Raw genomic sequence first — 144,179 nt, forward strand, 5'->3', positions numbered from 1 at the left:
GCATCTGAAGATAGGTACCCCACTTAAAAGTGTTCAGCAGGGATTCTGTTTTTTTGTCATTTTTGGCAAATTGCATCGTTAAGTTGCATATGTTGTACTGTTGGTAGCCATGATTGCCTAGGATTAGTCAACGTGCTTATAAACTCCATGACTTGACAAACTTAATTTTCCTTAGAGTCAAATATGAAAAAAATCTCCAGATATTACAAATGTAGTGAACTGTTTTTCAAATCATTCAATTAATTACATATTATAAAACAGAAATGGATCATATGTACATGTGAATCATTATATAAATTCCAGGCAATTGGTTATTTCTGATAAATATTTTACTATGTGTACAGTCAAATTCTAGGGGAAGAAACCCTGTAAGACCTGGTTTTACTAAATTTTACCAAAATACTAGATTTGTCCTGACCCACTAGACTTTAAGATGGGGTTCTGCAGGAATTTGGAATAAAAATAATTTCTCAGAAGCACTCATCTCACCAAAGTTCGATTATATTTTATTGTAGAATCCCTTATTGCTCCTAGAATTTTCTTTAATATAAGACTTATATTTAGAGGCATTTTGGCCCACGGTACCAAAGTATCCATTTTTTATTTTGTTTTAAAGTTAGTATGAAGGAAGTATATAAATAGATTAGTGTGAGATATGACTTTAAACTTCTCTGGTACATTTCAAATGTAGAATTATCCTATTTATTGATCATTTTCATCATGGTCATCATCATTATCATCATCAGCATCATCATAATTGATTTAACTAAGATCTTGATGTCTGGAACAGTATTAATAGTTTGTTGGTTTTTTTTTATTTTCTGTTATACTTAACTCTCACATGGCATGATAAAGGAAGTAGTCTTATTTTTTTCATGCTACTACTGAGAAAATTGAGATTCATAGACATGACATAATTAGCTTCAGGTTATACAGCTAGTGAAACTACTGTTCCAAGACACAGAAATCTTCCTGAAAAGCAAAAATACTTGGTATCTCTTACTTTAGTATTGTTTACCAAAGTTCCATATACCATAAACAACAAAACCATGTATTTACTGAGCAACAGGTTGTTAGAAAGAAAGCATACTTTTCAAAAATGGAACTATTTAGCCATGTAACTTATGAATAAAGAAGGCAGGAAGACAAGTACCCTAGTGGTGCTCACAATTCACAATTTATCTTTTAAAAAGTATCATAAAACATATTACATTTTGCCAGACATAAAACTTTATAAGTTGTATCACATTCTGGAAAATTCATCATTAGTAGAGAAGTTTCACAGTCCAGATGGGCCCATCTTGCTTCTAACTGACTTGAAGTCCCCAGAGGGGTCCTTATAATCTGAAGTGGTTATTCTAGTTCTAACCTTCACTCACATATTCCATCTAATAGGAATATGGTTAGACTAGAGAAGAGTACGTATCCTCTATAAGGGCATTTCTTAAAAATGGTGCGTGAAACTTCTGTTCATATCTCCCATAGCTTCTGTATTTGACAACAACTAGTTGCAAGAGAAGCTAGGAAATTGTGGTCCTTCATTTGGGGCATCCATGTGTTGAGCTAAAATTCTTGTGTGTTATCACTAACGAAGGGGAGACATGGATATTAAAGTCAATAAACAGGTTTTTTCAAAGATATGCTAATAGTGTGTTTTTGGTTAAAAAAATAACTTCATGTTTTGTTTAATGTATTCATATTTCAGCTTTCCACAGGGTAGCCAATGAAATGATTTATAGAAAAGTAAGTTCTGTTGAGCATGTTTTCATGTGTCTGTTACCCATCTGGATGTCTTCTTCTTTTTTTTTTTTTCAACGTTTATTTATTTTTGGGACAGAGAGAGACAGAGCATGAACAGGGGAGGGGCAGAGAGAGAGGGAGACACAGAATCGGAAACAGGCTCCAGGCTCTGAGCCATCAGCCCAGAGCCTGACGCGGGGCTCGAACTCATGGACCGCGAGATCGTGACCTGGCTGAAGTTGGACGCTTAACTGACTGCGCCACCCAGGCGCCCCTGTCTTCTTTGGAAAAGTGTCTTTTCATGTCTTCTTCCCATTTCTTAACTGGGTTATTTGTTTTTGGGGTGTTGAATTTGATAAGTTCCTTATAGATTTGGGGTACTAACCCTTTATCAGAGATGTCATTTGCAAATATCTTCTCCCATTCTATAGGCTGCTATTTAGTTTTGTTGATTATTTCCTTCACTATGCAGAAGCTTTTTACCTTGATCAAGTCCCATTAGTTCAAGTTTGCCTTTGTTCCTTGCCTTTGGTAACGTGCCTAGTAGGAAGTTGCTCCAGCCAAGGTCAAAGAGCTTGCTCCCTGTGTTATCCTTTTGATGGTTTCCTGAATTACATTTAGGAATCAAATTGTTTTCAGTACAATTGCAAATGGGATCAGCTCCTTGATTTCTTTTTCTGATGCTTCATCATTGGTATATAGAAATGCAACAGATATCTGCATGTTGATTTTATATTCTGCAACTTTGCTAAATGCATTTGTTAATTGTAGCAATTTTTTGGTAGAGTCTTTCAAGTTTTCTACATGTTGTATCATGTCATCTGCAAATAGTGGAAGTTTGACTTCTTCCTTACTGACTTGGATGCCTTCTATTTATTTTTTTTTTCTGATTGCAAAGGCTAAGACTTTTTTTATGTTTTTTAATGTTTATTTATTTTTGAGAGACAGAGACAGAGTGTGAGCAGGGTGAGCAGAGAAAGACACACACACACACAGAATCCGAAGCAGGTTCCAGTCTATGAGCTGTCATCACAGAGCCCGACACAGGGCTCAAACTCACGAACTGTGAGATCATGACCTGACCCGAAGCTGGAGGCTCAACTGACTGAGCCATCCAGGCGCCCCTAAGATTTCTAATACTAAATTAAATAGTGATGGTGAGAGTGGACATTGTTGTCTCGGTCGTGACCATAGGGAAAAGGCTCTCAGTTTTTCCCCAGTGAGGATGATATTAGCTATAGGTCTTTTTTTATGGCCTTTATGATGTTGAGGCATGTTCCTTCTATCTCTACTTTGTTGAGGGTTTTTATCAAGAATCAATGCTCCATTTTGTCAAATGCTTTTTCTACATCTATTGACTGGATCATATGGTTCTTATCATTTCTTTTATTAATATGGTGTATCACATCGATTGATTTGTGAATATTGAACCAGCCCTGTAGCCCAGGAATAAATCCCACTTGATCATGGTGAATAATTCTTTAAATGTACTGTTAAATTCAATTTCCTAATTCTTGTTGAAAATTTTTGTATCATATTCATCATATTATTTTATTATATTATATATATATATATATATATATATATATTATATATATATATATATATATATATTTTATAATATTATATAATATTATATTAGCCTGTAATTTTCCTTTTTAGTGAGGTGATTATCTGGTTTGGGAATCAAGGTAATGCTGGCTCTGGAGAATGAGTTTGGAAGTTGTTCTTCCATTTTTATTCTTTTGGAACAGTTTGAGAAGATTAGGTATTAACTCTTCTTTATTTTTTAATATGAAATTTATTGTCAAGTTGGTTTCCATAAGTCACCCAGTGTTCATCCCAACAGGTGCCCTCCTCAATACCCATCACCCACCCTCCCCTCCCTCCCACCCCCCATCAACCCTCAGTTTGTTCTCAGTTTTTAAAAATCTCTTATGGTTTGGCTCCCTCCCTCTCTAACTTTTTTTTCCTTCCCCCTCCCCCATGATCTTCTGTTTAGTTTCTCAGGATCCACATAAGAGTGAAACCATATGGTATCTGTCTTTCTCTGTATGACTTATTTCACTTAGCATACTCTCGAGTTCCATCCACGTTGCTACAAAGGGCCATATTTCATTCTTTCTCATTGCCAAGTAGTATTCCATTGTGTATATAAACCACAATTTCTTTATCCATTCATCAGTTGACGGACATTTAGGCTCTTTCCATAATTTGGCTATTGTTGAAAGTGCTGTTATAAACATTGGGGTACAAGTGCCCCTATGCACCAGCACTCTTGTATCCCTCAGGTAAATTCCTAGCAGAGTATTAATTCTTCTTTAAATGTCTGGTAGGATTCCCCTGGGAAGCCATCTGGCCCAGGACTATTTTTTGTTGGGTGATTTTTAATTATTGATTCAGTTTCTTTGATGGTTATGGGTCTGTTCAAATTTTCTATTTATTCCTGTTTCAGTTTTGGTTGTTTGTGAGATTCTAGGAATTTGTCCATTTATTCCAAATTGCCCAGTACGTTGGCATATATTTTTTTATAGTATTCTCTTATAATTGTTTGTATTTCTGTGGTGCCACTTGTTATTTCTCTTTTTTCATTCACGATTTTATTTCAGTCCTTTCTCTTTTCTTTATGATAAACCTGCTTACAGGTTTATCAATTTTAATTCTTTCAAAGAACCAGCTCTTAGTTTTCTTGATCTATTCTACTGGGTTTGTTGTTGTTGTTGTTGTTTGTTTCTAAATAATTTATCTGCTCTAGTCTTTATTATTTCCTTTCTTATGGTGAATGTAGGCTTTATTTCCTGTTCCTTTTCTAGTTTCTTTAGGTGTAAGGTTAGGTTGTATTTTGGGAACCTTTCTTGCTTCTTAAGATAGGCTTGAATTGCAATATACTTCCCTCTTAGGACTGCGTTTCTTGAATCCCAAAGGTTTTGGACTGTCATGTTTTCACTTTGCTTCTGTGTATTTTTTAAATTTCTTCTTTAATTTCCTGATTAATCTATTCATTCTTTATTAGGATGTTCTTTACCATCACTCATCATCATGTAAATACAAATCAAAACCACAAAGGGATACCACTTCATACCTTTCAGAATGGCTAAAATTAACAACACAAGAAACAACAAGTGTTGGCGAGGATGTGGAGAAAGGGGAACATTCTTGAACTGCTTGTGGGAATGAAACTGGTGCAGCCACTCTGGAGAATAGTACGGAAGTTTCTTAAGAAACTGAAAATAGAAATACCCTACAATCCAGCAATTTCACTATTAGGTATTCACCCAAAGAATATAAAAATACAGATTTGAAGAGATATATGTACCCCAATGTTTACAGCAGTGTTATCAACTATAGTCAAACTATGGAGAGCCCAAATGTCCATGGGCTGATGACTAGATGAAAAAGATTATCATATGATAATATGATGTGGATACAACTAGAATGTATGATGCTAAGCAAAATAAGTTAGTCAGAGAAGGACAAATACCATATGATTTCACTGATATGTGGAATTTAGGAAAGAAAACAGATGAACATATGGAAATGGGGGGGGGAAGGGAAGAGGGGAAAACAAATCACAAGAGGCTCTTAATGATAGAGAGAAAACTATGGGTTGATGGCGGGAGGTGGGTGTGAGATGAGCTGGATGGGTGATGGGTACTAAGGAGGGTACTTTTGGTGAACATTTGGTGTTGTATGTAAGTGATGAATCAATGAATTTCACTCCAGAAACCAATATTGCACCATATGTTAACTAAATAAAATTTAAATATAAAAGCAAGGACAAAAAAAGAACTGCCAATTTTGATATTTGAATGCTGAAAGGTGAAGAATTACAAGAATAATTACTATTTTTGTGGCCTGAAAGAGTGAGGGGAAGTAACGTAATATAATAAAATCCACAAGACTAGAAAAGAAAAATATTTATTGCAGATCATAAGTACACTGATAAAACGATCCCACATATAAAGGAAACCATTAAACATGGGGGAATATTTGTTAGGAAAGTAAAAACAAGTACTTTTAATAAGTACAATAAAACATTTTGAATATAGGTATACATTTGAATAAAATGCAACACAGAGAAACCACTCAGAAAGTATTATATTAATATACCTGTTGAACAATATTAAACACTCAGTATATTAGTTTAGCATAATAATGAGGCATTTTTCTCTGGTAAGAAGGATGTATTATGAATAGGTGCTGTATAAATATTTGTTTCCAACAAAGCAGATTGCAAGAATGAGTTCTTTGCTACACTAGTGTTTCTAACAATTGGGAAAGCAAAATAATAAATTAGAATGCGCAATTCATTATAGTACTTAAGTATAATACTTATAAGACTTAAGTCATTACTGCAAATATTAATTATGATTCGTATAGTTATTGAATAACAAATTTTTTCTATGTACTGCCTATTTAACTCACTTAGAATTATGAAGTTATACCCCCTCACTAAGGAAATTAAGATATTCAAATTACTTCCTAAATGATGGAGAAATGAAGTTTGTAACTTGTATTTTTTGTTAAATGGAACTATCTACCAATTTAATAGAAGAAAGCTGGTAGTTTATGATGACTTATATAGATAAACAGATTTGAATAAGTTTGAAAAAAAGCTAGTTCTGAAAATCAGTTTCCATACCATTACATACAACTCTGTAAAATTTATGGTATAAATATTAAATTTAACAAAAATATAAATTTGTTGCGTGATTATTTAATACTTTGCTGTCTTTATTGGCTGTCTACGCAGTGTTCCATGATTATTTGCTTATGTTTAATATAACATTTTACATAAGCTATATCACCAATGTGCCACCTTGTTCTCGTCAGAGGAAGAGAATGTTCCAAATACTCCATGGCACTGATATCACTTAGATATGAAAGAGAAGGGCATTTGTAGTTAAAGACTTCTTTTGTTTTATAAGAAAGAAAAGCAAAACTGTGTCAATATTTCTTAACAGTTAGTGAAAAGACTTACTACATTGACAAGGGGAAAGAAAGCTTGTTTTGGAGAATTGTGTTTTGTTTTCTTCTTATGTGACTTACAAAGAAAACAGGCATAGTCTCTCTGGAGGGTAGACTGAACTAAGTTGAACCATCAATTTGCAACTTCATTGCAATAGACTTCATCTTCCCCTGATAAAGTCTGCCATTTGGAACCAAGGCAAACCTTGTTAACTTAAGGCTAAAGTTCTGTTCCAGGTCATGATGCCAAAAGAACCAAGAGACAAATATGTATTTTCATCCAAGAGAAATATAGTACCCAGACGAGAGGAGTGAATGTAGCTGACTGAAAAATATTAAGAGTGGAGGATGGGCAAAAGGAAAGAAAAACTGAACACCTGGACAAAGTTGAGAGATCTTAAGAGGTAGTTGGCTTCCATAGAGCACCTTCCATCTTTAACTAGATGGTTATCATCTAGTGATGTCTGCTTTACATGATACAAGGCAATCTCTAAATGAGAGTTACATTTCTTCCTCTCACATGGTACTACATTCTTGAGATCTACATAATCATCTGGGAAGGAACCTCAAGTATCCTTATCATAGTTATATTGGTATGGTCTGATAGAGGCTAGTCAGACAGGGTCTTCTGGGAACAGACTGTCTTTATGGGTGCTAGATTAATGGGGCTGAAGATATCATGTTCCTCTTCCTTTTCTCCAGGAATCATTGTTATAAGCCTGCCACCAACACTATCAGTGACAAGAGGAGGGGATAAGGTAAACTCCCTTAGTGCAACTCCCTTAGGGAGTTTAGTGAGAAGGGTAAAAAAAATAGCCCTGTGAAAGCAGGTTTTATACAACGAAGTTTATAGTTTTTAAGTCAGCTTTGCTTACTAATAATGATTGATTCCTTAAGGCATGACCCTCTATAATGGGATAGTCTGGGCATAGTCACTCTATTCTGTGATAAACAGTGATAATCCTTGGAGGAAGTCTTGCTTGCTAATTAGTGTAGCAACACTGTGCTGTTGCTAAATTATAAACGATAATTGTTCCTTCCCAAGTATTTACTTTTTTAAAAAGATTTTACTCTTTTAAGTAATGTCGACAGGTTACTCTTTTAAGATATCTCGAAACTGGCATTTGCACTGCTGTTTTACATGATACATTCTTTGTACTGATGGTGAGCTTCATTTTGCATAAAGTGTCTTCAACAAAGATACTTTAAGTCTAAATATGGTGACATTTTATTATTCCTTAATCATATTCTGGAGGTGCATTAGGGGCTCTATGGTGTCTGATTTTCCCATTTATACTTCTAACGTGTATGTGTTTGTGTGTGCGCGGGCGCGCGCGCGTGTGTGTGTGTGTAATATGTGTGTATGGTAAATATAGGTATGTTAAAATGACAATTAACCTTTGCTTTGGCATAGCATTTTAATCTCCTACCAGATATATTATGTGAACCATGCTCCATTAGGTATGTCAAAACTATTTCACTTCCCATTACAAACTGTGAACCAAAGTAATTTAAAATATGTTGTTATCAAATCCACACTTTAGAGTTCCCTTCAAGTTCTTCTCATCCTCAACTCTGCTAATTTAAGAAAGTGCTGGAAATGTGCACACCAATATATTAGAGCTACTAATCCACAAATTTACTCATCTTTTCTTAATCTTTAGTCTTCAGTAACTGTTAGGTTTTTTTAATAATCCTTTAGGAAACTATTTTTTTCATTGTTTTTTTATGACAAAAGATAATTTCATATTTTCTCTTATCTCCTTTTTCCTATCTCCATCAGGATGACTGGCTCTTCCTACTGCTTTGAATAATCTGTAGAGTTTTGTTCTTAACCCTTCTGGTTTATGTTTAATACTCTCTTTTTACATAGATTATCATAATTATTATTTTACATTAATTCATCCATAGACACGAACTGCCTTCTAAATTTCAGAACATTTAAAACATTATCACTGGAGGGGCGCCTGGGTGGCTCAGTCGGTTAAGCGTCCGACTTCGGCTCAGGTCATAATCCACAGTCCGTGAGTTCGAGCCCCGCGTCGGGCTCTGTGCTGACAGCTCAGAGCCTGGAGCCTGTTTCAGATTCTGTGTCTCCCTCTTTCTGTGACCCTCCCCCATTCATGCTCTGTCTCTCTCTGTCTCAAAAATAATAAACGTTAAAAAAAATTTAAAAAAACATTATCACTGGAAAACTCTTGTTCATTTTTAAACCTATGAAGTGGTACTATCCTATTGTATTTGCTGTGGAGACAGAAACATTCCGTTTGTGTCATTCAGTATGGTTCCTATTAGCCACATTTGGATATTGGGAACTTAAAATGTGGGAAAAACAGAACTTTTAATTGTATTTAATTTTGATTTTAGTGGTCACATGTTGCTAGTAGCTACTTTATTGGATTGTGCAGCTCTAAAGCTATATATAGAATTTTCTGTCATCTTTTTCTTGATTTACTATTGCCACAAATTCCCACATGCTAATTAAATGAAGAAATGAAAACATTCATACATGAATGAATACATATATTAATACATGATCCATAGGCCTCAGACATTGGGATTTCTATTCTACTTTTCCTTTGATCTTTATGTGCAGAATGTGGTTGAGTCTCATGTTTATGATCTCCTTTTCCTTTAGTTTATTTCAGCATCTTTTTAAATCTCATTTCCTTGAACCAATTTTAGCTCCTGTATCATGTTCAGGTATTCTTTGTAGGTTAGGACTTGATCTGAGATATTGTCCATTTGCAAGGGCCTCCCCTCAATCACCATGATCTTTAGAATTTTGAGCAGAATAATCATGGAGTTCAGAATAAGGGAAAGCATTCTAGTTTCAGGGATTTGCTTTAAATCTTTGAAAGTTCAAATCTGCTCGTGCAGTTCTTAGATCCAATGTCTCCTCTTCAGAAAAGTCTTCCTGACTATCGAAACCAAAGTTGATCTTGATCATGAAGAAATCTCCCTACTTCATTTTCTTTATAATTTTCTGAAATTATGTTTATCTCTTTGTTACTTAGAGTGGTAGCTACCAAATAAATAAAATAATTTCAACAATGTAATTCATTTTTATTTTTTTTAATTTGTTAACGTTTATTTATTTGTGAGAGAGAGAGAGCAAGAGCGGGGGGGCGGGGGGGGGGCGGGCAGAGAGAGAAGGAGATACAGAATCTGAAGTAGGCTCCAGGCTCTGAGCTGTCAGCACAGCGCCCAACGCAGGGTTCAAACTCAGGAACCATGAGATCATGACCCGAGCCGAAGTCGGATGTTCAACAAACTGAGTCACCCAGGCACCCTAACAGTGTAATTTATTCTTGCAGATAGATGTTTATTCCATAAAAGCAGAAGCTTCTGTCTTGCTTGGCACAGTATCTCCAATGTCTGTCAAGAATGATGCCAGTACCAGAGTACATATCCGTAATTAGTTATTGAATGAAGAAATAAACAAGTGATTAATTTAGGAGTTGGTGGAGACCATACTTGTCTTGGATTTCAATTTGAAATCTCTGGGCATTTCTTTTTGTATGATGTGTGCCTTCTTCCTCATTTCCTGGTAAGTTTGAAAAATCTTGAGAAGGAAAACACTTCACCCTATCTATCTCTATTTGCAAAGTTAGGTACAGATTAAAGAAACATGGGTACTTGGCATGAAAGCTCTATAACTTAATTGAGTGTGTTTTAGCTCTAAATTCTCCGTATCTCTCTTCCCAGATGCATTATTATAATATATAATGCCTGGATGTGGCTATGCTCATTCCCTGTAGCTATTAAGGACAGAAGACTTTCTTGGACTTGATTTTCTATATCTCTATATTTTGAATACATCAGTAATAATCTGTAAACTATAATTTGTTGCAGCACACAGATTAAACCTGTGTTTTAACAGAGGTCTTTCATTCTCTCTTTCCAATAATATACTATTTCCACTCTAATAATAGCACAATATTTATCAATGACTAGATATTACTACGGACCAAGAATGCTACTCTTAGTGTTTTGCTACTCTGCATTCAGTTTATGAATCAGCTTTACAGTTTTACTTCTGAAGAATCTGAGGCTCACAGGATTAGGTAATTTATCCAAAATCACAAGCTTACTAAATGGCAGATCCAATGTTTTGGCATATGTCTCTTGGTCAGTAAACTTGAGGTATTTTCTAATTTCTGAAATAAGTTGTCCCATCTTCAAGTGGGTAGGATTCCTAAAAGTTGATTTTTTTTTTTTAGGTTGAGATTCTCAGTATTACAAATAACCTATCATGTAAATGACAATGAGATTTAGAATGGAGATTATTTTGGTGTCCAATGATTTCTAATCACTTCCAGCTGAAGAGCAGAGAAGAAAAACCTGAATACCATCAGTGATTGATATGATGAGCTTTCTTCTGGAAGGCACTATTAATATTCAATTCCCAATTCAGTCCTTTATTTTTCTATAATAATAATGATTGTTCTGGGCAACTATCTTGAAAGTATATGATGAGCATGTTATGAAACACTCCTTATTCCTTAATGAGAACTGAACAAGGAACTAGATAGTGACAAGATAAAGTGTATATCTTTATACACTTTATAAAGTGTATAGATATACATACTAGATAGGAACTAGATAGTGACAAGATAAAGTGTATAGCTATACATGACCTGTTCCTGTATGTGTGTGCATGTGTCTGTGTATTAATGTTTTAAACAAATTTAAACAAAGCAAAATGCTTTAAAGAAAAACATTCAATCATTGGTTAAAAAAATCAAGATATGGAATACAGAATTTAGGAATTCCTTCCTGACATTTTCCCATTTTAAAATTAAATTTAATAAATCAAACACAGGGTTGTTTAATATTTTAGTATATTTATATTTAATTAATTATAATATATAATTATTTATTATATATAAATATTTAAAATGTATATATAAATATATAATAATATATAATAATATATAATATATAATTAAATATAAATTAATTAAATTAAATTAAATATATTTAAATTACTTTATATTCATGTCTAACCTTTCTATTTTCATAAAGATCTCGGGAAAAAAATTAAAAGGAATGAGAAGTAATCTACATGAAAAGATTACTTAGTAAATTGTAAAATGTGACTACGTGCATGCATGTGCACATATGCAAGTGTGCGGGTGTGTTTGCTAGAGTACATTTTATGAGGGCATTTACAGACATAATCATGAGCAAATGTAGGTTTTTTTATAGCCAACGCAAATGAAGCATGCCTTCAATTAGAAACTTCTGAAAATACACTGTGATAACCTACTGAGAATGCAATTGCTTTTCTTCACAGCATCATATCCACCTCTCTTTAGAAGCCCATAGTATGGAGTATGTGTTGTAAGTGCAATATGTTCTTCTTGAATCATTTTAGTTCATTAAATGCATTTCGTACTTCAAATACCGTTCCAAGATTATACATTTGATATCTTGAAAATATGCACATGGGGTTCTTAGAGTTCAGTGGGTAGAATTAGTGAACCTCAAAAGTCTTAGAGCTCGTGTGTTATATAAATGAGTATGTTAAACTTCAGATTATTAAGGCTTTTCTGAAACACCTGAAACACTTAAATCCCTAATTCCCTAGTGTGTGATTATTCTGTTTTCAACAGTTAAAATTTAATTTTCTACATCCTTAAGCAAAAACTCAGAAAAAAACATTCCTTACCTTATGTTAAAAGGAAAAGAAACATATTCCCAGGAGCACGTCGGGCATGATTGTACCTGCATTTTAGGAATTGTAAGGTAACAAAATCAATACCAAACCTGTACACCTACAACTCTTTTTTTAGTGCTATTGTAAGTGGTATTTTTTAAAAAATTCAATACCCAATTTTCCATTGCTGGTACATAGATATGAAATTGATTTTTACATATTGATTTTTATACTACAACCTAACCAATCTCAATTATTAATTCTTAGGCTTTGCTGTTGGCTAAGGAGCTTAAAGCAGTCCATTCCCATTTCCTCTTTCCATTTCTTTGTCATACACTTAATATTTACATATGCTTGAAGCACATAATATATTGCTATTATCTCTGTTTTAGATAGTTATCACTTGGTGTTACTAAAGATCAGAAAAAGTGAATTTGACATTTACCTTCATTTCATTTCTAACACTCTATTTTTTTGTGTAGAAAGAAATAGATTCATGTATTTATCTAGTATCATATTCCTTCTGCCTAAAGGCTTTTGTTAACATTTATTGAACTACAAGTACATTACCAATGAGTTCTCCCAATGTTTGGTTACCTGAAAGAGCCTTTATTCGTTCCTTCATTTTTGAAACTTACTTGCACTGGGTTTAGAATACTGTTTTCAAAGTTTTGTTTTGTTGATTCTTTAAGGACATAAGAGATGCCATTCCATTGTGTTCTAGCTTGTATAGTTTCTGATAAGAAGTCTGTTTTAATTCTTCCCTTTGTTCCCCTTAAAAATGAGTTTTGCTTGTTTTGGCTGCAATGAACTCTTCCTCTTTGTCTTTCCTTTAAAGCAGTTTTAATATGATATGACTATGTATGTGTGTATGTGTGTGTATTTGATATTTATCCTTTGCTATTTTTTGAGTTTCTTAAATCCATAGGATTTGCCATTAATTTTGGGGAAAATATGGCCATCATTGCATCAAATATTTCTCTACCCTGTTCTCTGTCTCAGTTATGCAGGGGCGGGGGGATAGTTTAAATAGGTGATGAGGATTAAGGAGTGCACTTGTGATGAGCACTGGATATTGTATGGAAGTGCTGAATAACTGCATTGTATATCTAAAACTAATACTACACTGTATGTTAACTAACTGGAATTAAATAAAAACTTTTAAAAAACCTTTTATATTATCTCATAGTTATTGAATGTTTTGCTTTTTTGGTTTTATTCTTTCGTCTTTTTTTTTTCCTAATGTTGTAATTAAGCCTTCCTCTCAGACAGTTACAGCATCTCTATCTTGGGGATAAGGACTTCCCAGTCATTTTGCCCTGTCCTTGGCTGGAATCCATGCCTAGGACATATTCTTTCCCTTCTCCTAAAAAAATCAAGGGATTTTGCTATTCTTTTTCCCTGGCAACAGTGTGTTTTCATAAGTGTGCTAAGGGTGCCAGGATTTGTTGCCTTTTCCATAGTGATTTAAGGTTTTTTTCCTTTAAGAAAATTTTTTAATGTTTATTTTTGAGAGAGACAGAGTGCAAGTAGGGGAAGGGCAGAGAGAGAGGGAGACTCAGAATCCAATGCAGGCTCCGGGCTAGCTATTAGCTGAGAGCCCGATGTGGGGCTTGAACTCATGAGCCATGAGATCATGACCTGAGCCAAAGTCCAAGGCTTAACCAACTGAGCCACCTAGACACCCCAGTGATTTGAGGTTTTTATTCCATAAAACAGACAGAAGAAAGGATCCAGACAGGACTCCTTGCCTTTTGGGCAGTGGCTGCTATCGCCTTTCCAGGACTGGGCAACCAGGGGTGTTTCTCAGGACTCTCCCTCGCTTCCAGTTTTTATGAGAGCACACATTAGGTCCATGGGAAAAAACAAACAAACAAACAAAAAACCTGTGAGTAGGTGCTAATACCCTTTGTGTCAGTGTCTCCCAATGATTTCATGTTTTCTTATTTGGTCTTTGGCAGTCTGTTATTTTTCAGCTGAATTCTTTGAACACTTTGCAGTGATAACCAAATGCATGTTTACCTTTATTTAGAGACATCCATTTTCCTTAGATTTTATGTGAACTTACTGCCCTGTGACCTCAACCCTCTGATGGATTTTAGAAAATTTGTGCATAGTTTGGAGGATGTGTTTTGTTGCTCCTGTTGTAAGGGTAGGAGTGATATTCTTTTTTGTCTTTCCAAATCATAATCAGAAGCCAAAATTCCCATATATTAGGATCTGCTACCTAATCATTATAGATATCATTTTGTGATAATATGACAGATAAATTTTCACATCAAGTTGGATTCTTTAAATATTGTATTTTTCAAATACTAAATTTCACTTCCTTTTCTGTCTTCTTCTACCTTTCTTTCCTTCTTTCTTTCTTTCTTTCTTTCTTTCTTTCTTTCATTCACTCATTCTTTCTTTCTTTCTTTCAAAACTGTTACTTGATGCTTTATTTTCATTCTTAAAGTAAAATAATTATTTTAGTCCTTAGTCATTTGTCACCTAATCTTCAACTCTGAGTAAGTTATACCTGACCTATTCAAAAAACCTCAAATTTATGCAATAGTGTCATCATGTAACACTTTCCTTCCTTTTTAGAGCTCAATATTTTGTTAGAATTTATATTCCACATTTTATAAACCTCAGCTTTGTAAAGCCAAAATATACTTTCATTTTGGTAATGTTGATCACTGTTTTATTCACATGAAGATTTCAAATTTAGACTGGCATTCTCTGTTATAATAAAGTTTAGGCTTTCCTATATAATTTCTTAAAATTTCTATATTGATATTGTGGTTATTGACAAGACGATTTACATATATTATCTTATCAATGAGCTGAGGACAATGACTCTCTTGTAGCGTATAAATGGCCTGTCCTAACCTAATCTAATTCTCAGTACAATATAATGCTAGAGATTCATTATTCTTTAAAATTTCAGCACCTCTTAAAATATTTAAATATTTTTTCTGTTTTTTACATTATTGGCAGATCTAATGTCATGGGTGGAAAAAATATTCCATACCTGTGAATAGATAGGAAATATAATTTGATTTGTTCTCTATTTATGGGTTCGTGATCATAAATTATATTAGGTCAGTTCAAATACTTATATTTTATGTAATATTTTTTTTTATTATTGTTGAGTTTCTGGAGTTAATTGATCTCTTTACCAGGGACACCAGAACTTCAAGAAAAAATTTTAAGAATTTTGTGTGTGTGTGTGTTTCTGTGTGTGTGTGTGTGTGTGTGTGTGTGTGTGAATATATAATTCTAGTGTATTAGACAATGGTTTTCTGTAGGCTTACATAAATCTCTTTCTTTTAAGTCTTTGTATTTTTAACTTCACATTTACAAAGTTGGAAGAATTCTACAAAGAACTCTCAGGTATGTTCCTAGATTTACCCATTGTTCATATTTTTTTCCAATTTGCTTTATCACTTAGTCACTTCTTGTTCATGTTCTTTTTCTCCCCATACATACGTAGTTTATTTTCTTGTTACCTCTAAATAATTTAAGAGTACTTTGACATCATGCCTCCTTTCATTAATAATTCATTTTTTAACTAATCCTTGATTCATATTCAAGTGCTGTTGATTGTCTCAATAATATTCTCAGTAGTTTTTAAAATGTCTGGTCCAGGATTCAATTCAGAATTATACATTGTAATTAATCATCATGAAGCCAGTTTTCTTAATTCTGAAATATTTCCTTAGCCTTAATGTTGCAATATATTTTATTACATATTACTGAATTGGTAATGTTTCTTACAGGTTTTAAACATTTTGTATAAGCCCTTAATAAATATCTAGACATCCAACAGTGTACCTATAATGCTAAATGTATTTAAAGCAAAATCCCAGGGAAAAATCCACTCCTACTTAATTTGTTGGTTGAACAAATCCTATTGAACTTCTTCAGTGGGTCAGGCCCTGTGCCAAGTGAAAATACAGTGATGAAAAGAACTTTTCCTTTGCCCATATGGAGCAATGTATCAAGTGAAAAGAGATATACAAAATATTTGCCCAGAAGACCTAGATTGCTGAGTCATTTAAGTCTCTCTCTCTCTCTCTCTCTCTCTCTCTCTCCATCCCTCTCTTTTAAGTTTATTTATTTATTTTGAGAGAGAGAGAGCAGGGGAGGGACAGAGAGAGGGCGAGAGAGAGAATCCCAAGCAGGCTCCACACTATCAGTACAGAGCCTAATGTGGGGCTTGATCTCACAGTTTGTGAGATCATGACCTGAGCCAAAATAAAGAGTCAGACACTTAACTGGCTGAGCCACCCAGGCACCCCAAGCATCCAACTCTTGATTTCAGCTCAGGTCATGGTCTCAGGGTCCTGAGTTTGAATCTTGCCTGTGTCGAGCTCTGAGCTGAGCTTGGAGCCTGCTAAATTTCTCTCTCTCTCCTTCTGCCCCTCTCCCTTGCTCACGTGCTGTCTTGCTCTGTCCCTCTCTAAAATAATTTTTTAATTAAAAAAATATACATTGCCCAAACACATGATGGCCCCCATTGTTGTATGTTATGAATGACTGGGAAGGGTGTAGTAAAAAAATTTAAACAAGTATCTAATTTAGATTGGGTTGGAATCAGAGAAATATTTCCCATGGATGTGACCTTTGACTTTCAACCTAAGGAATAATTAGAAGTAAGCTAGATGAAAAGCATTTCAGAAATTGGAACACATGTACAAAAGTCCTGAAAGGGCAAGTGAAATCAAGTCAGAGCAGGAGGAGTACAGTAGGGGAGGGATGAAAGTGGTTCAAGGTGAAGAAAGAAGATGTAGCTGTCACCAGAGTATGTAAGTCCTCCCAAGTTTATTAAGAATTTGGAAGTTTAAGGGCACCTGGGTGGCTTAGTCGGTTAAATGTCTGACTTCAGCTCAGGTCATGATCTCGTGGTTTGTGAGTTCGAGCCCTGTACCATGCTTTCTGCTCTCAGCACAGAGTCCTCATCAGACCTTCTCTCTCTCTCTCTCTCTCTCTGAAAAATAATAAAACATTAAAAAAGAAGAATTTTGAAGTTTATCATAAGTGCAATTTTAACCATGGAAAGTGTTTATACAGTAGAGTCACATGACTAAATCTGTATTTAATTTCATAAAGTTCTTTTTACCCTGCCCAGTTTTTAAGTATAATTGTATTTCCTCTACATACATTAAGGTGTCATAATTTTTGCTTCAGCCATCAAATATGGCAAAAGAAACAACATGAGATGAAGGATAGTCATTTTGTTGTTCTTTCATTGTGTAATCCATTTTGTTGTTACTTACTTCTCTGAAGTTCTAAGTCTTTTTCTGTTACTGTTTTCTCTCTAGTCAGAGAATTCCTTTAGCCATTCTTCAAGAATAGGTCTGCTAGCAACAAATTCTGTTTTCCATCATCTAAACTTGCCTATATTTCTCTTTCATTCTTGATACATTTCACATTCTTGATATATTTTATTGGATATAAAATTTGTTGTTGACTCTTCTTTTTTTTCAGAACTTGAAAATATTGTACCACTCCCTTCTGACTCAGTTTCTAGCAAGGCACTGCTGACAAATAATGGAGAAGCTGAGAGTGTTAACTATCTCTACCCCCCAGACTATGTTCTGTCTCATGGATGTCAGGTGGATGTGGAGGCTCAGTCCCTGCTCCCCTCACACTGGTGATGAAACTGGGCACTGTGTGTGGAATGGGATGGTTACTAGCCTTGTTTGACCTGTCTTATTGTGTCTCAGTACTGCCCAGCAGTGGTGAAGGCTCAGTTCCTAGACTCCATTGGTACTACCTGGGGGTGAAATCAGAGTGCCATCTGCCTCTGTTGTCTGAGGGGTGAAGAACCTCCCTGCTGTGACCAATTGACACCATCCTGTCTCCTGCTTCCATGGTTGAGGGAGGTGGTGTTTGAAGGTCAGCTTTTCACTAGACCCTGCAGAAGCCATTGGTGTGAAGAGAGGGGTGCAGTTTTTCCATTGGTGTTTGGCTGGAGCAGGGAGTACATGCCAAGAAAGTTTTCTGTTGTTAAGTCATCCTTTTTTTCTGGTCCTTTGATTAGGGGACACAAGGAACTTTTACTTGGAGCTTCTTGTCTGTGCCCGTGGGCGGTTCAGGACAGCAAGCCTCTCCAGCACCCTGTTGAGATGTACAGGAAAGAAGGAAACCCAGGGAACTCACTGCCCTGTTAGCTGGGACAAGGACACATTTGAAGAGAACTTTAGGTGGGGAGTGAGGAGTTTGGTTTCCACAATAATAAGCATAAGTTTTCTGTAGAACAGTGGTAATATCACAGTGTGGAGGTGATGACAGGTAAAGTGCAATCAGAAAAAATGCAAAGGCAGTGTGGAGAGAAACATATTAGTCTGTTCCTTTCTGGAATTGTATGGCATAAACACTCCTATGTTTTTTTTTTTTTCCAAAGTCATTTCCTCTCATTATATATAAATGTTAGTATAAATATGAGTCCATTAGAACACACTTGACATCTTGGAAGGAATGGAAAAAAATAAATATAAAATGAGCTACTAGGCAGCACATTTAAGTGGTTTGTTTTTAACAAAGTGTCCCAAAAAGGAGACAAGGTGTCTGACATCTAGTCTTTTAGTGTCTTTCTCTCCAAAACATATCTGAACATCCAAACGTTGAAGAGAGGAAATTGGGTACCTCAAAATGACTCTTTTAAGAGCTTTTCTCTAGCTCCCAAAGAGATTTGTTTGTTTCTAAGAGATTTATTTTGTTATTATCACATCTGAAATGCACTAGGAAGAAAGAAACAGACTTTTGTTAGCTTGGAACAATAGTAAATCAGCTATCCTAAGTGCATTTCTGTCCTAAAGATTTATTTTGTTTTGTTATAATTGAGATGACTCAAGGAGACAACAGTATGGAAACACTTTTGATTCTGCATCAGGACAAAGGTCAGTAACTTAAGACTCAAATATCCTCCAAATGAAAACACTTTCTAAATATCTGTTGATGGGAAATACTGCTCTAGTGGGGATTAGATCTGTCAGTGTACAATACAAGGCAGAATAGAGCACGATGCTAAGAGTCTGCTTTCCCCAAAAATCTTAGAAGAAGCAAGTGTTTTAGGAAATATATTTAGTACTCTATTCTTTGGATACATTGGACCAGCTAATTATACAGTGGAAATTTCTGTTTTACTGCATTTACATGCATTTTGAGGTAGTTCAATTTTTACAGAAAAATGACTGTCAACTTTTATAATGTATTAGATGCCATTATTTTCAGGCATCTGTCTCCCTTACACTGTTAAAGTATCTGACTTTTAGGTTAATTTGCCAGTTTTACATAGAGAATTTGTGATAGTAGGTAGGAAAGCACACTCAGAAAGATTCTAATCTTAGCACTATGACCTATGATCTTTGTGTGTTTGGGAAAAGTCTGTGGCTTCTCTTAGTGCCATCTTCATCCATTTAACAAAGATAATAATGCTTATATGGCAGGCTAAGTTTAGTATAAAGTGTATCTGAGTTACAACATTGTGTGTGCTCTATGAACAGTAGATATTGTTATACCCTTAGTGTCAAGAATGCTTATTACCACAAGTATTTTGGGAATGAGAGATTTGTTATAGAAATTAGAGAAGAGAAACTTGGAAGATGGCAGGCAGGTTAAAGTCTAGAAGGGATAATTTAGACGATCAGAGAAAAATCACCCACTTTCCACTTCCAGCCATGGCATGGGTGAACAACTTAGAGTTTACAGGAAAATCCAAGAAGCTGATCTCACTGGTAAGGGAACTACTAAGTGGGAGCTTGTGGAGAGATCACTGAAAATGAATATTTTATCTGTATTTCATCTGCTGCCTTTGTAAGCCCCAACTGAGCGTTTGGTGGTGGTCCAGGGGCTTATGTGGGCAACAGGGCCAGCAATGGTGGGAACATGCTGGACATGGAAAAGAGGACAAAGAGACAGGCTTCCTGTCCTAAAGTTGGGAGAATGAAGTGGAACTATGTTTCTATTTTCAGTGGAAAAGGAAAGTACTAAAGAAACATAAACTCTCCAAAAAGTGGGGTCGAGGGTTAAATAAGCATATAGGAAATGGGTAAATTAAGAATCCTTTGAATTTTAAGTAGATTTTTTAAAAATCTGTAAATTAGAATTAATTGCCTTATTATTTTAGTATTTATTATATAATTAATTCAGTGTAACCACAATATTGTTAACCCAAAATAGCTTTAACTTAGCCTTAAAACTTCAGAGTAATACCTGAATTTTAACAACTGAAAATATCTGCAGGTAGAAAAATAGGTTCTCGACTTTTCTAAGATTTCAATTTCATTAAATATATTAATAAGTGATAAACACAAGAAAGCTAACCATATATGTATATTAACATTATTATGTTATCATCCTTTCATAAATGTGGATTTTTTCCACTATGTGGTATCAGAGAACAAAAGAATATGCTAAATGTCAAAAAATTATGCTGTTTTTTCCTAATCTTACACTTTGTTAGGATAACACAGCAAAACTTATATGTGTTCTCCACTTTCCTAAAGTAAATTCTTAAATTTCTAGTGCTATTTCTTCTTAAGGTTAATATTTTTCCCTTAAAAATATACAGCCTACTGCCTACAAGAGCGATGATTTTATAACTCTGTGTGTGTGTGTGTGTGTGCGTGTGTGTGTGTGCACGTGCGTGCATAAGACAAATGCTGAATCTTATTCCATTTTAAAACCAAGGGAATAGAGTCTTTAGGGATAAAGAGTTTAATCACATGAGGGAATTAAACTCTTTAGAGCTCTAGGGGCCTATTGATTTAAATTGTCTTTTCATCTCTTTCAAAGACAGACACCAGCATGTCCTTAACAAAGATTATTTGACAAAGAAAATATATGTCCAGAATGGGGGTGAAATCTAAACTACCAGAGATCAATCACACATTGTGTCATTTCATCCTAAGCCACACAGGGGACTTATCACATCCTTCTTTTGAAAAAGAAGATTAAAACAAAAAACAAAAAACAAACAAAAAACTGTCACTTACTAGAATTCTGGATGTGTTCTCTAAACCACAGAATCCTCAATACATTCCTAAACTTGCTATATGCCCCCAAATCAAGGGTTCCTCTTGCAAAAATTATGTAAGTATGTATCTATGTATCTATATAACACCTATCTACTATTTATAGACAGACATATAATAAAATAATACTTTATTTTTGAATTGTTTATTAGATATGATTAATAATTTTTATATAAAAATTATTTCACTTACTGCATGATAAAAATTACAATTCTTACTTGCTAAACCTATGAGTATCACAAAAACTTAGTATTTTGCAAAATTTTATTCTTCTTGCTATTTATCCTCCAGAATTACTTTATTAAATGTTCAATAAATATTTTTCAAATGCCTATTACATTCCAGACACTCTGTTAAGCAAAGGGGTACAGATGTTGACCAGAAGGAGACAGGCTTCCTGTCCTAATGGACTTTATCTTCTCATAGGAAAGGCAAGCATCAGTCAAATAATGAAACATGCATATGTAATTACAATGTGTGATCCTCTATGAAGGAACTGACAGTTCTGCAGGAAATTAAGAAATAATACTTAAAAACTTCTTGAGTTGACTGAAAATCAATAGTTTGGTTTTGGTTTTGCACATGAATCTGAGAAAATTTTGAGATATCTAATAATAGAGAACAAATGTAACAATACTCATATCTGGAGCCCAAAGAACAGTTCAAAGATGGAATTTTAAGTTTGATAGTTATCTGCCTATGGAATGAACTTAAAATTGTGAATTCAGATATTGCCAAAAGTGTCAATACAATGTAAGGAAACCATAAGGGGACAGAGAGGACTAGACACTGTATTACATTTTTCATCTGATAGAAGAGGATAAAACTGTAGAGGAGTTCAAGGATTAGTGGCCACAGAGATAGAAAACAAAATGGGGAATATGGTACCTGTAATCTCACAATCATGACATTGTCATAGAATACAGTTGAATTTGAAGTAAATTCAGATCTTTTGCCTAAGTAGCACATCAAATAAGTCAAAATCAGATGCAATAATGAATGAGGGGAATTATGGTTGTAAATTAGCAAGAAGAGGTAATGAACTAGGTAGAATGGTCTTACAGAGTTCATTTTGTCAATACAAAAACATGAGTAGGCACAAAAAACACATTTGTGGAATCACAAATTTTGGATCCGGGGAAACATTTTGAATAATCATGCTATTATGTGTGTTCATAGACCTTTAGGGACATCTTCTTAGCCTCTATAAAAGTATATGAGTTCACATTTCAGATGTAAGATCTGAGGAAAGTACATACATGCTATTTAAAGTGTAATGCGATCACCTCCATTTTGAAACTCATTGCCTTTAGCCACCTAGCAGACAGCTGAAGCAGGAAATAGAAATCTAATCTCCTGAGATTTCTTTATATACTTTTTGCCTCTGAAAATGCATGTTCTATTACATTCACAATTACTTCAGTCTATCATGTATATAAAAGGAAACAATCTGTTTTTAAAGCTGTGACTTTTTTATTTTTTGTTTTTGATGGTGGATATGCTGCTAGTGAAAGGAAAAAGCAAACATCATGCCCCTGTCAGAAGACATCCTTTAAAAGGCTATTTTAAATTAATAAATAGGGGTTCCTGGGTGGTTCGGTCAGTTAAGTGTCCAACTTCAGCTTAGGTCATGATCTCAAAGCTCATGAGTCAGGTCCCACATCGGGCTCTGTGCTGACACCTCACAGCTTGGAGCCTGGAGCCTGCTTCAGATTCTATGTCTCCTTCTCTCTCTGCCACTCCCCTAATTGTACACTCTGTCTCAAAAACAAATTAAAAATAAAAAAATAATAAATATATATTAATTGTCTTAATACAGAATTTCTAAAAGAGTTAGTTATAAAACAATCCCTCTTTAATAGTGCAATAGACATGCAATGACTCAGGTAGGACTTTTTTATGGGTTTGGTGTTTGGATTACAAATATAAATATGTCCTAATCTTCATGATCTAACATCTATGATAGCTCACTTAAATCACAAAAGTATAATTTCAATGTTCCTTTTGAAAAATCTCAAGAATATAGGAAAATGAAACAATGATTACGTTGTGTATGTTGTATGAAGATCTCAAATACATATATGTAATATTAAATTTGGAACTATTCAGAAAATATGCAGAGCCTAGATTAAAGTACAGGAGGAATGATGGTGTTTGTCCATCAATATATTGTGTGTGAAAAACATTTTTGAAAAAGAGCTTGGAAAATCAAAAGGAATTGAATCTATTTCAAATTAGAAGAGGCTAATCAATGATAATAAAATAAGATGATAAATTTTAAGCACATGGAATTAAAAAAAATTGGTCTCAATTTTTGAAAAGCTTAATCTCATGCTGTGAGTGTAGCAGAATTAATTTGTAAAGGTGAATTGATTTTAATTAACTATGTTTATTACTCTTGATTATTTGACAAAGTAGTCACACATGTTTGCAATAATTTAAGTTTTACTGCACTTTTAGTGGCCAAGAAGTAAGTGCAGCATCCCCCAAGTGCATTCAGAAATCCAGTTCATGGCGTACAAGATAGCACAATTAATGTGGGACAAAAGAAATACTTGCCTGAAACATAAGCCCCTAGATTCCTATCACTAAGGAAATTTGCCTGCTGGAGGAAAACATTTTGACTTCACTAAGCAAGTTTACTTTCTTTATAGTTATAGCATTTGTAATTGTGCTAGGGGAGCCAAACCAATCTGATTCCTAAAGAAAACTAACAGGACTTTAAATGGCAATGCCTCTGAAGCTACAGTTTATGCTGTTTACAGTTTAATGCAATAGTGTTAGAATAAAGATATTTCTCTTTGCCAAAAGCTGCCTCACAGCAAACAGTCCAAAAGACCAGGCACAGTTGATTGGGCAATAGAGGATACACCTTCTCTCTTGAATCAGAAACCAAGGATGTATGCTTAGGCACATTCTTGCTACATGACTGACCCCAAAGACAGTGCTCTGTGGATTTCTCACTAAAACTATGTTCAAATCACGAGTATCAATGTCATCAATAAAACATGCTGACAAACTAGTACAAAATTCTCTGATATTTGCCTTGGATCCATGGCTACCACCTCTCTCTCTCTCTTTCTCTCTCTCTCTCTATATATATAGGTGTCCACACAATGTCAGTACACATATGACTTTAACAAACAAGTTTCGCTAGTTTCAGAGTCCCATAAACCAGTATTTAATAAGGTATTTAACTTGGATATCTTGATTATTATAAAATGTTTCGTGTATATTTTACACATGGATAGAGTGGTAGTATTTTATGCCATCATCGTCACAAGATGGTGAAGTCTTCAGATTTATTTCATTAAGTTCATATAATTACTTATTTTCTTGTCTAATAATTATCATTAATCCAAATAAAAACTAGATATGAGTAATGCTTTTATAATGATCCTAGCAGAGCAATATGCAGCATTCACAAGTCTGACATTTTTCTGTTTGTTCTTTCAGTTGCTGTTAGTTTTATTTATTTTTTTTTAATTTTTTTTCAACGTTTACTTATTTTTGGGACAGAGAGAGACAGAGCATGAATGGGGGAGGGGCAGAGAGAGAGGGAGACACAGAATCGGAAACAGGCTCCAGGCTCTGAGCCATCAGCCCAGAGCCTGACGCGGGGCTCGAACTCACGGACCGCGAGATCGTGACCTGGCTGAAGTCGGACGCTTAACCGACTGCGCCACCCAGGCGCCCCCAGTTGCTGTTAGTTTTAAGTCATCTGATTTGGCTCTTTTATGGTTTTTTCCACTTATAATTAGAGAATTAAACTTTTTACATTTACATTTTTAACTCTTTGAAAGAAGACGTTAAATTATAGTTTATACTACATTTGCTAGACTTTAGCCCCCATTCCTCACTGTGCATAATTATATTTCTGTGCAAGAAAACTAAAGTAACATGGGTTTGTTTTACTGAAATTGTTTCAAATATTGCCCTGTATGCTAAAGTTGGTAATATCAATTCTGTGCTTTAATTCTCAATGTTGTTTTAGTTTAGTATATAAAATGACATTTTCTTCCTTATATTATCTCTTTAGTATTTTAGTTTCATAATGTGTATTGAATACCTCCTATTTGGAAAGAATGCCTTTCTTAGAGGGAATTACATAAACAAATGTGTTAGGGTACAAAACGACATGGTCAATATCAGTGCAGGAAGCTAGACAGAGTTGAATATTTTAAGTATAAACTGTGATTTGGGAAATAATGCTTGTGTTTAATTACAGATAGAGACATTAAAGTGTTTTAACCAGCGAGTGTGGAGTACAGATTTTCTGGAAGGTATAAAATGAATATAAGGTTTACTGACTCAAGTTGAATATGTGATGGCAAACAGTATTGTGTACCTGAAGTTGAACATCAGGATTTTGAGTGAGAAAGTGTGGTTTGTAAGGAAAAAAATAATTCTTTGGAGTTCACTAATCAGACTCTTTCTTTCTTTCTTTCTTTCTTTCTTTCTTTCTTTCTTTCTTTTCTTTCTCTCTTTCTCTCTTTCTTTCTTCCCCTTCATTCCTTTGTTCCTTCGTTCCTTCCTTCCCTTCTTTCTTTCTATGTTCTTGTGCTATTTTGGAAAATAGAGCTTCTCTGTTCCTAGTAGATTAGATTATGGCTCACAGTTCTTCTCTTTTTATCTACTCTCTCTGTCATATAACTTTGGATTTCTTCCTTTTTTTTTTTTTTTAGATATCTTTAAATGTTTATTTATTTTTGAGTGAGAGACAGACAGAGTATGAGAAGGGAGGAGCAGAGAGAGAGGGAAACAGAGTCTGAAGCAGTCTCCAGGCTCTGAGCTGTCAGCACAGAGCCCGACATGGGGCTCGAACCCATGAACCATAAGATCATGACCTGAGCCCATCAGATGCTTAACTGACTGAGCCACCCAGGCGCCCCTGCATTTCTTTCTTTTAAAGGCAGAGTGCATTCCTTTGTGTCTTGTCTTCAGTCATGGTTATAGACTTGCTTTTGCCTATGAAATGTAGGTGAAAGAGACTTATGTGCCTATTTCTAGCCTAATCTCATGCACCTATGCCATTGACATAAGTAGTACACGTCCTTGCTAGACCAGGCCAGGGAATATTAGCTACTCATGCAGCCAACCCAATCCTAACCTGCCCCTCTACAGACTGCTAACCAACTGAATCTGCAGAACCTCTCCAACCTACCCACAGACATGGTAGGAATACATGTTAATGGAGTATTCAAATGATAGTTTGTTTCTTTTTTTTATGCAGTAATAATTTATATATATATATATAATATTTATTGATATATATGAGCTCTCTTATCAATACTAGAGTAGATGGATGGATGAAGGATAAAAAAGTTAGAGGTAGAGGGGCACTTCGGTGACTCAGTAGGTTAAGCATCTGACTTCGGCTCAGGTCATGGTCTCATGGTTCGTAGATTTGAGCCCCACATCTGACTCTGTGCTGACAGCTCAGAGCGTGGAGCCTTCTTCAGATTCTATGTCTCCTCTCTCTCTCTCTGACCTTCCCCCACTCACACCCTGTCTCTCTTTTTCTATCAGAAATAAATAAACATTAATTTTTTAATTAAAAAAAGAAGTTAGAGGTAGATAGATATGCAAATGCCATGTTGTTTTATAAATTATCATTTGGCAAGTCAGAATTACTACATGAGAAAATATATAAAATATATATTCTTGTGTCCAACTTTCCTTTACATAAAAGAATAAAAGTGATTTTATCAAAACTATTGTAATCAAAATAAAATCCGAAAACTTTACCAGACCACTCTACATGACCTGACCTAAGCCTTTCTCTCAAGTCTTACCTTAATCTTTACTCACTCACATTCATTATTTGTCCAGCCACACTGATCTCATTAAAATCCATAAAATGTTATATTTCATCTCCCTTGTCACTACTCATTTAACACTTCTGTCACCCTTCCTGAACAACTTTGTTTTCCTGGATGTTACTGTGTTCAACATTTCACGTGGTTCATTCTAATTATCATTCAGGTCTCAGCTCAAGTGCCATTCATCATAGAATTCTCCTTGGCCATAACAACTAAAGAATCCTTCTCTTCTCAGTCACTATCTCCTACTACTTGGTTTTATAGTCTTCCTAGCACCTATCATTCTCTGATAATTTTCTTATTTATTTGATTACTTTATTGTTAAATAAAGCAATGGTGTGCTAAGTCTGGAAAGCAGAGCTTTTAGCTAATGTTTTGAGACTCACAGCTGTATCCTTAACACTTAGAAATTTGCCAAAAATAGACCAAATGCTTAAAGCTTGGGTTCTAGCAAGGATTAGAGAAACTAGAAAATTTTAGTTGATGATGTATATATTATAATCCCATTTTAGCTATCTTAATTAATAAGATACAAAGGGGGGGAGAAAAACTTTCTCAATGTCATCCAAAGAGTAAAATGGTTGTGATGGATTTTTAACACAACTGCTTGCCTCCAAGGATCATTATATTTTCAGGAACACTGAATAGGCTCCCTACGCTAAGCAAGGTCAGATGCCTATGCTTTTTGTATATTTGTAGTAAATGAGGGTTCTAAAAAAGAGCTTACCCCCCTCTTTGGATAAATACTCAGAAGTGGAATTGCTTACTCATACGGTAGTTCTATTTTTTGATTTTTTAAGGATCCTCTCCTATAATGGCTGTACTAATTTATATTCCCTCCAACAGTGCACAAAGATTCTCTTTTCTCCACATCTTCACTGACACTTGTTTTTTCTTGTCTTTTTGATAATAGTCATTCTGACAGATGGGAGGTGGTATCACATTGTGGTGTTGATTTGCATTTACCTACAGGGTATTAAGCTAAGTGAAATAGGCCAGAAAGAGGAAAACAAATATATAATAATACTAATAATTATCATAATAATATTATGATTTCATTTATATGAGTAAAACAACCAGCAAACAAATCAAAACTGAAATAGATAAAGAGAACAAACTGGTGGTTGCCAGAGGAAAGGAGGGTAGAGGGATGGGTAAAATAGGAGAAGGCAATTAAAAAGTACACACTTCTAGGGGCACTGGGTAGATCAGTTAGTTAAATGTCTCACTCTTGATTTCGGCTCAGGTGATGATCTTGCAGTTCGTGGGTTCAAGTCCCACATTCATGCTGACAGGGCAGGGCCTGCTTGGGATTCTCTCTCCCTCTTCTCTGCCCCTCCCCCACTCATGCACACACACTCTCTCTCTCTCTCTCAAAATAGATAAATAAACATTAAAAAAATGAAGTACACACTTCTGGTTATAAAATAAATAACTCATGGGGGTGTTATATACAGCATAGGCGATAGAGTCAAAAAGATCGTAATAATTTTGTGTAGTGAAAGATGGCAACTAGACTCATAGAAGTCATCATTTTGTAATAATATAAAAATTCAAATAACTATGTTGTACACCTGAAATTAATAAAATATAGCATGTCAGTTATAAATCAATAAAAATCAATAGATCTATAAATTAAACTACTTCCTTCAGCAAAATAAATAAATAAATAAATAAATAAATAAACAAAATAAGAAGAGCCCTTTTTACAATTAAGAGTTTATTCCCTTTATGTTTTATTTTTTAGAGACAGAATTCAGGGAAAATTGGCAGAGAGAGAAAGAGAGAGGCTCTCAAGCAGGCTCCACTCTCAGTGCAGAGCCCTATGTGGGACTTGATCCCACAACCCTGCTAGCATGACCCAAGCCAAAATCAAGAGTAGGTAGGATGCTTGACTGAGCCACTCAAGTGCCACTTAAGGATTTATTTCTAAGGTGACTTATCTACAGGGATAAAATCTACAAGCACATCAGTAGATATAAAAATTCAATTACATTTCATGTAACGAAAAAGCTATTCATTTGCAGTTAAAAAAATAAAGATGAGATAAAGAAATATTTCAGGAGTTGCTAAAGATCTAGTCATGTCATTTTCAAGAATCTGGTGACATATCATTCACTTAGATGAAGTTAAGAAACTCAGTGAAAGGATGAGAGAAAGATTTCAATTTTTCTCATAAATTTTTTCTTTCATTTGGAATCTGTCAACAGGTGTCTTATCAAGTTGTCTGAAGTACAACAATTAGAATCAGTCTGCATTTTTTTGTTTTGTTTTTGTTTTAAGATTAAAAGATCAAAGTAACCAGATTTAGATATATGGTTTATTAGACTAGCCAATTTTTCATCTTTTATTTTAAATGAAGGAATTTTAAATTAGAGAAAGTTTAATAACACTGAAGGAAAATATCAAATGCATGTTGGATATTTTGTCTCTTATGTAAGCTAACAGATCTTGATCTGCTAATGAATTTATTATTCTCCTTTATCTTTGAATATTTATTCCATTCATATTTTAGGAAATCATTTTTTTTAATTTTTTTAACGTTTATTTATTTTTGAGACAGAGAGAGACAGAGCATGAACGGGGGAGGGGCAGAGAGAGAGGGAGACAGAATCAGAAGCAGGCTCCAGGCTCTGAGCCATCAGCACAGAGCCCGACGCGGGGCTCGAACTCACGGACCGCAAGATCGTGACCCGGGCTGAAGTCAGACGCTTAACTGACTGAGCCACCCAGGCGCCCCTGGAAATCATTTTTTTACTTGATTCTATCTTTACTAAACTATTCCTAGACCCCAGTAAAGTCACTAAGCTTCCAAATATTTCCATTTATGCATTTTTCTACTTTTTAATACCAAGTCTATTTATCTCAGTTTGGTCTACCATCACTATATCATCAATCTTAGGTTGATATTACTATAAAACATTCTTTTTTAATTAAATGGATACCTTGGCTTTCCCCAAAAGAGTTTTATTGTTTTAGTTTCTATATTTTAAGACAAACTGATCCAGTCCTATTGTGTCCAACAACATCCCTGTGTTCCTATGTATTTCAAATCAAAACTCATTTTGAGAAAGACAAATTTCTGTCTCCATCGTTTCTCTGAAACTAAACAAAAGTAAGAAGTTCAGAAAAAGAAACTATATTCAATAAAATCAGAGAACACCTATAAATAAACTATAAATGAAATCTATGTGTAAATGAACATGTGCTAAAAGCAGACAAAATTGACCAGAAAGGAACCAAAATCTGGAAGTTATAGATGATAGGCAGTGTTAGCAAACTGAACTTTCTAAATCAAGGAGCACAACCTGAGAGAAAATATCAACAATCCCATGTTTAGAACATGGATTAGCTGGGAAGCCTCTCAGAACTTTACTAACATTGCAGAATAGTAAAATAGAAAGGGCTAAATAGGTGATGGATATTAAGGAGTACACTTGTGATAAGCACTAGGTTTTGTATGTAAGTGATGAATCAGTATATTGTACACCTGAAACTAACATTACACTATATGTTAACTAAAAAGAATTTAAATAAAAATTTGGCCGGCTCCTGGGTGGCTCAGTCTGTTGAGCAATCTGCTCTTGATTTAGACTCAGGTTACAATGTGAAGATTCCTGGGATTGAGCTCTGAGTCAGGCTCTGCTCTGACAGCATGGAGCTTGCTTAGAATTCTCTCTCTTCTTCTCTCTTCCCCTCCTCCCACTGGCATGCTGTCTCTCTCTCAAAATAAATAAACAAACATTTTAAATAAATCGATAGATTCAAGGAAGATGGCGGCATAGGAGGACGCTGGACTCACCGGGTCCTGCTGATCAATTAGATTCCACCCTTATCTACCTAAATAATCCAGAAAAACACCAGAAGACTAGCAGAATGGACTCTCTAGAGCCAAGCATAGACAAGAGGCCCACGGAAGAGAGTCGGAGGGTGGAGAGGCGGTGCATGCTAAAGGGACTGGAGAGGGGGAGCTGGGGCAGTGGAGGGGCAGCCCACCTGGCAAGGCAGAGCTCCCAACTCTGGCTTGCAAAGCAGAGGGGCCAGACACCGTGAGTTCTGACAGCCAGCAGGACTTAACATCGGTAATGTTAAAAGTCAACAGCTCTGCTCGGAGAGTAGGAGGGTGAGAGGATACTGGGAGGGAGAGATGTTGAGCCCCGGAAGACAGAGCTCAGCTCAGTGGGAAACAAAGGCTCTGGCAAGCGTCATCTCCCTCTCCCATCCTCCAGCAGAAATCCCAAAGGGAACCAGTTCCCGTCACTAAACTTGCTTGCAACGCGCAAACACCCAGTGCCGTGCTTCTGTGGATCCATCCCTCTGATGGGTCTGCCTCCCTCCCAGTGCTGCAGGGCCCTTCCCACAGGGGACCACAGATGGCAAAGCGAGCTAAGCCTGGCCCTCCCACCCCTGTGCACCTTGCGGATCTACCCTACCTAATACGCCGGCCCATCAAAGCAACACAAGCCTGGCAGTGTGCAAGTAGCCCAGACAGGGTCCAGACCACTCCACAGTCAGTCTTGCTCCTGGGAGAGGGGAAGATAAGGTACACACCAGTCTGACTATGGTCCCAGCAATGGGCTGGAGACAGACATCAGTTCTGACTGCAACCCGCCTACCAACACAAGTTACTCCAGACAGCACAAGGGAAGTGCCCTGAAGTTGGGTGCCACCCCAGGGACTATCCAAAATGACAAAATGGAAGAATTCTCCTCAAAAGAAACTCCAGGAAGTAGCAACAGCTAACGAACTGATCAAAAACAATTTAAGCGATATAACGGAACAAGAATTTAGAATCATAGTCATAAAATTAATCTCTAGGTTTGAAAAAAATATAGAGGACAGCAGAGAATCTATTGCTACAGAGATCAAGGGACTAAAAAATAGTCATGAGGAGCTAAAATGCTATAAATGAGCTGCAAAATAAAATGCAGGTGACCACAGCTCGGATTGAAGAGTCAGAGGAGAGAATAGGTGAACTAGAAGATAAAATTATGGAAAAAGAGGAAGCTGAGAAAAAGAAAGATAAAAAAATCCAGGAGTAGGAGGGGAGAATTAGAGAACTAAGTGATGCAATGAAATGTAACAATATCCGTATAATAGGAATTCTAGAAGAGGAAGAGAGAGAGAAAGAGACTGAAGAGGTACTTGAACAAATCATAGCTGAGAACTTCCCTGATCTGGGAAAGGAAAAAGGCATTGACATCCAAGAGGCACAGAGAACTCCCTTCAGATGTAACTTGAATCCATCTTCTGCATGACATTTCATAGTGAAACTGGCAAAATACAAGGATAAAGAGAAAATTCTGAAAGCAGCTAGGGATAAACACGCTCTAACATATAAAGGGAGACCGATAAGACTAGTGACGCATCTATCTACTGGAAGGCCAGAAGGAATGGCAGGAAATCTTCAATATGATGAACAGAAAAAAAATACACAGCTGAGAATCCTTTATGCAGCAAGTCTGTTATTCAGAATAGAAGGAGAGATAAAGGTCTTCCCAAACAAACAAAAACTGAAGGAATTCATCACCACTAAATTCATCACCAGCCCTTCAAGAGATCGTAAAGTGGATTCTGTGAGTGAAATGTTGCAAGGACCACAATGTACCAGAGATATCACTACAAGCATGAAACCTACAGACATCACAATGACTCTAAACCCATATCTTACTATAATAACACTGAAAGTGGACTAAATGCTCCAACCAAAAGACATAGGGTATCAGAATGGATAAAAAAAACAAGACCTGTCTATTTGCTGTCTACAAGAGACTCATTTTAGACCTGAGGGCACTTTCAGATTGAAAGTGAGGGGATGGAAAACTACCTATCATGCTACTGGAAGTCAAAAGAAAGCGGGAGTAGCCATACTTATATCAGACAAACTACACTTTAAAGGCTGTAACAAGAGATGAAGAAGGGTCTATTCATCAGGAAGAGCTAACAATTATAAATGTCTATGTGCCGAATATGAGAGCCCCCAAATATATAAAACAATTAATCACAAACATAAGCAACCTTATTGATAAGAATGTGGTAATTGCAGGGGCCTTTAATATCCACTTACAACAATGGATAGATCATCTAGACACATGGTCAATAAAGAAACAAGGGCCCTGAATGATACATTGGATCAGATGGACTTGACAGATATATTTAGAACTCTGCATCCCAAAGCAACAGAATATACTTTCTTCTCGAGTGCACATGGAACATTCTCCAAGATAGATCACATACTGGGTCACAAAACAACCCTTCATAAGTATACAAGATTTGAGATCATACCATGCATACTTTCTGATCACAATGCTATGAAGCTTGAAATCAACCACAAGAAAAAGTCTGGATAACTTCCAAAAGCCTGGAGGTTAAAGAACACACTACTAAGCAATGAATGGGTCAACCAGGCAATTAGAGAAGAAATTAAAAGAATATATGGAAACAAATGAAAATTGAAATACACCAATCCAAATGCTTTGGGATGCAGTGGAGGCAGTCCTGAGTGGAAAATACATTGCAATGCAGGCCTATCTCAAGAAACAAGAAAAATCCCAAATACACAATCTAACAGCACACCTAAAGGATATAGAAGCAGAACAGCAAAGGCAGCCTAAACCCAGCAGAAGAAGAGAAATAATAAAGATCAGAGCAGAAATAAACAACATAGAATCTACAAAAACCTGCAGAGCAGTTCAATGAAACCAAGAGTTTGTTTTTTGAAAAAATAAAAAAAAATAATAAACCTCTAGCCAGGCTTCTCAAAGAGAAAAGGGAGATGACCCAAATAGATAAAATCATGAATGAAAATGGAATTATTACAACAAATCTCTCAGAAATACAAGCAATTATCAGGGAATACTATGAAAAAATTATATGCCAACAAACTGGAAAACCTGGAAAATAGACAAATTACTAAGTACCAACAAACTTCGAAAACTCAAAGAGGAAGAAATAGAAAACTTGAATAAACCCATAAACAGCGAAGAAATTGAATCAGTTATCAAAAATCTCCCAACAAATAAGAGTCCACGACGAAATGGCTTCCCAGGGGAATTACCAGCCATTTAAAGCAGAGATAATACCTATCCTTCTCAAGCTGTTCCAGAAAATAGAAAGGGAAGGAAAACTTCCAGACTCATTCTATGAAGCCAGCATTACTTTGATTCCTAAACCAGACAGAGACCCAGCAAAAATAAAGAACTATAGGCCAATATCCCTGATGCATCTGGCTGCAAAAATTCTCAACAAGATACCAGCAAATCGAATTCAACAGCATATAAAAAGAATTATTCACCATGATCAGGTGGGATTCATTCCTGGGCTGCAGGGCTGGTTCAGCATTCACAAATCAATGTGATACATCACATTAATAAAAGAAAATATAAGAACCATATGATCCCATCAATCGATACAGAAAAGGCCTTTGACAAAATTCAGCATACTTTCTTAATAAAAACCCTTGAGAAAGTCTGGATAGAAGGAACATACATAAAGATTATAAAAGCCATTTATGAAAAGCCCACAGCTAATATCATCCTCAATGGGGAAAAACTGAGAGCTTTCTCCCTGAGATCAGGGATGTCCACTCTCACCGCTGTTGTTTTAGAGAGTGTTGGAAGTTCTAACATCAGCAATCGGACAACAAAAGGAAATCAAAGTCATTGAAATTGACAAAGATGAAGTCAAGCTTTCATTTTTTGCAGATGACATGATATTGTACATGGAAAACCCAATAAACCAATAAACCAAAAGTCTGCTAGAACTGATACATGAATTCAGCAAGGTCTCAGGATACAAAATCAATGTACAGAAATCAGTTGCATTCTTATACACTAATAATGAAGCAACAGAAAGAAAAATAAAGGAACTGATCCCATTCACAATTGCACCAAGAAGCATAAAATACCTAGGAATAAACCTGACCAAAGATGTAAAAGATCTGTATGCTAAAAACTATAGAAAGCTTATGAAGGAAATTGAAGAAGATATAAAGAAATGGAAAAGCATTCCATGCTCATACATTGGAAGAATAAATATTTTTAAAATGTCAATACTACCCAAAGCTATCTACACTTTCAGTGCAATTACAATCAAAATTGCACCAGCATTCTTCTCGAAGCTAGAACAAGCAATCCTAAAATTCATATGGAACCACAAAAGTCCCCGAATGGCCAAAGAAATTTTGAAGAAGAAGACCAAAGCGGAGGCATCACAATCCCAGACTTTAGCCTCTACTACAAAGCTGTCATCATCAAGACAGCATGGTATTGGCACAAAAACAGACACATAGACCAATGGAATAGAATAGAAACCCCAGAAACAGACCCACAAAAGTATGGCCAACTCATCTTTGACAAAGCAGGAAAGAATATCCAATGGAAAAAAGACAGTCTCTTTAACAAATGGTGCTGGGAGAACTGGACAGCAACATGCAGAAGGATGAAACTAGACCACTTTTTTACACCATTCACAAAAATAAACTCAAAGTGGAAAAAGACCTGAATGCGAGACAGGAAACCATCTAAACCCTAGAAGAGAAAGCAGGAAAAAACCTCTCTGACCTCAACTGTAGCAATTTCTTACTTGACACATCCCCAAAGGCAAGGGAAACAAAAGCAAAAATGAACTATTGGGACCTCATGAAGATAAAAAGCTTCTGCACAGCAAAGGAAACAATCAAAAAACTAAAAGGCAACCAACGGACTGGGAAAAGATATCTGCAAATGACATATCAGACAAAGGGCTAGTAGCTAAAATCTATAAAGAACTCACCAAACTCCACACCTGAAAAACAAATAATCCGGTGAAGAAATGGGCAGAAAACATGAATAGACACTTCTCTAAAGAAGACATCCGGATGGCCAATAGGCACATGAAAAGATGATCAACGTCGTTCCTCATCAGGGAAATACAAATCAAAACCACACTCAGATACCATCTCATGCCAGTCAGAGTGGCCAAAATGAATAAATCAGGAGACTATAAATGCTGGCCAGGATGTGGAGAAACAGGAACTCTCTTGCTCTATTGGTGGGAATGCATACTGGTGCAGCCGCTCTGTAAAACTATGTGGAGTTTCCTCAAAAAAATTAAAAATAGATCTACCCTATGACCCAGCAATAGCACTGCTAGGAATTTACCCAAGGCATACAGGAGTGCCTATGCATAGGGGTACTTGTACACCAATGTTTACAGCAGCACTTTCAACAATAGCCAAATTATGGAAAGAGCCTAAATGTCCATCAACTGATGAATGGATAAAGAAATTGTGGTTTATATACACAATGGAATACTATATGGCAATGAGAAACAATGAAATATGGCCTTTTGTAACAACATGGATGGAACTGGAGAGTGTTATGCTAAGTGAAATAAGCCATACAGAGAAAGACAGATACCATATGTGTTCACTCTTATGTGGATCCTGAGAAAATTAACAAAGACCATGGGGGAGAAAAGGAAAAAAAATAGTTAGAGAGGGAGGGAGACAAAACATAAGAGACTCTTAAAAACTGAGAACAAACTGAGGGTTGCTGGGGGGTGGGAGGGAGGGGAGGGAGGATGGGTGATGGTTATTGAGGAGGGCACCTGTTGGGATGAGCACTGGGTGTTATATGGAAACCAATTTGACAATAAATTTCATATTAAAAAATAAATAAATAGATAAATAACTAAATAAAAACTTGAAAAAAAACTAAAAACAAAAGAAAGGTCTAAACAAAGAAGATTGCAGAAACACTGTCTTGCCGGGAGCAATTTGCAAGGTGAGAGTTACACAGCCTCAAATATGTACCTAGTTAAGCAATATTAAGTGACCCATTTCACCACAAATGTTCTTTTAAAAAAAGTCTGTATCATACCTGTTTATCTATGGGGTGAATCATTGAAATTTTGAGAACCCAGAGAACTCCTGTCGTTCCCCATTTTCTCCTACCTGGAGTGTATTCAAGAAAAGAAAAATCTCTACACTAAAATAAAAGTTTTAACAAAAAAGGGCCTCAAAAACTAAAATATTGAAATAAAAAATGCAAAGGAATGAAAAAAAACTACCTAAAATGGGAAATTTTTTCAACACATTACATGAAAATTATGAAAAAAGGAAGACATTCCCATGGATTCAAGTAAATAAAACTACTGTTTTGGAATTAAGAGTAAAAGAAGTTAAAATGTTAATTAAAAGCATGGCCCCTCCCTTCTTTCAACCACCATTCAAAGTGAGAATGAATTGGAACCGTATTTACCAAGTCCTTGGGAATCTGGATACGATTCAGTGAATTGGTATCCTGCTAAACCATAAAGGAAATTGAAAAAAAAAAAAACCACTATTTTTAAATATATTCAAGAATGCTAATAAAATATCACTAATAAGCAGATTGTAGAGACTGGGGTTTCAGTCAGGTGACAGAATATCAGTGAAGTTGCAGGAAAAAAAATGACAGTAAGCTCTGAAGCCATATGATATAATGATAGACTAAAATAATCGTGGAATAATAGTTACAAAATTACAGCATATTGGAAAGATGTAGAAATAATAATATAGTAACATAAGTCAGATATGCAGATGGAGAAAAAATGAGCATTTATATTAGGATATTTATTTTAGGGTGATTGATAAAATATTAGAGTTTTGAAGGTAACTACTATAATAACTTGAAACATTCTCCCAAATATCAGAAGAATGCACACAAGCCTGTACAGAGAGAGACCTGTGTGTACATGTATGCAAACACGCAGATAGACATACAGAGACCAAGAAGAAAGAATACATAGTAAAATTACAAATTTTATTACTGGGAAAGCAGAGCAATGTGAAAACTATAGCACTCTGAGTAAAAAAAATAAAAGTAAGGAGGTACAAACATGTTTAATAGTGGAAAGATGCACAAAAACTTGACATTAATATAATAGTCTCTGGAGAAGGTTACTGGGATCTGGGGCTCAGGAGCTAGAAAGAGACATGCAATTCACTGAATACTTTTGAACTGTTTTACATTTTAGTGTAGTTTTTACAGATTAAAAATAATCTATTGAAAAATATTTTTTAAAGTTACTCTAACGAAATAGCTTGTATTCTGATGTTAAGATTTTCTTCCATAGTGTTAGCACAGAGCTTGACAAATGACAGATGTAAAATGAATCCTGATTGTAAAATTCTCAGGGTAATTTTTTGTTTTATTGTTCTTTTTTTGTGGCCATAATGTCTCTTAAATGAAATAATTGAAAATATAGGTGGTGCGGTATTTTGAAACCTTTAAGTGCTTTGTTTAATTCAAACTACTGTTTCAACTAAAACAGGTAAAACTATTCATGATTCATTAACATCCTAGAATATGCAGTCTAGAATCGACTTTTGCAGTCTCCTCAGCTGTCTATACTGCTGTAATTTAAGTGCATGTTAGTTTAAATATGTAAATCTATTTTTCCAAATATTTATCATTCATTATGGACAATAGTTATCACTCATTAAAAGAGCAATAATAGTTCAAGAAGTACTGTGCTGTTAAATGCTTTACGGAAGACAATATCGGACCTTGAAGGCTTCATCAACCTAGTATTCCACTGAGAAAAACCAAAGAAATTGTCTTTCATTCTGTATGCACAAGAGAAGTAGTTACTGGTTTGCAGATTCAAATTTATTGTATTGGATCTTTAAAGATATGGACTATGATCACAGTACACTCTTTAAATAAATGTAATTTGTAATGGAATGTGAAGAATACATTGATGTTTTCATACACACAAATATGATTTGGGTTCAGCATTACAGATCATTTTTTAGAGTAAATGAAACTAACCCCCTTACCTCTGTTTCTTGATAAGAGCAAACAAGATTGCTTGGAATTTATACTTAAAAAATTAATTTAGTACTTCAGATGTCTTACCTATTAGAATAATTTTCTAATATTTTCATACGAATCTTGTATGGTCAGAAAATAGATATCAAATGACATTCTTAAGTTGGAGGTTAATGAGGCTCTAGTAATTCCTATTATAGGTATTGATTTCCAAATAAACTGAGAAAGATCATCATTTATTTATCATGTGAAAACATCACAGTATCTGCCTCCTGATCAAATTGGAAAGTAAGCTAAATTTAAAATATCACTAATATTTTGTAATACACAAAATTAATTTTAATTTTCACTGTGGAGAGATAAATTTCTCAAGTGCCTCTGTAATTTGAGCATGTACTAACAGTGGTCTGGTATCCATTCACTACATTAAAATACCTTAACCCAGTGCTATTCAATGTGTACCTGTGTAATGTGGATGCCCTCTTTAGAGCTTAAACCAGTTCTCATAAGATTATGTTATGAAATACTGTCACTCCACACTCATCATTTATGAGTACATGTTAAGAGTTTTCCCTCTGTTATGGCTGCCTTGACTTAAAATGCCCTTGCCCAAAGCAAAAAATAAGCCTGTCAGATCAGTTTATAAAATTATTAGTTGAAAGCTTCTTTTAGGACACATAGAAGTTATCTGTATTGAATTAATTACCCAAACACAAGCTCACTTTATCTACATTCACAACAGACTGCTTCTGGGTGTAAGTAGTGCCCTCCCGACTGGCTTGCATTGATTCACACTAGTTTACTGAAAATAACTGAATCATTTTGTCCTCTTTTTCTCCTTCTTACTAAAGAGATTTTTCCTGCTTGACAGTATAAATGCCATTTGTTTCAGAGTCATTATTAACAATTAAGAAAGGGAGCCAGATAAAACATACTTAGCTTTTAAAAATGAAAATATGATAGTCAAGCATGCTATCATTCAGGAACATGCAAATTAACACAAAAACAGTATGCCATGTACCCATCTGATTTTTCACAAGCAAGGGTGTGGTGAAATAAGTACTCCCATATTTTAGTTTTGAGAATGAACATTAACATCACGTTTAGGAGAACAACCAATATACATCTGTCAAAATTTTAGTGTTCCTAATCATTGAGCCAATATTTTCAATTCTAAGATTCTATTCTACAAAAACGATCACATGTTAACAGAAGGAAAACTGTTTATACATGGTTCATTGAAATGTTGCTTACAATAGCAAAACAAAATGGAAATAATTTTTATAGTGTTTTTATAAAAATAATCATTTTTTGAATTGCATTATTTATAATGTAAACATGAATATAACAAAATCCACTCTAAGGAAATGTAAGTAGCCACTAAAAAGAATGAAGTACACAGATAATAAAGATCTTAAGAAAACTCAATGGACAAAATAATTTTAAAAATATGTGTAGTAGTACTTCTGGGGATGGGGTGAATTGGTGTTTTCATTTTGTTTTATTTATTTATCTTTTGGTAAAAGGAATTTAATGTTTTACTCCATATTTATCCATATAATTTTAGAATTTTCACAATAAATAAATATGAATCTAAAATTTTGATAAAATTATATTTATCTATTTATCTTCTGGCTTTAAAATCACTTAACTTTCAGAATCTCTGAAGAATTGAAAGATTGAAAAAGGAAAAATTATATCTATATATCTATCTATGTCTGTATATAAAACTATAAGCCTTCATATCTCTTCAATAAATATTTAGCAATTTGGTTGAAAATTGCATTTGAGTTCCAGATTCTATCTACTCTGTAAACATTCATAGAAATCCAAATTCTTTCTTAATGATCAATGTAATAATGAAATATTCTAAACAAATCGGTATGAAGAATTTTACCTCTGCTCGTATTTAGTAGTGCTAAAACTAAATTAACTGAAGTAAAATTAAACTATTCTCCAAAAAATAGTAAGAACTGTAGCTGCATATCCAATATACTGAGTGTAACTGATAATTTTTTTTTGAGAATTATTTTTAATGTATAGTGTTAGAAGGGAGTTACAAGATGAAGGCCTTACGGCTCAAGTACAGGTTAATTTGTAATCATTTTCTCTTTTCATTTAAAGCTTTGTCATTGGACTAATACATTTGGTACCTCAGTCAGTTTTCATTGCATTATGATTTCACAATTGCCAGGATAATAAATTAATTATGTATAGTCTTCCTTTCTTTCTTCAAAAAGATGCATCACTAAAGAATTTTTTACCACAACAGCTTATGCCACTGCATGTTGCATTTGGTCTGACAATATGTTAACACAAAAAGAAAGAGACTCAGTACATTTTGAGAAAATAATTAGAATGAAGAAAATAGTATAAATGTTGTTAGTTCTCACTTACCTTCTACTTTGCCAGTCATTCTTGGCAAAGTAAAACACATCCAAATAACTACAGATTTACACACAAACATCTCTGATACATTATTATTGAAAATATTCTGTAATACTTCTGTAAGAGCCATGCTTGGTATAAGAAAATATGCTTTTGTTTTCTTATAAATCAGTATTTTATCAATATGATGTGCTTATATCAGTTTATTTTTATATTTTTACTAGAGTTTAGGTCACACATACATCATAATTCTACAAATTGCATATACCATCTAAAGCAATAAAGATGTCAAACACTTAAGTTTTTAAATTTAATTTTGCTGTGTCCAAAATTATAAGAAGAAAAATCATTTAGAAATATAATTTTGGAAAAGAGATGGGCTAATCATGAGATTTCAGTATAAATCATTGCCATTGTTAATTTAACATTTTTTTTAATTCATTTATTTTGAAGAGAGCAAGCAAGTATTCATGAGAAGGTGGGGAGAAGCAGAGACAGAGGGAAGAGAGAATCCCAAGCAAGCTCCTGTGCTGTCAGCATGGAGGCTGGATCCCAGGAACTGTGAAATGTTGACCTGAGCCAAAATTAACAGCCAGACACCCAACCAATTGAGCTGTCAGGCTTCCCTATCTAGTGTTCTATAATGAAAGTTGTCTTCAGTGACAAGAGATTCTCCAATTTGATTGGTGATAATAGCATATATTTTAAAAACAAATCACACTATTGTTTCATTCAAAGACTATTGAATAATTTACATGATTTATAAACTAATAGAGGGGCACCTAGGTGGGTCAGTCAGTTAAGTGTCTGACTTTGGCTTGGATCATGATCTTGTGGTCCGTGAGTTTGGGCCCCGCCCCGCATTGGGCCCTGTGCTGACAGTTCACAGAGCCTGGAACCTGCTTTAGATTCTGTGTCTCCCTCTCTCTGCCCCCCTGCCCCTGCTCACACTCTGTCTCTCTCTCTCAAAAATAAACATTAAAAAAAAGTTTAAAAAATATGAAATTTTTGTTATTTTACATTTTTCGTTAAACATAATAGCATAATGATAAAATTTTACTGAAATTTGTACATGTAGATGAAATTCTTTCAAACATAAACTATGTTTGCCTTCTATACTGTATGAAATTTTATGATGATTTAATATTACTTTCAAACTGATGTTTGGTAAACGTAAATCTTGAAAAATAGTTGTAAAGTTTTAGCAGATTACGTAAAAATTGGTCATTCAAGGATTAATATTGTAACTTCACTGATTACTATGCTTTAAAAATGTTTACAAGGAATACAAAGTCTTTAGAATTTTGGGGAAGATTTCAGTTGCAATCTGAGATATTGAGATATTTTCACTTATATTTGTGGCATTTGTTTACGTGTAGCCCCTCAAATTATTTTTGAAGAGTCCATATTTGTAAAGTGACTGTTATCTTCATCAGCCTTATCTTCTGGACAAATTCCGTGAACTACACAAAATACTTTCTAATAAAAATACTTACATTTAAGAATATTACAAATCCAGTAGTAATTGTTATCTTTCCTACATGGCTTTTCTATGGAGTTATAGGTAAAACAATCAAATTATAATCAGCCTTGGTTCCATTTATTGTATTTGCTATGATATCAAACATTTGGTTTTGTATTAAACCTCTGAAAAATATATATTGTTATTATTTGGTGTAGATGTTTTTACTCTGAATAGATGTCCTACTGTAGTGGCATAAAATTTTCAATGCTTTCTGTCACATAAAGAAAATTCTCACTGCACACTCATTTGCTTTCTTATAGGAACTTCTAAAAGTTGAATATCACTATGCCACAAAAAACATCGTGTATGCTTTGAGTTCAACAATGGCACACCGTGTTTTTCCTTATTTCCTCAATGCTTCATATTCAGTAGTGATATATTTTCAGAATAGATATCAATGCTTAGCTGTTATTAACATTGTTGATTACGTACATACATTTTACTTTCTTAGTGTTTAATATAAATGCATGATAAATGTTGCCTATGTTCTCATTGTTTAATTGAAAAGTATGCTCCTTGGGGCGCCTGGGTGGCTCAGTCGGTTGAGCGTCCCACTTAGGCCCAGGTCATGATCTCACGTCCGTGAGTTCAAGCCCCACGTCAGGCTCTGTGCTGACAGCTCGGAGCTTGGAGCCTGTTTCAGATTCTGTGTCTCCCTCTCTCTCTGACCCTCCCGCATTCATGCTCTGTCTCTCTCTGTCTCAAAAATAAATAAATGTTAACAACAAAAAATTAAAAAAAAAAAAAAAGAAAAGTATGCTCCTTGAAAATAATGTATAAGAACATAAGGATTGTGTCATATATCAATTGTTTACCCATCCACACACTGTTATCTGTAGCCAAATGGCCTTTCTCTTTTTCTTTCCCTTCTCCCGAATATTATCCTAACTCATGTTGTTCACCTTTCGCTATTCTACATTTCTACAAAATGTTCCTATTTCTCTTTGATGTGTTACAATTTCCATGACTGCAAGAGGAGACTATGCTCCAAGTGAAGAAGTACATGCATGTAACACAGAGTAAGTTGTATACATCTGGGTGTGTCAAAATAATTAAATAGCACACAAATATATAAAAACAAGTAAAATAACAACTGTAAACAGAATTGACAGTGAACAACACATACGTACTCTAATAAAGTCAAACTAAATCTATTTCACAATGCAGCGTTTCCTTAGCCAGGTCCAAAAGTTCCCTCAACAGGCAGAAAAGTTCTGTAGTGAAATAGGTGTGGATCAACAGATAGCAGTAAAAGTCTTAACAAAATTTCCAAACTCATAACAACCACAGAACACATTATCGTGGTGTAGCTCAAGACCTTAGTAGGTCCCCTGTAAGTGAGGAGCACTATAAGTTTCCTAAGATGCATGGTGAATTTGAATTAATGATCATGTATCTTTCATATATTTTCTTGAATTCTCTTTTGTTCAAAGTTACTTATGGATTCATGTGTGATAAAACTTACAACTTTATCTATAAGGTTTTTTTTCCTTTATCTGTAACAAGCTCTTATAGTTAAATATGAAAACAGACAAAAGAGAAGACAGTGAAATACACAAAATTATAAAAGCAAATGACCAATAGACACAACTTCGCTATCAAAAAAATAAGTATTAATAAAGATTCATGTCATCAAAGTGAGAAAGGCTTATGAAAAAAGTGGCAGTAACAGAAAATGGCATTGATAAAGATGTGCTATATCACAAGATAATTGATGTTAGTATAAAATGGTTCCACATTTCTAAAGGGGACTCTGTCTGTATATACAAGTTTTCAATTGTTCATGCACTTTAATATGCCAATAATATCTTTAATAATTTATCTTAAAAATAGTCTGAGATGAATGCAAATAATTTTATACTAACTCATCTATTTTGCAACTAACTGAGATATACTAAATGTGATGTCATAGTAACATTATTTAATTTTTATACATATAGCCACATAATAAAGCAGTTACTGAAATTTATGGTTGTGAATAATCCATACCATAATATTGTCTGAAAGGAAAGTGTATATCCAATAGATAGAATGTACATAAATAAAGAAGATTAAGAGTATAATTACTGTGATGAGAACTGAGTAATATATAGAGTTGTGGAATCATTCTATTATACACCTAAAACTAATATAACACAGAATGTGAATTATAGTTTAATAAAAATATACAAACAATATCATCTAATTTTGTCATTTTGTGGATAACTGACAGATCAATATTTAAACCAAAAAGAGATTCTGTGACGCCTGGTTGGTCACTTGGTTGAGCATCTGACTCTTGACCAGCTCAGGTAATAATCTCACGGTTTCTGGGATCGAGCCCTGCATAGGGTTTTGTGCTGACAGTGCGGACCCTGCTTGGGATTCTCTGTATCCCTCTCTCTCTGCCCTTCCTTCATGTGTGTGCTTCCACTCTCTCTCTCTCAAAAATGAGGAAACATTAAAAAAGATTTTAAAAAAGAGCTCCTAAAGGCTTCCCTAAAATATTAGTAGTAGATAATCAAATTTAATACAGTTATATATTTTATAGATTTATCAATGCAGATTATATTGTTATAGTATCATTACCACTTTTATAATTTGCACTTTTCCAAAATGGACTATAATTCAGTACATTGTTTTAGAACACCTTTCTTTATCGTCTTGCCATTTGTTGTTCATTAAACATATAGTTTAATACAACATATTTCAATTTTTTTCAAAGCTCAATTTAAAATGTGATATTTTAACATTTTTCTAACGCTTTATTTTAGTTAACTCTATGTATAATAATAATAGTAAGTAGTATCTTGAACAATTTCAAGTTCACCAAGCATTTTACCTAATAGAAATTTCTTAACAATATCAACCCAATTCACACAAGAAAAAGTTGAGGTTCTAAAAGATTGAGTAATCTATCCAAGATGAATTGTCTAGTAGGAACAGGATCAAAGTTATTTTGTTTCCAATTGATGTGCTTCCTCTACAGTATCACCCTACCTCACAAATTATTGGTAAGACAAGGAGGGGCTTATCATTAATATTTATGTGTGAGATTTCTTATAATTGGGGAGCTTATGAGATGAACTGACACAAAATGTCAATTTTTCTTATAACGAATTTTATATCATTATGTAAGATTTATTTGTCTATTTAAATATACAAAACATGTAATTGACAACGATGGACCGAATAAGTGCTGTAGATATTACAGAGACACTAATGCCACATTGAAACCCATCATCTTTTTAGAGATGCAGGTTGTTTGGTGAGGGACAGAGAGCTGACGGGATCGAATATGCATTCCAGTGCTCTTACAGTCCATTTGCTTTGGCACAACAGTTTGGATATTAATTTTGATGATAAACTTGACCTATTTTCATGTTTCAAACCTTGCTAAGAAATGATTCTACGTATTTTATTTTATAAAATGATTAGATATTTTACATACTGAATTCACTTGAATTTTAAAGTGTTATTTCTGTACATTTGTCCAAAGAGCCTGAAAAATTACCATGTATACGATGAATAAATAGACAAAAATAGGGTGATATTTTTTCCCGCGACACCTAGTTTAGCTTTAGTGGAGCTCAGCTAAGAGCGAATTACATGCTGAAACAGAATTCGTGTATACAAATTATGTACAGTGCCACAATTAACTTAGAATAGGATGCTCATTATCCTGCTGTTTTGTTCCATTTTTGTTCACATGTCAAAAAATCAAATATAAATGCAATTATTTTCCAGGAGGAAATAAATGTCAGCAATTCAGTATTCAAAACAGCAACAATCACAATCCTGGATGACCAAAGCAATAACTTTGTGCAGATAAAAGGCAAGCAATTAACCCAGAAGCCAGATGATCAAATAATTCAAAGAAATCAATGGAAGAGAGTTGCAATATGATTTTATAAAGTAAATAAAAAATATATAAAGAACACTTCTCCTCAGATGGCTATATGATTTGTTAACCTCTGTTTAGCCTACTCAATTTGGTGGCAAACTGAATAGTAGCAAAAAATCTCGACCAAGTTAAAAATGTATTTAAATTCCACTCTTCTAGGTCTATGCTTCAAGTGTCTGTACTTCTCCAGTGGTCATAATAGGTCTTTTTCTGCTCATAGAAAAAGATCAGTTCCTTCTTAGGATATATCCCATTATTGTGTCTTTCAGTATTCAATTGAAGAGAGGGGTTGAACTCTACAATAAAACACTGTAATGGAGGTCAAAACTTTCCTAAATAGCTGAATCCATTTTTTGGATTACAAAATTACAAAATACACACACACACACACACACAGAAGTTCATTATAGAGCTCCTTAACCAGTTAAACAAAACAGCCACCAGAAGCAAAACATTAAATTATTTTATGCACATTTAGCAGTAGTTTTGTAAAAGTTATATCAAATATATGAAAGTTTAGAATGCAAGGAGACTTCAGAATTTCTAGAATTCAACCCTATTATTTCACAACTTAAAAAATAAAAGGAACACACACACACGCACACACACACACACAGAAACACAAACATACACACAACATGTGAGTGTCCATGCCTTCTGAAGTTGTATTCTGAAGTTGGCCAACTAAGATAACACAAATGTGGGGATAGACACTATAGCTCCAATACTCTTCAAGATACCATTCTTTCATCTATCTATAATGAGTATATGCTAAATTTTATGTCTCAGGAACCTAATATTTTCTGAAAATACACACACAAATCTCAAAACAGGAAAAAAAAGAGCAGAATGTAACTTCTCATTTTGGAAGTCATAACAAATAAATCTATACCCTCTACAAAATTACACTTATTGCGATATTTTAACTTAATAAATGTGACTTGAACTTAGAATAAATATTATTAATTTCCTCCACCTTCTCCCCACCCATTTCCACCTCATAATAAGAACTACAGAAAGTCACTATTGTAGATGACCACCAACCTGATGTCATTTAAGGATTCTATTAACTGGTGCAAAGGGATGATATTGAGTAAATGGACTAAATGTTTCTCAAAAATCCGAGCTAGGGTCAGAGTAGGGAAAGGGGGCACAGGAGTCCGGACCAAATCAGAGTCCATGGACTCCACCTTGGAGATAATCAACTTAGAACAAATACTACAAGTTTCTCTTTATCATGATTCTTCCCCACCTGAAAGTTTGAGTTGAGTCATATCTGCAGTCACTTGTCCTTTACATACTGAGGTACAAGAGTTTTACAGAGACTTCAATAGTGCCTACCAGTGTTTGAACAGATAAGGGGCTGACTGAATCACTTGTCAGTCTTCCTTTAGAATTATGTCTGCTATACCTTGTGTCTCCTTGAGATAGGTCATAAAAATATACTAGATTATATGAAAGATAAAGGCCTAGAAATTAAACCCACAAATAACCTTATTAAGGGACAGTGCACTATATGTTCATAATTAGATTAGCCAAAATCTGATGACTATAGTAGTCATAAAAAGAGACTTGTTGGCATTATATTAGTCCGAGCAGTGGCATCTTTACCTTTCATAATTATGTTTTTGGACATTTGTGAGACAACAGTTTATATTTTGAGTAATTTTCTCATATACGCTGATTTTATCCATAGGTGAATATGTTTCCATAAATATTGTTTAAGTGTTACACATTTATTAACCTGTATAAAATAATAGTTTTGTAGCATGAATGGTTGAATGGGTTCACTTATGAACCTTTACATATTGTAATCTGGTTTCACTGTTATGCAAAGACTTGAAATTTCATGTTTTTAGATATGTTCAAAGATCCATGTTTCCTTAAATTAAAATATTAAATAACTTAATGGTTAATTGATATGATCTCCATACTGTGCATCTTATTTGTGTTATGGGAATGACGTCCAGGTATTGTAAGACTAAGTAAGTCCATACCAATTACTTCCATTCTGGCTTATCAATTGTTTTTAAACCTGTGCTTTCACATCCTTATTTCCAAATCAAAAGTAATAACATTTCTGAAGTGATAGGGGATATAATGAATATATACACAAAATACAATATAAGTAAAGTGTGATATGGACACAAAATACTTTTATTCAAAAGTTTAAATTTTCTTTAAAAATGTATAACTTGAGATATTTGTTGAAACTGCATCTCAATTTCTATTTTCCACCCTTTAACTAACTGAAACGAGTAAAATCCAGATACACATCACAACATGAAATATTTTTCATAGTGTTAACACAAATTGAGATCAGTAATAATGCTACAAAGATCTAGCTATGACCATATTACATGTCATGATTGATACATTCCAATATGGAAAAGACTATAAGTTGTATAGTCAAGATAAACAGTGAATAAGGCAATATTACTCTACTGGGCTGCCACAGAAAAGAATGTGACACTATTTCAAATAGAATATTCAAATAAAATATATTCAATCTAGAACATTTCAGAATAAATCTCTCTCAAAAAGTTGAGGTTATTTCTTTATAATGTTGCCATGAAGACTTGAACACTATCAGTTACATTTGGTAGCTTTACCCTTCTTATATCTTATGATGAACTACTGTATCTGTTATACAACAGATTTATGTTTTTATCTGGGAATTCACAGACACCATACCATGAGATTCCATGAATAAATATTTGTCAACCTGAACCTTTACAGATTGTTATTAAAAAGAGGTGATGTTTTGCCATGCATAATAGATATATCCAAGAAGTCGGGTTAAGGAACTATTTTGACATGGTAATAGAAAATAGACATATCACCATGGTTTCTCAAGTAGTTTGCATTAAAATTGGAACATTAAACTAGATTGCACTCTCCTCTACTTTCATTTTCATTCCAATGAAAAAATAATTTAGCAAAGAGACATTATAGTAAATGTAACAGTTAAGTGATTGGCCAAATTTTGGGGTTTTGATGCTGAACACTTATTTTCTCATTATGAAATAAAGTAAATGTATGATGTATTTTTGTTAATTTTTCTATGGGTTTATATACTTCTACAGCTTTCACTTATAAATAATTTCATAAAGAAAGCACATAATATATGTATCTTTGGTAATATTGTCAATATAAAATAGGGTAAAATCTAGGACATGGGGACATTTCATTGTTGCACTAGCAAAATCCCATTGACCCCATCCAAATTCAGGAGATGACAGCAAAGTAAGCACTGAAATATAAAGATCACCCTTGAGGGTATTTAGAAGAAAATCTATCATCTATAAACCTAAAATGATAACAGCCATTAGCTACAGGGGACATGGATGCGCTCCTTGTCAATTTTCCAAAAGAGAAAATGCATTTACTGAAAAGATAAACTGTAACTGTCAGATAAAGAAGACACTCTTATCATTGGCAAAATTAATCACAGAAAGGTAGTAAAAGATTATTGTTTTAGGATGGTTGTAGGAATACTGGAATTTTTGGTCTAAAATAAATTTAGGTGTTATTTACTGTGCTTCACCAGCAAGTAAACATGTCTAAAAAAGTGAAACAAAAATATCTCCAAACCAAAAGCAATTTTAAATATTCAAAAAAAAAAACCATATATGTAAACAGGTTTAAAAAAACAGATGAATAAATGGAAGCTGCTCTTCTGCAAGCAAATGCTACCCCAGTTTTACAGATCTGGCTGACATTTAGTCTGACCACACTTTCTGTCTAACTTCTCTGATTTTTAAGAACGACCTCAGTTGTAAGTTGGTCTTTTATTTCCAGTCTTTCCATTTATCTGAATTCATGGTTCATTTCAGCAGATCCTTAAAAGAATTTATTCTGCCTGCTACCCCTCTGTCATTGCACGTCAGTTCAGCACCCGCAGCTCCTGGTCATCTTGCTGTCATCCACCCTACACACATCTAGTGAAGCGGAGTTGTGTTGTGACAGGAATCACTTATCACAAGTCACTTTCCGGGACTGCATTTTGGGTGATCATGTTGTGTCACTTAAAACTAATACGGATATAATTTATGATTGAAGCTTATGGAACAGTTTTGAGAACCAAGTATGCCTTTGGAGTGTCAATTATTGTTTTGTGTCTTCCTTACTGAAACATAACAGATAGATTACAAAACTGACGTCTCCCAACTGCCTAATCTGCAGAAGGAAAGTAAGCGTTTAGAGTTACCAAAAGTCATTTCTGTAAACTATTTTCATTACTTAGATGATCTATAACCTACATCCTGTCCCAGCTGTTAATTAAGAAGACTCCAGATTTCCCATTTGTTGTGCAGTTTACCACTAGGTGGTTCCACAATATTTTTTACCATTCTCCTAAAAGGTATGGTGCATTTTAATTAGTAGTAGTATTATGGATATTTGAGGTAAATTATAATATATTTTCATACTTCTAGAGGAGAACAAGGAAGAGGATGTGTAATTCCTTTAGGACAGTAAGTTTTATATTTAGACATGCCATCAAGGTTATTAAGTACTGAGTTGAGACTTAAGTATCTGAGAATAAGTTCATTGTGTAATGGTATTTATTAATTGCCAGAATATGCTTTGGGACTAAATACTGGATGCGGGTCAATCTGTCACTCTCTTGGAAAACACAAAGATATATTAATAGTCACAACAGTTTTTCCCTCTGTTGCTCTTAATTAAGACTTTGTAAAATAAAATCATTCATCATAAACCTCTGGTATGTAAGGAGATATAGTATTATGTTGTAAACTTTAGTCTTTGGAACTAGTTATAGATGAAAACAAGCATACATGAGATCCAAAGTCAATATATTAACAGATTTGGAGAACCATAAGGAAAACATCAGTTATGTAGGCAAGTAGGTGTCTCACAACTGCCCACTCCATAAACTATACTTTGGAAATATATGTTTCACAGAGCATTATATATACACTCTCTCCTTTACTCTATAAACTGAAAAAGAATCACTTTACTGTATCTTATTCTACTATGGACATGTTGCCATACAATATAGATGTATAATGTTGTTTTTCCTCATGGGAATTATTAAATATGGAAATTTGAAAATTTGATTATGGAAATATCAAATATGGAAAATTCTAGAAACTGAAAATCAGTCTAATTTGACTTGAGAGAAAAGAGAAAGTGATATAATGGGAGATGGAGTTAAGGACAGGGAGGTCAAACCAAGTGGAAGCTTGAAGGTCACAGCAGAGTATCATTGTTAGTTAGCTAAAGCTAAATGGTTAGCTTTTCATTTATACAATCTTGTTGTGAGGGGTTAACATTATCAGATTTAGATAACAAAATATATTCTGATGGCAATGTAGAGAATAAACTAGACAAATATAAGACTACATGTGAGGAGATCAATTAAGACAGCAGTGTGAAAGTCCAGAGAAGATTATGATCACTTGGAATTCAGTAGTGGACTATAAATAAATGGAAAATATATAAATTTGAGACAGGATGCAAATGTCATAGGATTTGGTGAAGGACTGCATAAGGTTGTGACAAAGAGTGAATGCCATTATGGACATCTCTGGTGTTTCTGGCTTGATAAATAATGAGAGGATTGTGCACTCACGTAAGGGAACACTGGAAAAAAATAATTTTAGGGGTGGGTAGAATATGGCAATAAAGATTTGTTTAAAACAACCAAAGAATGAAATGCTCTTGAGATATTAAGAGGGATATGGGAAGGATGAATTTCATCCTGGATATTAACTATGAGTAAATTCTTGGAAAGCAGTCCTCAGAGGTTTAAGCAATTGTTATCTCCTAAAAAGTGTATGACATGAGGAGAGAAGAGGATCTAAGACAAAACCACACATTTAAAACCTGGGTTGGGAATAATAAAGCACCAAAGGAGATGTAGAACTTATGGGCAGAAATGTAGGCATTATATTAAAAGAGAGTTGTTTCACAAAAGATAAAAGCAGAACAAAAAAGTAAATAAACTTTAATAGTGATAGCGCCACTGAAAGTACTGCTGAAAAATTAAGGGAAAAATTTATGCAATATGGAAGGTACTGGGGAATGACCATGAGCGACTTCTGCGGAGTAAGTTGAGATAAACCCAAAAGGAGGTAGAAGAGGAAGTGACAGAAAATTGACAAAATGATAAATTTGGCTGTAAATGATAGAAAATAAAAGGAATAACTTGAGGCATGTAAGAGGACATGCGAGGGATTGTTTTCTTACAGTTTAAATTTTTTTAAGTTTATTTATTTTGAGAGAGAGAGAGAGAGAAGAGAGGGGTAGGGAGGAGAAGAGATAAAATGGAAGAGAGAGAGAGAGAGAGAGAGAGAGAGAGAGAGAGAGAGAGAGAACCCCAAGCAGGCTCCGCACTGTCAGCACAGAGTCCAATGTGGGGTTTGAACTCATGAACTGTGAGATCAGGACCCGAAATAAAACCAAGAATAAGATGCTTAACTGGCTGAGCCACCCATGTGCCCCTAGCTTAAACATTCTTCACAGCTAAGGTAAATGATTTAAGAAGAAGACCTTGGATACACAAAGAAAGAGAGAGAGAGGGGTGGGGGGTGGGGGGAGAGCGTGCATTTCAGCTAGTTTCCTTATAGGATAGTGATAAATACATAATACACACATCAACATGGATTAAGAACAAATAAAGCAATGTCTATTCTTCACCTGTGATATAACCAGGAGAAGAATACAGTGGTTTTCAAATTATGTATACACATAAAAATACATTCTCAGTTCCACTCTGGCCAGATCTAGAGACTAGTAGAAAGTTAGGTAGAAGCTGCACAAAAAAGAGAGGAGGTGATCGGTGGTCCACAAGGTGAGAACCACCTCCAGATAAATGGAAGAGAGAGAGAGAGAGAGACAGAGAGAGACAGAGAGGGAGAGAGAGAGAAAGGCTTTACTAGATAGCTATAGAGGGTAAAGCTAAAGATAGGTGAAGGATACAGATGTGATCATTGTATTGTTCTTTAAACATTATCATAGTTTGAAAATTAGCAAAATGATGAAAATTAATTTTGCAACAATACTTTATATCTGTTGTGTTTAAAATTATATGATATAGTGTTTTCCTATTAAATCAATGCTTATTTCTCTCCTCATAAGCATATAATGACCAAAATAACCTGTGAAGTATATTCCCATAGTTCTACATTGCTAATTCTATTTTATTACAAATGATATTAATATGATTTTAATTTCAAAAGGCTTGTGACGATATATATACTGTATATATTCAAGTCCTCTAAGTAACAAATATGTATATATTCATTTAAGTTTTGTATATGCCACACACATGTACAGAATATAGTGAATTGAAAGAACATTACAAGGTCACCCATGTGGCTCAGTGGGCTAAGCCTCAGCTCTTAATTTTGGCTGAGGTCATGACTCACAGTTTGTAGGTTCAAGCCCTGAGTTGGGCTCTATGCTGACAGCGTGGAGCCTGCTTGGGATTCACTGTCTTCCTCTCTCTTTGCCCTTCCCTGCTCTCTCTCTCTCTCTCTCTCTCTCTCTCAAAAATAAATAAACATTAATTTTTTAAAATAATAAATGCCATTACATAAATTTTCACCATTACCCACCCCAAGTCTCTAAGAGTAACCACAGGGAAAGGTGCATACCCTTACACAATATACTTAGAACCACTGGGCAAGGAAACGAGGTTCAAATCCTAGAGCAAAGCAGTGGGCAGCATGAGAGAGCTCCCCAACACCAGCTCATTTCTATTGATACTAGTTAGAAGACACAATCTTGAATGTCCTGTCTTAATATCACATACTGGAAAAGAAACAAAATAACAGGGGATGCTTAACTTTTACTTCTTGTGAGTGAGGAGGAGTTCTAAAAAAATGACTATTGAGGAGAAACAGGAAAATATAACTATTGGTGAAAACCCTATATTTCCACAATCAATTGCTCAAATGGTAGTAAAAGAATACTTATGTCTCCAGTAGAATAGAGCACATCCTTAACTACAAACAGGAAAACTCCTAAATATCAACAATTAATGGAAAAAAAATTACACATTTTCACAGAAGATGAAAAACAAATGGTTTAACAACACGTAAAAACACACTTGGCTTTGTTACAAGGAAATGCATATTAAATGCTAATGAGATTATTTTATACTCAGGAAATTTTAAAAAAGTCTTATAATACCAAACATTAGTGAGGATATAGAAGAAGAAAAATATTTATATATCACTGATAGGTCCGTAAATTGGCACCAATTATTTCGTACCAATTGGATAACATTTTGTCATTACTCACTAAAGCTGAATAAGTAAATGTCCTCAACAGTCATTTCAGTTCTGGGAGTATGAGAAAAATAATCATTAAGTCCATCAAGGAAAAATATATCTGACAAAACAAACAAACAAAAGCCTGAGAAAAAACTTATTACAGGGACAGGGTGCCTGGGTGGCTCAGTCGGTTAGGCATCCAACTTCAGCTCAGGTAATGATCTTATGGTTCATGAGTTTGACCCCCACGTCGGGCTCTGTGCTGACAGTTCAGAGCCTGGAGCCTGCTTCAGATTCTGTGTCTCCCTCTCTCTCTGCCCCTCCCCCACTCACGCTCAGTCTCTGTCTCTCAAAACATAAATAAATAAGTAAAATGTTTAAAAAAACAACTTATCAACAAAGAAAAATGATTGCTAGATTGTGATTCATAATGCAATATCACACTAATGAACTATATGTATTAACATGCATGAACTATGCATTTGAATGAACCATCAGAGTATAACATTGGTTGTTTAAAGAAGCCAAAGAATGTACAGAGTATAATTCCATTTCCATAAAGTTTAAATATATGTAAAACTATAAAGGAAAGTATAAAAAGAATAACATTTTGGATGTTTGTTACCTCTGGATAGGAGACAGAGAGAGGATTCAAAAGAAATACTCAGGGGTCTTCATAGGTATTAAAAATTCTAGTTTTTATGGTGTAAATTTATTATTATTATTTATTATTACACTTGCATTATGTATTTCAGAGGCACTATGTATTTAATAAAGTAAAGCATAAAATAAAGGGAAATGGAATGAAAATATATCCATTCATTCAAAAAATATGTATTAAACATTTATAATATGTGAAGAACACTGCTAGATAATTACATGTAGTTACTCTGATTTATTACTTTATCAGATTTATTATAATGACAATTACAGTATCAAATTTTAGTGGAACACTTAATAACAAAAATAAATAATTATAATTCCACTATTGCTACCATTATGCCAATTTCTCTCTATTGCCCTCTCTTATTTTCTGTCCTTCTCTCCCTTTCCCTTCCTTCTTTCTTCCCTCCTTCCCTGTTTCTCTGTCTCTACCTCTGTCTCTGTCTGTCTGTCTCTATATACACTTTGTGTGTGTGTGTTATTTTTAAGAACCATAAAATGTAGGTATTATTCCTCCTTCCTTTCAAAGATGGAAAAACTGAGTCTTAGCACATTGCTGATAAATAATAAAGCAAGAAGTTGTATCCAGTTCTGAGGTCAACTTATAAATTGCACTGATATTCTCACACAGTACACCTTTAATCACTAAAATGGAATTGGTTTTAGTTTTGTTATGTTCCTTTGTGACATAATTATTGTTTGTAAAATAAGTCAGTGATTGTCACCTATGACCCCATTCCCATGTATTTGGGTAAAAAGAAAATATGGTCTCTCTGTGATGTGTTTCAGAGTGTTCATTCTACCTAGCACTCGAAAAAAAACGGTTCTTTTTTTTAAGTTTATTTATTTATTTTGAAAGAGAGTGAGAGAGAGAGAGTGAGACAGAAAGCGAGGAGAAAGCACAAGCAGGGGAGGAGCAGAGAAAGAGAGAGAGAGAGAGAGAAAAAAATCCCAAGCAGGCTTCACACTATCAGTGCAGAACCCAATGCAGGGCTCGGTCTCACAAACTGTAAGATCATGACCTGAGCTGAAACTAAGATTTAGAAACAACCGACTGAGCCACCCCGGTGCCCTGGAAACAAACCATTTTAAAATAATTGACATCTTCGTGGGCTCATCTCTCACGATGACTTTTTTTAGGAAAAGTTTATTTTGGTTGTGAAACAACCATGTTTATAATTCCCTGGGAATAAGTTCAAATAATCCTCTAGTTGTTTCCAATTCACTGTGTACCACAGATGGAAATACTGAGCAACATCTGAGCTAAAGTCAGTGCATTCAGTGTTCAACCAATTATCTCATGATGTGGTGAGGTTTTAAACAACTCTTCAAAAACCAAAAAAAAAAAAAAAAAAATGCCCAAGCAGGCTCCTTACAGTCCACTGTTCTTATAAAACTATTTTGTTAAAAGTTTCAATCATGTTTTATCCATTATGAAAGGATGTATTTCTACTTAACAAAAGCTATTGTTGTATCAGTTCATCAAGAACTTAATGCTTCAAACCAATCCGAAATAGGATGTTTTGGGTTTTGTTTTTCTCTTTGTTTTTCCTTACTCTGTATATTTTTGAATGATGGAAGAATTTTGAAGCAAGAAGAGATTATTTCAGGGGATCTTGATCTCACTACAACAATAATAGTGAATGCAGTCATAGGCTTAAATACCAAGGGGGGTCAATGACATGCTTCAAGCTTTAGCGTTAGGTAAATTAATACTGTGTGCATGTCTCTGTGGGAGACTTTGAATGAATTCTCCAAGATGGCTATGACACAAATGCCTCCAATTGTGAAAAATAATGGTAGACTTTCAAGGAATAGCAGGACTGTTTTTCTTCCTTGGGAGAAATACCAGTTGAAATATGGAAGAAATAATATTAACCAAATTCTCAAAATTGGAGAGTTAAGAAGGGTGAAAAATTAGATTCTGCCAAAAATCAATAAACAGGTATGTATGTATATAATACTTTATTTTTTAATATTATAGTAGACGCATAAATACATGCACCTACTTATATACATATACACATGCATATAATGAGAGGCCACCACTCACTATACCTAGCAATAACAAAGGAAAGGGAGTCAAAGCTACTACACATAGCAGTTGTAGGTTGCCCAGTGCATTACTACAGTGAGTACTTTTCACCTGAGAATCCTTGTGAATTCTATGCTAAGTCTTGGGTGGAATAATACTTGCAGAGTCATGTCCTAGAGCCCCAAAGGAACTTAAGAAGAACAACTTGGATGATGAAACAACCATGCTATAGAATTTTTACCTTATAAAAATCTCAAGAGGCTGATACTATTTATTTATTTTTTAAGCTTTTAATGTTTATTTTTAAGAGAGAGAGAGACAGACTGCAAGCAAGGGAGGGAGACACAGAATCTGAAGCAGGCTCCAGGGCTTGAACTCACAAACCGTGAGATCATGACCTGAGCCGAGTCAGACACTTAGCCGACTGAGCCTCCAGGTAGCCTGATAGATATTACTTAAAAGATCTTTATACTGATGTCAGCAATACTACTTTACAAATCTTTATTATCCCAATTAGAATTGTCTTTTCTAACAATTCAAGGTTCAATTTTTGGATCGTAAATCACATGCGGCATTTAGGTAAAACTTAGTCTCCAAGAATATGTCCAAAATTGTTTATATAATTAACATAATAATTCTAGTCTACTAGCTAGAGAAATAGTTTACATTTAAGATGTCATAATATGTATGACCTTTTAATAGGACATAAATATATGGAGCTAGAGCAAAATGTAAAAATGTGCAATACAAATTAGGATATTTCAAGTTCCTGGCAACTAGCAGAAATGCTGAATTATTAAAATAGCCCATAAATGTCCCATAGAAGCTGTTAAATTTTCTCTTTAAAATTTTTAAGTGAAATATAAAATTTCATTATATTACATTACAAGTAGTTACATAATTTTAGTGCCAAATGTTTTTCAAGTACCTTCACTCCCTACTTCTAAAATTGAGGAAATCCTCTAGAATTTTTTTTAAAAAATTTGTTTATTTATTTATTTATTTATTTATGTATATATTTATTTATTTACTTTTATTAATTTTTAGAGAGAAAGTGCAAGTGGGGATGGGGGCAGAGGGAGAGAGAGAGAATCTTAAGCAGGTTACACACCCAACTTCTAGCACAACATGGGGGCTCAATCTCACAGCCATAATGATCTGAGACCCTGAGCTGAAATCAAGAGTCAGCTGCTTAACCAACTGAGCCACCCAGGGGCCCCAACACCTAGAACTTTTAAAGTTTTCCAGGTTCCTTCAATGACTCCCTCTGGGTCTTGCTCCCTACATCTTCCCTCCCACCCATTCAAGATGGTGGCATTCTGTTTCAATTTGTCTTAACCTAAACCTGCATACCTCCATTTTCTCAGGAATATTATTTCTTAGTGGAAAATAAAGGAAAGACTTTCAGAAGGTCAAAAGAAAACAAGACAAAATAGCGCACACACACACACATCGCCCCTGCCACCGAAGGATGAACCAATAACACATAAAGTGTAATGACAATACAAGCACATGAGGTGGTAGGAGGAAGAAGAAGGCCTTTGTGAATGGAGTAGCATACATGAAAAATTACAGAATACGAAATTTGAGGTTGGTAATTTGTTGAAGCAATTTAAATTATATAGCCTTGGTTTTCTGATACCGTAGGCTATTCTCGCTTTTTTTTTTTTTTTCTCCTGTTCCCACACACAAGCCTGGATCTTTCATTTGCCAACTTCTTGGCAGTAATTCTCTCTATATTTTTCAGGCCCTATTACATATGTAAAAACTTCTGAAAAAATAAAGAACTTGTGTTCATGTGTGTTATATCTATTGATATTTACTGATCTAGCAATTAAAACTGAGACTTTTCAAACTATTTTTTATCAATTCATTTGAAGTAATAATAAACTCACTATGTGTTAACAAAGCAACATGTCAAAATAAAAATGGCAATATTTTCCAGAAAAATATGAGAAAAATAACATTGTTTTATGTTTTCAAATTTTCATTAATGTACATCTAAACACCAGACATCTGGAAACTCTGTTTAACATTCCATTTACTGAGATTTCATCCATCCTGTAGTTTCTGGAAAACTCAACTCTACATTCATGAGAGAAGACAAATAACAGAGTGAAAAAGTGAAAATGAAAAGGCAAATAAAATTTTAGGATTCTTTTTGAAAAGAATTTTAACCTTGGAAATCTGAAAAATCTCAGAGAATGACAAAGGTCTCCAAACCATATATATATTTTTTAATATATGAAATTTATTGTCAAATTGGTTTCCATACAACACCCAGTGCTCATCCCAAAAGGTGCCCTCCTCAATACCCATCACCCACCCTCCCTCCAAACCATATTTTAAGAATTGCTACCCCAGAAAACAAATTTAATGAAATATCCAACATTGCTGTTCACATTCATTTCTTCCTTTAGAGACCTGTTCTTCAGGACATATATGATTACAAGAGGGTTATTTCCTATCCCACTTTATCTAAATTGTAATAATCTAAGCCTTAACAGAAAATGAAACTCAGAATTAATCATCAAATGGAAGTAAATAATAAATAGCCCATGTTACTGGTTCATATACATACTAAATTTTACTGAAAAGATATTCTCTCTCAGCTAAAGACTTAAGACTATGGATACTAGGATAGTTTTTGTTGTTTTTTGTTTGTTTAAGCTACCAACCAATAATACACACATTGGCAGGTAGATGACAGTGAGTGAAAGAAGCAATGATCCTTCAAACCAGGAACAATTAATTATTAATTATTGATTACAATAATCTATTAATTAGTAATATAGAGTCATCTGAGAAGATGCTGCCAGCAGGTAGATAATTTTCATTTTCTTTCTATATTAATCAAGATATTGGAACTTGTCACATAACAACGGATATCAATCACTTCTCCTGGGATTCATTAAAGATCTACTGAGAGTGGTACATGAGAGCTGGATTCACTGAGGATTTAAACAGTACAGATGGAGAGAATCATCACCATTATTCAATTGGTCCTTCAATAGGTATTTACTAAGTGCCCACTTTGATTCAGCCACTCTGCTAAAGAATGGTATAAAAACACTAAGGAGTGTCTCATTTCATCAGGTGATCCAATTTAGTTCACAAGTGCTTTGGTGGGCTTTAAATAGTAAAGTTAAAGCTAGACACTCAGAAATAATTCACTAAATAAGTGAAGGACTTAAAAAATATAATACTTATAGATGTTTCTTTATCACCTTAGTTTCCTGATGTAGAACAAAAATAACCAAATTTCCTATAATGATTACAATATCCATAGATTGAAATTGTTAGATAAACAAGCGATTCATTAGCATTTAACAGAACTTCTAATGGAAAGTCAAAAAAATTTCAAAAATTTAAATTTCTAATGCCATCAAAAATATGAAGAGCTGCATCCTCCAAAAGACAAAAATATCAGTCATGATTTTTAAAGGACTAGATAAAATGGCATTTTAAGAAAAACTTACTTTTTATGAATAATTCCTATAAAATGAATACATTTTATTAATGTTCACAGTAATACAATGCATTAAAAAGAATAAGATCTCAAACACATAAATTTAAGAAAAAACTATAAAAATCTCTTTGTTTTACTAGGTATATTGAATAAAACATAAAATGTAGCACATAATTATTCAACAAAAATACTCAAAAGATATGAATATGCAACAAAAGTCAATGAAGGTTTGCTTTTAAAGTAAATAAAGAGTAAAAGAAACATTTGATTACAGTATCAATAATTTATGCTACCAATTAACCTACAATTTTAGGTTGAACTTCCTCTACATGATTGACACAACTGGATTACAATTAATGGCCATTTATCTCATGTTTTAATATATAGTTGACCCTTGAACAACACGGGTTTGAATTGGGCAAGTTCATTTACACACGGATTTCTTTTCAATAAACACAGTAAAGTACTCTAAATGTATTTCTTCCCTTATGATTTTCTTAATAACTTTTTATTTCTTTAGCTTAATTTATTATGAGAGTACACTCTATAATACATAAAACTTCCAAAATATATGTCAATTGACTGCTTATTTTATCAGTAAGTCTTCCAATCAATAGTAGGCTATTAGAAGTCAAGATCTGGGGGGAGTCAAAAGTTGTATGTGAATTTTTGATTGTGCAGGAATTAGCATCCAAACCCCTGTGTTTGAGGGTCACCTGTGTGTGTGTCTGTGTATGTGTATAATTTAGTCATGCCTTTACATGCAAAACATAGGGAATATATTATATTATAGAGCAACTTAGATTGTAATAAAAAATAAATTTAGAATTCATAAAATGCAACCGAGTAAATGAATTTTTAGACATCACTTTTGAAAGATTTTGAAATATGAATGTTTGTTAAGAGTAGCAAGAGTAGGCTTAATCCATTCCACCCAGTTCTTTTTTTTTCCCTCTAACTTAATCATCTTCTTTCATAATAAATTTCTTCTGTCTTGGATTCTCATGCTTTCTGCTTTTCTGCCTAGCTATACTTTATGCATCCTTTGAAAACAAGATCATAATGTTTCCTAGAAAATCCTTCTTCACTCTTCTTGTTGACATATGCCACTCCCTGTACCTGAAGCAGTATTATATACTCATAGCATTTATCACATTTTAATGTGAGTGTTGAATATCATCTCTATTGTTCATGCTATATAGGCATTTTAAAGAAAGAAGTAATATTTATTTATTTATTTATGCATTTATGTATTTATTTATTTATTCTTACATTTACTTTTTAGTGTTTACCTCAGTGCCTAGCAACCTAGCATAAAGTTAGCAAATCGACATTCTTAACTAAGTAATGGATGGATAAATAAACATTCCCCAATTATTAAGCTTTAATTACTTGAAAAATGAATGTATCATTAAGTACTCATTCCACAACTGGCATGTGAGTTCTTTAAAGACAAGGGCACTGTTCTTTGTGCATGTATTGTTATGGCTCAATTAGGGTTGTAAGCAATAGAAATTAAATCATACCAATTTTCAAATTAAAGAAGTATAAAATTCACAAGTTTGCAAGAAAATCTGGGCAACAAACTCTGATTAAAGTAAGGAGCATTTTAATTCTGTGGATCTTAGCAATAAGAATGTGTGGGCTATGGGGCTCCTGGGTGGCTCAGTTGGTTGAGCATCTGACTTCAGCTCAGGTCAAGATCTCGCGGTCCGTGATTTCGAGCCCCGCGTCGGGCTCTGGGCTGATGGCTCGGAGCTTGGAGCCTGCTTCCGATTCTGTGTCTCCCTCTCTCTCTGACCCTCCCCCATTCATGCTCTGTCTCTCTCTGTCTCAAAAATAAATAAACTTAAAAAACAAAAGAATATGTGGGCTATATTCTGGGCCACACACTAAATAATTTGGCTGTTGCTTTACTTTGTGTCACCTGATGAAAGTTGAATTTCTCTTATAAAGAATAATCCTATGGAGGGCAGGGTGAGTAGAGAGACAGGCTAGTGAGCACAGGGAACAAGAAGCTCTACAAAATGTAATTATCAGAAAGGAAGAAGATAGAGGTTTGCAAAGAAATGTGATTGCTCTCAGAATATAACTTTTGGCTTCTAGGTTCATAAACCCTAGGTTCACAAACCCTCTGTTTTCACTGACTGAATTCTAAAAATGCCAAACTTGAACATAATACAACTTCTTAGACATAACGAAGAAAACTAACACTTTCCCAAGAAGGACACAAAAGAAGTCTTCCAGTACAAGAAACTCCAGTAAGGGAATCCTTTCCAGGAAGGGAAATCCATGTTCTCCTTACTGATATTATGGCCCTGCATCCATATTCTAATACTTTGAAATGAATAGTAACTTAACAATTAATACATACCAGTATTGATGATAAACCATAGACGTAAAGATGTAATTTTCATCATGTTGAGAAAGTAGCATGCAGCTGAGATTTATGACTTTTCTCCTCCATCACTGTTCCACATTTATTTTGTTTTGGTCTACTACTCAGATCACTGGTGTATTATACTCTTGTGAGTTTTCCCTTTCCATAATTTGTAGATATGTGAGATTTCAGAAGCCCTCCTCTATAGAAATGCAGTTACCCTCAATTAAACTTAACTACTTATCTTTGTTAATATCCATCTGAGGTCCTCTGGATTTTCATCAGTACATTTTCTGGTCCCCAGTGTGTAGTTGCAACTTTGATTGCCCTTGACATTTAGTTATTACAGAAAACAATATAACCCCGTTTGCTCATGTCTAGAAAGTCTACATGGTATTCTTAGATTCCACCTTAATGGAATAATTAAAGATTCATGGAGTACACTCATTCTTTGACTAAATATTTGAATCATGGTTTGGCAAACTTTTTCTATAAATATCCAGATAGCAAATATGTTATGCTTTGCAGGCCATGTAGTCTCTGTCATAACTACTTAACACTTTGTAGTGGGGCAAAAACAGCCAATACATAAATGAATGAGTGTGGCTGTGTTCCAATCATATTTTATTTACAAAACAGGCAGATGGCTGGATTTTGCCCTGGAGATATAGCTTGCTGATCCATGATTTAAATGATCAGAGATAAAGCAACACAGAAGAAACAAACTATCGGGAGGTCATTAGGTATAGTCATTATTGGTACAAATGGCATCTATACCCTTAGTTTCCCAAGCTTTTACATTCTAGCTGGCAGGGAAAAAAACAACTACACATTAATCATTGGTTCAGCTTCTAAACTATAGCCTACAAGGCTACATCCTAAACTCACAAAAGATCATATCCAAATGGGCAATTTTTATTCTATAAGGCCAGCTACTTTGGACTAGAGTTATTGAATATATCTATATCTTGTTCGCTGGTTTATTATTTCAAGTATTTTCCTTTAACTGGATATCTAACTCAAAAGTGATGTTTATATAAACTATGAGAATATTACCTAAGACTTCTAATAAGATTGAAGTCATTTTTTGGGAAATGCAGGTTAAGGATGCAAATCTAAACAGAAAATAAGCTTCTGTACCAGTATGAACACATTATTGCTTCCTCTATTTCTAATGTTTATTAGTAATTCCATCTTATTGGCTCATAGTTTTTTCGTTTTAGAACTTCGCTTCCCCAACTGAAGTGGTTTTGTCAGGTTTACCAATCAGCTGACCCCACATTTACTGTTACAATAATGGATCCTCTCAGGCTTGCCCATCAAGGAATCGCATTTTCCTGGATAGAACTTTACGCAGGGGGAGAGAGAGATGACAAAAGCAAGAAAATCCAGCCATAAGAGACCAATGCCCCAGTAGAAAGACCTTCTCAGTCATCTTCAACTTTAGGTACAATGTAAACTGTCACTGACCATTTTCAGTTTTATCTAAAGAGAAGACTGAGAATGAAATCAATACAAAAAAACATGAGATAAAAATATATAAATATCTGATAACATTGCATGAGCACCCAGAAACAGGTATACTTAAAATTAGGTTTATTCATAGAATTTTCAATATCATTACTCGATAAATTCTATTTTGTATATATGTAACTGTGAATTGCAACTGAAAGAGTTCTGCCTAAAGCAGAGTCCATTATAAATATTACTCCAACTGATGACTGCCTAGTCTTTTCCTGGTGAGGTAACATATTGGAAGCTTAGGCAAAGATGTTTTCAGGCAAATCGAACATTCAGTAGAGGTGGCAGCAGTTTAGGCTCATAGAGGGATTCCACACTGTGGAACTCATGCATGATCTCTATCTTTGACACTTTGACAGTTTTGTTTATGAGCCCAAAAATAATCATTGGACACTCTTGGAAGATGGGTGCTTGACATATGCAGAATTGGTTATTGCGGCATTCTGGTTATTAAGAAGACTTTCTGCTATAGAAGTCTTCTGTGACATGCACATAAGAAACAATACCCTCTGGATTTGAAGTAATTGGAGAGGTTGTCCCACAAAAGCTTCCTTGAATGTTTTTTGTTTGTTTGTTTGTTTGTTTGTTTTTCAAGTATCTTCCAGTTTTGCTTCTTAACAATCTTTGTAAACTTAGCTAGAGCAGTGGAACTGATCAAGAATCATAGAGGTGCATTATAACGTCAGTCGATTTTTCTTCCTGGGTGAATTTGAAAATTGGATTCACTACCTACAAGGTTGACTTCTGGGAGGTTTTCTTTCTCTACGGTCTTTCAGCCCCAGTACTGAGTGTGTACAAATGTCATTATGATCCACTGTTTTCTGCTATCTACATATTATTTACAGATTTTTATATCATATTTTGGACTTGTAATTGTGTGTGTGTGTGTGCTGTGTGGTGCATCAACTGGTTATAGGGAATAGCCATTAAATAATATATATATTGGTGGAAACAATAATAATTGTATGACCCACCAAAGGCTATTTCTCATTCTTACTGGTAAAGTGATAAAAGTAGAGTAACTTTTCCTTCACTTTGTAAGCAATATTTTGTCCCTAGAAGTTTGGACTCCCAGATCCCTCACCGGTGTGACAAACTGTGTCTTTTGGCAAAATATCTCTTCTGCCATCATTTACACATGAATTTTCACATGACATTTAGGGTCCTACTTCATGCTGTCCAGATTTCTTGTCCCAACACAGCCAAAATCCTTATAAAAATTTAAAGTAAAAATATTGAAGTTGGACTACCTTTGAGAGAAAAATGGTAAAGTCATACTACTGTTCTTAGCAAAAGCTACTTGATTTCAGGTAACTAATTAGCATGGAGAAAAGTTACTTTATGTCAATAGCTACACATCAGTGCCAAATCTGTATTAATTTGTTCTAGCAAGCATATCACACATAGAATAGCAGCTTCAATTAAATTCACCATCCAATTAGATATATAATAGTACTATGTCATTTTATAAGACCCTTCAGCATTTTTTTGGTATAATATCAACTAAGAACTTGATTTCAAAAACTTGTTTATGGCTCTGCTATCTGCTGTATCCCCAGGGATTCAACCTTGCTTTTGATGCACTATTTGGCAAGGAAGTATGGGGGGTGAAACAGCTTTCAGCTGGATCTTCTACAATGATAGTTCTTGCTTTACAGGTTAGAAAGGCATTGTGGGAATTGCTCCAGTTGCTGAGGATAGCAATTCTAATCTTAGACCCAGAAACTAGGGAAATAAATGCATGATGAGTTCTGGGACCCAGTGGACCTACTGTGAAGTCAATTCAGATAAAAATACATTAATCACCTATGTGCCTGGGCTTCACTCTGAATACTGTACTGTGATGCTTCTGGGTCCTCAGAGATTAAACTTCACATAAACAGAGATCTAGTAGTCTCTAAAAAGTTGGAGGTTTCTCTTTGTACAATAAATGAGCATGGATATCATTAATGGAGGCCAAGAGAATGCATGCTATAAACTTGGGAGATTATAACAGAGACACTGCCTTCCTTTCATTGAAGATAACAACCTCCCATGAGTTGATTAGTTCTGGAAATTGGATGAGGTCGGGACCACTGAATATGAAACTGTACATGTTAGCATTAGGATGGAGAATCATGCCAGATTTTGTTCATTGGACCTGATATATAGTTGTTTAAGCTTTCATTATATACATTGATCAATGCTTTGGGGGGGGTGCCTATCAATATTATTTCTCAGAAACTTATGATTCGTTAACTTCAGACAGAATCTCTTTGGGTGAGACACCTGATACTCAACTCTATAGTCCCATGGATAAGCAGATGAGTATCACCTATTAGGAATGTGGGATCTCAAAAACACATTAGAAATGCAGACTTATTCACTCTGAATCTGCATTTTAACATTATACAGAGGTGATTCATTTGCTTGCTAAGCAGTGGAACACATTGGATTAGACTCTTACATTTGAGCTCATTTGTATGACACCTTGACGCTTATTTTGATCAATAGTCCTAGTTTATGATGGCATTTGATGACTCAGTTTACTGACTTGAGCTTCCCTTATCCTTGTTGATATTGATACCATTTCATCTGAAGCTCTTCCAACTAGCACTCCAAATCCAGCAAAATCAAAGAGAGGTGAATGTTGTTATAAGATCCAAGTATTTCATAGAGAACAAACCGATGGTTACCAGCGGGGGTTTGGTGGGGGGGGGGGATGGGTGAAAGAGGTGAAGAGGATTACAGAGTGCACTTATCATGATGAGCACTGAGTAATGTATAGAATTGCAGAATCATTGTATCATACACCTGAAACTAATGTAACACTGTATGTTACCTATACTGCAATTAAAATTTTAAAAAACTTATAAAAATATCCTAGTACCTCATGGTATGAATGAAAGTAAATCAATCACTAGGACTCTACGTAAGGGTTCCAAGGGAGTGAGTGAATGGAAAGTCTTACTGAAATGCCATTCTTTCACCCCTGTATTGCATCAGTGGCTTTCTGGTCTCTTATTAAAGGCCAGAATTTGGCACAGATTTATATACATTCAGTTTAAGTAAACTTATGTTTAATTCTTTTTGGCCAAGCATCTTAAAATCAATTCCTACAATTATTTCCCAAATTTCCATTGATTTAAGTTGTTAATCTTTGGAATTCTATTTGAGTATAATCCCTCTCTTCTTACATTAGTTTCACATTACACCACCTGGTTAGGTTGAGTTTGCATTCTGATTAATAATGTACAACAGTAATGTGTAGGGCAAAGAAACAGTTTTTTTAAGCTTCTATTGTAAAAAGGGAAACACTTTCTTATAAAACTGAGACACACAGGAAAATGTTTCAGACATTGGAAGTCTCAGTCTAGTATTTTTTTAGCCTTCTCAATTCTTTCAGATGTGCTTGTTCCAATTGTTGGATAACCATTCTTTTCTTATCAATGTATTTACTGTCACATAAGGCAAAGCAATACATTCAACTACTTTTTTTGAGTTTATTTATTTATTTTGAGAGAGAGAGAAAGCGTGAGTCAGGGAGGGGTAGAGAGACAGGGAGAGAGAGGGAGAGGGAAAGAGAGAGAGAATCGCAAGCAGGCTCCTCCCTATCAGTGCAGAATCTGACTTGGGGCTAGAACCCACAAACTGTGAGATCATGACCTGAGCCAAAGTGAGATGCTTAACCAATTGAGCCACCTGGGTGCCCCTCAACTATTGTTTTAAAGGAGTATCACAAATTAAATTTCTGAGTTTAGTTTTCAGCACTCAAAGAGAAATTTTATCTTGTCGAGATCAAGAAATATCTTGCATATCATTTGTATTTTGATACATTTTGAAATGAGAGTTTTATTCCCATATTTTAAATTGTCAGTGCTATCAGAGGTAGTCTTTCTAATCTCCAGTTCTTGCTTTCTTCATTTCCTATAAATTTGTTTATTACAGCAGCTACTTACTTCCAGACAGTATTATTCTTTCTGGGCACATGAATGTCCGTAGTTGATAACTGTACCCTCTGTTTCTTTATTTCATTCATTGTGCTGATAATATTCAGGTTTGCTCAAGTCTTTCATTCAGTAAATGTTTTGGGTGTGCAAACCATGTGCTAGGTACTACTGATGCACACAGAATTTATCAGTAGACAAATCCCTTTTGTTGGAGGAACATAGAAAAGAGTCACAAAGAACAGAAACTACATTCACAAAATACTTTCGGAGTAGCACAGAGTATTGAAGGGTAAAGTACACAACAAATTCCCAGGAGGGGCAAGAACCCAGAGATCTGGAAGGAACCCAGAGAGCTGGAAGAAATCTCAGCAAGGAGAAGAGAGAAATTGTATGCTGAGCAGGCTGCTGTTTGATAATTCAGTAATATCTACTTTTCTTGTGGTTGTTGTGTGCTTCTGCTCAGGAAAAGTACTCCTTACTTAATATATAAAAATGATGGGTTAGTCAGAAATATTGTATAGGCTAACATTATGAATTTATGGCTAGTTTATTGATTTTTTTTTAATTCATTCTAGTCCATCCACATAGCTCAATGACAGAAAATGTTTATAGCAAGGTACCTTAAGAAGAAAAACAGTGCAATCATTTCTTTAAATATTTGATTTCAACCACCCAGCTCTCTGATTTTTCCATCATATGACTCAGAGAATGAGGGGTTCACTATCTTTGGCTCTATTGACCATAAATTTAGAAATATGCACTATGCATATATGACTGTTTTTGGTCACTTTTATGCTGAGAAGTTGTAAGTTATCTTGAAATAAAATAACTAAATTCAGGGGCAACTGGGTGGCTAAGGAGGTTGAGTGTCCAACTCGATTTCAACTCAGGTCTCGATCCCAGGGTTGTGGGTTCAAGACCTGTGTTGGGCTCCATGTTCACAGCACAGAACCTGCTTAAAATTTTCTCTTTCACTTTCTCTCTTGCCCTCTGCCCCTCTTCTTCTCTCTCCCTCTCCCTCTTAAATAAAAAATATAAATAAACAAATAATATATATATACATTTATATAATAAATAAATAAATAAATGAATAAATGAATAAATAAATATATATATAAAATATAACTTTAAAAAAAGATAAAAAGACCATAAAATCCAATAGGAGAAAATTCTTAGGCATGGATTAACAATCATATCAATGTTTTCAATCTATATCTCCATTAAAGAATAAATTTAAGTTTTTAATTTCCAGTCATAAATTCAGAAAGATTTTTTCTTTCTATTATAAATTATTTCAAAGAAAATGAAAGCCAAATATGACAGATGCAAAATATACTCTTCACAAAAATGAATTTGGGTATATTTTCTTTATTTCTTTCAGTATCTTTAAGTAATTATATAACACGAATATTAATGAACCCCTGCCACCCGCCGGTTCTACTTTTCCCTTACTTTCCTAAGAGGTAATCATTATCTGAAATTATTATATATCCGTCCTATGAATACTTATGTTATTATACATGGTTTAATTGATACAAAAATATATTATCATTTAATACATCTTTACACATTAAATAATTTGCATCACATGTAGCGTCATGTTCTGTAATTACTTTCCTGAAATTATATTTGTAGAATTTATCCATTTATATACAGACACACCTATAATATTCACTTTGTTGCACAGTATCCCATCTTATAGATAATTTATGGACTTCTTATGTTACTAAATAATAGGTGTTGAAAAAATCATGTTTTACTTCTACAATTAGTGCTTCACAGAACAAGCTTACTTACAACTTTACCATATGTACAATGGTTCCTCTAGCACAGAACCAACGAGGAGATTGTCCTGGCAAGGTTTAGGCATCAGACTTCCTGAGTAGTCTTGTCATGTTTTTCCTCCAAAATGTAGTGAGGTTTTTAATTATATTTTTGCCATGATATAATTATATCATTATATATGAATTAAAAATATAAATTATGCCTACAATTTATAATTATTTTACTGATAAACATTCATTAGGGTTATTTATCTTATTCAAGTTTTTCATCTTCTAGATTTATTCTGAGAGTTAATATTTGATACTATTAAGTGTTTTCTAACTGCTAAAATATTCTCTTTTTAGAATGTTAAAGTTATTCTGTAGATTATTTTTAATTTCCAATATATACAATCCTATTATCTATAAACCATAGCAGTCTGTTTATTTCCCATCCTTATAGCTTTTTTTCTTACTTTACTGTCCTATTAAGAATACTTATATAACTTATTTTTTTAAGTTTACTTATTTATTTTGAGAGAGTTCATAAGAAGGGGAGAAAGAGAGAGACAAGACAAAGGAGAAGAGAGAGAAAGAATCCCTGCCAGGCTCTGTACCATCATCACAGAGCCAGACGCAGGGCTCGAACTTAGGAACCATAAGATCATGACCTGAGTGCAAACTGAGTCAGATGCTCAACTGACTGAGCCACCCAGGAGTCCAGGAATATTTATATAATTTAAAGAGACGTGGTAATCATGGATGTCTTTAACTCATCCCCAATCTTGGAGATAAACTTTTCAGTTCTTTACAATTATTTGTTGGCTGTGGGTTTTTTCTTCCTGCTTTATTTAGGATTTTTGTTTGTTTATTTTTACAGATGCATTTTCATCCCTTATTTCCTAAAAGTTATTTTCATAAAATAGATGCTGAATTTATTAGACCTGTAAATCTGTGATGCATTTATTCGTGTGATCATACAGTTTTCTCTTTTAACTTAGTAATATTCTGCCACACATTAATGTTTTCTAGTGTGCAAAAACTTTCCACTTCACTATCAGAATTTTACTGGCCAATGATGCATGGGGTGTATGAGTGTATGTGTGTGCATATGTGAATTTAAAACTGATTGGATGAGTTAGCTAATACTTATAGAGTTTTAATTTTACCTTAATTAAAATCGCTTTATATTTTTCTTTTTATTGTGTTTACTGGAGAAATTTCTTTTTATTTTTTAAGGTTTTTATGAGATATATACAAGCACTCCCTTGAAATTTTCTTAAAATATGCATGAGAAAATGTCCATTATTGTGTTTGTAGGTTAGTACTCATATTTTAAGCTAATATCAGCTTTATGTTAACTCAAATGGTTGAATTATCAAAGCGGACTTAATGGAAATTATGTGTCTTACCCAGCACCGATCTTTATGAAAGACTCAAATGATGAGGCAAGCCCTGAAACAAATGAAATGTTCTTTTCCTAAAGGATCAAGAAACTGCTGGATACAATTTCCCCAAATTTATATTTCTCCTATACTGGAACTCTTTTTTGTTTGAAATTAATAGGAAGATTTGAACAATGTCTTTCAAAATGCTGACACAATAAGGCCATTTAATTTGATTCCATTTGAGTTTTCACCATTTATACAGCTAAATGACTATACTTCATCATCAGTTAGCCCTGCCACATAAATCCATAAAGTCCAGGTTGTTCTTGTTTTTGTTTTTAATAAGCAATCAAGACGTACAAGATATATCATGTTACATATATTTGACAGATAGAGACTCCTGGAATTTTCTGCTATTAAATACCAGTAGCATGTTTAGACAATGACCCTGTTGGTTATTGCCATGTTAGCATTTCTTTATTCCTGACCTATTGATTTTTCATAGTAATCAAAGCAGCTGCAGGTTTCAAATTGGCCCCTTGAAGTCTTTTCTAATTCTGGTAATCACTAGCCTTATATGTTTTATTTTTACTTAATTCTATTAATAAATCAATACAGTTTGTTGCATCATATAGCCCCATCAGTTAAAGTAACTTTTAACATAGCATCTGTACCTTAAGTTATAGTATCAGTTTCATTCCTTCAGACAGAAATATCTTTACTTACCACCCATCTTCAGTTACAGGATAGGTAAGTGGACAACATAACTTATTAAAGTCTGTGTCCTACTTGATTTATGGGCATAACTGCATCCCAGGTTTCATACACAGATTTTTAGTGACATCACCTTCCCAGTATATTATGTAATATTCTCTTTGCTCTCATAGGAATAGACTGTATTAAAAATATTTGTTTTATTCCCACCAAAGCGGCTAGAACATGCTCGCATTTTATCCATTGTGTCCATGTCATTAGAGAATGAGGTCACACTGTCCAGTGACATCCTTCCAGTAAATGTACTCTTGATACTTTGGGTTTCTAAGACTGATCTATAGGGGCATTTGTATTGTCTTCCAAGTTTGGTATTTGAAAGGCCTCACCAGATCTACAGAGTACATTCATATTACGCTTTCATTTAAAGGCAAAAGACACAGGGCAGTGTGAGAGAGAAAGAGTGCAAGTGAACATCAGAGGTCTGAGAAATATCTCACAGCACAGCTCCATGAAGCTACAAATGTCGTGCACCTAAACCACACTGTCTGTGTTCTGAACTGCCATGGTCTGTGGAAGGAATCTTGACTTAGAGCAGTCAGAAAAAAAAGGTTTCAATGGCCCTTGAAAGAGCCACGAGAGGATTTTCAAATCCACCAGCCCAGATGTAAATCATCAGTAAAGAAGCTAACCTTGAGGATCAGCAAAGGGTACCAGACTTTTTCTGTTGGAAATTTTTGTTGTTGTTGTCAATTTTTTTAATGTTTATTTGTTTTTGAGAGAGAGAGTCAGAGCACAAGCAGGGGAGGGGCAGTGAGAGAGGGAGACACAGAATCTGAAGCAGGTTCCAGGCTCCAAGCTGTCACCACAGAGCCGGACATGGGGCTTGAACTCAAGAACTATGAGATCATGACCTGAAGTCAGAAACTTAACTGAGCCACCCAGGTGCTCCAAGGGGTATCAGACTTTAAACAGCACATAATAAATACCTCTGCTCTTATCTTGGCCAAGAGTCAAAAACCAGATATCAAGCATCCCTAGAAATAAAAACAGAGCATTCTCACTTGGGCAGTAAATCCACTCTGTAGCTACATTAAATTCTGGGGTGATCAAAATATCCAATAGTTCCTTTTGGGTGAGCTTGTAGCCCTCTTCAGGAATTGTTGATAGTTGTGGTATTCTGTCAGGTTGTGGATACATTCAGTCCTCTTGTATTCCATTAATCTTCCATGCTGACTGCCCACTGGGGCCAATATCTTAGAAAAGAGCTAATGAATGTCAGCAGCCTAGTGATCACCATAGGACACAGGAGGAACATCACAGCTTTTGCTACAATGTCTTTGTTACATTACACTACTGGTGCAGTGTCAGGGATGTAGTCAGCACTGCATAAATACCTGTTTCCTTACTATAAAAATCACTTCCATACCAGGGAATGTCTCTATCTGATTAAGCAAGTCTTTTTAATTATGGTAACTTGTCTGCAAGAATGTAATTTTTACTTGACATACAATCTGAGACTAGGTCTAAACTTTATGCACAATGAGACCTATGTTAATCGACTACATGTACTGTTGACATTGTATAACCTTGGCTTCAGTATAGGTTGAATATATCATGTGTACACAAATCTACGGAGTATACCATGTGCACAAAAAGCTACTGTGTACTCCATGTAGAAGTCAAGGGGGGATATTCCAGTCTCAACTACAATGCAGTCTGGGTGTGTCATGAGGCTTCCCACAGGTGGCTCCCCAGAAGCTTCAAAGTAGAGTCCTTAGTGTTATATGGCCACCCTACCGCTCCTCAAACCATTCCGCTCAGGGCTATGCAAATTATAAATAGCATCCTTTGTAGAAATTCCTTCCACATTCACAATTTATACATTTGAATAAGTAAATCAAGTTCTGACACACCAGGCAAGGGCAGCAGCAGTTGGCTTCCCATTACACCCAGGTGACTGTCTTACCAGCACGTCACCAAGATTCACAGTCACAGCCAACAGATGCTCAGCCACAAAGCATCCTTCTACCTACACAATTCAGTGGTGGTATTTCTCTTAGGATACTTGAAAAAGCAAAAATAGTGACTATCTTCAGATGTTGTAATTCAAATGGTAGCTTGAGCCAACCATCGGTCAGTTGAATCATGAGATGGTCCTGCATCTCATCTTTCCTCCAGATTAACCAGGTGGAGTCTTCATGCCAAACCACAAATCAGAATAAACCCAAACTTCCCTTCTCTGTAGAAAAAAGGTGGGATGATCCTCCGAGCATTAGCCATATGTTAGTACCAGATCTGAGGTAACATAACTAAGAGTATTATTTTCATGCTGAGATGTGTTCTTGGGGCTATGTCTACGTACCTGTGGATGATAACCCACAGTGTTAACCCTTTCACTTTTGCCATAATTTATTCCAGTTGTTTTTTTATTCCCTATATATTGTCACCACTGTTGTTTTGTTGTTTTTGTTGTTGGTGGTGGTTTATCTTGGCTGGCCTGTACTGTATGTACATTAATTCATGAAATAACAACAGTTCCCAGGAAGATGCAGTAGGATATGGCAGATAGAATTACACAACTGTCTCTTCCACTTGATAAAGGTATGGCATTCAGTTAGCCCCAATATGGTTACATAGATAACAGCTGTAAAGAAGTTCCTTTAAGAATGAATATTCTGTCCAAAAAACAAAACAAACAAAAACTCCCAAAGAATGAATACACTGTAATATTTTGTTACAAATCAAATCACACTTCGTATGTGGGTAGCTAACTAGAAGACATGTAATTGCAACCACTGTTTGAGGGAAACTGGGTCAGGAAAAGCATGAGAGCAAATTTATGAAATGGAAAATATATAAAATGATGTACAGCAAATATCCCTCACTACCTCTTTCAACTTTCCCATCTTAGAAATTTTTTCACTGGAGCTTCCAAAATACTTTACTTCCTCTCTTACTTAGTGAGAAGATACAATTTTAATCAAGTTACCCATCTCCTTCAAACTTTTCAGGCTCCTATTTGGCAGCAGGTATTTTAATTGCTCATTCTAAATTTAAGTGAGACGTCAGGTCTTGGAATGATAAAGAATGTGATATGTCCATGTAGTGTGCTTTCATGTCAGTTGTTTTTTTCTGTGTGTGTGTTTGTTTGTTTGTTTTTGTGGCAGTAAAATGGTGAAGTAGTAAAGTAAAAATAAGCAATGAATTGCTTTATCAAATGAAATATGATCAGGTAGGCCAACATGATACACAATTTACTGTTTCATAATTTTAATTGCATTCTCTATGGTTGCTTTTGTCATATAAGCAACGCCTAGATGAAATATCAGTCGACAGCTCTTCTCAAAAGTGTACTTTAGGATTTCAGTGCAGTCTATTTTCCTTTAAATTCCATAACAAGACTAGGGGTGCCTGGGTGTCTCAATTAAGTATCTTACTTTGGCGCAGGTCATGATCTCACAGTTCGTGGGTTCATGCTCCCATTGGGCTCTGTGCTGACAGCTCGGAGCCTGGAGCCTGCTTCAGATTCTGTGTCTCCCTCTCTCTCTGCCCCTCCCCTGATCACAGTCTGTCCCTCTCTCTTTCAAAAACGAATAATAAACATTAAAAAAAGTTTTTAATTCCATAACAAGACTAGCATGATGGGGGGTGAGAAGGAGGGGAAAGTGGGTGATGGGCATTGAGGAGGGCACCTGTTGGGATGAGCACTGGGTGTTGTATGGAAACCAATTTGACAATGAATTTCATATTAAAAATAATAAATAAAAATTAAAAAATTGTATATCCTGAGCCCACATGCCTGACCATTCTACCTTTCCACAAGGCTGTTGAAACAGGATGAGGATGAGGTAAATATTCAAACACTGCCTAGGGAAACAAACCCTCACTAAGGGTCTCCTTCATTCCTGACTAAAGAACCGAAGCCTTGCCCATTGTGCAAATCTGACATTGATTCCTTCTACCAACGTCTATGAACTGAAGAAAATATCAAAGCCAATTTCAAAAAAACAAGGCAAACCTCTGAGGACTCCCAACTGGGAATCCAGCAGCTTGTTTTATGTTGACTAGGAGATGATCACAGGATTCAGAAATAAAGTAATGAGCAGGCTGATCCTCAGAGGGCTCTGTCATAACCCTTCAGGCAATCTGTTGATGTATGTGATGAAATCACCCCAATCTTCTCTATGTTTCATGATCTTGAATGTGACATTTCCATTTTATCAATGAGCTCTATTGATCAGCTCCTTTTGTGCTTGAATGTTTCTCATACATTATCCACTGGTTATTACTTGTCTAAGGATTATTTTATATACTTCCATGGTGGGGGCATGTTCTACAAATGTTCAATAAAAAGCTACCAATTGTCTTTCAAAGAGCTATGATGAACGGTTGCACCAGGCAGCTTTTGATTCTAAAACCCCAGTGGCGCTGAGTAGCATTATTCAGTTCCTGCCAAAAGCTCATGTTGTGCTTTCTAGTTGTAGACAGTTTTAAAATTGTCTGAAAAGTCAGGTCATAAGATCCCAGTGGGAATTCTTGGGCCACAAACCTTTATGAAGAATTTAATGCCTATTTCTGCCCAAAGCTACAATCAAATTCATATTTCTTTCTCGTGAAAAAGTATTCTTAGGTGAGCAATATGATTTTGTCCAAATCCAAAGTCTCACCCATCTCTTCCTGTCAGTGACACTAATCAATAAGAAATAATAATTTATTTCCTATAGTACACAGGATATTCCAAGTTATGCCTGCCCATGTAGTTGACAAACATTTCATAGACTGGCTTGGACCTTGAATTTAGCTGGGTATATGAGCTACTCTCTAGATGTGTTCTGAGTGACTAATTTCTTAAATTCTGTGATTCTTCCTCTAAGCAATTATGATATCATCAGTATAGTGAATAAACTTACGTTGGGAGGTCATCAAGCCCAAGTCCCACTCTAATAGATTCAGACAGCATGCAGGCTAATTTAATATCCCTTTGGAACCTTAAATATTGAACACTATTCCTTAAAACGCACATTTTATCTGATGGGGCTCTAAGGTAGAAATTGAAAAATGAGCATTAGACCAGTGCATTAAGTTCTACCAATCATGTTTGTCTTGTTGCAATTTCTGTGTGCTCTTTACCATATCAGATTTGGTTAATGAGATCTGGGAAACCACCTTGTTTAATCTCTGGTGTTTTTTTGTCAGTCTCTTTGAATAATATGAGTAGAGCACCAGCCTGGCAGGGATATTAAAAAGGAGTTAATGGAAATCAATGCTTCCACTTCCAGCATTTCCTTAATCAGAGCAGTGATCTTGTGTTGCTATCCTAAAATTCTATATTTCCTAACGTTTACTATAATTTAAGACCTGGGATGTTCCAAAAGGCTTTCTTTAGCACACCCATGTAAAACTGGGCAAAAAAGCAGACTTAACTGGCATTAAATAGAAAAGGCAGAGCCTCCCATTTGCAAATAACAACTTTTTCAATCATGCATGCAGGTAGTCATGCTATAACCAAGGCAATTCTTAACAGTCAATTTTCAAATCACACATTACTAGTGACTTTTATCCTTCACCATGTGTCTTAGTCCATTCATGCTGCTGTAACAAAATACCAGAGAATGGGTAGCTTATAAACAACAGAAATCTATTTTTCAGAGTTCTGGAGGCTGAGAATTCTAAGCCCAAGGTGCCAGCAGATTTAGTGTCTGATGAGAGCCCTCTTATGGATTTATAGATGCAAACATTTTTTTTGCTGTATCCTTACATGGTGCAAGAGGCAAGGGTGTCATGGTGCAATTGGCAGCTTTCACAAGGGCACTAATCCCTTTCATGAAGCCTCTGCCTTCATGATCTGATCACCACTCAAAGGTCTCAATTGTGCATTAAGTTTCAACATGTGAATTTTGAATGGACAAAAACTAATCCCATTCATGAGGGCTCTGCTCTTGTGATCTGATCACCACTCAAAGGTCTCACCTTGGGGGTTAAGTTTCAACATATGAATTTTTGAATGGGCAAAAACAGCACTATGACATTTTCCAGCTTCAACTTGGAGCCATTTAGAATGTCCAAAACATAATCACAATAAGTTTGACACACTAATCGAGGCTATTTGGCCCATATCATTGCAAAAGCCTTGGATCTCCCCCACTCCAAGTGTTGGGAAAATAGATCTTAATTCTACCTTTTAAAAATCTTTTTTAAGCTCCAATAGCTATTCAAGAAGTTTCTATTATAAATACAAATTTATTCAAGTTGGAATATAAAAGGCTATGTTAACATGGTACTTTAAAACATGTGTTTCTACGTCTTTGTTATTTGTGACCTTAACAGTTTTGAACAGTAAAAGGTATCTTATAGAATGTGCCCCAGTTGGGGCACTTGGTGGCTCAGTCAGATAAGCATCCAACTTCAGCTCCGGTCATGATCTCTCAGTCCTTGGGTTCAAACCCCGTCTCAGGTTCTGTACTGACACAGCTCAGAGCCTGTAGCCTGCTTGGGATTCTGTGTCTCCCTCTCTCTGCCCCTCCCCACTTGTGTTTCTCTCTCTCTCTAAAAGAAAAAAAAACATAATAAACATATTTAAAACATTTAAAAAAAGAATATGCCTCAATTGGAATATGTGTAATATTTTATCATTATTAGACTGGAACTGTTGTGTACATGTCTACATGCCTTATCACTGTTGATGCTAACTTTCATTACTTGGTTAAGGTAGTGTTTGACAGGATTCTCCAATACAAAATTACTATTTTTCCTTCTCCATGCTCTATTCCAAAGGTTGAAGAAATATAGCCCACTGGTCAAATCAGGTCTTCCACCTATTTTTGTAAATAAAGTTTTATTGGAATATTATAATATCCATTCATTTATATATTACATATTATGGCTGCTTTCACACAGTTTTACAACAGCAGAGTAGTGCCTACAGAGATCTATGGCTTCCAAAGCCTAAAATATTTACAATCTGCCCTTTAAAAAAAAAGTATGGCAGAGCCTACTTATTCTTTGAAACCAGGTCAAAAAGTCCAGCATACACCCAAGGAGAGAGGAAATATCCTGGAAGAATAAATATTCTGGAAGAGTAAGCATATACATGTGCTAATTGGAATTTTTCATGAAAGAACATTTGTCTTTTCTCCTACATTCATTTTTTTTCAATCACTTATTTCTATCATTATAGAGTCAGATATTTATCTTACTCTTTGGGTTGAAATCCAACTTATCATTATTTATTTTACTTCTCAGATTGTGCCAGTTTTTATCTTTGGCAATTCTTTCATGCTGGCTTTAATGTCAACTTTGAAACACCTTTATTTTTATTTTATTTTATTTTATTTTATTTTATTTTATTTTATTATTTTTTGTTAAACTCCATTTATATAATCTCTTCCCTAGCACCAATATCAACCATTTCTCTAAGGAGCTCTGATTCCTTTATTAGAAAGGGGTATTTGAAAACCAAGATCTGTTCTGGGTGTGCTTGTTGCCCCTGGATTATCACTGCTTCCAAGCCACGTCAGCAACTAGCAAAAGGAAATAATTGTGTATATACTAAATAATGAATATTGATATATCTCTATGTATTCTGTACCAATTGATCTAGATATATATTAAAATGAACCTGATTTACATTATTTCTGCCTTTAATTAGGGGCAACAGGATTAATAGGAGACCACTTCCTTGATTATTTGTAACTTCTCAGTAAGAAATCTGGATCTTATAATCAAAAATTTATTCAATTATTTGTCCAACCTAGTTTCCATGCAGTTGCTTCAGCATTAATAATCCATACTTAGAAGAGGAACAAACCCATCAACTAGAATATAGGGTTGTTTTGTTTTGGGGGGTTTGTTTGTTTGTGTTTCTTTGTTTCTTTAATCCTAGGTAAATATACTATTTCAAGAAGTTTATTTAAAGATTATTTACATTTTCTACATAGACAGTCTCAATGGGATTCAAAGTAAGAATAAAAGAGTCCACTAAAAAAGGAACAAATTAATATATAAAAACAGCTGCAGCCTCAGAAGGAAATAGGAATACTAAGGCAAATGTCTAAATCAAATCTAGAATTAGCTACTGGAATTCATGAAACGAAAAAGCATGCAGGTGATTATGTTATGTACAATGAGATAAAACACTAGATACTTCCCTTGCACTTAATGAAATTGCTAATATAACAACAACAACAATAAACACACCCAATGTCAAAAGGTAATGACTTGCTAGAAATTGGCCATGGCTAAAATTACTGAGTGTAAGGTTTGCCACATAGCTGGTGAGTGGATTACACAGGGCATCTATCAGTAGCCCTACAAGTAAATGTTAACTTGGACTGTCACTTAATCTACTCTAAGATTTGCTTGCCTTATAAAATAAGAAACTTTGGAAAATACATTTAAAGGTTTAAAACAGAAAAGTCTCTATTATTTGCCTATTTGCATATATTTTTTCCTACCAAGGAATGCATTTCACCGATACTAATGTACAGCATGAACAATGAAATGATATTTAATGGACAAACCACACTTATCAATCTCAGAGCAGTTGCCTCACTGAAAATTGGGGTGGATAGTTGAAACACTTGGTTTTTAAAATAGGTGGTGAAACTTAGACTAGTTGGTTGAATGAATATGTACTAAAAACCAGATATGAAGACTTCCAGTATGAGCTATCATATGTTAAAAATGTGAAGTTCATGATTCTTGTCCTAATATCAAGGAAAAGCTGAACAAGCTGAAATCAATGATTTTCTTGGACCCATCAGAGACCTGAGGTCACAAGGTGACACACTGCCTTGAAATCTAGAGACAGGCAAATCCAGCAGTCACAGCCAAGATCCGCTTACCTGAAGAAAGCCACTATAGATGTAAACTGGAAGAAACACTTAAATGGTAATTTTGATGAATTGGCAGTCTATGTGTAGACTAACGTAACAGTGAGAAACTTCTGGGAGCTGTAATTTTAGGGAGGCTCATACTTTCGTGTGTTTTATCTCTAGAAACCCCACCCAATTCTCATGACAAAAAATGAAGAAAAATTATCTCATGGTGCTGACAGAGAAAGGGGAAGAATAACCATTGTGAAACATGCTTAGAATCTTCTTCATAGCAAGGGGCTAATCTCAAAGGGAAAAGACTTTACCAGAGCCTTATACCACTTGGTAAGAAGACACCCATTCCATTCCAATCCCTATGGTCCCACCAAAAGGTGAGGGAAAAAAGGTAAACACTTGTGAAGGTCACAGCCCAAGCACACAGACGGAGATTTAATTATAAGATTATAGAATACTTCTCTCCAATATCTTACTGCCCAACCAACAGGGCTCCAGTAAAATAACTTTGAATTACAGCTGAAAAAACAGGAAGGCCAGACTATATCTAAGAAGTTCCAAAGGAAGCCCGAAAACAACAGTGGAGACAAAACTAGAATACTAGAGAGCCCCGAATCATCTGGCATCTATAACTACAGCAAAGGTTCAACCTTGTTCAGATACTACTCAGGTTATCAGAAAGCCTCACATTAAAGCATATTTTCTTTAGTTTCTGTTCCCTGACACATCAACACATTATATCTGGCTTTCACCCAAAAAATTGCAAGGTATGCTAAAATGAAAAACATTTTATCTGAAGAGACAAAAAAAAAAAGAGGCAGATTCAGGTTACACTCTTATTTTGGAAATGTCAGAAGGGGGAATTTAAAATAACTGCAATTAATATGTTAAGGGCTCTAATGGATTAAAAATAGGCATTATGCAAGAACAGATGAGAAGTTTAAGTACAGAGATAAAAACTCTAAAGAAATCAAGAGGAAAATAATAGAAACCTAAAAAAATTTGTAATAGAAATAATTATTTGATGGACTTATCAGTAGATGGGACTCAACAACGGAATGAATTAGCATGCTTAAAAATAGGTCAATAAAACATCCCAAACCTAAATGTAAAGAGGCAAAAAGAACTCAACATTCAAGAACTGTGGGGCAAATGCGAAACGTGTAACCTATGCATAACTGAAATATAAGAAAGAGAAGGAAACAAGAATGGAAACCATTAGAAGTAATAATTTGATGAAATAATACCAAAAATTAATTCTAAACTTAATGACAGACAGCAAAAAACAGATCCAGGAAGCTCTGCAAAGTCACGTAGGATGAATAAAGAAAACAAAACAAACAAATAAATAAATAAATACTTGCCTAATCATATCATTTCAGAAAAGAAAACACAAAGAGAAAATATTGAAAGAAACCAAAAGGGAAAACATTACCTATAGAGAAACAAGATAATTACATCAAACTTCTCATCAGAAACCACACAAACAAGAAGAGAACAGAGTGAAATATTTGAAGGGTTGAAAGAAAAAACACCAACCTAGAAATCCAAGTACAGTGAAATTACCCTTCAAAAGTGAGGGAGAAATAAAGACTTTCTCAAACAAAAACTGAAGGAATTCATGGTTAGTAGACCTGACAATGCAAGAAATGTTATCAGAAATTTGATCTGTATACCCAAGGAAGAACACCAGAAAAGGAATAAATAAATGTAAAATGAAATACTTTATTTCTCTCATCCTAATTAGCCTAAAAAATGCTTGTTCAATGAATAATAGCAATGAGGTATTGAGTGGTTATAGACTATGGGTCAGTGAAATGAATGACAGCGATATCCTCAGGGAAAGGAAGGGAGAATTAGAAGCACTTTGTTACAAACTGCAGTGCTATTTGAACATGGAACTAGATTAGTTAAACATATATATTGCAATTACATATCAATGTCTAATTTTTTTAAGTAAAATTAATATGCTAAGAGGGGCGATGGGCACCTGGGTGGCTCAGTCAGTTAAGTGGCCGACTTCGGTTCAGGTCATGATCTCACGGTTCGTGGGTTCAAGCCCCGCATTGAGCTCTGTGCTGACAGCTCAGAACCTGGAGCTTGCTTTGGAATCTATATCTCTCTCTTTTTCTGCCCCTTCCCTGCTTGTGCTCTGTCTCTCTCTGTCTCTCATAAATAAATAAACATTAATTTTTTTAAATATGCTAAGAGGCGAAAAAGTTTAAACCATACAAGATGGTCAATTAAAGCCAACAAAGCCAGAAAAAGGGAGAAAATTAAAAATTTCTCTTAAAAAGGGAAAAAAATCACAAACAGTTACAAACATGGAGATATCAACAAATTATATTAACAGGCATTCTAAATGTGGCCTAAATATATCATATAAAACAAAAGAGATTGCCCTAATGTATGTAAAAAGAAAGATTCAACTGTATGTTGTCTATGTAACTTCAAGTTGCTGTAACAAAATATAAGGTGGCTTTATAAGCAACAGAAATATATTTCTCACAATTCTAGGAGCTGGATGTTGGAGATCAGGGTGCCAGCATGACTGAGTTCTGGTGAGACTCCAGTTTGAGACTGCAGATTGCCAACTTCTTGTTTTAGCCTCACATAGTAGAGAGCAGAGAGGAGAAGCAAGCTCTCTTATAAGGGCCCCATTCATGAGTACTCCACCCTCATGACCTTATCTAATCCTAATTACCTCTCAAAAGTTGCTCCACCTGATAAGCTCACAATGGGGAGTGAGGTTTCAACATATGAATCTGAGAATTTGAGGTGTGGGGGAACACAAACATTGAACCTATAACAGTAGTCTACAAGAAACCTAAGAGAGGTTAAAAATAAAGAAACGGAAAAATGTAACATGTTAACACTTACCAAAACTAATGTGGAGTAGCTACACTAACTTTAAACCAAGCATATTTCAGAACAATATTGGATAGACAAGGGTGCTACTTAATAAGAGTCAATTCACCAAAATGACATAACAATCCAGTCAATTAACTTCATCTAATTAATAGGCATGTAATACTCCTTCCAGTAAGAGCAGAATGCACATTCTTCTCAAGCTCACATGAAACATTCATCAAGATAGACCACATTCTGCACCATAAAACAAACATTTACAAATTACAAGTAGATATCATATAAAATATGTTTGCAAGTCACAATGAAATAAAGCTAAAATAAATAATAAAAAGATAGCTAGAAAACCCGCAAGTATTTGGAGATTAGCCAACCTGAGTCAAAATAAGAAGTCTCAAGATAAAAGAGTTTGAACTAAATTAAACTTAAAGTACAACTTACTGAAAAGTCTGGGAGACCAGGGAAACAGTGTGCAGAGGACAATACATAGCATCAAATACATATAAAAGGAGAATAATCCAAAATTAAAAACCCAAGCTTCACCTAAGTAACTAGATAGATAACGATTTAAGTCTAAAGCAAGCAGAAAAAAAATTAATAAAAATTAGAGCAGACATAAATAAAATTGAAAACAGAAAAACAATAAAGTCAATGGAACCATAGCTGGTTCTTTGAGAACATAAATAAAATTGATTAACATCTAGCCTACCTAGCTAACCAAGAAAAAAGGAGAGAAGACAATGGTACGCAGTTCACTACTAAAATCTATAAACATTTAAGGAAAATGTGTAAAATATAGATGTGGAGAGAGTTCATTTAAGAAAAGAATAAACTGAAAACAGTATCAAGTTAGATGAACTTAAGAGTGATTTGGTGGTGCAGAATTATAGACAACTCCACTCCAAGTGTAAGTAAAGGATATTTATGGGAAATATATGGTCCACCCAAAAAAGCGTTGTATTTGGGTTTGAATACAATTGCCCATCATGGGGCCCATGATGTTTTTGAATACAGAATGGTTTCTCTAATAGCATGAATTTCATCAAAGTTCATTGGCAATATGTGTTGGCTTAATCAGCACCATCCCTACCATGCCAAATGTACTTTGGGGATATTATAATCTAGATTTATGATATTGTATCAGGTGAAAATGACATTTCTGGAGGCTCATCATCATGACCCAAATCATCATCATTATTGTTAGCCAAATATGGATACCTGATGAAACACATTCTAGGATAGTGGTACAACTGGAGATATATCAGCAACCCAATTAAATGATCTATTGAATGTCATCATTAACACATAGTAAAACTTCCAACTAATTCTGGATGATAGAAGACTATCAGTGATCAAGCTTGAAAAAAGAATATCCAGAAATATGTGAACAGTTATGATCACAACTAAAGTTATTTATAAATGAAATGTATACTTCTTTTTGGAAAGTTCAAATTATGGTCACTGTGGGTATTTGTTGGCTTATTCTTTTATATGAGATATTGGGGAAAATGTGGTAGGGAAATTATAAGAAAGATACTTACCTTGCAGTAGGATGATATTAAAGAAGGGGGTATAAGTTAAACTAGTTGGCCTGTGACCCATTTCTTCATACTTTTTCTAGAGTTGCTGGAAGTGGGGTAGGCGAAGAAGGCAGGTAGCAGAAATAGTCTCCCTAACATACTAATAACTATACCATCTGGATGATTATGTTTTTTCAGAAGGATATATAGAATACCCTTATCAGGATGCTCCCCATTTAGGATCGCTTATGGTAAACAAAATTAGGATCTGTTGATTTATGTGCACTGCTCTCCAAATAATATCTTATAAACTAGGAGAGGATCTTGAGTGTGAAAAAGATTTTACTTAATTTTTTTTAATGTTTATTTATTTTGAGACAGAGATAGAGTGCAAGTGGGGGAAGGGCAGAGAGAGAGGGAGACACAGAATCTGAAGGAGGCTTAAGGCTCTGAGCAGTCAGTACAGCGCCCAACACAGGGCTCGAACTCACAGACTGCGAGATCATGACCTGAGCTGAAGTCAGACGCTTCACTGACTGAGCCACCCAGGCGCCCAGAAAGAGATATTTTTCTTTAAAAAATATCTGCTATGTAAAGTCGTCCAAAATAAAACAACACACACACACAGACACACAGACACACACACACACACACACACACACACACACACACACACACACACAAAACAACTTGGAAACATCCAGTATTTATCTGGGCCAAAGAGCACATGTCTGATATGGGAAGGAAAGCCCTGGAGGTCCTCAATGTCCCAGATCTCTTTCTGTTTTACCTCTGATTCTTGATTGCTTGTATAGTTGCAATTATTGTTGAAGCTTCATACTGTGTAAGATTGCAGATTCAGGGGTGCCTGGATGTCTCAGTTGGTTAAGTGTCAGACTTCGAAGATTCAGCTCAGGTCATAGTCTCACAGTCCGTGAGTTCTAGCCCCCAGTCGGACTCTGACCTGACAGCTCAAAGCCTGGCGCCTGCTTCAGATCCTGTGTCTTTCTTTCTCTCTGCCTCTCCCCCATGCTCTATCTCTCTCTGTCTCTCAAAAATGAATACATGTTAAAAAAAATTTAAAAAGTTAGAAATAAAAGATTGCATATTCATCTGAGTTTGATTTGACAATGAAAACCTTTATTATCTCAGTATGTTAACCAGAAATGATTGTTAGAAAATAGGCAGAAATATCAATATTTACTTAAAATATTTTAATGTTAAAACTTATACCAAGTTTAACATATTTAAAGGAGATAATATTGTATTGGTTTATAACTACATTTTATAAAATAAATTTGTGTCACCTCTTATTTAAATATAATATTTTATGAAAATTTTATCACGTATCTATGATAATCAAATGTCTGAACACAGAAAAAACATTAAGCCCCAAATTGTACACAAACATTTATCAATATCAATAAAAAACACAATTTTAAAGACAATAATACCTATAATAATATAATCGCAACAGAAATTCCCTTTTTTCAATTATTTTTTCTAATGCATATTTTTTCTTCCAAGTTTTTATTTAAATTCCAGTTAGTTAACATACAGTGTTATATTAGTTTTGGGTATAGAATTTAGTGATTCAGCACTTCCATACAAACCCAGTGCTCATCACAACAAATATACTCATTAATCCCTATCAGCTGTTTAACATATTTCCCCCCACCGTAACCATTTATATGTTCTCTATAGTCAAGATTTATTAGACAGTGAATTTGTATGTTTTTATTACTTTATAAAATTTAAGGCATGATACAAAGATAATTCAGGAAAAAAAGAGTTAAGAATTCAACCAAATTATCTTCCTTATAAGTAAAAAACGTAAGAAAAACATGTATGAATAAGTTAAAATAATTAGAGTTAGCAGAGTTGATTCTATTTAAATATCTTTTTTCTCATAAGAAAAGATATTGTATTGGTTTATCAAGCTGCATTTTCAAATAAGCCCCAAGATTTCAGTGGCTTAACAATAAAAGTTTCTCATTCAAGATGACAAGGTTCAGGCTACAAGTTAGAAAGCTTCAGAAACCCGATCTTTGATTTTGTGGTTTTGTCATCCATTAGGGGTTCATTATTGTCTGTGTCCAGCTGTTGCAATGGGAGAATTAAGGACATACTAACTTTTTAAAAGCTTTGACCAGGAAATAATGCAGACTATTTTCACTTGCATTGCTAGAACTAACCAAATGGCCAAATCTGGATGGTTAGCGTGACTAGGTAGTAAGTTGCTTCTCCATAGCATCTAGATGCCGTGGAAGGAGAGCAGAAATTTGGGCGGACAGCAGCCATTTCAGCAACAGGACATGATTTTCTGTGTTATTAAAAGTTCAAAGTTGTAACCCCAGTCTAATCACTTTCTTGTTATGTACCCTTATGTGCATTTTTTTTTACCAGATCTTAGCCTTAGTTTCCTATTTTATGAATTAGAAAATGTTAAATATTTTTCAAGTTTATAGTAGTTATACATTTAAATTGTTAATTATGTACCTCTATTGTCACATATAAGCATTTTTTTAGCAAACATTCTTATTGGGTAAGTATATTATTTTTTAAAATTTTTTGATGTTTATTTATTTTTTGAGAGAGAGACAGAGTATGAGTGGGGGAGGGACAGAGACAGAGGGAGACATAGAATCCAAAGCAGGTTCCAGGCTCCAGGCTCTGAGCTGTCAACACAGAGCCCAATGCAGGGCTCAAACTCACCCACCATGAGATCATGACCTAAGCCAAAGTAGGATGGATGCTCAACCGACTGAGCCACCCAGTCGCCCCAGGTAGGTGTATATTTTTAATCACCATGTGATGGTCTCATCACTATCAATAAAGGATTAAAATACAGCAAATTGATTTTTAAAATTATATTCAAGTTATCAGATTGGTGATATTCTAAAATACAGATCTCTCCACTCTCAACTCTCAGCCTAATGACAAATATTTGTAGAATGTATTGTCTTTACATTTCAAAGATAGTATATTTAAAGTGTTTTAACTAAAATATGCTTTCAAGAAAATATGAACAAATATACTTTTCCTTCAAGGAAATTTGTGTTATTTCTATTTGAAGAAGTTTTTAGTTAGAATTCTAAAGATTTCTAAAATTGAGACCTTTTCAAGGAATCAATAGCAAAGCTCTTTCTGATTAGATAAAACAACAGTAAAAATAATCTTTTTTTTTAATTTTTTTTCAACGTTTATTTATTTTTGGGACAGAGAGAGACAGAGCATGAACGGGGGAGGGGCAGAGAGAGAGGGAGACACAGAATCGGAAACAGGCTCCAGGCTCTGAGCCATCAGCCCAGAGCCCGACGCCGGGCTCGAACTCACGGACCGCGAGATCGTGACCTGGCTGAAGTCGGACGCTTAACCGACTGCGCCACCCAGGCGCCCCACAGTAAAAATAATCTTGTTTCATTAGCAGTTTCAGACTGGAAAGCATTTTAAGGTATAACTGAATTTTAAAACCTTCATTTATGTAGTGGCTAGAGGGTTAAAAACTTCATTGGGTAAGAAAAGTGTGTACTTTAATATTCAAAAAACAATACACTTTTACTATTTTTATAACTGCATTGTGAAGGAATTAAAGAATTTCAGTAATTAATTATCTACTTCACTTCAATTTAGTTTGTGTAAAAAAAAAATATGTTGTTTTATTGTACTTAATAAAATCTAATCCAGTAGATGCTATGATAGCATAGTATATACAAAACTCATCCCTCCCTTAGGCTCCAAAACCAATTTACATGTAGATGACACAATTTTATATCTCCTTTAGCATAATTTAGTTTGCATTTTCAGAAAGCACAAAATGAGCACTTTTCCCTCATGGTAAACTACAGATTTGTGAGTAGGTACTTCTCCCATAGTACAAAACACAATCTGAAGAATCATAATTGTGAAGTTCCTTAGGGATTATAACTGATCTAATGCATAGAGTTGAAGAGAATATAATTATTCTTTTCAAATAATTCATATTTGTTTAAGGATTTATGGTACACTGGTTTTCTTCTCCATATCATGTGGATGTATATATAATCTATATTAGAAATCTAATTATTATTTAAAAACTATTAAAATATTATTGTATAATGTATATAAGCCATATTCCTTACTCTACATATGTAATTATTTTGTAATATTATTTTAGAATCAAAATTATTCACAGGAAACAGGAACTCAAACAAAGCATTTCCTAAGATTAATACCATATATATTTATTGTAGTTTTTACATTTGAAAACTAAATCAATATATACAAAACAACCATAAATTAAAGGCAAAATAAAATGCCAAATTCTACAATTATTAATTCTATAATAAAAAAGAACAGATGCTTAATATCTTTAAACAAATTGTTTTCAACATATATTGGATATGACTCAGAAAATGTCCTACCAATATGGAACTAGTTGCAAAACACAATGTTAAAAAATCTACCATAACTTAAGATTCATATTTAAATCTATATGACACTGTAGAATGTGCCTGCGAGAATTAGGCAACTATGATACATGTCGACATTTATTACTCATTGGATTCTATATACATAGGATGTTTATCATAAAACATTTGTAAACAAGAAAATTGCATAACACTGATAGTTCAGTCCTATCTGCCATTTATCCTTTATGGCCTTCCTCAAAATTGTTGTCTCATAAATTAGTCATTTCTTGTGACTATATAAGAAACATAATTATGGGATCCTTATTATCAACTTATAAAATTTTATATTATACTATTCAATTGACTGAATATGTAGGCAATTTATTCTGTAATGGCCTTTGAGCTAATGATAAATACATACCAAGATAAACTGAAACACTTAGATTTCTCTTTACAGGATAAGAGACATTGAATAGTGCCAGAAACCTGTACATGTGATTGCAAATTCCATTCTTATCAAGCCTACATTGCTATATATCATATTAATCCTGAATGACAAATTTCTTTAAAAATTATGAATTTTATCCTTTGGAATTTAGGAGCGAGTTAAAGAAATTAGAAAACATCCAAAGTTTTTTTTTTTTTTTGTTTTTTTTTTTTTTTTAGAGAAAGACCTTTATGAATATTAAGGTTTGACTCTCCACACATTTTTTAAATTGACCAAAACCCAGAGCATTAAAAAAGCATATTTCAAGATATATACATATTTTAAACAATAGGAAACATTTCAAAATGTGAATTTCTTAGTTCTATCCACAACTTCCATGTGTAACCATAAATGCAGCCACTAATGGGGTGTGCTATGTTTACAAAGTGCTGTCAGGAGTGGGTGGAATCATAATCTCTGACACTTGTCATTTAATTATATTACCCTTAACTTTTTTTTTCTTTAATGTTTTAGTTATAGTTCTAGCATACATCCTCAACCAATTTGCAGTTTAAAAATTCTCCACATATTTCTAATTTTTCTAACGTTTATTTTTGAGAGAGACAGAGCACAAGAGGGAGGGAGAGAGGTAGAAAGAGGGAAACACAGAATCAAAGTCCAGGCTCTGAGCTGTCAGCACAGAGCCCAACACGGGGCTCGAACTCACAAACTGTGAGGTCATGACCTGAGCCAAAGCTGATGCTTAACCGAATGAGCCACCCAGGCACCCTTCCACACGTTTTTAATTGGGGACTTTTAATTACATTATTCATTATATATTTTTAAATTTAGTGATCAAATATGAGTTACTTAGGATCTTTGTAACCCATGTTTTCTGCATAATATATTAAAAATATTAGAATATTACATTGATGTGTAGAATAAATTAAATTGGATTAATCTGTTGATACAGACTAGAGTAGTGTTTATGTATAGTTTCAGAAACTACAGACTCTTGATATGTATGCTACAATACAACAGCAATACATTATGCAATACGATGTTTAAAGCAAAATGTTAATTTCTTCCAAAATAATAATTTTTTTAACATTTATTTATTTTTGAGACAGAGAGAGACAGAGCATGAACGGGGGAGGGTCAGAGACAGAGGGAGACACAGAATCAGAAGCAGGCTCCAGGCTCTGAGCTGTCAGCACAGAGCCCCATGTGGGGCTTGAACTCATGAACTGCAAGATCATGACCTGAGCCGAAGTTGGACGCTTAACCGACTGAACCACCCAGGTGCCCCTCTTCCAAAATAATAAAGTTATGTTTAGTGGAAAGAATATTCCATGCTTCAATGTTTAAGTTTAAGAATATGGTTAGCGGCTATATTATTGTATAGTGCCGGTATAAAAAGAAAATACAATTGCACTAAAAGTTCTAAAATTAAATAAATGTAATTAATTGCAAATTAATACAAATGACAAAAAAGCAAGTTTAGATATTTTATTTTACTTCTTAAAAATATTTATCTGGAGAGGGGGAGGTGCAGAAGGAGAGGGAGAGGAAGAATCTGAAGGAGGGCTCCTTCTCACCACCATGAGATTGTAGCCTGAGCTGAAATCAAGAGTCAGACACTTAACCAACTGAGACACCCAGGTGTCCCTGGATATTTTAAATATCTGATGTTATCCAATAAAACTCAAAGGCAAAGAGGAAATTATAATTAGTGAATATTTGAATTGCAAATCTAAATTAAATAAAAATAAACTTTATGCAAGTATTTGAAAGCTATTAAAATAGTAAACATTTCAGTGAAAATATTCACGATTCTAATATTCAATGTTCTTCTAGTTGTTAATGCGATTAATTCAGTACTATGCTTTCCATGTGTTATTCCTAAACTTAACCTATTTTCAAATTTTAAGAGTAATTTAATTGTTTAACATAGAAAATTGTTTTTCAGCTGCTATGCATGACTTTATAATATTGGGTTAGTTCAGAAACTCTTTAAAATCTGAAATGGGAACACTAAGAGAAGTAATAAAATTGGTGTTTTGCTTTATTAGAAAATTATACATGTATAGTTTAATATGCAATGATCTGTGCATTCATGATATCTGAAACGCAGAGTTTGACAAGTTAATTAAGCAGTCTTTTTTGACAACTAAGCAGACCTACACTTAACCTCCCCGTACTTGTAACCAGTGTCAGTCTACAATATCAATAGTAGCGTCATTCAAAACTTGTTTAAATTTGAGTACAATAGTCTTTTGTTTTAAAAACACAGGGTTAGGGGCTCCTAAGTCGGTTAAGCATCTGACTTTGGCTCAGGTCATGACCTCGCAGTTTTTGGGTTCAAGCTCTGCATTGGGCTCTGTGCTGATAGTTCAGAGCCTGGAACCTGCTTCAGATTCTGTGTTTCTCTCTCTCTCTCTCTCTCTCTCTGCCCCTCCCCTGCTCGTGCTCTGTCTCTCTCTCTCAAAAATAAATAAAACATTTTTAAATATTTAAAAATAGGGGCGCCTGGGTGGTTCAATTGGTTAAGTGTCTGATTTCTGCTCAGGTCACGAACTCACAGTTCATGAGTTCGAACCCATGTTGGGCTCTGTGCTGACAGCCCAGAGCCTGGAGCCTACTACAGATTCTGTGTCTCCTCTCTCTGTTCCTCTCTTGCTCGCACTCTGTCTCTGTCTTAAAACTAAAAAAAAAAAAAAAAAAAGATTAAAAAAATGTTTTAATTAAAACAATGAAATAAAACACAGCGCTGCAGACATCCTGATGACTTTGTTGGTGAGCCCACCAGGGTGGGTGTTTACGTCTCAGATTATGCCATGACAGTGTTGAGTGGCAGCTGTGCCATTTGTCCACTTGTTTATATGTGTGAAAAGCTATATTTTTATATTTTTCCTCTGATATCTAGGAGTGTTTAAATTACAAGTGCAGAGCAAATTCCCTCTTGCCCATGTCTAAGTACATAATGCAACTGAGAAACTCTTAGCCAGGTTAGAAGAATCTTGATAGAAGAGTCTTTGATACTCAGCATCAAATAAATCAAGAAGAGTCAAGAAATACTTTGCAGCACATATTGAAATAAGAGGTGTCAGGTTATCCATAAGATGATTCTTGAATCATTAAATCCCATACTGGAAACTAATACTACACTGTATGTTAACTACCTGGAACTTAAATAACAACTTGAAACAAATACAAATCCTATTTGTTCATTTTATCCACTCTTAAAGCCATAAGAAATGTTTAGCAAATTTCAAAGCAAACCAGAGAGTGAAAAACACATCAAAGGAATCTCCAGAATTAAGGATGGTACATTTATGTTTTGAAGTGTTGATGGCCATTGCCTGCACCTGGGGAAGTTGAAAAAAATCCGTAACTCTTTCATGTCCTGCAGATGTCAGTGGTAAAATTACTGAGAACATTCCCAGTCTATTCAGCACCTATAGCAAATTTAATTTTCCACGTACAATCTAGCAAGCTGATTTTTGTTATATATTGTGTTAATTTTTCCGTTGAGATCAAGATGAAAATATAAGATTTTGCAGTCCCTATTTTTCTCATGCAAACTTTTTACCCCCAGAATATCTAGTAGGGTGTGAGTCTGCTAATAAATTCAATATTCTACAATTTTATACATCTAGGAAATTCATGGAATTGCTGGTAATTGTACTGATGTAAAATCTCATCCAATTTTCCCCTTGTAGATGTGGAAGATGATTCACTCTCCAGTCTCTAAAAGACTATTTTAATTGCTTTAGACAGGCTTACCAGGACTTCCCATCAAACTCTGTGCAACTATTAGAGGTCACTGTAATTTTTACACATTGAGCAAAGAACCAGTAGACAAGAGTCTGAGATTCAAGACCTGATTGAGAAGTATCCCAAATTTTTATGTGATATTTCCGAAGCTTCTTCACTTTTCTTGTCTCTATTTTCTCATGTGATAAGAAGTTTCAGCATCTTAAAGGTAAAGAAGTAATCAGAAGGATTAACATTTTAATAGAAATAAGTATAGTATGTAATAATGTTTTCCTGCTTCACAGTCTGGTGTATAACTGCTTATCATCTGTGCAATGCCCCAGATGGTAGCACTTGAATCTTACCAGATTATCAGGATGCATTATCTTTCCTTATAATCTCAGTGCTTACATCCCATGCAGTGGCCACTTCTGCCCTGAACTCACTGCTGGAAACAGAAACCAATTTCTTCCCTTTGACCCATGGTCCCATGTGATATTCAGGAAGTTTAAAGTATACCTTGTTCTCCTCATCTTTCACCACTGAAAGCACATCATTACCAGCAGTAGTAGATAAATGAAATTATATTAAGGGACCATATAGATCTCTTCTTCCTAATTTTCTCTGGTCACACAAGTCATCTTGGAACTTGAGAAGAAGAATAACTGCCTACTGTGCCTTTACTTGGGCTACACCAGTCAAACCTTGTGCACACCAAAGGAATTCTGAGACCTGCTTTTATTGTTTAATCCTAAAATGCTCAGGAAGGCAAACAATAGGATATTGCTAAATAAATATAAGATCAAGGATAATAGAAATTGTCTGGAAAATAAAATGCACTATATAAGTAAATACATGCATCCCTTGTAAATGAAACCCTAGCAACATATTAATTAGCTAGATTGCTGATGAAAAGTGTTATTTGATCTTAAAACAAGTATTACATATTTTAAAAGAGAAAATACAAATATGACCAATTTTTTATTCATTTTTGAGAGAACACATGTGAGCAGAAAAGTGGCAGAGAGAGAGGGGGACAGAGGATCCTAAGTGGGTTTTGCAATAAAAGCAGTGAGTCTGATGTGGGTTCCAACTCATGAACAGCAAGATCATGACCTGCACCCAATCATGACCTGAGCCAAAGTCTGACGCCACCAAGGCACCCCAGCTTTCTTTTACTTTATAAGCCTAATTCTAAACACAATAGCTCCCTGTCCAAATAATAATTTTCAAAGCTTATTTATTTATTTTGAGAGATAGAGACAATGCAACTGGGGGAGGGGCAGAGAGAGGGAGAGAGAGAGAATCCCAAGTAGGCTCCACACTCTCAGTGCAGAGGCTAATGTGGGGCTCCAACCCATGAACTGTGAGATCATGACCTGAGCTGAAACGAAGAGTTGGGTGCTTAACCAACTGAGCCACCTAGGTAGCCCTCCAAAAATAATTTATTTATTTTTATTTTTATTTTTATTTTTTTTAAGAAAGAGAGCAGGAGGTGGTAGGGGCAGGGAGCAAGATAGATAGAGGGAGAGAGAGAATCCCAAACAAGCTCTACACTCAAAGAAGAGTCCAATGTGGCCTCCATGTCCAAATAATAATTAAAGTCCTCACTCATCTGAACTTAGCTAAAAAGAGCCATGGTGTAGTCCAGTGAGGACCATAGCATCTGCAGAATATGCAGATTACACATTTCAAACTTCAGGGGGTAATTTTGTGGACTAATACAAATTGTATCTACTCTCTTCTCCCAAACTGGGCGATTTGACATCCCTAAGGCTAGTGTATCTCTGTCCTAGTCAATTACCCTACTTCTACATCTGTTTGAGAGATGCATATGCTGGCACATGAAACTGGAGGGGGTAACAGTGAATAATAGATTCAAAGATAGGCACAAATCATAACAGTAAGACAGAAACATGCTTGGAAGCAGTGACTGTCAGTAGAGTATAATCTTTCATCAATTGAACTATATTTTAATAAGCTTCTCATCATTTTTGGAAACAATAGAAACAAAATGGCTCTTCCCTACTGTCACAGTTTAAGAAAGTAAACTATTATGTGAAATGTCTGTTATACTTTAAGACTTTATTAAAAGATGGGGGCTGGCAAGGGAGGATGAGGGGAAAAAGAGAAATCTCAGTAATGCATCCAAAATTTCCAACTAATACCCTTAATCAAGTACACTTACTTCATTTAAAAATAAAGCTTATACTTCATTAAAACTTATTTAAATTGCAAAATGCCCTATCGTCAGTAATGTAGTCCTTTATCCATCTTCAGAAACAATTTTAAAAATTATTAATTATATGAATTTGTTAAAATATGAATTATCAGGCATAAACTTGTTATTAATCAGCATATATTACTTTAGTTGAGTCCTTATCCCCTCTCTTAACCTCTCTGCTTGAGTTGTAGAAGTTAATAAGAAAAAATATTAGGGGATCTTTTATTTATTTAAATTTAGGAATAATATTTCCTAATAAAATCTCAGAGTAAAGAGAACTCATATTCCTTTTATCAAAAACAATTAGAATTTAATCCCTCATTGTGTCCAAAACTTAAAATATCACAGTGTGGTAATAAATAGTAATTTTAATGTTTCCCTTACTTGTGTTTATGCAAAAGTTATACATAATCTGTCTGATGATAATTAATTAAAATAGCAATAACATGTACTATCCAAACACCTGTTAAAACACTACAGAAGTCAATATTGATGTTACAATATTCTATAATCTAAGAAAAGGTATATTTAGTTCCAATTACTAGAATCATTTGAGAGCCATGTGTTATTGGCTTTTTAATTTTGAGAAACACTTGTAAACCGATTTCAATTCAATTCACATGCAATTACCAAACAAATACTATCTACTGGGCACTGTATTAGATGAAAGGGAAATAAAGATGAATAAATCATGGTCTCTGTCCTTGAGACAATAACAGTCTTGTGCAATGCAGACGCATAAACAGCTGGCCATTATCAAAGAGCATGAGCACAAGAGCAGAGATAAGTATTAGGGTTTTGTGAAGACAGACCAGAGAAAATTATTTCTATGGAAATAATATATACCATATAAAAGAGGTAGTTTTATTGTATGTGAAATAACTTAATGTTTTAAATACAAGTATTTTTAGCATGTGTTTGCTGCAAAATGAGCGTTTAAACAATTACAGTTATAATAAATTATATGACAACTACGAGCATGTTACTATGAAACAATGAAAATTAAAGGTGAATTAAGCTCAAAAGCAATACTGAAGTATAGTTTTTATGAAGAGAGTGACATGAATGCACCAGGAAGACTAATGCGGAAGTAGGCCAGAAGTGGCAGAACTTATAATTCAAATTACTAAAGAATTTTAGAATTACTTTTTTTTAACAAAACAGAAGGCAGTTAGATGATGTTGAAACAATCCAAATAAATGATCAAGAACCTCTGGTACTGTTTACGGAGAATATCTAGATAAAGAAATGGCATATAGAAATTTTCAAAAACTAAATTATAGGTCTTTGAGAAGGTCTTTGAAAGATGACCAAAAACAAAAGCTACTAAAAATTATTTAATCTAAGAATATAAAAGAAAAAAATGCTGAGAAAAGCTGGATAAATAATAAATTAAGAGTATGGATCTGGGAGTGAAACCACTTGGTTCGATGTTTAGGCAAGGACAGCATATTACCTGGAAACATGTCTGTAGGTAACATAGAATGAGACTGCATGAAAGAGCTTGTTAACCACAAACATGTGAAAGCCATCAGGTAGCTACGTTTTAGGCATGATGTACGTTTTAGGCATGTTGTAGCTACGTTTTAGGCATGATAGTTGGTACTGTACTTGAGGCACTGAGTATAAAAAGAAAACAGTAGGACACCAAGGATTCATGTCTTCCGTATAACCTTTAATGAATGTATTCTTGTAGAAAGAACCATAAAAGAAAACAGAGGTAGAACATGGATCATAGTATCAAAAAGCAGATGAACACTATATATACACTAGCTTTCCTGAATTCAACTTTGACCCACCGGCATGCAAAAAACAAAACAGAGCAAAATCAAAGATTAAAACCAAAGGAGAAACTGTCATTATAATTCCAATAAGTTAGCATAAGCTTGAGAATGATTTTGTGTGATCTCGCAATCTCTGGAAACTCACTTTGTGCAAGATTCCCACCAATTTGTATGAGATTCTAGGGCATCAAGGTAACAAAAGTCCATCAAGGCCTCAAAATCCTGTCCAATTTAATAATCTGATACTCTGATAAACAATGATATATATTTTTTTCTAATCCTAAAATTAGAGCTGATATCCAGGCTTTAACTGCAAAATAGTTAACTTTATCCCTAATTTTTTTCATACTAAATTAACCCTAAGGAAACTTTAAACAAATTTTGCTAACTACCCTCTCTAAAACCTGACCCACTCCGTCAGGGAGAGAAGAGAAAAATGATAATTTGGCAATGTTGTCAGTAATACCAGCCATTTCATGCAACTTCAGGCAACTGATATAATCAAGTGCACAATGTTAATGAAAGCTGTGGAACGACATACCTGAGAATTCTGATGGTTTCCTAGACCTCAATAAGGAAAATGAAACCAGAGGATTCAACTGACCAAACAATGAGTGATTATTGATTAAATTTCTGAATAAGAGTTCTCTAAGGAATTACATATTTTTATTACTATATACATTGAGTATTATTTTAATTGTTCAGACCTGAAGCAGAGGAGGTGACTATAGGCAGAAGATTTTAAGAACATGAGGAAAGAATAGCAGACTTGGAATTAGTAACTTTCCCATAAAAATTGATATAAAACTTTGGGGTGCCTGGGTGGCTCAGTCGGTTAAGCTTCCAACTTCAGCTTAGGTCATGATCTCACCGTTTGTGAGTTCAAGCCCCGTGTAGGGCTCTGTGCTGACAGCTGGGAGCCTGGAACCTGCTTTGGATTCTATGTCTCCATCTCTCTCTGCCCCTCCCCCATTTGTGTTCTGCCTCTTTTTCTCTCAAAAATAAATGAACATTTAAATTTTTTTTTAAAGTTGATATAAAACTTCGGCTCCTTTAGAATACAGGCTTCCTTAAGTTATTAGTTAAATAGATTAAAATGCTTTAATAGCTGACGGTGCTAGTAGGAAAGTAACGGAAATCTTTGGCATCAGAATCAAGAAGACAGTCCAAATCTATGAGCACAAAAGAGCACTGGAGTAAGTAGTTGTCTTCTTTAATGGTGAGTTTTAATAGATTTCAGACTTAGGGGGAAGGAGAAAATTTTGAGAATCAAAGCAAGGCTGGATGTCGGGCTGGATAGCCTATGTAAAGCCAAGATACCTGCCATTTCCCCAAACTCCAAAGCATAAACCAGGGGGGAAGAGAGAGAGAGACAGAGACAGAGACAGAGACAGAGAAACCTTATCCAGGGATGGAGACAGAGTGATAAATGTCCATCTTCAACTGTTATGTTGTCAACAGATTGAAAAGGTTGAATTCTTTTTTTTTTTTTTTTGTGAAATACATACACACATTTTTATTTTTTTTATTTTTCTTTAGGCACCTTATTTTTTTTATATGAAATTTATTGACAAATTAGTTTCCATACAACACCCAGTGCTCATCCCAAAAGGTGCCCTCCTCAATACCCATCACCCACCCTCTCCTCCCTCCCACCCCCCATCAACCCTCAGTTTGTTCTCAGTTTTTAACAGTCTCTTATGCTTTGGCTCTCTCCCACTCTAACCTGTTTTTTTTTTTCCTTCCCCTCCCCCATGGGTTCCTGTTAATTTCTCAGGGTCCACATAAGAGTGAAACCATATGGTATCTGTCTTTCTCTGTATGGCTTATTTCACTTAGCATCACACTCTCCAGTTCCATCCACGTTGCTACAAAAGGCCATATTTCATTTTTTCTCATTGCCACTTAATATTCCATTGTGTATATAAACCACAATTTCTTTATCCATTCATCAGTGGATGGACATTTAGGCTCTTTCCATAATTTGGCTATTGTTGAGAGTGCTGCTATGAACATTGGGGTACAAGTGGCCCTATGCATCAGTACTCCTGTATCCCTTGGATAAATTCCTAGCAGTGCTATTGCTGGGTCATAGGGTAGGTCTATTTTTAATTTTCTGAGGAACCTCCACACTGCTTTCCAGAGCGGCTGCACCAATTTGCATTCCCACCAACAGTGCAAGAGGGTTCCCGTTTCTCCACATCCTCTCCAGCATCTATAGTCTCCTGATTTGTTCATTTTGGCCACTCTGACTGGCGTGAGGTGATACCTGAGTGTGGTTTTGATTTGTATTTCCCTGATAAGGAGCGACGCTGAACATCTTTTCATGTGCCTGTTGGCCATCCGGATGTCTTCTTTAGAGAAGTGTCTATTCATGTTTTCTGCCCATTTCTTCACTGGGTTATTTGTTTTTCGGGTGTGGAGTTTGGTGAGCTCTTTATAGATTTTGGATACTAGCCCTTTGTCCGATATGTCATTTGCGAATATCTTTTCCCATTCCGTTGGTTGCCTTTTAGTTTTGTTGGTTGTTTCCTTTGCTATGCAGAAGCTTTTTATCTTCATAAGGTCCCAGTAATTCACTTTTGCTTTTAATTCCCTTGCCTTTGGGGATGTGTCGAGTAAGAGATTGCTACGGCTGAGGTCAGAGAGGTCTTTTCCTGCTTTCTCCTCTAAGGTTTTGATGGTTTCCTGTCTCACATTTAGGTCCTTTATCCATTTGGAGTTTATTTTTGTGAATGGTGTGAGAAAGTGGTCTAGTTTCAACCTTCTGCATGTTGCTGTCCAGTTCTCCCAGCACCATTTGTTAAAGAGGCTGTCTTTTTTCCATTGGATGTTCTTTCCTGCTTTGTCAAAGATGAGTTGGCCATACGTTTGTGGGTCTAGTTCTGGGGTTTCTATTCTATTCCATTGGTCTATGTGTCTGTTTCTGTGCCAATACCATGCTGTCTTGATGATGACAGCTTTGTAGTAGAGGCTAAAGTCTGGGATTGTGATGCCTCCTGCTTTGGTCTTCTTCTTCAAAATTCCTTTGGCTATTCGGGGCCTTTTGTGGTTCCATATGAATTTTAGGATTGCTTGTTCTAGTTTCGAGAAGAATGCTGGTGCAATTTTGATTGGGATTGCATTGAATGTGTAGATAGCTTTGGGTAGTATTGACATTTTGACAATATTTATTTTTCCAATCCATGAGCAGGGAATGTCTTTCCATTTCTTTAAATCTTCTTCAATTTCCTTCATAAGCTTTCTATAGTTTTCAGCATACAGATCCTTTACATCTTGGGTAGATTTATTCCTAGGTATTTTATGCTTCTTGGTGCAATTGTGAATGGGATCAGTTTCTTTATTTGTCTTTCTGTTGCTTCATTGTTAGTGTATAAGAATGCAACTGATTTCTGTACATTGATTTTGTATCCTGCAACTTTGCTGAATTCATGTATCAGTTCTAGTAGACTTTTGGTGGAGTCTATCGGATTTTCCATGTATAATATCATGTCATCTGCAAAAAGCGAAAGCTTGACTTCGTCTTTGCCAATTTTGATGCCTTTGATTTCCTTTTGTTGTCTGATTGCTGATGCTAGAACTTCCAGCACTATGTTAAACAGCAGCGGTGAAAGTGGGCATCCTTGTCGTGTTCCTGATCTCAGGGAAAAAGCTCTCAGTTTTTCCCCGTTGAGGATGATGTTAGCTGTGGGCTTTTCATAAATGGCTTTTATGATGTAAGTATGTTCCTTCTATCCCGACTTTCTCAAGGGTTTTTATTAAGAAAGGGTGCTGGATTTTGTCAAAGGCCTTTTCTGCATCGATTGACAGGATCATATGGTTCTTCTCTTTTTTTCTGTTAATGTGATGTATCACGTTGATTGATTTGCGAATGTTGAACCAGCCCTGCATCCCAGGAATGAATCCCACTTGATCATGGTGAATAATTCTTTTTATATGCCGTTGAATTCAATTTGCTAGTATCTTATTGAGAATTTTTGCATCCATATTCATCAGGGATATTGGCCTGTAGTTCTCTTTTTTTACTGGGTCTCTGTCTGGTTTAGGAATCAAAGTAATACTGGCTTCATAGAATGAGTCTGGAAGTTTTCCTTCCCTTTCTATTTCTTGGAATAGCTTGAGAAGGATAGGTATTATCTCTGCTTTAAACGTCTGGTAGAACTCCCCTGGGAAGCCATCTGGTCCTGGACTCTTATTTGTTGGGAGATTTTTGATAACCGATTCAATTTCTTCGCTGGTTATGGGTCTGTTCGAGCTTTCTATTTCCTCCTGATTGAGTTTTGGAAGAGTGTGGGTGTTCAGGAATTTGTCCATTTCTTCCAGGTTGTCCAATTTGTTGGCATATAATTTTTCATAGTATTCCCTGATAATTGTTTGTATCTCTGAGGGATTGGTTGTAATAATTCCATTTTCATTCATGATTTTATCTATTTGGGTCATTTCCCTTTTCTTTTTGAGAAGCCTGGCTAGAGGTTTGTCAATTTTGTTTATTTTTTCAAAAAACCAACTCTTGGTTTCGTTGATCTGCTCTACAGTTTTTTTAGATTCTATATTGTTTATTTCTGCTCTGATCTTTATGATTTCTCTTCTTCTGCTGGGTTTAGGCTGCCTTTGCTGTTCTGCTTCTAGTTCCTTTAGGTGTGCTGTTAGATTTTGTATTTGGGATTTTTCTTGTTTCTTGAGATAGGCCTGGATTGCAATGTATTTTCCTCTCAGGACTGCCTTCGCTGCGTCCCAAAGCGTTTGGATTGTTGTATTTTCATTTTCGTTTGTGTCCATATATTTTTTAATTTCTTCTCTAATTGCCTGATTGACCCACTCATTCGTTAGTAGGGTGTTCTTTAACCTCCATGCCTTTGGAGGTTTTCCAGACTTTTTCCTGTGGTTGATTTCAAGCTTCATAGCATTGTGGTCTGAAACTATGCATGGTATAATTTCAATTCTTGTAAACTTATGAAGGGCTGTTTTGTGACCCAGTATATGATCTATCTTGGAGAATGTTCCATGTGCACTCGAGAAGAAAGTATATTCTGTTGCTTTGGGATGCAGCGTTCTAAATATATCTGTCAAGTCCATCTGATCCAATGTCTCATTCAGGGCCCTTGTTTCTTTATTGACCGTGTGTCTAGATGATCTGTCAATTTCTGTAAGTGGGGTGTTAAAGTCCCCTGCAATTACCACATTCTTATCAATAAGGTTGCTTATGTTTGTGAGTAATTGTTTTATATATTTGGGGGCTCCGGTATTCGGCGCATAGACATTTATAATTGTTAGCTCTTCCTGATGGATAGACCCTGTAACTATTATATAATGTCCTTCTTCATCTCTTGTTACAGCCTTTACTTTAAAGTCTAGTTTGTCTGATATAAGTATGGCTACTCCAGCTTTCTTTTGGCTTCCAGTTGCATGATAAATAGTTCTCCATCCCCTCACTCTCAATCTAAAGGTGTCCTCAGGTCTAAAATGAGTCTCTTGTAGACAGCAAATAGATGGGTCTTGTTTTTTTATCCATTCTGATACCCTATGTCTTTTGGTTGGTGCATTTAATCCATTTACATTCAGTGTTATTATAGAAAGATACGGGTTGAGAGTCATTGTGATGTCTGTATGTTTTATGCTTGTAGTGATGTCTCTGGGACTTTGTCTCACAGGGTCCCCCTTAGGATCTCTTGTAGGGCTGGTTTAGTGGTGACAAATTCCTTCAGTTTTTGTTTGTTTGGGAAAACCTTTATCTCTCCTTCTATTCTAAATGACAGACTTGCTGGGTAAAGGATTCTCGGCTGCATATTTTTTCTGTCTAGCACCCTGAAAATCTCGTGCCAATTCTTTCTGGCCTGCCAAGTTTCAAAAGAGAGATCAGTCACGAGTCTTATAGGTCTCCCTTTATATGTGAGGGCACGTTTACCCCTTGCTGCTTTCAGAATTTTCTCTTTATCCTTGTATTTTGCCAGTTTCACTCTGATATGTCGTGCAGAAGATCGATTCAAGTTACGTCTGAAGGGAGTTCTCTGTGCCTCTTGGATTTCAATGCCTTTTTCCTTCCCCAGTTCAGGGAAGTTCTCAGCTATGATTTCTTCAAGTACCCCTTCAGCACCTTTCCCTCTCTCCTCCTCCTCTGGGATACCAATTATGCGTATATTATTTCTTTTTAGTGTATCACTTAGTTCTCTAATTTTCCCCTCATACTCCTGGATTTTTTTTATCTCTCTTTTTCTCAGCTTCCTCTTTTTCCATAACTTTAACCTCTAGTTCACCTATTCTCTCCTCTGCCTCTTCAAGCCGAGCTGTGGTGGTTTCCATTTTGTTATGCATTTCGTTTAAAGCGTTTTTCAGCTCCTCGTGACTCTTCCTTAGTCCCTTGATCTCTGTAGCAAGAGATTCTCTGCTGTCCTGTATACTGTTTTCAAGCCCAGCGATTAATTTTATGACTATTATTCTAAATTCACTTTCTGTTATATTATTTAAATCCTTTTTGATCAGCTCATTAGCTGTTGTTATTTCCGAGATTCTTCTGAGGGGAATTCTTCCACTTGGTCATTTTGGATAGTCCCTGGCGTGGTGAGGACCTGCAGGGCCCTTCCCCTGTGTTGTGGTGTATAACTGGAGTTGGTGGGCGAGGCCGCAGTCAGACCTGATGTCTGCCCCCAGCCCACAGCTGGGGCCACAGTCCGACTGGTGTGTGCCTTCTCTTCCCCTCTCCTAGGGGCGGGATTCACTGTGGGGTGGTGTGGCCCGTCTGGGCTACTTGCACACTGCCAGGCTTGTGATGCTGGGGATCTGGCGTATTAGCTGGGGTGGGTAGGCAAGGTGCCCGGGGGCAGGAGGGGCAGGCTTAGATCGCTTCTCCTTAGGTGATCCTCTTCAGGAGGGGCCCTGTGGCAGCGGGAGGGAGTCAGATCCGCTGCCGGAGGTTTGGCTCCGCAGAAGCACAGAGTTGGGTGTTTGCGCGGAGCGAGCAAGTTCCCTGGCAGGAACTGGTTCTCTTTGGGATTTTGGCTGGGGGATGGGCGGGGGAGATGGCGCTGGTGAGCGCCTTTGTTCCCCACCAAGCTGAGCTCTGTCGTCAGGGGGCTCAGCAGCTCTCCCTCCCTTTGTCCTCCAGCCTTCCCGCTTTCTGAGCAGAGCTGTTAACTTATGACCTCCCAGACGCTAAGTTGTGCTTGTTGTGGGAACACAGTCCGTCAGGCCCCTCCGCTTTTGCCAGCCAGACTCGGGGGCTCTGCTTGGCCGGGGAGCCGCCTCTCCGCCCCGGCTCCCTCCCGCCAGTCCGTGGAGCGCGCACCGCCTCGCAGCCCTTCCTACCCTCTTCCGTGGGCCTCTCGTCTGCGTTTGGCTCTGGCGACTCCGTTCTGCTAATCCTCTGGCGGTTTTCTGGGTTATTTAGGCAGGTGTAGGTGGAATCTAAGTGATCAGCAGGACGCGCGGTGAGCCCAGCGTCCTTCTAAGCCGCCATCTCGCTGCTTCTCCCCGAAAAGGTTGAATTCTTGATTAAGAATTCCTAAATGCAAACCCACATACATAAACATTTGTGGATTCAATTCAAGCTTAAAACAACAACAACAACAACAACAAAAAACAAAATATACAGCTGAAATTTTGAAATGATTCCAGGTTGTTAACACTAAAAATAACTGAGATTCAATATATCATCTGTAGATGAAGAAAATTTTAACTTAGTCCTCCAGATATTTCTGTTATCTCATAATCAAAAATTGCTAAACATATAAGAAAATAAGACATTATTTATAAAAAGGGAAATAAAACTTGGAGTGTGGGTATTTTTAAATGGAGAATATATAAATAAAATAATTTTAAGTTGCCATAGGTGTAACAGAAATGCAAATTAAAACAAAAATTGCATGCCACTATCAACCCACAATCCGGATGGTTAAATGAATGAGTATGAATAAATTCAACAGAAAGAATAATTATAGAATCAAATATTCTATTAATGTAGATGACTGGAAATAATAAAGGTGTTTAATGCATTTAAGAAATAATACATTTAATATTTTGAAGAAATAAAGAATTTAAAATTTGATAAAAGAATGAGAGACCTGAATGTTGACAGACATTTCTGAAAAAAACGAGTAAGACACTTAGAAAAAGAAAGCGTAATAGAAAAATTTGAAACTAAATAGATGGAATACCACCACTGAGAACAGACTTAATGAATTGGAGAATGGCCATGAAGTTACCTGTAATCCAGCACACAGAATCAAAGAGATAGTAATTTTAAAAATTGAAAAAAGCATAATTGAGATTCCAACTGGATAAAATATTTTTAAATTTATGATATAAACAATATATTCAAAGATATAATGCTTAGTAATGTTTCTGGCTTGCCAAAGGTATAGAATCTTAGGTTGGGGAGGCAAGATGAATCCCTAGGAGAATACATACAAGAGAATTCATATATTTGCAGTCCTATTGAAACTTGAGAATATAAAAGGAGAATAACTTAAGGACAGTCAAGAGACAAAAGATAGGTTCTTATAAAATAATGACATTAAATTGGCAAAATTTTTCTCAAAATCAACAATGAAACTGAAAGTTAGTGAAATAATATATTAAAAGCGTTAGAAAAAATAGGATGTCAACCTAGAATTCCATACTTATTTCTTAAGAGCAAGAATAAAAGAAGACATCTCTAGGTAAAGAAATCATATGTTTTAATTAATAAGCATTCATTAATGAAATATTTAAAAGCCCATTTCAAAAAGAAAGACAATGCTGGGGCACCTGGATGGCTCAGTCAGTTGAGCATCTGACTTCAGCTCAGTTCATGACCTCACAGTTTGTGAGTTTGAGCCCCGTGTTGGGCTCTGTGCTGACAGCTCAGAGCCTGGAGCCTGTTTCAGATTCTGTGTGTCTCTCTCTCTCTGCCCCTACCCCGCTCATGCTCTGTCTCTTTCTCCTTCAAAAATAAATACACATTAAAAAAAAAAAACAGGGGCGCCTGGGTGGCGCAGTCGGTTAAGCGTCTGACTTCAGCCAGGTCACGACCTCTCGGCCTGTGAGTTCAAGCCCTGCGTCAGGCTCTGGGGTGATGGCTCAGAGCCTGGAGCCTGTTTCCGATTCTGTGTCTCCCTCCCTCTCCGCCCCTCCCCCGTTCATGCTCTGTTTCTCTCTGTCCCAAAAATAAATAAATGTTGAAAAAAAATTAAAAAAAAACTTAGAAAAAAAAAGAAGAAAGAAAATGCTGACAGAGAGGACATCTGGCTCTCAAAAAAAATTAGGAAGGATTACATTTGAGGTTAAATAATTGACTTACCTGAATTACCTTTTTAATTAAGTTTTTTGTGTATAAAAATTTAAGATAGGTCAAAATATGGGACAATGCTAATATAAAACATGAGGTATGAGTGAAAAATATGTGTTCTAAAGTAATAACTCCCAGAGAATATGGAAAATATTGTTTTTAACTTGGTTATATATGAATGTGAAAATTATGGAATAAATTTAAAATAATTGAAACAGAATGTTAATTTCCAAACAAATTGGGACAAATAATCAATTTGGGAATATAAATAACTACATAAGATTAACTAAGAAAAGGGTGCATAAAGTGAGCATGAAACAGGAATACTATTCATATAAAATAGATAAAAATAAGGTTTAAAATGTGGTGTCAGAAATGAATCTAAGTTTCTCATTTATTACCAAGATAGAAATGGACTACACTGTCCGGTAAAAGATGAAGACTGTTAACAGTAAATGCAAATGAATGCAGCCACATGTTTTAAAGTGAAAAACAGCTAAAACACAAGGGGATAAAGTTCAAAGTGAATATATGAAAAATATATGTGCTAAGCAAATGCTCATCCAACGATGATGGTATAATTGTCTTTATATACAACCTAATAAACTCTAATGCAGACTTTATTAAATATAGCAACATGTATATATCTGTGTGTGTGCCTGTGTGCACATATTGCTAAAAGATTCAACTCAATTCAAGGCTATTAAAATTTGCCATCTTCTATGTACCTAAAACATAACTTAATAATTAATACAGCTCAATAATAAACAATACTAAATAACAACTCAACAGCAAATAATCAAACAATTTAATTAAAGGATGGGCAGAGAATTTGAATAGACATTCTCCCAAAGAAGACATACAGATAGTCAACAGACACATGAAAAGATGCTCAGCATCACTATCAGAGAAATGCAAATAAAACACAATGGGATATCACCTCACACATGTCAGAATGGCTATTGTCAAAAAGAAATAAAAATAACAAGGAGAGGATGTGGAGAAAATGGAACTTTTGTGCACTGTTTGTGGGAATATAAATTGCCCATTGTGGAAAACACTATGTGGGTTCCTTAAAAAATTAAAAATAGAAGTACCATATGATTCAGCTATTGAACTTCTGGGTACTTATCTGAAGAATTTGATCACATTAATTTGAAAGGTTATATGCACCTGTTGCAGCATTATTTACAATACCAAGGTATAGAAACAATCTAAATATCCATTGATGGATAAATGGATAAAGAAAATTGGTATCTGTTGGCATATAGATATATATGTATATCTATACAGATACAGATATATATATATATATAGATAGATAGATAGATATACATATACACACAATGGAATATATTTGTCCATAAAAGACAACAAAATCTTGCCATTTGCAACAACATGGATGAACCTTGAGGGCATTATGTTAAGTGAAATAAATTAGAAAAAGACAAATACATGATCTCACATGATAAATGTGGAATCTAAAAAAAAAAAAAATTAAGGCTCACAGATACAGAAAACAGATTGGTAGTTGCCAGAGGTGGGGAGCGGAGGGTTGCCAAATTTTGTGAAGGGTGTTAAAGGTACAAACTTCTAGTTATAAAATAAATAAGTCATAAAGATGTTACGTAAAGCATGGTAACTATAGTTAATAATACTAGCATAGTTGAAAGCTGCTAAGATAGTAGATTTTTTTTCAAGTTTTTATCTAATTTTAGTTGGCTAACATATATGGTAAATTGGTTTCAGGGGTAGAATTTAGTGATTCATCACTTACATATAACACCCAGTGTTTATCACAAGTGCCCTCCTTAATACCTATATATATACACACACACACACACACACACACACACACACACACTATATCTTCTTTAGCCATTCAGCAGTTGATGGTCATTTGGGCTCTTTCCATAGTTTGACTATCATTGATAATACTGCTATAAACACAGGGATGCATGTGTCCCTTCAAATCAGTAATTTTGCATCCTTTGGGTAACTACCCACTACTGCAGTTGTTGGTTTATAGAATATTTCTATTTTTTAGTCCTCATAACAAGGAAAAAACAATTTTGTAACTATGTATGGGGATGAACATTAACTAGACGTACCATGGTGATCATTTGCAATAAATAGAAATATCAAAACATTAGGTTGTACACCTGAAACTAATAAAATGCTATATGTCAATTTTACCTCAGTGGAAAATACTAAATAACAAAATTTGTAAATAAAAGGCACTTAATAGTCTTTAGGGCTATTATTTTAAGAAATGAGAGAGAATAAAAACAAATGAGCTAGACATCTATATTAAGGAGACTCAGACAAGCCAGGAAAAAATATAAACTGTTAATTAGACACATGTCATTGGATGCCAATTTCTTAGATACTGATCTGTTCTCATAAAGGAGGGCATTTCATATATAGGTAATATAAAATTCTACTCAATGAAGATATATTCTTTAAAAGTTATCACAATATGGAATGAAATAATTTTAAGTAAAAGGACTAGAAAGACAAAGGCAACTGACCAGGAGCACAGATTTCACAGAGCAGATGGTGCATTGTAGGGGCAATTTTACACAGAGAGAAGTGCCATTTTATGTGACATAAAAAAGTGGTGAAATTCTTTTTCAGCTCCTCTGGTGTGAAATAAAGTTTTCTTAAGGTCCAGGTCTACATTTATTGATAGACAAAAGTTAAAGTTTCTCTAAGATGTATAATGAATCTTGATAAAAAATGTACTAACCAACACAATATTGCGGGAGAAGGACAAAGTTAAAGGGCTAACACTCCCCAACTTCAAGGCTTACCATAAAGTAACAACAATCAAGACAAGGTAGTATTGGCAAAAGAATAGACAGAGATCAATACAACAGAACAGAGAGCCCAGAAATAGACCCACATAAATATATTCAATTGATCTTTGACAAAGTAGCAAAAGCAATACAATAGAGCCAAGATAGTCTTTTCAAGAAATTGCACTGAAAAAACTAGACATTCACATGCAGAAAGAAAGCAAGGAAGCAAGAAAGCAAGAAAGCAAGAAAGAAGAAGAAAAAGACAGGATACCTGTGTGGCTCAATCAGTGAAGCATCCAACTCTTGGTTTAGGCTCAGGTCATTATCTCATGGTTTGGAGTTTGAGCCCCACATGGGGCTCTGTACTGGCAGCATGGAGCCTGCTTGGGCTTCTCTCTCCCTCTCTCTCTCTCTGCCCCTCCCCCTTGTTGTCTTTCTCTCTCAAAATAAATATAAACTTCAAAAAATAATAATAAAAATAATAATATAGACACAGACATTACACCCATCACAAATATTAACTCAAAATGAATCACAGACTCAAATGTAAAACATAAAGCTGTAAAATTCCTAGAAGGTAACAGGGGAGAAGAGCTAGATGACTTTGGGTATGGAGATGACTTTTTAGATACAAAACCAAAGACACAATCCACAAAAGCTGAACTTCATTAAAATTAAAACTTTCTACTCTATTAAACATAATATCATGAGATATTTATCCAAAATATACGAAGAAGTCTTAAAACTCAATAATAAGAAAACAAACAATCTGATTTAAAAATAGGCCAAAACCTTCACAGCCCTTCACCAAAGAAGATCTACAGTCGGCAAATTAGCATATGAGAAGAATCTCCACATCATATGTCACCAGGGAAATGAAAAATTAAAACTATTGAATATCACTACACACTTCTCACAATGGCCAAAATCTGAACAGTGTCAATTCCAAATGCTAACAAGGATAGGAATATAAAACAGTATGATCACCTTTGGAAGACAGTTTATTAGTTTCTTACAAAGTAAGTATATAGTAGTCCCCAGTTATCCATGGGGATATATTCCAGGAGCCCCAGTGGATGCCTGAAACCACAGATAGTACCAAACCCTATATATATACTATGTTTTTTTTTTCCTAAACATACATATCTATGATAAAGTTTAATTAATAGGTTAGGCACAATAAGAGATTAACAATGATAAGTAACAATAAGAACAATTATAACAACATGCTATAATAAAAGTTAAGTGAATGTGTTTTCTCTCTTTCTAAAAATATCTTATTGTAGTGTGCTCACCCTTGTTGTGCTGATGTCAGATGATAAAATGCCCGTGTGATGAGATGAAGTGTGGTCTGTCATGTAGGCAATGTGATGTAATGTTAGGCTATAATACATCAGAAAGAGGATCATCTGTTTCTGGACCATGGTTGACCACAGTAATTGAAACTGCGGAAAGTGAAACTTTTAATAAGGGGGCCTACTGTATTCTTAATGGATGATCCAGCAATCTTGCTTCTTACTCATAGGAGTTTAAAACATGTCCACACAAAATTCTGCATGCTGATGTTCATAGAAAATTTATTCGTAATTGCCAAAATTTGGAAGCAACCAAGATGTCCTTCATTCATTATCCTGAATGAATAAACTGTGGTACATAAAGACATTGGGGTATTATTTAGCACTTAAAACAATGAGCAATTGCAGGGGAGTAGGAAATATAAACTTCCAGTTATGGAATGAGTAAGTCACAGGAATAAAAGGCACAACACAGGGAATATAGTCAATAGATGTTTGCAATAGTCATACAATTGCAATAGCATTGTATGGTAGAAGATGGTAGCTACAATATTTGTGATGAGCATAGCATAACCCACAGAGTTGCTGAATCACTACTTTGTATACCTGAAACTAATGTAACATTGTCTGTCAATTAAAAACAAATTTTACAGAAAGAAATGAGCTACCAAGTCATAAAAAGACATGGAGACACTGTAGATGTATATTACTTAGTGAAAGAAACCAAATAAAAACGTTTTTTTTTTTAAAGAGAGAAATAAGCTACCGAGGCATAAAAAGATAAAGGGACACTTTAAATATATATTACTAAGTGAAAGAAGCCAGTCTGAAAAGGCTACATATTATATGATTCTAACTATATGTCACTCTGGAAAAGGCAAAACTGCAGAGACAGTAAAAAGATCATTGGTTGCCAAGGGATGGGGAGAGGGATGAATAGGGAGAGCACAGAGGAGTTTTAGGGCCATGAAAGTACTCTGTATGATATTATAGTGATGGAGCTATGTCTTTACCCACAGAATAAACAACACCAAGAGCAAATCCTAATGTAAAGTATAGACTTTGGATGACAATATAAGTTCATCAATTTTAACAAATTTACCACTCCGCTGAAAGATGTTTGTAATGAGGGAGGCTGAGCATGTGTATGGATGGAGGGTCTATAATAAATCCTGTCTTTTCCTCTTAATATTGCTGTGAACCTAAAATTGCCTTAAAAATAAAGCCATTTATATATAAAAAGTCATATATATATATATATATATATATATATATGGCAAGAATAGAATAAGATCCAGAAATCAGAATGATCAAAAACTGATATGATCAGAAATAGAATAAAACTGCCTAATTACACGTGGTCAGGAATTCCCCATATTTCCTAGAGGATGAGAATTGTAAATTTACATCATATATTAATTTATATTATTTATGCATTAACATATTTAATCTCTAAATTAACAAATACCTAAAATCTACTAGGTGATCTCTTTTGCAGAAACATTAGTGAGTAAAAATAGACACAATCCTTGTCTTTACAGAGCACATTATTTGATGACAAGGAAGACCAATAGTGAAATATCATAAATGAATGTAGTCGGGACAAGCACTACATTTCAAGGGAAATACGAAATGCTCTGGAAGAGCACACTTGGGAAATTAAAGGTGCTGGAAGGCTTCCCTGATGAAGAGATACTGAAGCCTAAAGGATGAGGGAAGGGACACAGAGTATCCCATGGCAAACCCAGGAGAGAAATCAGGACAAAGCCAGTACAATCTATCTTGGCACAGCAGTTCTGAAGATGGCCAGAGGCTGGCTATATTAAATGGCAATGCAAACCTCTTGAAAGGATTTGAGTGGTGTCTTTGCTGAAAACCCTGAAAAATTGCTTGTCTCCTCATTAAAAATGCATTTAGTGAGTCAAATTCCACTTGAAATTCCCTGTATCTTAAAGGCGCATGGGAGGTATGAGAGCCTGAAGAGCCTACAGTGGAGGAGGGGAAAGTGCATGTGGTGCTGGATGAAACTAGACAATTCCAGATGATTCAAGGCTTGTGAATGATCTGCAGAAAGTTGTTTCATGTTATGAGAAATAGGAAACCAGCCAAAGGATTAAGCGTAGGGTCACATAAGTCTGTGTATTTAGAAAAGTCAACTGGAGTGTAAAGGATTGATCATAAGCAGGTTTAAGTAGATATGGAGCACTCAGTGGAAGGTGTAAGTAGGAGCCCAGATCAGAAAGCATGGTAGCTTTGACTAGGATGATGGAGTTGAGAACAATAGGAGCAAAAGGAATTGAGAATTTGGATATATTTGACATGAGGAATATGGGGGTAACAAGTATGACTTCTACTGTTCACTTTTTTCTTTTTAAAAATTATTTCTTACTTAAATTTTTTAAAATATTTATTTGTGACACAGAGACAGAGCATGAGCGAGGGAGGGGCAGAGAGAGAGGGAGGCGCAGAATCTGAAGCAGGCTCCAGGCTCTGAGCTTTCAGCACAGAGGCTGACGCGGGTCTCCAACTTGTCAACCGTGACATGACCTGAGCCCATCGGACTCTCAACCTACTGAGCCACGTAGGCGCCCCTGTTTGTTTGTTTGTTTTTCTAAGTGGATAGAGAGTGGTGCCATCATTGAGAATTGGATACTGAAGGAGGATCCAGTTTGTGGGGAAGGTCAAGTGATTTCATGTGGCTAACCTTACCATGAGCCATCAGCTCCTCCCATCCTTTTTCTCATTGGAAGTGCTCAAGCAAAGTCTGGGTGAACAACTCAGGAAGATTATTGAAGGTAGCCTGCAATGAATGGCTGAACGACTGCGCCTGTTTACTTCAAAGTCCTTTCCACCACCTTTAAGTGTATGTGATTCTACAATATAGGTCTTTTCACTGTGGAAGACTGAGAAAAGAGAATAGGAATAAATAGTTAATTCTTCTTGGATGATTTTCTATATATTCTAAAGTGAGATAAAGGTCTTTCCTATGAGACTGAGCTGGCCCTTTCCAGCTGCAAGAATCTGCTTTTTTTTTTTTTTTTGCTTTTTTTTTTCTTTTTGTTCTAAAAGGGTGGTTCTCAATCTTGGATGCAATTATTCTGTGGTGAAATCTAGGCATATGAGATTTTTAAAAATTCTCCAGATGACCATGATATGAAGCCAAAGCCAAACCCACTGACTAGTAGATAAAAAATAAGTATCTTCTCTTTTCTCAGAATTATAATTTTGTTATTTTTCAGTAGGCTTAATAACAAATAGTATCTACAAAGCAATGATAATCAATAGAAATATACTGCAAGACACATATGCAATTTAAAATTTTCTCATAGCCACATTAAAAAAGTAAAATGAAACATGTTAAACTTATTAATAAGATATATAATTTTCCCTAATATATCCAAACTATTTTCATCTCCAATGTAATCAAGGCAACAATCTATTAAAGAAATATTTTACAATCAGATTTGTGCCAAATTTTTGAAATCTGGTGTGTATTATATATACAGTTGCAGTAAATCGCAAATAAGGCAATATATTTCATCAATGCTTGATTTTTATTTAGATATCATAAAATTTATGTTTGAAAAATTAGATTCACATATCCAAGTTGTTCCAAGCATATTTGTTTACCACCAGATCCTCAATCAATCATTTCATCAAAAAATTTTATATAAATTTTTAAATAATAATGTTTTCAATGTAAATTTATATTAATTCAATTCATATTTGTTTATATAAATTAAAATCTAACTTAGGGTTAGTCTATTAATATTAATGAACTAAATACATTAAACTAATATTGATTGAATAAATTTAGAAATTCAGTACCTCAGTTGCAATAGCCACATTTAATTTGCTTTTTTGTTCTTTCTTCAGTATAGTTGACACACAATGTCACATTATTAAATTCAGGTGTAAAACAGTGATTTGGAAGTTTATACATTATTCTATATTCATTTCATGTGTAGCTACCATCTATACATCACTATTTCAATATTGTTGATGATATTCCCTACGCTGTACCTTTTATTCCTGTGACTTATTCATTCTATACTGGAGCCTGTGTCTCCCACCCCCCTTCATCCTCCCTTCCAGTAAGCATCAGTTTGCTCTCTATATTTCTAGATCTGATTCTGCATTTTGTTTATTCATTATTTTAAGATCCTACTTATGCGTGGAATCATTTGGTATTTGTCCTTCTCAGTCTGACTTATTTCACTTGGCATATTACCCTCTAGGTCCATCCATGTTGTGCTTTTAATAGCCACATGCAGCTAGAGTCTACCATATTGGAGAGTGCAGATTTACAACATCAACCATATTTTAATGCATTATAAACAGAATTTCAAATCCTGTAAACATTTTTCTATATGGGTACTATTATTCCTATTTTACACAATCAGAAATCTGAGATGCAGGCCAGTTTAGATCCTCAGCCATCATCATACATTAAGAAATACAGTGCAAATTCAAGCCCACTTCTACCTGATTGGATGTCTGTTCTCTTTCCATTTCATTCCATTATGTTATTACAGTATCCATTACAGTATTCTGTCTTCTTCAGAAAATGTAGAGCAAACTTAATATACTGAATAGAAATCAAACTATTAAAATGCAAAAGGACTTGTTGATGGTGGAACTGTCATAAACCCCACATTTTGGTTAAAAACAAAAATAGAAATAACCAGTCAGTGTTTTGCAACATTTATCTCACAAAAAGATGGTTCTTGTTTAATTACTTGTGCAGTATACAGAATTTTAAAACAGAAGAAACTACATCTATAGTATTCCTAAATTCCTTTTGTTACCTAAGACTATTTCAATTGGAACTTAAGAATTGGCCCATAAATTGGCCTATAAATCACACAATGCAAGACTATATATACAATATATAGTCTTTAGTAGTCTCTTTTTTACTTTCTTAAAGCTTTTGATTTAAAAGAAAATAATAACTTAATAGAACAGCATTACTAAAATTGATTTATAAAGTTGATTGAGATGTCCTTGACATATTTTACCAGGCTAGCTTTATTTGACCTGGGTGTGTATGAGTATATCTTATAGTTATATTTAGTTCATTGATTAATAAAATACAGATTTTTTTTTCAATTTGAACTCTGGCTTCTGTTATCTGCACTGTCTTTATCTCTTCTGCCTTCTTTTATCTTACTTTCTAACAACCCCTAGGAGTAGTGCCGCTCCAAACCTGATAATCCTCTGCAGCCATGAGCTTGAGTCATATTCTGTGACTTATTGCTGTCTTTTGCTGGTTTTGCCCATCATATCTTCAGAGTAAAGGCGGTTATAAGATTCTAGAAATAAGGACTTTCCCCAATTTCTCTAATTCTTTAGCCACTAAAAAAAAAAAAGCAATAAAGGGATTGGCCTCTTCCTTCTGTTATTTTCATGGCTTAGTGGTTTTGGAATCAGTTTGTAAGATTGAATAAGACTTGGTAAAAACTTTGCCTCTACCTCAACATAATAAACGTGGGAGGGGTTTTAATATACTTTCAGAGGAAAGATGTCATTTTAAAATTGAAATCCTTCTGTCGAGTGAATGGCATTTTTATAGGACATATTCTTTTGCACAATTTAATACTTTCTATATATTTATCCCCAAGAACTCTCTTTCGGTGTGAAAAATGCAAATGAGGTTTATATTTGTACAGTGCATGGTATGTGCTTGTTACATTTAAATATCTTCACAGCCTACCCTAAGATCTCAATGTGTTGTCTTAATACAATTATTTTCTTAGAACATATCTACAGGTAGAATATTGTGCTATAGAAACTGTCTTCCTTCATGCTACCTTTTAACACTCACCTCTCAGAATATACCCCCAAGGCAAGCTTTTGTAGATTCCTTCCTAAATGAGAGTAAAACACCATGGGAAATTAAATTTTTCCAATATATTATTTAAAGTTAATTATTTTCATGATTTATAATTGATTACTTAAGATGGTAAAAATGTATATATGGAATCAAGATGGCTATGATTTTCAAAGAAATAATATTGACATCCATATTTTTTTCTTTTCAATTTTTGTTACTCCAATATTTTTGTGCTCATCTTAGAAGCTATGAAACATCTGCTGGAAAAGCAGTATCGTAGTTAGGAGGGTAAGAGTTCTAGGTTTTAATACATTTCAAACATTTAGAGGTTTTGTAGTCTTGGACAAGTTAGCAAACTGCTGTAAGTCCCCTTGTCCTATAAATGAGGATAACAGTAACATGCAAATGGTTATTTTAAGGATTAAATGTGAAACTTTCTGAGAAGTTCCTGTAATATAGTACATATTAAAAATAAGGTTTCTTATTATTAGCACTGTGGTTGCTATAGACTAAATTTGTGTACCCCTTTCCCCAAATTCATATGTTGAAAATTAATCTCCATTGTGATAGCATTTGGCTGAGGCCTTTGAGAAGTGATTAGGTTAAAATGTCAGTCTTCACGAATGGGACTTGTGCCCTTATAAAAGGGATCTAGAGCTCTCCCTTCTCCTTCTGCAGTGTGAGAACACAGGAAAGAAGTCTGCCTGTGAACCAGGAAGAGGGTGCTTCCCAGAACCCAACCATCCTGGCACTCCAATATTGCACTTCTAGCCTCCAAAATTATGAGAAATAAACTTCTTTTGTTTATAAACCAACCACTCTATGATTATTTGTCACAGCAGCCCAAAAGACTAATTCAATGGCTTAGTCACTTGAGCAGCTGACTCTGGCTCAAGGCATGATCTCGTGGTTCATGAGTTCTAGGCCCATGTCTGGCTCTGTGCTGACAACTTGGAGCCTGGAGCCAGCTTCAGATCCTGTGTTTCCTTCCCTCTGCCCCTCCCCTTCTTGCGCTCTGTTTCTCTCCCTCTCTCTCAAAACTAAATAAACATTAAAAAAAAAATTTTAATGAAATTACATGTCCATCATTTTGAAGCTGCATACCCATATATAGTATTTTAAGAGAAAACTTGGTAATTTTAAGGAATACTGAATGGACGCAAATCAAGGGTGAACAAATTTGTGATAAATATTCAAACCTATAGGAAAATTATCAACAAGTATTTGGTAGCGATTCTGCTATTGCTGAATTAGTCTGTGTCTGTGTGCACATGTGCTTGCATTTCCATTTGAAAGACACAATGTGAATTAAATGTTGAAATTAGTGAACGTGGGGCATGGAAAACATTCTCTAGCTTCCTGTTGGATTTTTTAAATGAATAACATTTATAACAAAATCATTTCAATATATTTAAAAAGGTGTAATGTTATCAAATCTGTTACAGGATCTGTGATATTTGAGATGAAGGAAAATAGTTGTATCTCTGAAAATAATGCTGCATTTTAAAATGTATTAGTCTTGGGGCGCCTGGGTGGCGCAGTCGGTTAAGAGTCGGACTTCAGCCAGGTCACGATCTCGCGGTCCGTGAGTTCGAGCCCCGCGTCAGGCTCTGGGCTGATGGCTCAGAGCCTGGAGCCTGTTTCTGATTCTGTGTCTCCCTCTCTCTCTGCCCCTCCCCCGTTCATGCTGTCTCTCTCTGTCCCAAAAAATAAATAAATGTTGAAAAAAAATTTTAAATGTATTAGTCTTAAGTTATTCTCAGGTTTATATTTATCAAGAAACTTCTACAGATAGACATGCTTTTTCCAACATCAATTAATTTTGATTAACTAACCCCAATATGCCATTTAATTTTATAATTTAAATGCCACACGTTTAGAGACTAGGATTTATTAACCTATCTAATATTTAACAGCCTTCATTGGAATATTTAAATAATAGCTGTATATATCTGGGTAAGATTCAACTAGAATTTCACTGTATTGAGTAAAGTAGCCGAAATTCATCCTTTTATACAAAACCAGTTAAAAGAGTTTGTGAAGTATTTTATTTACCTCTCTCTTTGGAAATAAATGCATTTGCTTTCTATTGTTTTATGTTCAAAACAATAATAGGTATGTTTATTTTAATCACTTTTATTTGAATTGCATTTCATTTCATTGTTGGTAATTAAAATAGTAGTTCACAACATGCTGATATTCAAGTCTGAATTGATTCTGTCATAAAAATAAAATTAAAACATTTGAGGCAAGTTGCACTAGTTATATGTAATTTTCCTTTTTTAAAAACAATTATGCAGAAATGTCATTTTATAAAGAACAATCGAAACTCAAATGTGGTTTCAATACATCACTTATATGTGAAGTGTAAAAAAAGCAAATCTCATAAAAACGGAGTAAAATGGTGGTTGCCAGAGGGGGGGGGGTGCTGGGGAACAGGAGAGATGCTGTTTAAGAGCATAGACTGGTAAATAGTAGATAAGTAAGTCCTAGAGATCTAATGCACAGTATAGTGATTACAGGTAACAATATTGTATTATATAAACATCAAACATGTTAAGGGAATAGACCTGAAATATTCTCACCACAAAAAAGAAATGATAATGACAAATTTAATAGAGGTGCCAGGTAAGTGGTAACAATGGCAGTCATACTGCAATATAAAAATGAATCAAATCAGTATGTTGTACACCTTAAACTTATACAATGTTGTATGTCAAATTTATTTCAATAAAAATAAGACCTCACCAAGTCATATGAAATACGTAGTTAGCATGAAAATAACACAGTAAATACAGGGTTGAAACTAAAGTCAGGTTCTCTTTTTCTGACATCATTCCATGAGTCAACATTCATGTGTCACAAAGTGCATGTACAAACTTTGGGGTTTACAAAATGCTTTTTCTATGACCTCATATTATCTCAAAAAGGAGCAAACAAAAAACACTGAGAAGTGGGAAGAGTAGCCAGAACCTATAGCTTAGAGTGCTTAAGTGATTTGCCTTGGGCTAAAAACAAAAACAAAAGAAACAAAAACACCATCATCCACTTGCCAGTTTTTGCACCATTTACAGAGGACAGTGGATACAGGCAAAAGTGATGGTTGTTTCATAGTCCAAAATCTGAGGTTATATTCTTGTTCTAGGATGTAAGTAGGTGTGTAACTTTGGACAGTCATTTAAATATTCTCATGTTTAATTTTATCTTTACAATGTATATTTTTTAAAAACATGGATTCATAGAAACACTGGATATTATAAAATATATAAATGGCTCATGCACTAAAGCTAACTAAATATGATTTCCCTTTCATATGTGTGTGTATATAAAATACTCTTTTCATAAGCTTTTTAAGCAAGACTATAATAAAACTTTTTATAGAACGTGATGATGCTATTGAGAGAAATGGAGCACTAAATAACAATATTAATTTTAACACTGGATATATCTGTCATGTGTTATTTTGAAAAGTTATCCCTTTCTTCATCTAAGAAATGGGACTGTTATGGAAACCGGTCTGGATCACCCAGCGGAGGAACTGGGAGACTTTGGAAGGCAGGAGATTTTTTTCACCCTGACAGGCTCAGAGGTGATCATTCTCCAGAGGCCTGAGTCCTGAGCACAAGAATGGGAGACAATTTATAGTCTGTTACTCCCGCATTCCACGTTAGTAGTGATTTGACAAGATTGGCAAGCAGGGTGGGAAGAAGAACCCTGAAGGGGAGTCTTCAGTTGGGGACAGGAATTTCCCTAGCAGTCCTGTTGGCCATCTTTTAACACATTTTTCCCTATCAGGAATAATAAAATCTATTACATATTATTATGGGCACATATGTGAGAGTATATTTGAAAAAAGAAATACATTGAAATTATTAAACAAATATAAGTTGTAAAATATTTTATACAGAATTGGTATTAATATTCATGAATTAACTCTTGAGTCTATGATTTGCAAGCATTTTCATATACATTTCTCTTTGATCCTTATAAAAACTCTGCTGGAGTGAAAGCTTTACTTTTATTTCCCATTTAATAATGAGCAATGAGGTTTCAAAATCTAAAGGAACACATGCAAACTATCCCAGGTACTAGCATGGAGGGACTTGAACCCCAGTGTAGTCTCTTAGTTTTTAGGACTCTGATGAACCTACTTGCTTTTGGGGCAAACTGGCTCCTCATCTTAAGTATTAAAACTAACATTGTTGAGCTGTTCTCTTTTAACCCTTTGTTTTGTGTTACCAGAGTAAATGTTCTGATTCCAAGGGATAAGGATCTTTCTAATGCAATTGGCTCATAATGTAATGCAAGAAGCATGCTTTACTTTCATCTAATGTTTTGCCTTCCTCCATTCCAAAATAATCATTAAAGACACAACAGAGTGGTGGTTCAAGACGGTGGCATCTTGAAGGTCCTGAACTTAACTCCTCCCACAGACACAACAAATCTACAGCTCCAAAGGTAACAATTCCCTATGAAAAAGACCTGAAAACTAGCTGAACGGCTTCTCTACAACAAAGGATAAAAGGATCACATTGAGATCCATAGGAAAGCAGAGAGGTCTAAAAAAAATGTCGTTAGCATAGCAAACCACAGTCAGGAGGGATCCTATAAATACAGAACTTCTTCCTGAAGAGTAAAGGGTTTATGACCCACATCAGGCACCCTAACACCTGCGGGCCTTCACTGGAGACAGAGAGACAGAGCATGAACGCAAGAGGGTCAGAGATAGAGGGAGACGCAGAATCGGAAGCAGGCTTCAGGCTCTGAGCCATCAGCCCAGAGCCCGACTCGGGACTCGAACTCACGGACCGCAAGTAACCTGAGCTGAAGTCGGACGCTCAACCGACTGAGCCACCCAGGCGCCCCACAACATGTCTGATTTTAAAAACCAACAGTAGTGTACATCCAGGAAAGCCACAGGGCTGTACGGAATGGAAACTACACACTTAAATGGTTCATGCACAGATTCACTGATGCCAGAACTCAGCTACAAAGTGGTAGTAGTTTGAAAAGTTCCTATACCATAAGTGAAGGAGATTAATTTGCTATTTTATTTTTTTAATCTTTTTTAATCTTTTCATTTATTTTTTGAGAGAGAGAGAGAGAGAGAGAGAGACAGAGACAGAGAACTAGTGAGGGATGGCCAGAGACAGAAGGAGACACAGAGTCTGAAGCAGCCTCCAGGCTCTGAGCTCTCAGCACAGAGCCCGACACAGGGCTCAGACTCACAAATTGTGAGATCATGACATGAGCCAAAGTCAGACACCCAACTGACTAAGCCACCCAGGCACCCCTCATTTGTTATTTTTGAAGCATCTGCTCAAGGGCAGGAGATTTTTGGGACTCTCTCTAAGGATGGAGACCCTGGCATGCACTTTCTACTCTACTAATAACAATACTACCAGGCATAATTTTGGAATTCTCCCTCCAAACTTCCAGCATTGGTGGACACACCGTGCCCACAAGTACCACTCCACCATAGCCCTGCCTAAGTTGGCCAGCATGCAAAATCCACACAGGAGATGCCCCTGAGTGCCTGGCTCTGATGGTCAAGAAGGATTGTGTTTCTGAGCCCTATGGGTCTGAAACAATTGGAGTGACAGTTCTTAGGAGGTTAGTACACCCCAGGGTAGACCACACACTGAAACAGACTCCCAGTGAAATAAAACCTACCTACTTGACCAAGCTTTAGCCTGAGAAACTTGCTTCATAATTTTCACACATCTAGAGGCTATGTAAGTGTAAGCTACGGGATACCATTTTTGTACTCTTGGTTGGCTTCATTACAGTTCAACAGTACCTCCCAGAAAGAAGTTCATACATTCATCTGGAACCCCTAATTTTGTGACTTTAGCTAAGGAGACACTTCCAGATCACCTGGTCTAGAGGCCAGAAGAGTTTACAATTTCAGTCTCATAGGATTTGTATAACACATACTTTAAAAGCTGATGTCTGGGGTGCCTGGGTGGCTCAGTCGGTTGAGTGACTGACTTCAGCTCAGGTCATGATCTCATGGTTTGTGAGTTTGAGCCCTGTGTTGGGCTCTGTGCTGACGGCTCAGAGCCTGGAACCTGCTTCTGATTATGTGTCTCCCTCTCTCTCTGCCCCTCCCCCACTCATGCTCTGTCTCTCTCTGTCTCAGAAATAAATAAAATAAAAAAAAATTTAAATAAAATAAAAGCTGATATCTGAAAGTCTAGCATCCAATCAGCCTTCAGCTAGGTCCCTCTCTCTGGAACATTCACAATTCTTGACACACCCACAACAACTGGGACTTACCAAGAAACAGGCTGCTTAGACAATGAGAAGTTTGAGGGACAACTAAGAGCTAGGGTAAGGTTAAATGATGAGGTTAATCTTCTACCCAAAGCCACACCTGAAAGATTGGGAGAGATAGTCATTTTTCCTAATACACTGAAACAAACACAAAGATTCAAGCAAAATGAAGAGACAGAGGAATATGTTCCAAATAAAAAAAATAAATAAAACTCCAGAAAAAAAAAAAACTAATGAAACAGATATAAGGAATATACAAGATAAAGAGTTCAAAGTAATTATCACAAAGATGCTCAACAAACTCTATAGAAATATAGATTAACACAATAATAACTTTAAAAAAATATAGGAAATATAAGAAAGTATGAGACAGAAGTCACAGAACTGAAGAATACAATAACAAAACTGAAAATTATACTAGAGGAGCTCAACAACAGACTAGATGAAGCAGAAGATAGAATCATTGGACTGGAGGACAGGACAATGGAATACACCCAAACAGAACTTAACTAAACCTTCTTTCCTCACACTGACAAAATAGTAATGTTCTTTGTATTATATGAGACAGTATTCCTTGATACAGAAAATTATTCTAGTTCTCCAAATGTAGACAGGCATCTGGACATGTGTGTTAACTTCTCACTCAAATTAGCATGAAAGTCAGTATGCACAAACTACACCAAAACAGTAATATTTTTAAAAAAAAAAAGTTATGCAAGCTAATAATGTTTCCACTTCTGTAACCACCCCTGATAAAACTGAGTTAGATGATGAACAATTCTTAAGCAAACAATTTATGTATATTCAAGTTTTGGAAATGTATGCATCAAATATTTTTTTTCCAAATATTAAATTGATATTTTCAAGCTGGTTCACCTTTTTTTTTTCAATAAAACTCCAAGACCTTTATTTTAGCAAACATTAGAAACTATATTTTTAGCTGTTAAAAAGATATTATACTCCAGGGATGTCTGGGTGGCTAAGTCATTTAAGCGTCCAACTTCGGCTCAGGTCATGATCTCATGGTTTGTGGGTTTGAGCCCTGCATTGGGATCTGAGCTGACAGTTCAGAGCCTGGAGCCTTCTTCAGATTCTGTGTCTCCCTCTCTCTCTGCCCTTTCCCCAGTTGCATTCTCTTTTTCTCTCTCTCTCTCTCTTTCTCTTTCTCTCAAAAATAAACATTTAAAAAATTTAAAAAATAAAGACATTATACTCCAGACAGGGAAAATAATTGAGTTCACACTGGGGTATTTTTATTTGCTTGTATACAATTTTTTATTTATTTTTATTTTATTTTATTTTTGTTGCTTCAAGTTTTTATTTAAATTCTAGTTAGTTAACATATAGTATAATATTCGTTTCAGGAGTAGGATTTAGTGTTTCATCACTCAAATTCTTAATTTCTACATTTAGTGTTAGTTTGTTGTCCAAGGTGTATTCTGTCTTCAAAATTAAGGCAAAACAAAAGTATAAACACAAGTATACAATGATATATAATTCTTAGTAATCAAAAAAGCAAAAGTGGGCTGTGTAATTACTTGAGTAAATTTTATTTAAGTACTGAAGCATGAATTGTTTGGCAAAACTTAGGAAAACCAAGTCTATCATGAAAAATTGCATTTTTACAATAATTTCTTAGAGTGTGTTATCAGTGGACAAACACAAATACAGGTGGAAATAATGTATTGTTCATCCACCCACACAATATGCTATTTTTTTCTGTTAGAAATATTAGATTAAAGAAGCTAACACAAAAGCAGTATTTTTACTATTCCTGATTTCAAAGCATTTGTGAAATGATATATGTTGTATTCTAAAACAAATGAGAAAAGTTCCCATGTATATCCCCGTTTCTGGTAAGACTTCTACAATCTTGACATGAGAATATGATTAGAAGATGAACATTAAAAATGAAAGTTGTGGGGCACCTGGGTGGCTCAGTCAGGTTAAGCATCTGACTTTGGCTCTCAGGTCATGATCTCCTAGTCCATGAGTTCGAGCCCAGCATCGGGCCCTGTGCTGACAGCTCAGAGCCTGGAGCCTGCTTCGGATTCTGTGCCTCCCTCTCTCTCTGTCCCTACCCGGTTTATTCTCTGTCTCAAAAATAAATAAACATTATTTTTTTTTTAAAAAATCAAAGTTGTATGGAAATTTTGAATTAAAGAAACATATATAACATATTTTGCAATATTATGAAACTTGCTAAGGCCGGTCTAGTTTCTAAAGGCAGCAGTCGCTAGGTTTCGCTTGTTAAAGTTGTTACCTATGCAGCAAAAACACAGTTACTGAATATCACATTTATTTCTGTTCATTTCTGAATTCCCACTAAAGTGAAAGCAAAGGAACAAAGGTCATAAATCCATCAGATTCTGGAGAAACTGAGAACAATGAGGTAAGCGAACACAAGATGGAAAATGGAGACTGAATGAACAAATGAGAGTGGTACTAACGACAAAAACAAAAAAATGACCAAAAAACACACACACACCAGTTTATAGAGATTTCAACAAAAGGTAACCTGTTTGTGTCTCAGAACCCCAGAAAGTTTTAGTAACTGGAGTCACTTCTGAATGTAAGAGCAGAAATGAATGTAAAATGAGGATGATTGAAAAATCTGAATAGAGAGGTTGAAACTCCACCTCTTTGCTACTAAATCACTCAGCCAGATCCTTTGCTCCACCATACTAGCTGGAGACAGCGAATTCACTCTTTGTAGATGGGAAACCAGAAAGAAAACCAGACAGTCAGGCATGTGTAAAAAGAGCTTTGGGAATAGGCAAAGCTGAGCAATTGAGTGAATATCTGCTGATGAATTGTGATTTCCTTAGCCATTTTCTCAAGCTTTGCTTCCAACTTGGCCTAGATTCCCCAGGAAGGAGGTTAAAGGATTCGCCTCTAGAGACACAGATCATTCATAGAAAAAATGATGTGTTAGTCATTGCATTTTGGAGAAATCAACTGAATTGTCTGCCTCACATCACATTGGCCTATAGTGAAATATACCAGTAGACAAAATTTGCCCATGTACAAGAGAGCTTCCAGTCAGTTTTTCATGACTTTTTAAAAATATTTGTGCTAGTTTGTGATGGTTAATTTTATGTGTCAACTTATTGGGCTAAAGGATGCCCAGATGGCTAGTAAAACATTATTTGCATTATTTCTGCATTTGTCTGCAAGGATGTCTCTAGAAAAGATTAGCATTTGAATGAGTGGACTGAGCAAAAAACAAAATGTAACAAACCAAACCAGACAAACAAACAAACAAACAAAAATTGCCTTCACCACTGTGCGAGGGTATCATCCGATCCGTTGAGGGCCCATGTAGAACAAAGAGGCAGAGAAAGGGCAAATTTGCTCTCTCTGCTTGAGTTTAGACATCCATCTTCTCTTGCCTTTTGATATCATCACTCTTGGTTCTCAGACCTTTGGACTCAGACCAATATTTACACATTGCACCCTCGCCTCCCAATTCTTGGGTTTTTGCACTCAGACTTATACCATCATCTTTCCTAGTTTTCCAGCTTGCATTATGTAGACCATGGGGTGTCTCTGTCTCCATGATCACATGAGCCAATCTCTCATTATAAATCCCATTCTATCTATATGATCTATATCATCATCTATATCTATTCTATCTCCACCTACATCTATATAGATATAGCCTATTGTTTTATTTCTCTGAAGAACTTTAATCTCCTAGGACTCCTAGGACTTTGCCCTCAAATTCATTCTGTACTATTTCTCACTCTGCTGGGTCCCTTATTCTCATCCTCATAGACAGCATTTTCTAGGTCTCCATGCTGCTGACTCAGCTGGATTCAGTCTAAATGATGCATTATCCTATGAATGCATTATTGGATATTCCACTATATGTATAACTGATCCCCTGAACTAATTCCATCTATTTAAAATACTTAAAATTTTTTGATGTTTCTGGTTGGAATCTGACTAAAACTATATAAAGGAATAGGCAAGGATCACCAGCAACAGAGAAAATTCAGTAACATGAAAGATGAAGACAAAAATAAATTTCAGAGGAAACAGGGACAATGAGCAAATTTCATGTAAAGTATAATTCACATTTGTTAGATAGGTAAAAGATACTGAATTTATTAAATAATACTAAAGAATTCTGCACAAAGGAATTTTCAAAAACAAACCAAGAAATTGTCTTTGTCAATTGAAATATGACTTTAAGGGAAATTAATGTAGGATTTTTAAGATTAAAGTTTAAGAAATCATATAAAACATAGTCCAAAAAGACAAGGAAAATATATAAGAGGAAAAATGGAAATATTATATATTCAAATTAGAGGATAGACCATGTGGTTAGTAGAAATTTATGGAAACAAGAGGAAAACTCAGGAAAGAAAATAATTTTTAAAAATTAGAATATTAGCACAGAAGTCCAGTTTGAAAGAATCCATATATTACCCAACAAAATAAATGAAAAAAAATTCCACACCAAAATAAATTATCCTGAACATTTAGATAAAGGGACAGCTCTAAAAATTTGCAAAGAGACCAAATAGGATTTTACACATATAATTAAGAGTCAGAATGTACCTGGTCTTTGCAATAGCAAAGTGGAAGCTAAGAGACAAAACAAAATAGGGAAAAGCCTTCAAATTTCATAGGGAAAACAAATTCCAACCATATTATGCATTTCCAATTCTATGTTCAACAAAATTATTCATGAAATGTGGAGATAAAAGAAAATCTTTGTCAGATGCACAAAGTCTCAAAATGTTGCTGTCCCTGTACCCACAGAAACTGCTGGAGGATGGATGTTCTTCTCCAAAATAAAGAAGTAAATGTAGAAAGAGAGAGGGATCAAGTGATCCATAACAGAAGAGCAGTGAAGAGAATATATGAGGGGAAATTCCAGGTTTACAGTATGGGGAAGTCCTGAGATGACCTTGAGGCCAGGCACAAAGGACAATCTGTGTCTCAGTCTAACCTGAAGCATGAGGGCAATGAGGCTTATGTCTTTATTAGGGTCAGCCAAAGGAAAATAAGGAAGTATTAGAGGGTTATAAATATATTTGAACTTATTAAATTGTATATACAGCTATGTTGAGAGTTCAGGGAAAATACTAAGTGTTGGTTCACAAAAACCTAATGAAATATGAAATTAAAAAAAAAATAAAAAAGGACCAATTATTTGGGAACTGAACCAAGAGTCAAGAGTCATAGGTTTTATAATAAGCTGAACAAGAGACTGAAAAAAAAATCACCTGACGACACTGTACCTTATAAACTGCTATTTTACTACCATAGTAATTATTTTACATATATATTTACTTGTATAGTATACATAACAAACTATACCATATGTGTATATAAGATATATAAAAGTATATTATATATTATTACATAATAATAGTACTTTACCTCATCAGATAACTCATTATTCATTTTTACAACCTTGAAATCTTGGGGGTATTTTTTCCCTTGCAGATAGCATAGGTGGGATTAAACACTTCACTCAAACAAATAATTCATTTTTATTTTAAGTTTGCTTATTCATTTTGAAAGAGAGAGAGAGAGAGGAAGAGAAAGAGAGAGTGAGAGAAAGAGAGAGAGAGAGAGAGAGAGAGAGAGAGAATCCTAAGCAGGCACTGTGCTGTCAGCACAGAGCTGATGCAGGGCTAGAAGTTATCCATGATCATGACCTGAGCCGAAACCAAGAGTCAGATGTTTAACTGACTGAGCCACCCAGGTGCCCCTCAAACAGATAATTTCTAATGCTCTTCCCAACCTTTAAATTCCACACCATGATAAATTCAAAATATAAACATTATAAAACACAGCTGTTAAACATAAAAAAATTAATGTATTTTAAAGCTATAAAGTATGTTTTGCTCTAAGTGTGTTTTGCTCATAAGTCAAAATTAAAGAAATATTCACAGTCATGAATAAAATTCATTAAATGGGGGAAGATATTTTTCAATAATATGCTAAAATGTATAGCTTACAATAACATTTATGCATATTCATATGTAATAGATTTATGCTTGTAGTTTCTAAAAATGAATGTATTAAACTATTATCAACAACTGTAGTGATTTCAGAAGGCTTCTATTGATAGAGTAGTTTATCCATAAACTATTAATGATAGCTATTTGGGAAATTCCACTATTTTCATTCTAGGAGAAAAACAAATGTGACCATTTAATTTCTTTACTATATTATATATGCTCTTATTGTCATTTTATGTCTTTTTCTGTTATTATCATTTTTCCTGTGATTATCATTATGGACTCATAAGTAAAAATTTAGTGTATTTTAAAATGTACCAAAACACTTTGATATGAACATAGATTAAGATTTACTTATTTTCAGTACTAACCTCTCTGGTAGAAAGCACAACATAGACTCATACCCACAGCCTCATGTGACCACAATCTCATGATATTCCTCATTCCACAAAACATATAATCTTAATGCAATCCTAATCACCTTCAAAATAAAGTGCTCTTCATTATACAGAGGAAGGCTCAAAATACCATATTTCCAGGGACTACATAACATATTGAATGACTGTGTAAGTCACCATCCTTAATATCTGTTGCAGGAGAACATTTTATCAGAACTTAGTACTGATTGCCAAACATTGAGAAGATACCTACACTATAGTTTTATTTTATGTTTTGTATTTACATGAGGTAAAGTTTAAGGCACAATATTATTTATAATATTATCTGATTATCTGATTTTAAGTAATTTTAATGTTAAACTCTCAGGAGATGGAATAGTTTTCCAAATTTATTATGTTATTCATCAAGAGATTTTTTTATTTAAGAACAATTTTGAGGGGCACCTTAGTGGCTTAGTTGGTTAAGCGACTGACTTCAGCTCAGGTCATGATCTTGTGGTTCATAAGTTCGAGCCCCACGTCAGGCTTTGTGCTGACAGCTTGGAGCCTGGAGCCTGCTCAGGATTCTGTGTCTCCCTCTCTCTCTGTCCCTCCCCACCTTCGCACTCTGTCTCTCTCTCAAAACAATAAATTTAACAAAATTTAAAAAAAGAATAATTTTGCATGTCCAGATATCTACATAATGCCTTTGTTTCTTCTTCTGGTTAATTTAGAAAAAATACCTATGTTAAGATCAGGAGATCCAGATCCTTAGGATTTACAACAGTCATAGTCAACAAGTATACAGGTTAACAATGGTGAGGATTGTTTAGGGTATTTGTTGTATGGTATGGAGAGGAAAGATTCAAGTCAGAGTCTGTTTATAATATTAAAATTTCGGACATGAGGTCCTCACCAATAAGTAAAATAGCATTTAGTGAGCCAGTCTCTGCAGATAAACTGGACCTTGAACCTAATCAACTTCTTATTGAATAGATATGAGTAGTTACAGTATTGTGATGGGAAATCAATGGATTTGGTGAGAGAGGACTTGAGAATCATGGTGAGTTCTCTGTGAAAGCTGTCTGCATCAAGTATAGGCTGATACATTTTGTGATTCTTGAAGCATATTGGTGATCACATAATATCATAAAATATCACTGCCAGATTCTATCAGATATTTCTATGCTCATCTGTCTCTAGAGATCATTAAAGTAGGGATGATCAATCTTGTATATGTAAACAATTTAAATATTTGATATATAAGGCAGTTCCTATATTCATTAAAAATCAGATTGAAGCCCTAAAGTAATGTGTTCCAATAAAGGCTCTGTGGCTAATATAATTCAATAGAGATAATCTTGTAATACCTTTTTTTAGTATGACACTTTACAGATAAATTGTAAAGGTAATTTCCTATTAGGGAAATTATCCACTTTCTCTTGTTAACAAAGTGAGACAGATATTTGCATTAAAAAAATCAAAGCAAGCACTAATACTATGTGTAAATCCTTCAGGGAGTAGAACGGGAAGTTAAAACATATATCTGTGTCTATATCTGGATATATGTGGATATATAACAAATATACTAATCTTATTGACATATATAACAACTTTACTAATATTACTGACATATGGAGCATAGATGAGATTAAGAATGAGGACCATTACTGTGGCCAATTTTTGGAGAATTTATTTATCTTCTCTAAAAGGCTATTATTGAACATGTGGGGTTGTTTGTATAATGTAAAAACAGATTATAGGAGTATTGTTTGAAGAAAATAAAAGAAGGAACAACTGCCATTTAAAGTGTTCCTGCTCTTTTATATTATGCATTTAATTATCTTTAATGATTATCATAACATTTGATCTTAAACTCAAACAAAAGTATTGTGGAATCACTGAAAATTTACTTGTAGCATTCATTTGAATTAACATACATTGCATTGGGAAAGATCAGTGACATTGAGTAATTGTGAACTTACTTAAGGTATAATTTGAACCAAGAGAAAAAGAAAGAAAGGTGGATGAGTGCTATGGCATCTTGTCACAGAAAATATACCTGCGTAAACCATTAGGAGTATATACATGCAATATCAAGTTAAGGATTTACAATGCATTTACTAAAAAAATAGTTATGCTCAATATAAATGCTTATATATTTAAACATTGGAGGACATCTGGCCTGGCTTGGCTCAGTCAGTAGAGCATGCTACTCTTCATCTTGGGGTCATGAATTCAAGCCCCACTTTGGGAGTACTTAGGGAAAAAAAAAAGAACAAGAAAAACATTGATGTCAGGAGATAGGATTTTTAGTTTATTAATAAAAATTTTTCACACAATAGTACCCACACATTATAGAATTGTGAGATTAATGTAAACATAATACCTAAGGTAAGTAAAAAATTCATTTTAGTGGAATGGCAGGCAGACAACAGAAGGGTCCCATGGAGTTCACGTTCAAAGCCATATGTTGGGGTGCCTGAGTGGCTCAGTCGATTAAGTTGATTAAGCGTCCAGCTCTTGATTTCCACTCAGGTCATGATCTCATGGTTCATGGGTTTGAGGCCTGTTGGACTGTGCATTGACAGCACAAAAGCACTTGGAATTCTCTCTCTGCCCCTCTGTTGCTTGCACTCCCCTTCTCTCTCTCAAAATAAATAACATATAAATATTTTAAAAAAGAGCTATATGTTATGTTATAAGAAGGACAGCTCATCTAAGATTCATGACCTACTAAAAGCTAGCAAAAAGAAGTATAAGATTTACAATTTTAGACATTCCACATCTCTTACAGGCCACTAATAATAGAAGAGTAGGGAAATAAAAGGAATGACATACCAACTAATAAGACAGAAGTAAGAGGTCAAATCTGAAAGGAAAGAAAATGGGAAACAGAACTCTAAGGAGCTGAAGCAGCTTAAATGAAAAAGGTGGACCAGAGAAATTTATAGAAGTGTCAGCACTAAAACAAATAAATAATGGATAAATAGATAAATAAATAAAAGACAGAAAAGAGATGGCACAAAGATGAATATAGTGGAAGAAGAGAAAAACAAAATTCAGAATGTATAAACTTTAATAACAACTTAAGAGATTATGAGTCGTAATGAAATTAATTGTAAGTTTAGGAGATAAAGTTGTGTGTGGATATGCTTATATATACACGTAAAATCATTAAAGCTTAAGAGATAGAGTGATTATATATATGTATACATATATACGTATATGTGCACATACTTACAAATATACATACACATACACACAAATAGACATACATGTGTTAATAAATGTTCAGGTGATTGAACAATATATACATATGAGCATATGTTTACATGTCAGCATATGTGTATGTGTGTATATATGTGTGAACACAGGTGCATACACATACAATTCGAAATAAAACCGACCTTTTAGTATAAAATTGAACACGTTTTCCCCCATTCTGTCTCAACTTTCTCTTACCTAGTTCTACTTCTTTACAGTTCACTGTATAATTTACATATATATTATGTTTTCTTTTTTATTGTCCATTAGAATGGAACTTCTATGTGGTTAATATTTTGTATTTTATAATTTATGTATCCCAAGCACCTTGAATGGTATATGGTACTCAATAACATTTGCTTTTATGAATGAATTATTTAACAACAGACAAGTGATTGCCAAGGTAATTTAGCAGAAATGAAATGCAAGCCCCATGTAGGTAGTTGGACTAGATTAATGGTTCAAAATGTTTGGACTATAGCTTGTTGCTATGATAAGATTCCCCTCAACCAAGGAGAAATGAAAAAGAAATGGGAAATAAAATGGAAATAAAACAAATTCTCCATAAACTTATGTTTATACAGTTTAAGACCCTATTTTATTATAACATTATAGTCTTTTCACTCTTTGTAGTAATAAAATGCTTGTTCTTTTAGGAAATTGTAGTTATCATGAGGAAATAATGGCACTTTGTTATAGGTATAAAACATTACAACAAAATGTTTGCCAATCTTGTATCTGTCTGCATTTTTAATTCTATGAATTTGTGATAAAGATGTTATTGGGACCTCGGGGTTCAAAAGTAATCTCCATGGTTTCAATAGGGACCGCTTAAGGAAAGGTCATGGGGTGTCATTCAGCAAACCTTTGATGAGCTTTGCTGGTGTCTTCAAAGGAGGTTCTTCTTTACTTTTCTCAATTCACCCACAGACCAACCCACAAAGGACTGGAGTCTCATGGCACAAGGGACTCTAAAATAACCTCTGACCAAACACTGAGTGAACATAAACTACTCTGGCTTAGAGGTCACTTTAAGGAAGTCAGACTTAGAAATTATATTGTTATTCCTGGTAGTCTGGAAGACTGTGTGCATGATTGAACTTGTATCCTCTTGGGAGTGATCAAAGACAGAACCTCTAAGCTCCTTAAAAAAAAAAAAAAGTAGTTTGGGGCAAAAAAAAGCAAATTCTTTCTGACTGAAAACTCCAAGCACACAATCCAATGTAAAGGTAAAGATCTAACAGGATAAAGGGACTTAAGCACAATCTTTGGCCAATAACTTGATTATGATGATACAGAGATGGCCACTGGGTAGTGAGACTAAGAAGTAAAAAAAAGGGGTGAGAAAAACTGGAGGAAAAACTTTGGGAGCTGCACACGCGGGAGAAATACACTTCACAAACATTACTCATCCAAATTATTAAATAAACAATTGAGATACATTAAAAATAGTTTGAACTAAATAAAAATGAAATTACCACTTATCAAAATTTGTCAGGTGTAGCAAAATCAGTGCGTAGAGGGAAGTTTATGTCATTTACTGAATCCATATATTAGAAAAGAAGAAATATTTAAAACAAATACTCGTATCTTCCACCTTGGATATAGAAGAAAAAGAGAAAATTAAATCCAAAGTAAACAGAACAAAGGTTTCATAGACTCTAAGTCTAAAGTTCTCTTTTGGCCAGCAAAAGAGTGAACACAGGATTAAAACGAGAGATGGCTAATGTCTAGGAAAAAGACAAGAGCTCCGAATAAGCGTCCTTGCCCTGTAGTTATTCAGATCAGAAGGCTTACAAACGTGATGGGCGTGCACAAAGAGAAAAAGAAACTGTGAACATAACTTGGGGATGTGAGGGGGAAATGGGGGTTTTGAAGATATACAGTGTTTGTGGTTTGGGTCAATATAAAACAAAATCCGGGCCCCAGGCAGATGAGGTGCCCTGCCTGCTTATCTTTGCTAGCCTAGGGGATGAGACAGGTAAGGGAAATAACCTCAGGGTTAAAAAGCACCTTTTCTTTTGTTAACCATCTCTGCTCTGGGCTGCTTTGCCTGCAGCACAGTGGTCCTTAGTCCAATTCACCAATTTACCTAACCTGGCCCTATTCTCCTGTGAAAGCAGCTCTTCTGCTATACTACTAAATTGGAGGTGCTTCCACCCTGAACATCTAAGCTTGTTTATTTCATATACCTGTGTATTGGACACTTTTGTGCCGTTTCTATTTTAGGCCTCTGCCCCTCCCTGTCTATTCTGGGGGCTTTGCACCCCTTATCTATTTTGAGGTGCCTTTGCACCTCCCTATTCTTAGAGTGCCAATCTGTTTTACCCAAACTGGGGTGTGAGCATTTTATGACTTTGTATTTCTTTGTGCCTTGTTAACCCATTGGTATAAGTCCGGGGGATTCCTAAGCTTATTCCCCACACAAAAGAAATGATAAAAATTAGAACAGATTGATGAAATTGAAAACAGGAAATCAGTAGTGAAAATCAGCAAACCCAAAGGATGGTTCTTTGAAAATATCAATAAAATCAGTAAGCAATGTTAACTAAGAGAATAAAAGCAAAAATATAAATTATATAAATATTATAATATTATAAAGGAGGGAATATTACTATAGATTCCATGTATATCAAAAGGATAATAAAGAAATAAGAACTTTATGTACACAAATTTGATAATCTAGATGAAATGGACAAATTCTTTAAAAGACAAAATCTACCAAAACTCATACAAGAAGAAACAATATCTGAATAGCCCTTTATTTATTAAAGAAATTAATTGAATCAATAGTCAATTACCTACAAAATAGAAAGCACCAGGTCCAAATGGGTTAATCAGTGAATTCTACCAAACACCTAAGAAAGGAATTTTATAAATTTTCTATAATATCTTCCAGAACATAGAAGCAGAGAGAATACTTCATGACCTTTTCTATGAGGCCAGTATTACCTGAATACCAAAACAAAGGACATTACAAGAAAGGGAAAAACAAAACAAAAGATACTTTCTCATGAATATAGATGCAAAAATCTTCAACAAAATATTAGCAAAGTGATTCCAAGAATGGGTCAAAAGAATTATATACGATGGCTAAGCAGGATAAATATGCAGGCAGGTTCAATACTTGAAAATCAATTGGAGTGTCTGTGTGGCTCACTTAAGTGTCCAATTCTTAACTTCAGCTCAGGTTATGATCTTATGGTTCATGGGTTCAAATCCCACATGGGGCTCCTTGCTGACAGTGCAGAGCCTGCTTGGGATTCTCTCTCTCTCCCTCTCCCTCTGCCTCTCTCTCTCTCTCTCTTTCTCTCTCAAAATAAATAAATAAAATTAAAAAAAAAGAAAATCAATTAATGTACTCCATCAAGTCAACAGACTGAAGAATAAAAATCATATGATGATATCAATAGATGACCCTTGAACACATTATTTAAGGGAAAGAAGTTAGTCACAAAAGACTGCATATTGTATGATTCCATTTAAATTAAATGTCCAGAAGAGGCAAATCTACAGAGACAACAAGTAGATTAGTGGTTTTTCATGCCTGGAGGAGAGGGCAGAATGGGAGGTGACCATTAATGTGTATGAAGTTTTCTTTTAGAGAAAATGAAATGTTCTAAATTGGATTGTGGTGATGGTTGCACAGCCTTATGAAAATATTTAAAAATAAATGTTATACTTTAACCTTTTAAGTAAATTCTGTGCCCAACATGGGACTCAAACTCACTACATAAGATCAAGAGTTTCATGCTCTAACGAGTGAACCAGACATCCTGAATTTTATACTTTAAAAGAAGAATTATGCAGTAAGTGAATTATATCTTAATCATGCTCTTAAAAAGATTACCAGAGGGTATGTTTTATTCATTTTTTTAAAAACCTGCTTTTGATTTTATTCGGTTTACTGTTTTTTAGTTAATTTACCTCAAAAGTGTTCCCACATTTTATTTTACTATTTTACTATTATTTTTCTGCTTACCTAAATTTAATGCTCAAGATCATTTAAAATTTTTAGTGAAGTATGCTCATCTATTTTACTCTTTCATTCGTCCTTTGAAAAAAATACTACACATTTTCCTTTAAGAGTTTTTTCTATGTATCATAATATTTCATCTAAATTTTTTCACTGATTTTCTGAGTTATTTTCACTTTGTGTTTTATTTTGTTTTGATTCAATAATTGTTTATAAAGCTAGATTTTAAAAAAAATTTAGAGTGGGTAGATTTTTTTAAATAACAGTCATCAATTTTCAATTATACTGAAAATGTTATGATCTATACTGTGCATTTTTCCCCTCTAACAAGTTATCTTGTGTAGTCAAATACATGAACAATTTTTACAAATAATCTACGTGAATCACATTATACAATGAAATCACATGAAACATTTTTTTAAAAAGCACTCTGGGGCCAAATCTTTAGAAGAAGACTCATCAGAGATTAATGGTTATGAGAAGGATTGCATAATATTAAAAGTGTAAATATAAGACTATAATCTGTTGATAATTTATAAAGAGGCTACCATAGCCTGATTTGGGAGGCTAGGGAAATCTCTCTTTTCTAAATGACAGAGTGCACCTCACTCCTAATATGCAGAAACTTCGGAGAGAAAGTGCCATCTATTGCCCTAAGGTGTTTGCTTCAGGAGCAGAGCCATCAACTCAGATCTAAAAGTTCTGGGTAGAGTGTCAGGTTCGTCAATCATTAGACTTACAGATCTCTAACAATAATTCCTCTCCTAGAGTCCAACTAAACATTCTACTTTACAGCAGGGATTCAGATTCACTATGACCATAAAGTAGAACAGATTTTGATGTAAGCACATAGAAAAATGACTAGCACTTGCAGTGTTATTTTTATACCAATTTTAATTAGAAAATCAAAACAAGCAGATCTAAGTTTTGTGTCCCTCAAGGAGAATCTGTTTGCCGTGTCTTTCAAAGTTTTATGTGACAAAGATTTGTATTATAAGTCAACCAAGAAAACTGAATGAGTATTTACTGTTTCTACCTAACTTTTATATATTTAGTATCCATTTTTCTCAATTCATAAAAATTCTTGATATACAGTGTAGGACAAGTTCTTATTCAATATTCAGTAAGATTCTGGCTTGCCAGAAAAAAGAGAGTAACTTATATATGAATATTGAATAAAATGACTCCTATTATAAAACATTCATTAATTTTGCATGAACAACTGTAGCATATGAAAATGTTGTCTTAACTACATTAGTGCTAGCAGTATTTACAGGGAGGAACATATTTAAATGTAACTAAGGCAGGAGTTAGTTATTTTTTGTTTGACAAAAACAGAGTGACAGAGAAATACTTAGTGTCTGCTTAATATTTTACTGACTGGATAAAACAGTCAAATGTCAAAATAAGGAACAGTGAAATTCACATGTCTATAGGAAATTTTCGCAAGAGTGAAGAACTAAGAAGACAAATTCAAATTATAAAAATATATGATGTCATCGTTGTAAGGGCTTAAAAGACCATTTACTCCAACTCTTTTCCTTATTCAATATTCTGTAATATTTGGCTGATGTCATTTTCCAGCCTATGTGTATTTTATAATATTGCAAGGTAACTTAGAATCAAGAGGGTAGCTCATTACTTAGTGAATGGAACCAGCTCTAAGACCTGGACTAAAAAACAGAATTTCTTAGAGATGTCCAGCAGCTAAAGTCACATATCTGAGATAAATGAAATAAATTTCCAAAGGAACTGAATGGGTAAATTTTCTTAGGAAAAACTATGGTGTGTCTCAGTGGAAGATGACAGAAAACATAAAGAATGTAGATAATAGGAAGTTAAAATCAATTTAAAAATCCAAAGAAACTTCCTGGTGAAGTGTTAATATTTGAAATTATTTAGTATAATTGAAATTGTTTAGAGCAAGAAGACTCCTGCAACATCTCTGACCTTAAATTTAAAGATGAGAACTATGAAATTCAATTATACCGAGTGACTAAATAGCAGCATGTAAATAGTGGTGACAGAGTTAGCTTTAGAATCACGGGGCCAATTTCCAAGTATGGGAACTTTCAAGGATCCACTCATTAAGCTCTGTGTTAAGGAAGTTTTTTTATAGGTATTATTTTAACATATTGTTTAGCTAAGGGACTATTCTTCATTTTCTTAATGTAGAAAGTTCCAAGGTATGGGACACATTTTATCATCTAATAATTAGGAAATCTTTACATGTACAAAAACATTTTGAAAATCTCTAGTAACTTCAGTAAAAATACTCTAAGATGTATTCTATTCAAATGAAAAGGGGATTAAAATTACATAAATATTTATGGAAAGCTTTATTATGTTCTGTGCATCTAGTTATTTTTTTATAATAACAGGCAAAGAAAATGCATACACATATTGCTTTCGTGTTCTATATAAATGCATCTTTGATTCAGAGTATCTTTCATATATTAAACTTCAAGTACTTATCAGTTACTTTTTTTAGTGGAAAAAAATTGAGGCATCTATGAGTAGGAGAAGAAAAAAAGGAAAGAAATAAAAACAAAGAATAAGAGATACAGGAAATTAAAAACTTCCAGTTATTCAGATAAATTACAATAAAAGTGATACATGACCAAATACCTTTATCAAATTTCGGGCAATCAGAAAACAAAAAGGCAATAAGGCCAACAAAACACCATGAAGCAAACACATATGAAATGTTATACACAGGTACAAAAATAATGCAGGACTTATGTCTCCTATCTATAAATAACAAAACATGAGTATTACTATATTTTTAATTAAAACAACTTTTAACACATTCATTTTTGAGAGACATAGACAGAGTGCGAGTGGGGGAGAGGCATAGAGAGAGGGAGTCACAGTATCTGAAGCAGGCTCCAGGCTCATAGATATCAAGGCATAGCGTGAAGTGGGGTTCGAACCCATAAACTGTGAGGTCATGAACTGAGCCAAAGTCAGATGCCCAACTGAGTAAGCCATCCAGGCACCCTGACATGAGTATTATTGATAAACATTTTAGGTTTCAATTTTTAACCTCAAGATATTTTTTGTACAATACAATTTTGTTTAACCATATAGATAAAATAAATACAATACATGGGAGTTAAAAAAAAACGTATTTGCTCTTTTACAAAAAATTGAAAAATTTTGTGTTGCTCATTGCTGAAAAAACTGGACTATTCCAAGAACTGGATAAAAATAAGTAAGCCACAGAGATAAAAAGTACAGCATAGGGAATATACACAATATTGTGATAATGTTGTAAGCAAACAGATGGCGACTACGCTTAATTTGGTGAGCATTGAGTAACATATACAATTGTTGAATCACTATATTGTACGCCTCAAACTAATATAAGTGTATGCTAACTGGAAGTAAATTAAAACTTAAAAAAAAAAAGAAATAGGTCAAGTGTATGAGTGCTAGCAATTCAACATACTACCACTAACTGAAATAAAATAAAAGTTTTGGAAAATGTGACTTGCAAAATAAAAATGACGAAGTTAGCAATGTGCATCTTATGATAATTTATAACCATTGCTTAGACTATAATATTCAATTAAAATAAAGTCTTCTAAGAAAAATAATATAATGTAAATGAGGTAAGCAGGAAAATTGTGTCTTTATATGGTGATATATTTTACACACTCATTATACAAAAAGTACTAGAACAATGTATGAGTTATGGGTTTCTCTTCATAGCGGAATTATAAATCAAGGTTATTTTCTTTTTTGTACTTTTCACATTTCCATAACAAGTATTTTGCTTACAATAAAACATCCAGTAAAAGTAATTGTAAAAGACAGGAACAATGAAATCTGGGCTGGAATTAGGCACTTGAATAGCTTAAATAAAAGATTGAGAACGGTGCATTTTATTTGACACTATGCAGAGAGTAATTCTATGTTTCTTCAGAAAAGGAAGATTATTTGATCAAAGATGTAATTTAAGAAGAAAAATCTGTCTGCAGCATAAGAAAGTATAGTTTTGAACCATGGAAAATATTTGAGACAATGTGAACAATCCAGGTAAAACTTACTAAAAGGCTTGGAGTGTGCCAGTAGTGATAGAAATAAGAGGTTGAGGTAGAAAGTGGGTAGGGAAGTAGAATTGTCAGAAATAGGCACTTGATTATATAAAGGTTAGAAGGTGAGTGGGAGGTCAAACCTGACTTCAAGGTTTTTATTTCAGTGACAGAAAGGGTGGTGATGTTATTAGCAAAGATCAGGATTAAGAGAGAAGACATGAAGATGAAAGAAGAGATGAAATACTTAAAATGTAACAATATAATCTGTCACTAGGTCTATCTTGCTATTGTATAAAATGAAATCTGAAGCCTGTTAATACAGAGTAAATGAATTTTTTAAAAATTGTTTTGACAGTTTTGGGGGAAAGTAGAAATAATTACTGAGGTTTGTGACAAGTTCCAGAAATCTGAAATTCTAAGAGTATGTTTCATAACCAAATGAACCATCTATCGTGTTTCCTACCGTGTCATATTAAAAAAAAAAGAATTCCACATTTTTTTTTCTTCTCACTAGGAGCAGACGTTAGAAGCGACAGCATGGCCTGTGCTCTCAAGTAGAGATGTTATAAAAGTGCTGCTTTCACTAGAGAGTAAACAGTTTAGGAATTCAGTGCCAGCTGTGTTAGTGTATGTCTTAGTTATAAACTCACCATTTTAAAACTTAAAAAAATCCCTCACCATTCGTATAAAATACCTTATAATATAAATTCTGAAAGGATTGCAGTGCAAAAGGCATCGTCATTATCATCATCATCAAGAATTTTTCATTAAATACATTCATACATTTCACTGCCCCAAGTATTTTGCAAACTAGCTGACCTGAACACCTAAGATTTGTACGTGCAGAGCCTAACACAAATAATATTTTAAACTTTATTCTTTTCAAAAAAAGATAATAATTCAAATATGTTGGTATTTGGTGAGAGTTAAGCATATGTTTGGAATGGAGAGAGAGAGAGAAAGAGAGTACATGCATGTGAGACAGGGAGGAGCAGAAAGAGAGAGAGAGAGAGAGAGAGAGAGAGAGAGAGAGAGAGAGAGAGAATCCCAAGCAGGCTCTGCACTATCAGTGCAGAGACCGACACAGGGGCTGGATCTCACCAACTGTGAGATCATGAGCTGAGCCAAAATTAAGAGTCAGATGCTTAGCCTACTGAGCCACTCATGTGCCCCTCAACCTTCTTCTGTTAACAAGATATTTAAAATATGTGAAATTTGGCCCATAATTTTGACTTTTTTTCCACCAGTAAGAAAAGTTAAATTTAAATAACATCTAAAGTTTCAATTATTTCCTCATTATATGGTTAGTGAGAAGGATTCCATCATGTTTTATTCCTATAATTCCAATAACTAGAGCAAAAGTCCATCCTAGGTACCTCTAGGGGGTTATGCTGATTAAATGTGTGCTACAAAATATTTCATTCATAGCTTTATATTTCTTATCTTGAGAAAATTTACTACATCAAGGCTACTTTATTTATTTCCCTCTCTAGTTTTATAACAAGGGATACAATTTTAAGGAAAGATTATTACATCATTGGTAGCTGTCTTTTAGTATCCTTCTTTTATCCCTACTGTGGGAATAAAATTTTTTGTTGCAAAAAAATATTTAAAAAAGTATTTCAAAATTAATGTTTATGGAATAGTTCTCGCAGTCACACACATATTTCACAAATTAATCAAATTTCCTAACATTTTATGTATGTTGACAATTACATAATCATAGATACTTTCCAAAATTTCTCTGAAACTAAAATTTTTCATGGAAGTACTTGATAAAAGGAGGAAACAAGCTAAAAACTGGCTAATAACCAAAACCAAAACGAAACAAAAAATAAACAAGAAAAATAACACACGCAAAGCAAAATAAAATAAAATGCAAAGAAAAACTGCAAAGAGCCAACCCGGCATCAATGCTTTGCATGTGAAGGGTGGGGTGGGGGTGGTTCCTACCAGGTCCACAGCAAGCAAAGTATGGGGGTGACAGGCCCTCCATATGCCTGGCTGGCCTCAGAGTACATTTGTAGAGGTAGGACGCTCAGATCTTGGACTTTGGCTATGGCTATGTAACCGTGGGTTGGCACAGAACCTACAGAAACACCTAAATTCAATGTCTAAACTTAAAACTCTTTGGGGTAACCTGCGTGGACCTGAGAGTCCTCCCCATATATTTTGTGGTAGCCAAGACCATTTCTACATGATCTGGGGATAGAAATAAAACCCCACTGGTAACTGGGAGGAAATTTTACACTATTTACACTTAATTTGGTATTTAGAATTAGATGTAATTTTGTTTTTGGAAATACTAGACAGCATTTCTTGCGTGTATAAGAATGTGAAGCTACACTCCTCCTTACCA

This window comes from Felis catus, chromosome B2, assembly GCF_018350175.1.
Source record: "Felis catus isolate Fca126 chromosome B2, F.catus_Fca126_mat1.0, whole genome shotgun sequence".
Lineage (NCBI taxonomy): Eukaryota > Metazoa > Chordata > Mammalia > Carnivora > Felidae > Felis > Felis catus.